We start from the raw sequence: 144,179 nt of genomic DNA on the forward strand, positions 1-144,179 counted from the left end.
AACAGATTCTCAATAATTCTCAAAATTATTGAGTTAATTTCTAAATTAAAAGGAATGGCAAAATATTAGAATAAGCTATATTATAATAGTGAAAAGCTTCAGAAACTTAAAACTGATAAGAGCCTCAACTTGAGTCTAGGGTGTGTGCATGTGTGTACATTTATACATTATACATTATATATATAATCTAAATATATGTCATATTATATATATGTACATGTGATATACATTGGTATTTTATTTCCTGTAGCATTTTTATAAATTATTGTTGTCACAATTTGGGTTTCCTTTTTTTTTTTTTAAGATTTTATTTATTTATTTGACAGAGAGACAGAGAGAGAGGGAACACAAGCAGGGGGAGTGGGAGAGGGAGAAGCAGGCTTCCCAATGAGCAGGGAGCCCAATGCGGGCCTTGATCCCAGGAAGCTGGGATCATGCCCCCAGCCGAAGGCAGCCACTTAACGACTGAGCCACCCAGGCACCCTTGGGTTTACTTTTTGTACATAAACTCAGATAAGACTCTGAAAGACTTACCTGAAAGAACTAAGAGATTTTAGTGATGGCAAACTATCATATATACCTAGTATTTTATCTGTATAGTTAGTGGAAGTGTACCCTAATTATCCAGTTCTGATTAAGAATTAATAAACCCTACAGTGACTGATGTGAAAATTTGAACATGAGAAGTGATAGAAAATATGAGGAGAAGAAATAAGGAAGAAATTTCATTGTTTAACATAGCTTTTACTTTAAGCTAAAAATGTGCTTGCATATTTCCATTTTAAAATATTTCCTCGATGGATTGAATAGCTTGAACTTTGGAAGTGAGATAAACTACATAAAATAATTGTTTAGATGACAAGTACCATGAATGAATTATTTCTTACTAATAATATGATATACTTCTTCCATTCAAAGATATTAATATTAATCCTTTCATTATGCAAGACTTTTTCCAGCTACAGCATTCCATTTAACATACCCATCTATTTCCATATGAACAGGGATCTGTGCTAATTTTACACTAATTCTTAAGATGAATAATTGAGATATTGGAAGGAATGCCTCAAAACTCTGAATCTTGTTTGGTGTTTGAAGTAACAAGTCCTGAGCATGAGCTAATCAAGAAAACTATACATAGGTCTTCATTAACATACTAAGAATCAGCCTACCAATGAAGAAATCACTGAACATTCACATTTAATGGTGTAAAATTCAATCACACTTAACTTAGCCTGAAAATATCAGTATCTTAATAATTCCTTGTATTTATATAGACTAGAACCTTTCCTGTGGAGAAAGCAAAGTTCTTTTGCATATCTTCTTTGATTAACCACATTTAAGAGAAGATGCCATTAGCCACACTTGACAAATATCAAAAAGGTGAAGTAACTCAGCCAAGGTCACACTACCAGAGAGAAATCTAAATCAGCTCTAGACGTCTTGGCTGCAATTAGCACTCTCCTGAAGCTAGAAATAAACAGGGCAAAATATATTTCTATACTTGGACACTTCCAAGATATGATAAGGTCTCGGCTGGTCTCACCAACCTCTGCCTCCCTCCCAGTGCTGTATGTGATGAATAAGGAAGTGGAAAAAGAGATGAAGGAGGCACCTGATAGGAGTTTTTGATTCTGGAAAAGGAATTAACTGGAAACTAGACATTTTTCTATGTGTGCAACTATTGTGAGCTGTGGCTTAGTCATAAACGTTTTATAGATGGTTCAAAGGTTGCTGTGACATGATCCTTCAGGCACAAAGCACCCATAGCAACATGGACTCCTTTGGAAATGCTAAAGGAAAAAGCCTGCCATGGAGGTGGTTCTGGGGAGCCCCAGGTGCTGGGTAATAATAGAATGGGTAGGAGAAGAAATCTGAAAGGTTGGTCACATTGACAGAGTTGTTTTAGGCTCTTGACATCACCCTAATTTTTCCTTGGATCTAATTTTGAGGTTTGGTTGGTAATTGTATCTAGGTAGAAAGTGCCAGATAACAAAGAAAGAAAGATATAAAAGGAAAAAAAAAATAGAGAAGGGAAGTATGGACTAGAAGTTAGGGTTGATACTAATTCTGGATCAGAAGATAAAAGCACATCTGCCCTCATTCCTTTTTTTTATTATTATTTGTTTATTTTCAGCGTAACAGTACTCATTGTTTTTGCACCACACCCAGTGCTCCATGCAGTACGTGCCCTCCCTATTACCCACCACCTGGTTCCTCAACCTCCCATCCCCCCGCCCCTTCAAAACCCTCTGGTTTTTCAGAGTCCATAGTCTCTCATGGTTCATCTCCCCTTCCAGATTCCCTCAACTCCCTTCTCCTCTCCATCTCCCCATGTCCTCCGTGTTCTTTGTTATGCTCCACAAATAAGTGAGACCATATGATACGTGACTCTCTCTGCTTGACTTATTTCGCTCAGCATAATCTCTTCCAGTCCCGTCCATGTTGCTAGAAAAGTTGGGTATTCATCCTTTCTGATGGAGGCATAATACTCCATCGTGTATATGTACCACATCTTCCTTATTCATTTGTCCATTGAAGGGCATCTTGGTTTTTTCCACAGTTTGGCACTGTCCGTGGCCATTGCTGCAATAAACATTGGAATACAGATGGCCCTTCTTTTCACTACATCTGTATCTTTGGGGTAAATACCCAGCTCTGCACTCATTCCTGTCTCATGTCCTATGACACTGGAAGTGAAACCCATTTGCTATCTGGGACTAGATGTTCTTTAGAAATCCTTGTAGTTATATCATTGTCTTCTCCTGCTTAAGTAAAGAGCTTTAAAAAAGTATAGAATGATAAAATTTATTTTCCACATGCTGTATTCTGTTAATTGCCCTCCCTGAATGCATAGAAGTGTGGATTTTTTTCTTAAGAGATAACTTAAGGGAAATTAAGTCCTACAAAGTCATCTCAACAGTAATAGGTAAAAGGGCAAGATGTCCTCTATTTAGATATGTCGACAGCAAAGCTCACAGAGAACGTGAACTGACTGATTCAACACGTTTCCAGAAGAGGAAGGTATATTAGAGTCCCGAAGAAAACAAGGCTGAGAAAACTTTGCCATAAATCAGCAATTACTGGTAGTTAGTCAATATCACAGGTTTGATAAAGTGCCAGAGCCCACTAATGGTATGAGAACATTAAGTCTTTGGTCACAAAGTCATAGCAAGACCTTGCTCAGATTTACTCTGGAGCTGTCTGGGCTTGGAGCTGTTGCTGTGAATAACAAATCTGATGTTTTTCTTATGCCCTCATTTCCCTGCTGCACTTGAGCTGGGTGAAAACAAAGCCAGAATGGAGCAGAACAGCAGCTGGAGACATGACACCATGGTGTCACTGGTGGAGAATTTTGACGTACAGAAAGTGAAATTGGTCAAGCTCATGCAGTGTTGGCATATTCCAGAATTTTATCCCCCAAACTGTTCTACTATTGGCTGCTGGCTTTCTCAATTACCTTGCAAGATGGGTTTGCCACAGTCTCCTGAGACTTAAGAGATGCCCACTTAGGCCAACACTTCATAGATTTTTCTCTTGTACCTGTCCTATCAGTAAAACAGAAAGGGAGTATGCATTATTTATCCTTGTTCTCAAGGAAATCTAAAACCATCTAAAGGAGTCAACACAAACGTTCAACAAGATTCTATCCATTTACTTTATTTGAGTCACCATTGAAGTTGAGGTATTGCTTTGTAACATTAGTACCTGCTCATGGTAAGCCCTCACAGTTGAGATACAGTACTCTGCAGGGAAATGGCCTAGAGCTTTCTACCGGAAGTGGATCACAGAGTTCAGCAGCATCTGGATCATCTCGGAGCTTGTGATTAGTTCAGAACTCGGGCTCCAGCCATAATGAGAATTACATTTTAACACGATTCCCAGAAGATTCATATGCCCATTAAAGCTTTTGTTTTTTTTTAAATTGGATAAATTGGACATGTAACATTGTGTGAGTTTAAGGTGCACAATGTGTTGCTTTGGCTCATTTATGTATTGTAATATGATGGCCAATGTAGCAATATTTATCCCATTATATAATTATGGTATAACATTATTATCTATATTCATGATACTGTGATTAGATCTCTATGGTTTATTTACTACCTGTTTCAAGTTTGTACCCTTGAACACCAGCATTTGAATCATCCCCACTCCATTCCTTGGTAACCAATATTTGATTTTTTTTTCCCCTACAGGTTTAACTTTTTAAAAATTCCATATATAAGTGAGATTATACAGTACTTGTTTTTCCCTGTTTGACTCATCTCACTAAGCATAATGCGCTTGAGGCCATTTCATGTTGTCACAAATGAAAAAATATCTTCCTTTCTCATGGCTGGGAAATATTCCATTGCACATTAAAGTTTTAGAAGTATTGGCCTATAGAACTTCTACCATTTTTACCTAAATTGTATTTGTCAGGTATTCCTTATAAAAGAATGCCTGTTTGAATTCCGTCTATAGTTGGAGGCACAGACAAAATTGGAAGAAGAAAAAACACCAAGCACAATTTGTATGTGAACTCCAACTCTCAGTCTAAATTAACATCAGTTATTAGTGGAAGAATAAAATACTAATATTGCCCATAGAAATATTAAGGTGGCTCCTTCCGACTTCAAAATATGACCTTCAAAGAAAGTAGATCATAGACTCATCTGAATCTCAAACACTCGTGTTTGTTCTCTGAAGAGGTACTTCTGAGTGATTGAATTAAACTTGTTTTCCAGCTGCACTAAAGGTTATGGAAAAATATTCACTATTAGGGAAATAGGACATACAAATATGAAATTAGCTCAAGACATCTCATCCTATAAGCTAGTCCAATGATATATGAATAGCAATCTACTTAGTAAATAGTAAATAAAGTGCCCAGTTCCATAAAAGATCGATCCCAACTGACCATCGTTAAATCTTGTCTGGCCCATCTCCAAGTTGTTTGTGCTGTCTTGGCAGCCAGAGGCGTTCCCAGGGGGCAGGAGGCCAGGAGGCGGGCGGAAGCAGGAACGCTGCCAGCAGGCCATCCTGGCTTCTCACCCTCCTCTCTTAGTGACTTGCTCTATGAGTCATTTGATTTGGAAGAAAAGACCCCTACTCGAAAGCAATCAAATCTCTTGCCATTAAAGGCTGAAATGATAAGCAAGGGAAAAAGTAGCTAGAGAAGAGTATGTAATAGAGAGCTTTATCTTCAGTAACATTCTAGAACGTATTGAAGAAAAGTCAATTTCTTCTCAAAATTTTGGGAACTTTCTACCAATTTATAATGTGGGGGTTGGGGGAGGCAAGTCATTAGTAAATTTATTTTCTATGTTTCTTTTTTAAATGACTTTGAAATAGAGGAATTTTTCCCAGTAAGAGACTGAGGAATAGAACCAAGAAACCCCAAACAGTTGGAGTATCTCAAAGAATTATATATATATATATATATATATATATATATATATATATATATATGATTTATTTATTTGAGAGAGAGAGAGAGAGCATGAGCAGGGGTGGGGGGCTGGCAGAGGGAGAGTAGACTCCCCACTGAGAAGGGAGCCCATTTAACCAACTGAGCCTCAGGTACTCCTCAAGCTGTACTTTTAGGGAGCTTTCTGCCAGATTACCATTGCTCTTTTACATAACACCCATGAGAGATGCAGAAATGCTGGATGAAAGAAGTGCATCAGCAAAGGGTGTTGGGTTTGGGGACGCTTTACAATCAAGTTTCAGCAATTGTAAAGATTTCATTTTAAATTTTACTTAATATATAATTCTTGAGTCATTTGTATTTACTATATACATTTGATTACTCATATTAACTAGATTGGGAACATATTTAGGGCTCAATAACAAAAATAGGATGCACTTGTTTGTATTCCAAAGGATTTGGGCTACCTGGAAAATGGTATTTTCATTTTTTGTTTTAAATACACAGATTATATTACAGTGGGGAAGGGACATTCACCGTTGTGTAAGGGCACAAATAAACAGGTGAATGATGAGTGTTTATCTGGATGAGCCAGTCCCCTCGAATCTTCCACTAAGGACTGAATTATATGGAACATTAATATGGAAACTCTCAGGTATTTGTTTTACCTGTATTGACAGAAAACCTTTGCTTTTTTTCTATTGATTGCCATGTCACTCTGTGAATAGACCACAGGGTTCTGTCTAACACACATACTCAAGAACTCTTTCAAAAGCATCTTCACTTAAAAAAAGAAAAAGTAAGAAGAAAAGAGATTGTAGCCACAATTGGCTTTACATGAGACCCTGCCCATGAGCGTCATTTCTGTGGCTGTGTTTTCCATCCTCCTAAGAGCATAGGCAGGAAGTTACTTCAGGAAGAGGTCTGTTTTGTCCTTTGTATCTAGGTGGTCGTTCTCCACATTATTTTCAACCACCAACAATGTGTGTGTATATGTGTGGGTTTTTTTTTTTTTTTTAAGATTTATCCATTTATTTGAGAGAAAAAGAGAGAGGGAGAGAGAGAGAGTGAGGATAGCAAGCAGGGGGAGGGCCAGAGAGAGAGGGAGAGAGAGAGAGAGAGAAGCAGTCTCCCCGCCAAGCAGGGCATCCAACTCAGGTCTGGATCCCAGGACCCTTGGTTAATGACCTGAGTCAAGGACGCTTAATTGACTGAGCCACCAGGCGCCAAACACTGGCAATGTTTTATTTATTTTATTTATTTATTTTTAAATATTTTATTTACTTATGTGACAGACAGAGATCACAAGTAGGCAGAGAGGTAGGCAGAGAGAGAGGGGGAAGCAGGCTCCCTGCTGAGCAGAGAGCCCAATGTGGGGCAATCCCAGGACCCTGAGATCATGACCTGAGCGGAAGGCAGAGGCTTAACCCGCTGAGTCACCCAGGTGCCCCCACAGGCAATGTTTTATTAATGCTTAGTTATGATCCAAGCTACAGGAAAAGGAATAAGTAAATGATCCAAGCTATAGGAAGAGGAATAATACAAGACAAAACAGCACAGACAGTGTGAGTTTGAAAAGTTTTTATTTTTAAATATATGTTAAAAGTACTTTTTTTTTTCCATTTTATTTATTTTTTCAGCGTAACAGTATTCATTGTTTTTGCACAACACCCAGTGCTCCATGCAAAACGTGCCCTCATTACCCACCACCTGTTCCCCCAACCTCCCACCCCTGACCCTTCAAAACCCTCAGGTTGTTTTTCAGAGTCCATAGTCTCTTATGGTTCGCCTCCCCTTCCAAATTTTTTTTTTTAATAAACATATAATGTATTTTTATCCCCAGGGGTACAGGTCTGTGAATCGCCAGGTTTACACACTTCACAGCACTCACGATAGCACTTACCCTCCCCAATGTCCATAACCCCCTCCCCCTCTCCCAATCCCACCTCCCCCCAGCAACCCCCAGTTTGTTTTGTGAGATTAAGAGTCATTTATGGTTTGTCTCCCTCCCAATCCCATCTTGTTTCATTTATACTTCTCCTATCCCCCTAAACCCCCATGTTGCTTCTCCATGAAAGTATTTCAAGATACCCTTTCTAGGCCTGTGTAAATTCAGTCGAAAATTTTATCAGATTATTTTAAACCAACTTGCTGATTTGTAGTTAGTGTTCACTTATCATAATAGACTATAACATAATAGAAGTTCATTGAAACTGCAAGTTGGGAGACTTAATTCAAGTCCTGGTTTGCCAGCAACTTGCCCTAAGTCTTTGGAAAAATTACCCAGTCTTTCCAGGCTTTTCTCTCCTCTGGTGACAATTGAAAGGAATAGACTAGAATAAATGTGAAAGTTCTATTCTGACAGTTTGTGCTGGAGAGATTCAATTTCTTATCTTTCACATGTTTTAATAAATATTAATAATATTCATACATTTGCATACTACTTTATAGCTCACAAAGTGCTTTCACATATATGATCTCTTTTAAATCCCTCCAGTGCCTATGAGTTAGGCACATTTCACAGAAGGGAGAACAAGCTCAGAGAAGTTGTAACTTATCCAAGATCACAGAGTTACTTACATAGCAGAGCTGGATAGACAGGTCTTCCTACTCCCAAGTTCAATTTTCTTCTACTGTATTCAGGGTACTTCAAGGTTATGGTAATAGGACTAGCTACGTTTCTGTTAAATCAGAAAGTAATGTGGTATTTTTTAAAAAAGAACCCTCTGGATGTAAAGCCAGAGAACCAGGTGTCATTGAGAGTCTGACAGTATGATTTGGAGAAGTCAATGTCTGAGCCTTAGCTTCTCCATCAGTAATACAGGCGTTGGGATTACATGACTTTGGGGTGGACTTTTGGCTTAAAAAGTTTATTTTTGTTGGGGCGCCTGGGTGGCTCAGTGGGTTAAAGCCTCTGCCTTCAGCTCAGGTCATGATCCCAGTGTCCTGGGATCGAGCCCCGCATCAGGCTCTCTGCTTGGCAGGGAGCCTGCTTCCTCCTCTCTCTCTCTCTCTGCCTGCCTCTCTCCCTACTTGTGATCTCTATCTGTCAAATAAATAAATAAAATCTTTAAAATAAATAAAATAAAATTATCCTCCTCTTTGTGTCTTCCACCTTCTTAAAAAAAAGTTTATTTTTGTTTCATAGGGCTGTGACTGTTTCTAGGTGAATATCGTGGTAGATTAATATTAAAACAAAACGTGTTATAGACTCTAAGAGGTTCAAAAAAGTGCACCAAGAGATCACTCCTATTGGTTATTATTCATGTTCTTTGGCCACTGGCATATTAGAAACCTTGGACGAATATTATTGATGGTTAGCCACTTTTCAACAAACTAGTTAACTTAAGATTTCACAATGAGGTAAATTATTTTGGCTGAGTTATGCAGAAAATGTACAGAGTTGCAATCTCTGAGAGCTCTTGACTTGACAGAAGACTTTACTTGGTAACCAATGATAGGAAACCTAAGGGAGTCATGGTGAGGACATTTTTGGTCCTCTCTGCCGTGTGAGGAGCATACGTTATCTCTGCCCCAATATAGTGTCTTATTGTCATGCATATGCCTGAAAGTTTATAACTGGTACACATTTCATTTTAAGATAAAGACAAATCACTAGAAAACAGTGGAGGGTATAATGGTGAGTGTTTTAAGAGTTAGAGACAAAGAAGAGTTTTGAACCTGCTCCTTCTTTGTCCGCCTCCCCATCTGAGTAGAACATTGTAACTTTTGAAGCGAACATAGAATGGATCATAACCAGCTTGCTGAGCTGGTTCTTTATGCACAATTAAGCTTTGTTGGGACTTTCTTTATTTGTAATAGCGCTGTTACAGCGTGGGATGCTATTCAGTTCCAAACAACATTCCATTTAATAACTAGGCATTAGTTCATCCATTAAATCAGCACCATCACTAACTGATAAGTATCGCCCTTTTTCCTTGGCCCCACTTGGCTCTTCTGCTCAGTAAATGAAGCACGGCAGTGTTATGACACTTTAGATGAGAAGGATGGAGGGAGGATAGATTGGGCAATGATAACCAAAATTCCGTCTGGTCACAGAAATGGAACTTTGCCCTAGTCTTTCCCTTTCGTTAAATATAAACTTACATACTTCCAAGAAGCACTTTAAGTGCCTTTAAAAAAAAAAAACCAAAACTAAACCAAAACACTAAACAAAATAAATAATAGCACCAAATGCTATATCTCAACTACTATATATCTATTCACCAAGGAGATGAAAATGTATGGGTGGGCATTCAAAAGGTATGCAACAAAACATATGAATAAGAATGTTCATAACAGCATTGTTTACAATAATCAAAACAAAAAACAGGTCAGTGTCCATCAGGAGTAGAATAAATAAGTTACAGTATATTTATTTATACATTAGAGACTCGAGAAACTAACACTATACTCAACAGCATGAACAGCTCTCACAGACCTAATGTTAAGAGAAAGAAGCCAGACTGAAATGTATGAATCCAACTACGTAAAAGCAAGAATCACTCTGGTATTAGAAGTCAGAGAAATGGTTACCTTTGGGGAGGAGTGAAAGATAGAGTTTTAAGAAAACAAGAGTGGGGCTTCTGAGGGCTAGTAATTATCTATGTTTTGATCTGAATGGTGAGTACATGGGTGTGTTTACTTTTCATCAAACTCTACATTCATATTTTGTGTCCTTTTCTGACTATATTAAACCTTAAGGAAAAATTCATTTCAAAATTATTTATTTCTGGGCTCTCTATTCTGTTCCACTGATCTATGTGTCTGTTTTTGTGCCAGTACCATGCTGTCTTGATGATGACAGCTTTGTAATAGAGCTTGAAGTCCGGAATTGTGATGCCACCAACTTTGGCTTTCTTTTTCAATATTCCTTTGGCTATTCGAGGTCTTTTCTGGTTCCATATAAATTTTAGGATTATTTGTTCCATTTCTTTGAAAAAAATGGATGGTATTTTGATAGGGATTGCATTAAATGTGTAGATTGCTTTAGGTAGCATAGACATTTTCACAATATTTATTCTTCCAATCCAGGAGCATGGAACATTTTTCCATTTTTTTGTGTCTTCCTCAATTTCTTTCATGAGTACTTTATAATTTTCTGTGTATAGATTCTTAGTCTCTTTGGTTAGGTTTATTCCTAGGTATCTTATAGTTTTGGGTACAATTGTAAATGGGATTGACTCCTTAATTTCTCTTTCTTCAGTCTTGTTGTTGGTGTACAGAAATGCAACTGATTTCTGTGCATTGATTTTATATCCTGACACTTTACTGAATTCCTGGACAAGTTCTAGCAGTTTTGGAGTGGAGTCTTTTGGGTTTTCCACATATAGTATCATATCATCTGCGAAGAGTGATAGTTTGACTTCTTCTTTACCAATTTGGATGCCTTTAATTTCTTTTTGTTGTCTGATTGCTGAGGCTAGGACTTCTAGTACTATGTTGAATAGCAGTGGTGATAATGGACATCCCTGCCGTGTTCCTGACCTTAACGGAAAAGCTTTCAGTTTTTCTCCATTGAGAATGATATTTGCGGTGGGTTTTTCATAGATGGCTTTGATAATATTGAGGTATGTGCCCTCTATCCCCACACTTTGAAGAGTTTTGATCAGGAAGGGATGCTATACTTTGTCAAATGCTTTTTCAGCATCTATTGAGAGTATCATATGGTTCTTGTTCTTTCTTTTATTAATGTGTTCTATCACATTGATTGATGTGCATGTCCAATGGAAAAAAGACAGCCTCTTCAATAAATGGTGCTGGGAAAATTGGACAGCCACATGCAGAAAAATGAAATTGGACCACTTCCTTACACCACACACGAAAATAGACTCCAAATGGATGAAGGACCTCAATGTGAGAAAGGAATCCATCAAAATCCTTGAGGAGAATGCAGGCAGCAACCTCTTCGACCTCAGCCATATCAACATCTTCCTAGGAACAACGGCAAAGGCAAGGGAAGCAAGGGCAAAAATGAACTATTGGGATTTCATCAAGATCAAAAGCTTTTGCACAGCAAAGGAAACAGTTAACAAAACCAAAAGACAACTGACAGAATGGGAGAAGATATTTGCAAACGACATATCAGATAAAGGGCTAGTATCCAAAATCTATAAGGAACTTAGCAAACTCAACACCCAAAGAACAAACAATCCAATCAAGAAATGGGCAGAGGACATGAACAGACATTTCTGCAAAGAAGACATTCAGATGGCCAACAGACACATGAAAAAGTGCTCCACGTCACTCGGCATCAGGGAAATACAAATCAAAACCACAATGAGATATCACCTCACACCAGTCAGAATGGCTAAAATTAACAAGTCAGGAAATGACAGATGCTGGCGAGGATGCGGAGAAAGGGGAACCCTCCTCCACTGTTGGTGGGAATGCAAGCTGGTGCAACCACTCTGGAAAACAGCATGGAGTTCCTCAAAATGTTGAAAATAGAACTACCCTATGACCCAGCAATTGCACTACTGGGTATTTACCCTAAAGATACAAACATAGTGATCCGAAGGGGCACGTGTACCCGAATGTTTATAGCAGCAATGTCTACAATAGCCAAACTATGGAAAGAACCTAGATGTCCATCAACAGATGAATGGATAAAGAAGAGGTGGTATATATACACAATGGAATACTATGCAGCCATCAAAAGAAATGAAATCATGCCATTTGCGACGACGTGGATGGAACTAGAGTGTATCATGCTTAGTGAAATAAGTCAATCGGAGAAAGACAACTATCATATGATCTCCCTGATATGAGGACATGGAGAAGCAACATTGGGGGGGTAGGGGGATAGTAGAAGAATAAATGAAACAAGATGGGATTGGGAGGGAGACAAACCATAAACGACTCTTAATCTCACAAAACAAACTGGGGGTTGCTGGGGGGAGGTGGGATTGGGAGAGGGGGAGGGGGCTATGGACATTGGGGAGGGTAAGTGCTATCGTGAGTGCTGTGAAGTGTGTAAACCTGGCGATTCACAGACCTGTACCCCTGGGGATAAAAATACATTATATGTTTATTAAAAAAAAAAAATTTGGAAGGGGAGGCGAACCATAAGAGACTATGGACTCTGAAAAACAACCTGAGGGTTTTGAAGGGTCAGGGGTGGGAGGTTGGGGGAACAGGTGGTGGGTAATGGGGAGGGCACGTTTTGCATGGAGCACTGGGTGTTGTGCAAAAAGAATGAATACTGTTATGCTGAAAAAATAAATAAAATGGAAAAAAATTATTTATTTCAAAAATTAGAAATGAGATTTTTTTTTCTTAGTTAGACTGGGTCTCAGTGCCCTAAAGGCATCAACTCATAAAAGCAGGCAATCATAAAAGCAGGTTTTATTTACTCATTAATAAATTAATTTAGTTGTAATTCACTTTTGATTTTAGAGTAGACTTGGGATTTGCAGAAAAGATACAGTAGTGGTACAGAAGGTTCTATATACCACTCATCCATTTGCCCCTTATTTGTTAATATCATATATTGTAATAGACACAACATTAGTATATCACTGCTAACTAAATTCCATTCCTATTTAACTAGTTTTCCCACTAACATCCACTTCACATTTGAGGATCCCATTCAAAATACCATGTTACATTTAGTGGTCCTAACACCCAAGTTCCCATCAGGTCTGTGACAATTTCTCAATTTTTCTTTGTTTATTTGTTTTGTTATATTTTTTTCCATTAGCTAGACAGTTTGTTCAGGTATTTAGTAGGTTTTTCTGGGTTTTCTAATGTTTCCTCAAGGTCAGACTGGGTTTATGGGTTTTGAGAAAGAAAATTACGGAGATGAAGTGTCTTTGTCATCACACCATATCAGGGTGCACGCTGTCAACTTGGTTTATCACTGATGGTGTTACCTTTCATCTGGCCAGTGTAGTGTTTATTGTGTTTATCACAATAAAGTTACTTTTTCCTCCTTTCCACATTCTTTGGAAGCAACTCACTAAGGTGCTCACACTCAAGGGAAATTGAGGATTAAGCTTCAAGTCCTTTTTAAAATGTCCAGTTTTGGGGACTCCTGGGTGGCTCAGTCGGTCAAGCATCTGTCTTCGGTTTGGGTCATGATCCCAGGATCCTGGGATAGAGCCCTGGATCAGGCTCCCTGCTCAGTCGGGAGCCTGCTTCTCCCTCTCCCTCTGGCCCTTACCCCTCCACTTGTGCACGCTTTCTCTCTCTCTCTCTCTGTCTCTCAAATTATTAATCTTAAAAAGAATCTTAAAAAAAAAACAACCAACAACCGAACTGCTTTAAAATGTCCAGTTTTGCATGCAATTTAAGCTGCACCTTACATTCTTTTTATAAGTATCTAGTTTTGCATACAATTTTTATTGCACATCATGTATCAGTTCAGTTCATATATATAATTTATAAATATTTTTATTATTTTGCCTCTTTAGGGGCAACTAGATAACAAGTAATGTGTTAACGTCTCTTCATTATTCAATGTTTTTCCATTTCATTAGAAATCTTGTAATAAGATCAGTATAATGCAAACTTTAAAAAGTTGATATTGTAGGGGCGCCTGGGTGGCTCAGTGGGTTAAAGCCTCTGCCTTCAGCTCAGGTCATGATCCCAGGGTCCTGGGATCGAGCCCCACGTCGGGCTCTCTGCTCCGCGGGGAGCCTGCTTCCTCCTCTCTCTCTGCCTGCCTCTCTGCCTAGTTGTGATTTCTCTCTGTCAAATAAATAAAATATTTAAAAAAAAAAGTTGATATTGTATCTACTGAAAATAAATAAAAGTAACCGAGTAAGGGAGACGTGAGAGCATCTGTTTCATGAGAGATCATGGTCACGGTTTCCACACGTAAGGGAAATGAGTTTGCAGGACAGCTTCGTATCTGGAGCAGAAGACGTTTGCAAACTCGGTGAAACGCCCTAGACCCTCTAGACCTCTAGAGGTGAAACGCCTCTAGAGCACCCTATAATTTATTTTCCACTTTTGCTCTGAAGTCCTTATCACCCATAATCCCTATGCATTACCTGACCCACTAACTCTGGACAGCAAAAGCCCTAGCAGGACTACACTACAGATGGCAGGCTGGTGCGAGGAACAGATTACTCCCGCAGTGGATTTCAACCACTGCCCGCTGGGTAGTAACTGGGCAATTTGTAGGGCACGACTGGGGCAGGGAAGTCAGTAGTAAGATCCTCCCCTCGGCCTAGGAGAGGGCGGTCCAGACGCCGCGCGGGGCTCCAGCGGGAGCGGCGCTCCGCCTCCCCTCTGGCCCCGCCCCTCCCCTGGCTCGGCCCCGCCCCTCCTCGCGGTCTTTGCGTGTTCCTTCCGGGTCGCGCTGGGCGGGCCTCGCCGCCGGCACGCCGCAGCGCGGGACTCTGGGAGCCGCCCCCGCGCCGGCGTCTCCAGGTGCCGCCTGGGTCGGTGGTGAACCCTACGGCGTGCACCTCTCCCGGACCCTGCAGGGTACGGCCCTTCCTTTACTTTTTCCTCCTGCGGGTCTCCGTCTTCCTCCTTCAGCGCTGGGGCGGGGCCGGGCCAGGGCGGAGCGCCGTGCTTGGGGAGCCTGGGCGCGGGGCAGAGGTTCCCCACCGGTCGCCCCTCCCCCGAAGCCCGCGCCGCGCTTTCGGAGCTTGCTGGGCACCTGTGAGCGGCTTACGTGCCTTGGGTGCTGCTTGTCTGCCCCACTCTGCACGGCGTGAAGCGTTGTCCCGGCGTCCACCCTGCCCAGGGTTGTTTACATCGCGCTGTCAGTCGGCCCTGCTGACCCTGCAGTCCCGTGTCGGCCACCTGCCTGCCTGTGTACTTGTTGCTCCTGTCCGTGTTGCCTTGGTTTCCCCTGGCATCGTTGGTGTTTAACTAACCAGGCCCATGTCTTCAGGACCGCAACAGGATACCGGCAGCAACCTTGCTTCTATGTTTAAGGGTGTCCTTAGAGTGTAGTGTTGATGGTGACCATCCCCTTGGCCTCCTTGTCAACATGCTTACAGTGGGAGTGGTTTTGGATTGCCTTGATGGTTCCCAAATGCTTATTGCCACATAGCCTCGGGATGCAGTCACTAATTGAAATATACGAATAAATAGAAAGTCGAGGTGATATGAACCCGTGGTCAGGTGGTGGCGTTGACCAGATACCGTGTTTGGCGTTTTTCCCTGGAAAATTCAACACCATGTGTGGTGATCTTGTTTGTTCCAATCCGTTTGAGGACACAAGCTGCCTTTACTGCTTCCTGGCGTGCAGTCCTTGGTGTCAGGCACATTTTATCCTTAAAAAGCTCTCTTGATGCCTCTGTAGTTCTGTACTATATATTATACCTGTTGGTTACGTAAAGGGAGGTTTTCTTAATACATCAACTATCCAACAGTTCTTTATTCGATACTCAGTTACTGGGGGAAAGAGCACACTTGTCTTCCTGGTGGCAACGTGCATCACTCTGTGGTAGACACTCTCTAATTGCTCATTGAATTGGATTCTTTTCATATCTCTTTTGAGTATCAACTTTTTAGACTGTCTCAAATTTTGGCTTTTCTGAATCCTGCAATATCCTGCGCTTTTATTCTGTTACTTACTTGAAAATCAGAGAGGTCATCTCTGTGTAAAATGGTTAATTTCTTCTTTATAATGCTGTGATCGAGTAATGCAGTTATAGTACTGTGTACGTGGCATTTTAAAATATTGTTAACTACTGCCTCATCATCATGATTTTCCTGTGATCAACATTCTGTCTTAACTTTGTGTAGCTAACTCTGATGTCCTCTCAGACTTTTTACCACATGAACTATAATATATATCCACCTGTTTTCTTTTAGTGCTTTTAATGATCTTAGTCTTCGTGCAAAAGTCTTTAACCTACCTCAAGTATATTTTAGTGTGAGAAATGAAGTAAGGTGGTTTCCCCCACCCAAGCCATCATCATTTGTTGGATTCTGTTTTTCCCTACCGATAACAAATACTTTCTTTATCCAAGGTCCTGATTCTTGTGTATTGTAAGGACATTTTCTGAACTGCTTGTCAGTGATCTCTGGCTTCTTGTGCTGATACCATGGTGCTTTTCTTACTCTAGCTTTATAATGTGTTGACTGTCTAGTGATTCAAACAGTGTCTGGTATGTCATAGACCACTAAACCCCACTTAATGGGGTTAAATTGATTTCCTTACCCCCCCTCCTATTTTTTTATTTATTTTAAAAGATTTTATTTATTTATTTATTTATTTGGAGAGAATGTGAGCAATGGGGAGGGGCAGAGGGAGGAGGAGAGAGAAGGTTCAAGTAGACTCTGCAGTGAGCACAGAGCTGAACCTACAGAGCAGGGCCTCTGTCCCCAAACCCTGAGATCATGACCTGAGCCAAAATCAAGAGTAGAATGCTCAACCGACTAAGCCACCCAGGTGTCCTTACCACTTGTCTCCTCCCACCCCTTTAAAGTTTCTTGTCTATTCTTGAAATTATTCTTTTTTCTAGCTAACCTATTTCATGGTGCGTTGATTCATTAACCATTGCTAAATGAATCCCTTCTCTTGGTACGTCAGAACCTGCCATGTAGAGTTGCTCCTCAGAGTTGTACACAGAAAAGCAGCTGTTCAAAATCTGCATGCCCTTTAACTTTGGATTGTGTTATTAGTAAGTGTAGTGTGTTTTTCCTCAGCTATGACTCAGGACTTTCTGTACCTGGTTTCGGTAGCTCTGAGGGATAAGTGCCCATAGAGGTGACACCCAGGACAGCCCCTTGTCCATTTCTACTTTACCATTGCAACTGGATGTCTTAAATGTAATGAATTTTCAAGTGCTGCCATAATAGATGCTTAGAAACTTTATTAGATTATAAAATAAATACATACATTCTTCAAAAAAAAGGTCAAGTAATACAGAAATAGCCAAAGGAGAAAACGAAAGTGTTGTGTGCCCACCTGGTCTATAACCCCATTTCCCAGAGATCATCATTAATCATTTGTTCTTCCAGACACTAAAAATACATGTGTATCATTGTACATCAGTGTATATTTGTTTCATAAATGGCAGTGTACTATATAGAATTTTCTATAACTTCCAGTTAGTAATAATTGATGAACATCTTTCTGTGACAGCGCATGTAATATTATCTTTTGAAAGTCTTTCTGGTATTTGAGTGAGAAATAACCTAAAATTTATTTAACTGATTCCATGTTGATATTTAAGCTGTTTCAGATTTATTTCTATTGCAGAATAGAAATTTAAGCTATTTCAAATTTATTTCTGTTACAGAATAGAAATTTATTTGTTATTCATTTTATATGTGTATATTAGGACATTTGTTTATTTCCTTGGTGTAAATGCTTAGACAAACAATTGCTAGGTCAAAGGCTACCTACATTTTAAATTATGTTAGATTGTGCCATATTGCTCTTGAAAAGGTGTTGGAAGAGTCAATTTATACACTGTAAGAATGCTGCTACTGCCATATCATTGCCATGGATTGTCACAGATCTTGAGATTTTACCCTACTTGCAAGCCAACAGTTTCATGTATACTGGCAAAAGACATGAGACTCCAGGGCCAGAGACAAAGCACAGCAACAACAATAGCCAGAGTATCATCATTTTCTTGTGCTGCTTCCTTGAACCCCACTTTCTGCCGGGTGATGTGGTAAGCATGAGATGACTCAAGCACACACAGTAGATTACATTACAGGACAGGAACCCTGAGTTTACGGAACCTGAATCTTCCATAATGGGCTGCAAATAAACTCACCTAAACTTTGTCCTTGGGAGAGGCATTATATTTATTATGCTGGATAATAAACAAACCTGCTCTCCCCTCCAAAGGGAAACCTCACTTTATCTACCATGGATGTTTGCTAAATATAGACCTCCTTGAAAAGATAGTCTGGAACAAAGGCTATCAGTGCCCCACTTATAAGACATGCAGAAACATGAGAGACCTGTGAAGAATTGTATCAAGGTGATAGTCATTTTTTACATTTTTGCAATTTCATGGATGAAGAATGCTGGTTTTTTTTTTTTTTTACTGTTTTAATTTTGCATCTTCTTTGTTTATTGATGGAGTTAAATATCTGTAAATTAAGGTCATTTGCATCTTTTCTAACTTACATGTTCATCATCTACTTAGTTTTCTGCTGAAGTGTTTCTCTTTGTCTTATTGGTTTGTAATAGCTCTTTACATGTAGTGGCTACTAGTGACTTGGCACACCATTTGATAGTATATTTTTTTCTTAGTCCATTCCTTTAATGCTTTTTCTGGGAACTTTTGCTTTATAGAAATTTTTATAGCACTTATGTTATCAGTTCTATTATTCTCTGCCTTTATGAATGCTAAGTTTCTACCCCAAGATTATTAAAATACTTTGTACAAATTCCCCTAATTGGATATTTTGTATTGTAAATTTAGATGAAGAACGGTTGCTATGATAATATTCCAAATTTATTTTTCTAAATATCTGAACATTTTTCTAAAACATTTTTTAAATTTTTAAAATAGTTTTTAATTTTTTAATTAACATATAATGTATTATCAGCCCCAGGGGTACAGGTCTGCGAATTGCCAGGTTTACACACTTCACAGCACTCACCATAGCACCTACCTTCCCCAGTGTCCATAACCCAACCACCCTCTTCCTAACCCCCTCCTCTCGGCAACCCTCAGTTTGTTTTGTGAGATTAAGAGTTTGTCTCCCTCCTGATCCCATCTTGTTTCATTTATTCCTTTCCTACCCCCAAATCCTCCACGTTGCCTCTCAACTTCCTCATATCAGGGAGATCATATTGATAATTGTCTTTCTCTGATTGACTTATTTCACTAAGCATGATACCCTCTAGTTCCATCCATGTCGATGCAAATGGCAAGATTTCATTTCTTTTGATGGCTGCATAGTATTCATTGTGTATATATACCACATCTTCTTTATCCATTCATCTGTTGATGGACATCTAGGTTCTTTCCATAGTTTGGCTATTGTTGACATTGCTGCTATAAACATTCATGTGCACGTGCCCCTTTGGATCACTACATTTGTATCTTTAGGGTAAATACCTAGTAGTGCGATTGCTGGGTCATAGGGTAGCTCTATTTTCAACTTTTTGAGGAACCTCCATGCTGTTTTCCAGAGTGGTTGCACCAGCTTGCATTCCCACCAACAGCGTAGGAGGGTTGTCCTTTCTCCGCATCCTTGCCAGCATCTGTCATTTCCTGACTTGTTAATTTTAGCCATTCTGACTGGTGTGAGGTGGTATCTCTCTAAAACATTTTTTTTTTGATAAGCCATCCTTTCCTTGTTGTTTTTCCTGACACATTTATTATACTATATTATTTTTTCCCCTCAAAATTGACAAATGAGTAAGCAAAATAGATTGGTTTCCTACTGTGACTATGAATTTGGTTGAATTCATCCTGTGTGTAATTGTTTGCATTTTCATCTTACAAAATATAAAATATCCTTTTTGCCTTGTTTAATGATTTTTACCTTGGAGTCTACACTGTCTGATATTACTATTGCCATCCCTGTCAGTTTTCTGTGTGCCACATCCTTATTGCTCGTATGTTTAGTTTTTCCACATCATTTTGCTTTACTTGCCTCTTTTAAACATCAAACATCATATAGCTGTACTTTTATTTTTCTCCCTAGTCTTCCCTCCTCCTAATTTTAAAGTTTGTTTATTTTCTTGCATTTTTAAACTTTTTAAAGAAAGATCATTATAGGGGGTACCTAGGTGGCTCAGTCTGTTAAGCGCCCGACTTTTGATCTCAGGATTTCGGCTCAGGTCCTGATCTCAGGATCATGAGATCAAGCCTCACATTGGGCTCTGTGCACTCCCTCTGAAAAAAAAAATTATAGATTCACATTCAATTATAAAAGATAATACAGAGAAGTCCTATGTATACTTCATCTAGTTACCAACTGTGGTAACATTTTGCATAATTATAGTACAGTATTATACCCAGGAAATTGACATTGGTACAATCTATAGACCTTATCCAGATTTTATGACTTTTACGTGCACTTGTGTGTGTTTGCATTTAATTCTCTGCAATTTTATGTAGATCTTGTGACTATCACCATACAGAACATTTTCATTACAAAGATCCCTTGTCCAAAAGACTTTATCTTTTAATAGGAAAATTTAACCTATTCATGTTTACCTTTTTTTTTCTTTCCCTTACAAGTTCAGAAATTCTAGAATCATCTGTAACTGTTCTCTTATACCTCCATTCAGTAATGTGAGGCTGTGACTCCTTGCTTTCCCTACATTCTTAGTTTTATTGATTTGACTTCTTTTTTACATTACTTGTGTTTTTGCCCCTAACCATCGTTTTCATCTTCACTGATACTGTATCTGTAAAGATTTAAATTTGACTTCAGGTCACTAGTTACTTGAATATAACATTCTTCCCTTTTAAAAATATTTACTTTCCTTTCTTTGGTTTTTGACTGGAATACTGTCTTGAATATTTTTTAAGAAGAGTTACAGGAAGTATGTTTGCATGTCCAGAAATATTTTTCATTGTATTGTTTGTTTTTCTATGTGAATAAGAGTTTGAGTTAGTTTTTTTCTTTAGAATTCCTGAAATGGTACATTAACTTTTAGCATTTCCTTAAATTTCCTTCAGCTTCAGTCTTTCACATTGATTTTATATAGGCATTAGGTTTCTTGCATCAGTCTTCTAAGTTATTTATACTTTTTTTCATTTAAATTTTGAATTTGGCTACTGTATTTTTAATTTCAAAGACCTTAAAATGTTTTTAAATTAGTTTCTCCATGTTATGTGAATCCTGTGCTCTATTAATTCACACTAAAGATAACAATTATAACTTTAAAACTATCCTACTATTGTTCACTCACATTTATTGGAGACCATTTGCTCTAATGACCCAACCTGTTTCCTTATTTTTAAGATAGGTATTTCTGTTTCTACATACAAATGCAGATCTGTGTTGGCTGATTTGTTCCTGGTTGGGTTTCTGTGTGAAGTCATGAAGGTTACTTCATGTTCTCTCTTCCAGACAGGTAGTTCCCTAAAACCAGGTGAGTGGAATGGCGTCTGTGACTGGGCTTTGTCCTAGACACAAAAATGGGCAGGACATGTCAACAAAGAGGTATCTTTCAGAGTTTGCTGGTTAAGAACAGACTAATAAAGTAGGACCCCCATGATATAAGCCAATATGAAGATATTAAATCTTCAACTTGACTTTGTTTTGGTCTAAAACAAAGCATGGTCCAAATCAAAAGCATACAGAACAGTTCTATCACCCAGAGAATTCCTTAGTGTGGGCCCATTGTAGTCATGGAGGCAACCTGTCTTTTCCTCTGACTCACTCACAAATCACTGATCTGTTTGCCTTCCCTATAGTTTTGCCTTTTCCAGAATATCCTATAAATGAAGTTCTATAATATGTAGCTTTTGGTATAGCTTCTTTCACTTACAAAATCATTTTAAGGTTCATTTGTGCTATTTGCTGAATCAGTGGTTCATTCTGTTTTATTACTGAGTAATATTTCATTGAATGGATGTATGGTTGTTTATCCTTTGACCTGTTGAAGGACATCTTTCATGTTTCCAGATTGGAGTGATAATGAATAAATACATAAATATGTGTGTACAGGTTTTTGTTCGAAAATGAGTTTTAAGTGCTCTTGGATAAATAATGTAGGAATGGAATTGCTAAATGGTTTGGTAAGGGTATGTTGAGCTTTATAATAAACTGGCAAAGTTTTCCAAAGTGGCCATATCATTTTGCATTCCTGCCGGAAGTGTTTGTGGCATCCAGTTTGGTATCATCTTAAAATTTCACTAATCTGTAATTAACTGTTCCCAGGTTTAAGGTATTAAATACTATCTGTTCTAGAATTTTTGAAATTATATTTGACACTGCTCTTAAGTAAAATGTTTGCTAGGATTCACAAAAATATGCCATAAAAGGGAAAAAATGATGAATTGGACTTAATAAAAAATTGAAAAGTTTTCTCTTTAAAAGATGTTATCAAATAGATGAGAAACCAGGCACAGACTGGGAGAAAATATTTGCAAAATATATATCTGATAAAAAGCTTATATCTAGAATGTACAAAGAACTCTTGCGACTCAATAATATGAAAACAAAAAAAACCTGATTCTGAAAAATTGGCAAAATAGACATTTCACTAAAAAAGATACAAATGGCAAATAAAGATGTGAAAAAATGCTCCACGTCATTACGAGTCAATTGAGAAATGCAAATTTAAAACAAAATATTTACCACCCACCCCCTGGAATGGCTGAAGACTGACAACATTGACTATTGATGAGGATGTGGGACAACTAGAAGTCTCATATATTGCTGGTAGAAATGTAAAATGTTGGCAGCCATTTTAGAAACACTTTTGCACAAGAAACAACCCAAATTTTTATCAACAGGTGAGTGGTTATGTCAACATAATGGTTATGATTCATCACTAAAAAGGAACAAACTACTGATACACATAACAGGGATAAATCTAAAGATAGGCTGTGCAGAATAACTAGACACAAAGAACACACACATATTATTTCACTTATATGTAACTCAAGAATAAAGGACAATGTGATTTATAGCAATGGGAAGTAAGTTATTTTTTATCTGGTGCAGGAAGTGGATTGGTGATTGGGAGGGAGCAGCAATGAACCTTTTGGGTTGATGGAAACATTCTATATTTAGATTCTGGAATTGGTTACATTGGTATATGTCTTTGTCGAACTCATACTACACACTTAAAATGGAGTACATTTTTTTGGAATGTAAATTACACACCAAAGTTAATTTAACAGTATTATACTATTTTAGATAATTGCTCTTTTAGCATTAATGGTTAGCAGTGACATACCTATGATCTTGTAGTTGGATTTTTGTTAGGAAGGCTAAGTGTAAATTTAATATATTTCTGTTAAGTAAAAGCTCTTTATTTTACTATATAAAAATGTATAGTTAGTATTTGAATAAAGTAAATTCAATATACTTTATGGTTTTAGTGGCTAGAGATATTTTTTTCTCTCTTCAGTGAGTCTATTAGAATTGCCCTTAGCCAGCTATCCCTAATATTTTAGTGTTTAGTTAAATATATATTGTATATCTGCCAAAGGTTTGGAGTTATTCTGAATTCACAGTTCTTCCCATTCAAATGATGTATTCTTACCCATCATTAACAAGGGAAGAAAAGGTGAAATACAGAGAATATGGCATGGTGGCATCTTATCCAGGTACTTTATATATCATATGTGTGTTATTAGAAACATGTCCTTCCTGTCACTTTGTGAGATAGCACTTTTGTCAGGAAGAGGGTTTTGAGGTCCATTGTATTAAATCACTAAATATCTGTCCCCACAGTTCTGCTTTTTAAAACAAAGAGAAAACATTGACTCCTTGATTCCTTTCTCTGCTAAAGAATGGTCATGAAATATTTCATAAGGTGAGATATGCTTGTTAAAGAAAGTTTAGCAAAGAAAGAGGGAAAGAACTAACCATTATCAGTATCTAGGTTAAATTGAGTCTAAATCTTCTCTCTTGTGTTTTGACGAGTTTGTTTCTGGTTTGACTTCTTAGGCACTTCTTACGTGGTCCTCACCATTTGTTCATTAACTCAGCCAGTGTTCTGAAATGCCCACTGTTGCCATCCTTTTTGTATTTTTAAGTCCTGCTTCAGTTCCTGGAAGAGAAAGAAGTACTGTTTGTCTTTCTTGGTTTTCAGGATTTTCCCTCAGCCTTTAGGTTTTTCTTCCTGAGTGATTCCCCTCCTTTCTTTTGCTCTATTTACCTGGATTTTCAGAAACTTTTCAAGTTGGCTAGGAAGCTCTATTTTCCCTGTCCATACACTTGGCTCAGTTAAGAACTTGCATGTTTATTCTATATTGGGGCCTTGTTGAATAAAAACTGTAATCATAATAAAAATGTTTCAATTGGAGGAGAATTTACTTAGAGGAAAAGAGAGGCATGTAAAGTAGTAATATTCCATCCCCAGTAGTCTCCTTACTGACACCCGTACATTATTTTAATATAGTACATTGAAATGTAAATAATTATGGTGAAGAAAAAAGGGCTGCTTTGCTAGCACTTGGCCCTTGCTCCTCCCTAGCTCATCTAATACCAGAATAGTATCAACCTGGCTCTTTTATCATGGCGTTCCTTGACTTGTCTCTGCCCTCTTGTTCCTAGGTTATCACTTTTTCTAAGAACTTCTTTTCCACTCGTAGTTTTCCCAGTTCTTCTTAATCATTCTATGGTCTTAACACAGATTTGGAGTGTTAAAAAAAATTCATTGTATTTGAGAAAATAGTTTCCTTTTACCTCTCCAATCATCTCTTTCATGAATCTTTCTTTAATTTCAATCAGAGTTTCTTTGTAGCCAAGGTCAAGTCTCTTTTATGTGTTCAGGGGCTGCTTTTGTACTAACAGAGGTTACTACTTTTTTACATTCTCTTTGAACAGTAAAATTTCAATATGTATACTATTCCTTATTGGATGGCTTCAAAGAAGGTCATACATTTGATTCTTACCTATTGTGATTCAGTTTTTATTATCCATTTTCCCCCTCTTTTGCTCTGTATCAAGATATAGAACTTTTTTTGCTTCATTTTTCGGTCCTCGTGTTCTTATCTTGAAGAGTCCCTGGTTTCATTTCTGTGTTTATTTAATTCTGTCCCGCCATCTTCTCTGCCCACCTTCAAAAAGCAGAACAAATGCTTATTTCGCTTATCTTGGGACGTGCTAAGTGCTAAGTCTTGTAGTTATGAGTAAGTCACATTCTCTGAATTTGAGGAATTCATAGTGTGTTGGGGTAGAAGGAAATCTCTTACCATGTAAGAAATGGCACACAAAAATGTAAGAGCAGAGAAAAAGTGAGTGATAGACCAATTCTGTACCTGACCTTAACGGATGAGTAAGAGGCTGCCAAGCAGGGAAGAACAGGGCATTTCAGAGCAGCCTAGCCTCAGTGGAAGACTTGAAGTTGCTGAGGTGTGCAAGGTGTGCGGTTGGGGGCAGGGCAGATGTTCTACAGCGAAGATGGGGAGTGTGGAAATGGAAGGGAGAGGAAGATGTGCCAAGGTAGGTGGAACATTCTTGGGTATCATTTTATCAAAAGACAGCCTTCTCTTAATGGTCTTCTATGTATTTGAGAATGAAGAAGGCCCAGGGAGGAGAAATTATCAGTTATCAGACAGGCAGAAGAATATAGAAGAGCCCATGGTGGCCTAGAAGCATAGGGCAGCAGGCCAGAGGGCTGGGAATGAGTGGCAGCTGCTGCACTGAATTCAAATATAATTTCCCTCTTCTTGATTGATATTTTCCTCCATTCACTGATGTCTGGATTTCTAGACTTGTCCAGAAGAGTCCTTTCTCAAAATAGTTGTCGATCAATTTCAGCAGGATTCAGAAGTGATAACATTACTGAGTTTGCCCTTTTTAATCTTGATTTCCTACCACATTATGCACTCTCTTACATTTAGGCGTGAGGCCACGGAGCTGCCTAGACCCTTGTCTTTCCCCATCACTTCATTGGCTTATCTCTGTGGGCCCTTCTGCAACAGGACTGTGTGGTAACTTCAGTATCTGGCGGTGCCTTTTTGCCCGTCCTTTTTTCTTTCCTTCTATCTTTTCAGTTGAAGTTGAGAATCCTTGGAGTTTTAAGCTTGTCTCTAGATTCTTTCATCCCACCGTGAACCTGGCCTGGCCATGGTCCTGGTTCATGTTCATTCTGATTGCCTCCTTTTGTTTATTTTAAGAAAGGTCCTTTTCCTTCCTCCTCTTTCCTGTACTGGAGCAGGAGCCGTCTTCTCTGCAGTTCCTGCCATCCTGCTTCTCTCCGCCTCATCGACTCCCCATCTCACTTCAAATCTCAGTAGAAAACATATGTTCTCCCTTGTCTATACCTCTTAATTTCTCTTTTCCACTGTTATTGCTTTCTCTGTAATTGTATTATTTAACTTTGTTAAGCATTTTATAATATGAAAGATGTAGTTGAAAATAAAGTTGTATTATAATAAAATCATGTCGTGTAAAGCAAGTTGTTTCCCAAGGAGTATGAAAGTCTCAGGATAGAAGTTAAAATGGTTGTTGTTCTGTATTCCTTGATTGTGCTAGTATAAAAGTTCCATGTGTTGTGGAGAATTTCTCCCCTCATAGCCACTGTTGATAAGTTATTGGATTAAACAACTAATAAAATAAGGATCACCCTATTTCTAATTGTGACTTTTGTTAAATGGAAAATAATATTTTTATATGTTGTGAGTGTTTTAAAAATTAGAGTAGCATTTTGAATGAATTGGAAAAGAAATGTCTCTAAAGGCATATTTTATAATCACCCTTTTGGATCCCTTTAGTGTACCAGACTAATATTTATTTATTTGCACCAGGTGGGAAAAGTCATTTTGTCTTTGAATCCCGTTCTCCTCATAAAATAGAGTTATTGTGTCTTTTGCATTTGGTTCATTGCCCATTGGGATATTCATTGGTTATCACAAATTGCCTCCATGCCTTGGCAAAAGTCCAGACAGTACATGGACAATTTGGACTTCAGCATTGGCCGTTGCTGCCCACATGAGTCCTGAGACTGTGGCTCCATTACCTTTTTCAGCTTCATTTCCCAGGGAAGAGTAGCGTGAGCTATCCTTTCTTCTCCATATGTTCTTCCCCCTCAAAAACACTTTAATAGCATCATCTTAGTTGATTGGAAAGGAGCTTAGAATCAACGAAAGGGGTTAACAATGGGTTTGCACACTTCCTTTTTTATTTCTGTGCCTTGTTTACATTTTCAAAAACAGGTTTTAATTTTATTACATTTTTCTGAATAGTATGGCTGGAAATAATAAATATATTTGCTTTTTCAGTGTACTGTGTACTGCTTTTCCTTCTTTCAAAAACTTGTCATTTTTAGCTTTATCTTACAAAAAATGATTATTGTTATTCATAGTTGGAAAAAGCATCCATTTACATTCTCTTCTAACTCTGCAGAAGTTTGATTATATAGTACATATATTTACAGTTTGTAACTCACTTTTATATATGTTGCTTCAGTGTAAAATTTTACTTAACTTTAACCCAGCTTAAAGGTGATATTGCTTATATGGCATTCTTGCTGATTTTGTATTATCCTATAATCTATAAGCATAAAAGCTAGCTGGGAAACAGAAAGTTTGTAGCTTGGTGTGTCAAATAGAATTTGACTTTTCACAGTCTTTATGCCAAGAATGATCATGAAAGTTCACATGAATGATGATTGCTTATTTTGCAGATATTTCTTTGTTTTTTTATAAAATTTCTACTTTCTGATAAATTCAGTTTTGTAAAGAAAGTGAAAGAAGCCTATCTGAAGCAGTTTATATAGACTATGGAGTGAGAAGTGATGTCCAAAGATCATATAGCCAGGGGCGTCTGGGTGGCCGCAGTTGGTTGAGCTTCCAGCTTTCAGTTTCCCTTCTGGTCAGTTCTGGTCATGATCTCAGGGTCCTGGGATTGAGGCTCATTTCTACTTCTGTGCTCTGCTTGGAGTTGGCTTGGGACTTTCTCCCTCTCTCTCTGCCCCAACCCCGTGTGCTCCCTCCCTTTCCTCTCTATCTGTCTCTTGCAAATAAATAAATAAATCTTAAGAAAAAGATTATATAGCCAAACTCATCTGTCCACTTTAGCAGGTAGAATTCTGGTTTTTTTTGAAGGTTTCCAGGAATAAAATGTGCGGTCTTCTAATTGTCTGTTGGTTGAGTTGGATACTTATAAATTGTTCTTTATTTCCTAAATTTCATTTTTGTAGTTTATTTTATTCTTTTAAGAAAGAGAAGAAGCAGTGGCTCAGTGGGTGGCTCAGTGGGTTAAAGCCTCTGCCTTCGGCTCAGGTCATGATCGCAGGGTCCTGGGATCGAGCCCCGCATCGGGCTCTCTGCTCAGCAGGGAGCCTGCTTCCTCTTCTCACTCTCTCTGCCTGCCTCTCTGCTTACTTGTGATCTCTGTCAAATAAATAAATAAAATCTAAAAAAAAAAAAAAAGAAGCAACAAGTAAATTCTTTGAGCAATTACCCCTGTTAATATACCTGGGGCCTATTTTGAAATAAAGTGTATATGGTAAAAGAGCTGTCTCATTTTAAATTTTGGCATTAAATATTTGAGATTTGTGCAGTTGTAAGTTTTTTGTGATAGATTTATACTTGTGGTAGGTGAAATATTTGAATAAAGAAGTGATATACTACCCTCCCCAATGTCCATAGCCCCCTCCCCCTCTCCCAATCCACCTCCCCCCAGCAACCCCCTCTCTATGTCCATCTGCATATCTTTCATATTCTCTGCCTTTACCTCGTTTTCATTATCTGTTTCTCAAACTATAACTGTGTTTATGTCTCTGTCCATGGTATCTGTCCTTCTTGTTATCCTTATGTTGTTTTGTTTTGTTTTACAGTCAGCCTCTTATATCCATCTCCTTGAGTATCACTCTCTGATTTTCTACCAGAAAGTGCTCAGGGAGCACAGAGAGGGACATTCTCTTATTTAACCCTTACAACTTGTCTGAGAAGTAGGTCTTCGTATCCCCATTTTACAGATGGGAAAATAAAATCAAGGAGTCTAAATAATATAACCCTAAGTGGTAGATCCAGGATTCAAACTTAGGAAAAAAAAAAAAAGAAGTGATATACTAGATAATTATTTTTTCCCACATTTATAACATGACCTATACTTTAGCTCTTGGTGTTATATTTCCTGAGGTGAATCTGATTTCTTGATTCCATCAGCACTAGGAATGTGCGCTGCAGAAATACCTTACTTATTTTAATACATGTTTTGTTACTCTTCTCTAAAAAATGTCTTGTTCAGATTGTTCTGTTATTTCTTGTTCTTGGGGTACGAATTTCTCCATTTAGTGAGCCTGCCTACTGACTGTCCTTTATCATGGTTCATCTTCCCTTGGAGTCTGTAAGTTTTTACTTACTTACTTGGTGTATCTTTAGTAAGGGTTTAGTCTGTCCTGTGTCATGCATCCTGGAAGTATCCCTATAAAGAGGTTTCACATCTGCCCTTACCAGTTTCTAAAGTTTTACCAGTTCAGGGCTACTTTATCTTTTCACATTTTTTTTGCTTGGGGAAGGGTAGAGATTCTAACTCATGAATGTAGTGTGAATTTCAGTGCATGCTGTATGCGTGATGTACAACCCAACAGGATTCTGATTTTCCTCTGCGGACTTTTCCCTATTACCCAAATTGAGGTCATGTCTCCTTAGGCTTCCTGGCCAGTGAGTTTTCATATTTCTGGTTTTAACAGATAGGATGATCTTTCCTGTTTTTTGGCTTTATGAAAATCTTTCCACATACCTGTGGCTTGAAATAACCTCTCTCTACGGTGTTAGTCCACTTATAACTATTAAGGCTTGTACCTGGTTGCAGAAGTTATAGTAGCTTCAGCTCTTGCTCTCTTTCCTCTGTTTCTTACAACTATGGATTATCCTCACTTGTTTCAAGCTCAATTCTCTACTGTTTCACTGGTTGTATTTTGTCAAGCCTTTCAGTGTGTTTGGATCTGGCTGGGATTAAGAGGCACACGAATGCTATTATGTAATCAAATTATTTTAGATTTATAGTGTTTTTTGTTTGTTCATCACCTTTCTGTCAACATGTCAAGTATTTTGTGCCTACTGCGTACTGAGTACTTTGAGAAATGAAGATCTTTGGCTAGATCCTGCCTTTAAGAAATAGTCTGATTAAAAAATGGGCAGAGGACCTGAATAGACATTTTTCTGAAGAAGACATACAGATGGCCACTAGAACTATGGAAAGATGCTCAGCACCACTAATTATCAGGGAAATGCAAATCAAAACCACAATGAGATATCACCTGACATCTGTTAGAGCGGCTAAAATCAAAAAGAGAAGTAACAAGTGTTGGCGAGGATGTGGAGAAAAAGAAATCCTTGTGCACTGGTGGTGGGAATCTAATTGGTGCAGCCACTTTGGAAAACAGCATGGAGGTTCTTCAAAAGATTAAAAATAGAAATACCATATAATCCAATAATTCCACCACTGGGTATTTACCCAAAGAAAACAAAAGCAGTAACACAAAAGGATATGCTCCCCTATGTTCTTTGCAGCATTATTTACACTAGCCAAGATATGGAAGCAACTTAAATGTCCATTGATAGATGGATGGATAAAGAAGATGTAAACACACACACACACACACACACACACACACACACACACACACACACACACACAGGAATATTATATGGCCATAAAAAGGATTATGTTGCCATTGTGGGGAAAACATGGATGGACCTAGAGGCCATTATGTTAGTTGAAATTAGTCAGAGAGGGGCACCTGGGTGGCTCAGTGGGTTAAAGCCTCTGCCTTTGGCTCATGTCATGATCCCGGGGTCCTGGGATCGAGCCCCACATCGGGCTCTCTGCTCAGGAGGGAGCCTGCCTCTCTTTCTCTCTCTGCCTGCCTTTGCCTACTTGTGATCTCTGTCTGTTAAATAAATAAATAAAATCTTAAAAAAAAATTAGAGAAAGACAAATACCTTATGATTTCATTTCTATATGGAATCTAAAGAACAAAACGAATAAACAAAAAGAATCAGACCTATAAATACAGAGAACACTGATAGTTGCTAGAGGAAAGGAGGGTGAGGAACAGGCAACATGGGTGAGGAGTGAGAGACACAGGCCTCTAGTTATGGAATGAATAAGTCGTGGGAATAAAAGGTACAGCACAGGGAATATAGTTGATGATACCGTAATAGTGTATGGTGACAGATGGTAACTACACTTGTGGTGAGCATAGCATAACATGTAGAGATGTTAGATCCCTATGTTGTACACCTGAACCTAATGTAACATTGTGTGTCAACTACACTCAGAAATGTTTTAAAAAGAAAAATAAAACAATAAGATAAAAAATATGCTTTCGTCCCCATAATATATGTCTGCCTACATACGTGGACCCATAAGCTATAGGTTTATGTTGTGTATATAGAAAGGGGTCATTATTACATTTTTATTAGTCTGTCACAAAATTTTAAAATTATTCAGAATTGTCCGCAAAATTCCAAAATATATGACCTGTTCAGTTTGAAAGTTCTGCTTAATAAGTAGCTATTTATCGATGTTTGTCTGTTATCTAAAAGATGATCTGTAATCTTTTGGGCACATTTTGCTTCCTAAGTTGGGAATAAAAAGATCTTCTAAAACTGTTGTCTTATAGGTAAAAGAATGTGACATTTCAACATTTGAACCTGAAATTCGCATGCAGTTTTCGGGCCACATGGGTGAATGCCAACTTTTGCATTTCCTGTGTGTATCCTGTGACCATTCTCTCTGGGGTGAGTGATTTCTAAGAGTATCTGGCAGCAAACCAGAAGCCAGCCAGCCATGGACTGCCCTAACAAATACTGCTAAGAGTTATAAATTAAACACTGTCTGGTGATCTGTGATGTGTAAGGCAGTTAATTTAGTTGGTCTGGATTAACTGTCAGCTCCAGAAAACTGTATTCCCATAATGTGAAATCTGTACTTATCAAGTTTGGAGGTGAGTAATAATTAACAATAGGGAATCATTTGTTAAAATTTGAAATTATAAAATGCCTTCTTTTGGATTTAAAGCAGTGTTTCAGCCATATATTTTAAATGATTTTCATTTTAATAATTCAAGGACTTTAGTATTTTTTGAAAGATAGTTATAATCTTGTATAAAATAGAGTTTTTTGGATCATACACTTTCCATTGCCTTATAATATCAGTTTTGCTTCCCATCTAGCATAAAATTATATCCGTTATTAATATTTGGGTTTCTTAAAAATTCATTCAGTAAATTATACCAGAGATTTACATTTACAGTGAATTTTGGTTTTTCAGTTTCATTCTGGGAAATTACATTGCGAGAAAAGACTATTATCTTATCCATGCATTTTTCTGTATATTTGAACTATTTTTGCTTTACCAAGCCATCCATTTTTTTTAGAACATCGTTCAAAGAGTTCATGCGTCTTACTGAGGACACCTGACCTTTTGAAGCCTCATAATTCACACCTAGATGTCACCAGTCTTTCCCATGTTAACAGTTCTGACTATGTTTTATTATATATGCCTTCGGCGCCGAGCCAGGACAGCTACAAGAGGAGAAATGATGAACAGCCATAGAACTATAGAATCAAACAGCCGGACTTCCCCTCTCAATGCAGAGGTGGTCCAGTATGCCAAAGAAGTAGTCGATTTCAGTTCCCATTATGGAAGTGAGAACAGTATGTCCTATACCATGTGGAATTTGGCAGATGTACCAAATGTATTTCCAAGTTCTGGTGACTTCACTCAGACAGCTGTATTTCGAACTTACGGAACATGGTGGGATCAGTGTCCTAGTGCTTCCTTGCCATTCAAGAGGACGCCGCCTAATTTTCAAAGCCAAGACTACGTGGAACTTGCTTTTGAACAACAGGTGTATCCAACAGCCGTTCATGTTCTGGAAACCTATCATCCTGGAGCAGTCATCAAAATTCTGGCTTGTTCTGCAAATCCCTATTCCCCAATTCCACCAGCTGAAGTAAGGTAAGACTCATTTTTTAATGACCAAGTTATATGGCTGAAAGGTTTTGTTTGTTTTAATAATGGAGGTCTTTCCTTACTCTTTTAGGTAATTTGAACAACTTGGATTTTCAGAATTTTCTTGAGTTTTCTGATAGGGAAAAGAAAGATCATGCATTTAAAGCTGTACTCATTCTTTATACCTTTAACACTTTACGCTGTAATATTCATAGATCATGAGATTTGTGTGTCACAAGTTACTATAAACAAAAAATGTGATTTCAGCTGATTGGGATGTGGGCCAGTCTGAGAAGTTAGTAGGACATATGACCTGTAACATATTTTCAAACAAGCGTCATGTTACTGCTTTTACACACAGTAACTCAAAGTAGATCTATATAGAGTGATACTTTAGGAGGGGTACTTAGGGAATTAGTTTTAATCTTAGGGGAATGTCTTTGTAGCAAGCATATTCATTTAAAAACAAATATTGCTTTGATTCATACCTTCTTTCTAAAAGCCTATTTATTTACATCAATTTGTGTAGTAATGCCCCTCTCTCTCTTTTTGTAGTTCAGCCTCCTCTTTTTAAAAAAATATAATTCCTGACCCAGTGATATATTCACATGGTTCAGTAATTTAAAAAGCACATAATGCAGCCTTGCATGTACTCTGTTCTCCCTGAGCCTAAGGCCCAGCCGTCTTCTCATTTATTTCTTTTCAGAGTTTCCTTATGAAGATATAAGAAAATACAAATATATTTTTGCTTTCTTTATACAATAAACAGACTCTTCACACCATCCTCTACCTTGTTTCGCCTACTAGCGTATACTGTATACTGTACCTTTTCATGTAAGTGTTCCTCATTCTTTTCTGTGGTTGCAAGTAAAGCACAGTGTACATGTGTCCCCATTTATTAACCAATCATCTTTTGGTGGGTACTTAGTTTTTCCATATTTTTGTTCTTAGGAACATTAATGCAATGAATATTGTGTAATGTAAATGTGTCATGAGTCAGTTTCTGTATGTGCAAGCATGTCTGTGGGTTGAGATCCCAAAAGAGTTGCTGGGCCAGGGGGCCTACACATTTGTGTGTTGATATATAGTGCCAAATTTCTCTTCAAAGAAGCTCTGCTTATTTCTATTCCTGCTAGTGTTGTATATGCATACATGTTTTGTCAGGCCTCATCTACAGAGTGTGTTCATAAATTTAATATTTTTGTCATTTTGGTAGGTGAAAATGTTATCTCATGTAAACCTTAAGTTACAATACTTTTATTATCTCTGAGGTTGAATATGCTTTCATGTTTAAGAGCCATTCATTTACTATCTGATCATATTATTTGCTCATTTTTCTATTGTTGATACCACCAATCCTTCTATCACTTTACTAATTAATTTATTAAATATGTGTGTGTCTTCCATGTGCTAAGTGTTGATTTGGGTATTGGGGATATAGCAGTGAACAATGAACAAAATTGACAAGAAGCCCTGCCAATTTGAACTTATTCTAACCCCAGAGCAGTTCGCAGGCCCTTGTTAAGTTGTCAGTCCCCAGCTGCCACTGAAGGAGGAGTGGGGACAAGGATCAGTTACCACCTGACACACTGCTTCCTTGAAGGCCCTCGTCCCCTCAACTCTAAGGGAACACCTTCCTAGTCTCAGGAAACAAATGCAGAGTACAGCTCAGCTCAAGCTGGAGACTGCTGAAATAGTCTTTATTTGTTCTTTTCAGAATGACGTTGATAATTCATCGTGAATATTATTATTATTATTTAAAGATTTTATTTATTTATCACAAGTAGGCAGAGAGGCAGACAGAGAGGAGGAAGCAGGCTCCCTGCTGAGCAGAGAGCCCAATGCAGGGCTGGATCCCAGGACCCTGAGATCATGACCCCAACCGAAGGCAGAGGCTTTAACCCACTGAGCTACCCAGGCACCCCCATTGTGAATATTATTAATGAACCTATTTAAAAAAAAACAAACAAACAGAAAACCAGCATCCTTTAATATACAGATATGTTTTGGTTTGTTTCTGAGAAAAAAAGTACTTTGGGCAGGATCCTTTCTTATGTGACAATTTTTTTTTTTTTTTTTAAAGATTTTATTTATTTATTTCACAGAGAGAGATCACAAGTAGGCAGAGAGGCAGGCAGAGAGAGTGAGAGGGAAGCAGGCTCCCTGCTGAGCAGAGAGCCAGATGCGGGGCTCGATCCCAGGACCCTGAGATCACGACCCGAGCCGAAGGCAGCGGCTTAATCCACTGAGCCACCCAGGCGCCCCGTGACAATTATTTTTATTGGATTCTGTCATTCTTTGTCTCTTTCCTACAAAGTTAAGCACTTTTTCCCCTGAAAAGCTAGGCAAATTTAGGAATGAGATCTATGAAACATGTAATTTCTTTAAACCATAATGTCTGTATAGTTCATTTTAAATATAAATCATGCTCTTGGGTTCCTAGAGTTGTGGTATATGGTTGTAAGTGACAACTTTATTTACAAATGTAGCAATAATTAGAATTTGCTTGTTTTATTTTTAGCTTTATTCCATAGAAAGTATCATTCCTTTAAATTTTAAGAGAAAAGGAATCTAACCAATATATGTTATTGCAGGATAAAAAAGGACCTTTTAAATTTTACTGATTATGAAATCAATAGAGGTTTCATTGTTTAAAAATACTTGTTATAAAATATCAAGAAAGAAAATACACGGAAGGAAAAAAAAAAAGAAACCTACAACTCTCCCCAGATTCAGTAACTGTTAACATTCTGGTGAATTTCTTTAAACAGTCAGAAACATTGATCACCTCCCTGCCACTTCACTGCTGGGAACAAAACAAAGAACCTGACAAACCTGGCTCTTGTTCTTTGAGTGTTACAGGCCAGCCTGGAAGAAGACTGGGAGGTCATAGAGATCATGTGCTGGTGGAGGGTAAACCTGGTCTGTGGGGCTCAGAGAGGTCTTCCCTAAGGAAGTGACTTAACAGAGACCCAAAAGTTGAGTGAAGCTTTAGCTTGGATAGGAAAGGTGGAGAAAGAACAGCACATTGCAAAGGTGAAGTTGTGAGGTGAGGTCTTGATGTTTAAAGAACTGACAAGGTTTGAGTGTAGACAAGCTAGCAAAGGGCCACAAGCGTGGAAGGGCCATTCTTTAGATCCAGACTAGTGGTTTCCAGACTTTGGAAATCCCAGGGCTCTTAGATCCAGTGTCTGAGAAGCAGACCTTGAGAGGACTGTTGTTATGTAGAGGATTGCAATGGAAAGGCTCCTGGAAGGAACCACTGTGAGAAGGGGGAGAGCTCTGCAGGGAAGGGAGGAAGTCAGACAAGGACGCACTTTCATAAGAAGTCCCAGTCAGCCTAGAGGAAGAGTTGCTGGGGAGCTGGGCTCTTGGGTTCCTGTATCGGTTTGTCTTGGACTGGGGGCTAGAGGAGTGGCAAGGGGAATGGAAATCTGCCAGACACAGGCCGCCCTCTGGATGAAGAGGCTCTAGGAGCCCAAGCAGTTCTCTGAAGAAGGCTGCAGGGGAAAGCCCTTAGCAGCAAAGCAAGGCCGTGAGGAGGGTGCGCCCACAGAACTGCCCAGGAGGTCTGAGTGGAGTACAGGTAGGGGGCGTTGGCTACCATAAACTAGGAACATAATAACAGTAAACATTAGAGAACTGATATAGATTGTCAGATTATTTACTTTGCTAAATAAGTACACCTAAAAAGGCAAACCCATGAAATACTGACTTATTTATCATCACCATCACTTCATAAAAGAAACCTCAGTTTATACTGGGAAATTGGCATGATCAGAATCTAAAGAGTGGTTGGCGATTTTACATGTATATGTGTGCATATTTTTATACACACCAGTACATTTCCTTATTTTTCACATTTATTCATGGAAATCTCCATCACACTCTGTTGTTTAGGAACCCCTGGACTATACTGCCTATTATTTTAATTGGGCACATGGTTTTATGCCTACCGTAAGAGTTAGCAAGCGAATGTGTTGGGAGTGGCTCAGGATCGGCATGAAATGGACTTGTAGTCCCAGAACATTCAAAAATTAAAAGCAGTCTTTCCCCATTTTGTCTGGTTTCCTTTTTTTGGTCCAGTAAGTGAATTAGACAAGTTGCAGGTAGTTCTATAAGATCGCAAAGTCTTCTGACTTCTTGTCTAGTGCTTGATTCAAAGAAAGGAAAACTGGTAGTATCCAGTGTGCCTGTCCTGAGGCTAAGATCTTAATGAATGCTTGTGTAAGAGTCAGAAGATAGGCTAGCATGGGATTACACTTGGAAGAAAGAGACAGGGAAAGAGGAGAAAAGAAAAGGATAAATTGAGGTCATATTAAAGAAACTATTAGAATAAAGTTATTTGGGGATAAAATTCAGTGGTATGGATTTTTCTGAGTGTTAAAAGTACTTAGTTATATAATACTGAAGTTAAGAAAGCAGAAAGTGGCTATCGTAGAGTGAATTTGCTGCCAAAAGGAGTTGCTAAACAACAATTTCACAAATTGGTCATAGTGTGGTCCTGACTTTGTAGGCCAGGAAGCATGATTTTGTTAAAGCAGATGCTAGTTAGTTCCAATTAGAGATGGGCTGGGAGGCAGGGAGTGAGTAGGTGTGTATCAGAATACTCCTCTTTTATTCTTCTTGGTGCTCCTCTTCTGTCCTTTCACTTTCAGCTGATGGAAAGGAGCAGTGTTAGCAAGAGAACTTCCTTTGTGCTGGCTGCTAGATGCACTTACCAACCAGGAGAAATTTTGGTTAGAAGGGAAGCTTTTTGCATCCATGTGCCAGGTTTCCAACCTAAGTATGAGGGAAAACTTGTTTCTCTGGTTTCCATTGGTGAACATCTCTCTTTCTCTGTTTACCAGTTGCTTCTGGGGAGCCCTAGAGAGAGGTTTTCAATGGGGGCAGCAACAAATTAACATCACGGAGATGGAGTGGTTTGTTTCTTTGTTACTAAGTACTGGACACATAGTAGGCATTCAGTAGTACAGTCAACAGAATGGGCAAATAAGTGGGCTGATGAAGAGAATGCCGTTGGTTATCATCCCAGAATTAAGTGCTCTGAGCACAGCCAGAATGGAATTCCAAGCTGAATTTTCATATGTAATACTGTAGATTTAAATACTTTCATAGGACATTGGAGTCTGTCAGATTTGTCCCATACACACACACACACACACACACACACACACACACACACACAGTATGTGAGTACATATAGTAAACAGATAAATGTACAGATTACAGAGGGCATGACTTAAAGCTGTCTGATCTCCTTAACACTGTACTGGGTCAGGAGGATTAAAAGAGTTGGGCTGTCTCACAGTAAGGAGTGTGTGTGTGTGTGTGTGTGTGTGTGTGTGTGTGTTCATCCACATGTGTGCACATGTACATTTGTTTGTATTTGCTTGCTTGTTTTCACTGACTAGGTTTTAAGATTCTGGCTTCAATTTTCCAGAATAAAATAATATTGGCATATTCTCTTGTTGAATAAAATAGATACTTTTCTCTTTCTCACTTTGAAATAATATATTGTAATTCTATTAGGAAATTTTAAATAAAAATCCACTTTAATGCAGACACCTCAGGATCAATTTGTATTGGTCTTATGGCTAATATTAGTTTAATTCAGATGGCCACAGACCTATAAAATAATTTTTCTCTTTTTATAATTTTTGCTACTTTTTAGGTTATCAAGAAAAAGTAAAATATAAATAACTTAGATACATGAAAGTTTTTTTATATTTAGACATATTTTTAAATATTTCTAAAAACTGGTGATATTAAAAAAACTAAAAAAAAGATGTTGTTCTTCTTTGTACTATCATATCTACAATTTAAGATATATGTGTAAGTAAATATAGAATATTCATGCTACATAGAAGAAGCAAAAATGTTGCTAAAATAACATTAATCCTGATATGTTTAAGTATAGTGGAAAGGTTAAGGAAGTCGATTTAAAGCATCATCTAACTTTGTCCATTCTCCAAGGTAGGTAGGGAGGAGTTTAGTGGATTAATACCTTTTTAAAATAGAATCTTCTCTAGGCAGTGCTTTTCTTTAAGCTGATGTTTATAAATTTATAATGTAATTTGCATTGTTATGCAGTTCAAACTATACATGAAGAATATGTGTTAGTTGTGTGTTTATTTATTGCACAGGACCTGGCAGAGGTGATTTCTACATCACATTTTCAGTGTTTCTGTAAAGCCTCATAAAAACTCCTCAGTGAAGCTAAATCATAATTGACAGGGTTAGACCACATGTGTCGTGACCCAGTATGGGCCATTACTTTCGGGGTCCTGCGCTGTCCTTGTTTCCCAAACAATAGCATTCCTCTAACATCTGATGTCATTTTAGCGTGGCAACAAATAGTAAGAGTTTACTGTTTATAAATAGTAAAACCATTTGCCTCATGATTTTTGAAAATATACTGTCCCACATTAGGAATGCATTTTCCCACCAACATGGTTTTAAATGATTCATACTTCAGTTCCTTGTATCTGTATGGCTAGCTCTATTTAACTGCATAGGTTTACATTAGAGTATTGAAACCAATTCTGTTGTTAGGAACCCTGAAGATTTTTGCAGTTAAGCTCTAGGAGTACTTAGGTCTAGCCTGGCACTCCACGTGGGCTTTACTGCCTTGTCACAGGAAAAGCAAGATGTCCAGCGTGCTTTCCTTCACTCTGAACCTGCCACAACTTGCTCTACTCCTTAGAACTCTTCCGTAGTCTCCCAAGGTTGGTTAGAGAGTGGGACTGATCTCTCCATTCCTACTTCCATGTTATCTCCAGATATAATACTCACAGGCTCTTTATGTTTGATGGTTTTATAAAAGTAGCAGATATGAAGTGATTACAAAGGTGCTCGTAACTGTGAAAGTTCCTACTATAATGGTTAGTGATGTGTTTATATAATGCCCAAGAACTTCTGCCGTATGCTTCCAGGTTGGTGCTCTATGCCTTTCTCGCTGCCCTCTTGGCCTAAAGACCATAGGCTACCTGCATGTTGATGACTTCTGTAGTTTTGACTCACACTCTTGCCTGTTTCAGTTTCCTAAATGCCTTGCTGAAATCAGTTTTTACTTAAATCTTGATAGGTCACTCGGCCAAGGAAATGAATAGACAGTGTATTAAAAAGAAAAAACCTCATATGATTCATAAGTTTATGAAAACATTTTAATTGTTATTAGTAATCAGTGAATTATAAATTATGGCGTGTGGAGATGTGGCTTATCATGAAATTACAGATTATTTTAGAAAAATGAATAAAACTTTCAGTAGTCATTCTTTTTGAAGATTTCATGTATTATTTTAGAGAGAGAGAGAGCATGTGTGCGTGCAGGGGGTGAGGGAGGGGTGGGGGGAGAGAGAGAGAGAGAGAATCTTAAGCAGACTCCATGGTGAGTGTGGAGACACAGGGCTCAGTCTCATAACCCTGAGGTCATGACCTAAGCCAAAATCAAGAGTCAGAGGCTTAACTGACTGAGCCACCCAGGCATCCCTCAGTAGTCATTCTTAAATGCTATTGGCATAAGCTTCTTTGAAAGCAGTTTGAAGTATGTATTGAGAGACTTAGAAATACTTAGTCTTTGACATGAAATCTGTATTAAAAAAATTCTGCTAACTAAAGTCATTAGAAATGGAAAGATGTTTATTAAAGTGTTTTTTTTGTCTGCACTTTTAAGTTTCTCTGATATATTTGGGAACAATATTAGAAATGGTTATTAATAACACATATGTGAGAACATTATATATCTAATGATGGTACATTAAGGAGAATCTTTAAATAATTTTGGAAAATAGTTTTATAAGGAGACCTCTTTGAAGGGATGGCATGTGAGTTGGACCTTGAAGAATCAGTGGGCCGATCATTGCAGGTTGGGCATTTTGTTGTGGGGAGACAACATGAGCAAAGACACAACGATGGAAATGAGTTTATTATCCAGAAGGTAGTGACTAATCTGGCTGGAATGTGGGGTTCATCTTGGAGGAGTAGGAGAAAATGTTATTTACGTGGTATGTGTTAGATACTTGCTAGATACGGAACATACATAGATGGCTAAAAGGAGAATAATGGGAATTCAGAGGAAAAGCATATAAAAGCAAGAATTTAATGAAAAGTTTGATGAAACTTAATGACCAGATGAAAGAAAATCAGAAATAACGGAAGTTTAGAGTTTATATGATGCCGGTAAAGAAATGAAAAAGCTGGACAAGGAGACCCTGGTGTGACAAGACACTCAGTGTCGTTTGCACAGTTGGTTTAGGACGGGGACACAGCAGAGCTTTCTTCATCCTGTGCTCCTTATTCTGACTTAGGGTTTCCTTTTTCTGTAAAACCAAATGCTGTTCCTCATGTAGCTCTAGCGATGCCAGTTTCTAACCGACCAATGTGAAATTTGCCAGAAAGAACTTTCTAGGGAATTATAAAAATAATTTAAGCAGTACAGATATTTCAAAGTATATGGCATTTAGTATATTCTTTTATGTCCTGGAAACAATACTTGTGTTTGATTCTGTTCACCTTATTTCATAGCTTTGTGCATCACACTAACATATTGGGCATGCGGCCATAATCTTCAGTAACAGTGAATTTCATTCCAAAGCGTATTATAGATAAGTTTCTTTCTTTGGCAGATGGGAGATTCTTTGGTCCGAGAAACCGACAAAGGTGAATGCTTCCCAGGCTCGCCAATTTAAACCTTGTATCAAGCAGATAAATTTTCCCACAAACCTCATACGGCTGGAAGTAAATAGTTCTCTTCTGGATTATTACACTGAATTAGATGCCGTCGTGTTACATGGTACAAAGGACAAACCAGTGCTTTCTCTCAAGACTTCACTTATTGACATGAATGATTTAGAAGATGATGACTATGAAGAAAAGGATGTTTGTGGAATGGATAGTCTTAACAAAAAGTTTAGTAGTACTGCCCTTGGGGAAGGGCCAAATAATGGATATTTTGATAAACTGCCTTATGAGGTAAGCCAAAGATAATCAGTAGCAGTATTGACATAACACTATAATTTTTAAATGTTTAGGTATTAATGTTTATTTTACTATCAGAGAAATGCAAGTGTTGGTAAAATGTATGTAATCTCATGTATTATATATAATTAACCTTTGAACAACATGGTTTTAAACTGTGTGGGTCCACTTATGCATAGATTTTTTTTTTTTTACAGTGTAATACTATAAATGCATTTTCCTTAGGATTTTCTTAACATTTTCTCTTCTCTAGCTTATGTCATTGAAAGAATATAGTCAAAATACATATAATATACAAAATGTGTTACTTGACTGTTTGTGTTAGCCGTAAGGCTTAAGTCAACAGTAGGCTCTTAGTAGTTGATTTTTTGGGGAGTCAGAAGTTATATATGGATTTTCAGCTGGGGTGGTGAGGGATGACAGCCTTAACTTTTGCTGTTGTTCAAGGGTCAGCTATGTTTTGATTTTGAAAAAACTAGACAAAATTATGTTAGGTAATCTTACCACTTCTGTCTTGCATTAGAGTGTTAGTAAGACTGTGAAAGAGATGCTTATCTACTTGATAAGCCCATAGTTTCTCCAAGTGTCCTTTATGCTTCTCGTTTATAATCTCCTGACTAGTTATAATTTTTGGTCTAGGTAGGTGGAAGGTGCCTCTGCCGAAAGCCTTATTTTCACTGTGTCTCTCTAGGGCATTTGTGCAGTATGTTTAGCATCCCTGGCTCCCAGGCATCAGATGCCAGAAGCGGACCACCAGACATTTTTGCCCCTCGCTGACAACTGCTATGTGTGGTTAAAAACAATATAACCAAGTCTTTTTAATAAAAATTTATAAACACAAATTTTAGCCAATTTAGACTATCCCCTTCCAAACTGGTAGGTATTTCAGGTTTCTTTGTAATAACACAAGTAGCTTACCTTGCATGGAACAGTAAGATGGCCTCTTGAAGGCCTAATGGTCACCACAATGCGTGGACAACATTTACAGTTAAAATGCTGCCATACATCCTGTGGAGTAGCTCAAGCTGCCACGAAAAGATGAAGTTAAGGATCCAAGGTAATTTAGTCAGTAAGCCGTGTGCCAGGATCCCACCCAGGCTGTCTAGGTCAAGTCTTGTATTATAGGAAGAAAACTTCACAGATTGGAGACCCTCTGGCCCCTGAGTGAGAGGACTGAGGAAAGATGAAGGGAGAGTTGAGTTGGGGAAAGAGGAGCGTGGGATCCTGACAGGGTTGTCTCCCAGGGCTTCGAGGAGTATCTGTCCTCACGACAGTGGGAGCAGTTCATCAGGAGGAAATGAATTCACTTCTTTGATTCTTATCCATTTCCTAAACCTACAAAGTAGAGATTTAGGTTCAGCAAATATGTTTTGAACAGTTTTTGAATTTTATCCAGACTTGAGAAATGGCTGACACAGAGCATTCGGATGAATAACTGAGGGGAACTTCAGGCAGAGGGAAGAGAATGTACAGAGGTGAGAGAAAGTGAACACATGTGACCTGTTAGGGAACTCCCACCTTTCAGGGTGACTGGAAGAGGATTTGATAGCAGAGGCCGAAGGAGATGAAACTGGATGGAGGCTCAGAAGTGCCTCAGTGCCTAACTCCATGGCACACCATTCCTGTAGATGTGAACAGGACATCCTAGCATTGGCGGGGTGCAGTCCGCATCAGAGAGGGCTTGCAGGTTTTACTGAGAGATTTGCGTTTTATCCCTTCAGCCCGTGTTCCTCAGGGTGCTGTGTTTCTTCAGTACACAGCAAGATTAATTGGGGGAACTCCTAGATACTTGAGACCTTATATAAATAATTTTTGGTAAGAAATTAGAGGAGATCCAAGATTATATACCCATAATAGTTTCACACTCACTTTCTTGTATTCTCTTGTATTCTTTGTAATGCTTTTTTGAGAGGGAGAGAAAGGTGGGGAATAGCTAACATTCCAGGAATTACCCATAATATGCAGGCATTTTTGCACCTGTGTTGGCCCACAATTAGAGTAATTGCCCAAGTTTTTGGCCTTCATGTAAATTCCGTCTTTCCTATGTGTCATGGTATAAAGAAGACTGTGAACCTTTTCTGTAGTCAGTAGGGAAACACTGAAGGTTTTATTTAATTTATTTTAAAAATAAGAATAAGAAAATGAGATTTCTATCTTGGATTACCCCGTTGGCAAATGAAGAGCAGACCGAGAGGAGGTCAGGGTGGGAGGCAGGGGACAGCAGTTAGGAAATACTGCTGTCATTGGGGCAAGAAATGATGAAGCCTAGATATTGGAAGATTTGGAAAGGAGATGAATAGGAGAAATATTCCAGAGCTCAGACGGTAGGAATTGAAAGTAACTAGTAAATGTTCATCTCTAGAGGAAGCAGAACATCAGAGAGACTTTCAGGTTTCTGTTCAAAATGACTAGGTGGATGGACATGCCATTAATCATAAAACGGTGGGTGGAGGTAGGAAGGGCACGTTGACTTTGACATGCCTGTGATTCCTCAAAGCACCTCACCTGGTTGAGGACAGTAGGCAGTATTTCAGTTTGAAATGCAGGAGGAAGGTCTGACTTTATATTTGAGTGAGTCACTTGGAAGAGGTGAGGAGCACCATGGTAGATAAAATTAACTGGTGAAAGTCTTAGAGTGTGAATTAAGGGCCAAGAGCAGAATTCTGGGAATACTAACATCTAGGAGTCCCATAGAGGAAGACCTGTCAGAAAAGGTCCTTGAGATGAAGATGACAGTGTCTTAACACTGAAGCAACAGGAAGCGAAAGAGGCATAGAAGACATAAAAAGGACATAGCCACATTGCTGCTGAGAGCTAAATTCAAGTGCCTGCAGGTTTTGGTTGCTGGGAAATCTTTGATAATCCTGTAGGATAATCAGTTCAGTGGAGCCATGAACCTAAGGTGAAAAATGAGAAAACCTTGTCATATTTGATCAGGGCATGAAGGAGGGTAAGAGAAGCAGAGACAAAAACTGTTTATTTTGAGTATAAGCAGAAAAGTATTTCTGTTAATACACTGTTCATGATCTGTGACTTGGAGAAGACTGTCCACCAATAGTGAATACTTGGTCATCTCGCCTAACACTTCGCCCCTTTGGGGGCACTCAGAAAAGGCGTATCAAAATGAGGGAGAGTATGAATTAAAGGAATTATCTGTTCTAACTTACTTTCTAAAAGGAGAAAGGACAAGTGAATGGTGGAGGAAGCAGCAGAGTAGGAAGGTTTCTGTCTGTGATGCAAGTTGGGAGAGATTTCAGCAGCTTCTGTGCTGAAGGGAAGGGGGCAGCAGAGATGGAAGGCTTCCAGTACAGGTCAGGGGTTTGATCAGTACCCCAGAGGCACAGGGAGGAAACCAGGAGACGGAATCTGTAGTCTGAAGACGTTATGCAGCCCTGATGAAAGCCAAGCACCGTGCAGAGAGAGCACCAAACACTGAATGATCTGTCACTGACTAAAAAGAGAAACTTAAAAGAAATTACCCAAATTATTTTAAGATAATCCAAATTATTTAAAGTGGAAAAAATACCCATTTTTAAATATGTCAAGTGACAGTGTTTCCATAGTTGAAGATAATTGTTTTATGAGTAGAGCGGGTTTTGAGGGCAGACAGACCAACTCTGTTTGGAGAGTCCTTCCCACTATCACATCCTACATGCACTGTAGTATCAAATGGTACTTCATGTTAGGCTACCCCCATATAAAAACACATTGTGATAGATACCAGATATGGAATGGTTAATGGGTATTGTCTTGTAGGCCTGAAATGAATTATCTCTTATTTAATCAAAATCCAGAAGTGCTTTTTCACATGTTAATATCATGATCTCAGTGACTTTTCATTATGCTTTTTCTGTTTCGATATTTGCTTAAAATGTAATATTAAGTATCATAGGATGTTTTCACACAAGATGCACATCTTTTAACATTGGTGTCCTTCGTTTGGAATGATGTCAGAAATTGCTGGGTGTTATTTAAATTACAGATCATCTGGAAAAAGTGAATTATTGATCCTCTGATGCAGGGGTATATTTAATTTTTAATGCCTTCTTGTACTAACTGCTTAAAAATGTCCTGATATAACTTTTTTTTTAAAGATTTTATTTATTTATTTGACAGACAGAGATCACAAGTAGGTAGAGAGGCAGCCAGAGAGAGAGGAAGGGAAGCAGGCTCCCCGCTGAGCAGAGAGCCAGATGCGGGGCTCGATCCCAGGACCCTGGGATCATGACCTGAGCCGAAAGCAGAGGCTTTAACCCACTGAGCCACCCAGGGGCCCCGTCCTGATATAACTTTTAATATTGTAGTTAAAACAACAGATTTTTAATTCACTCTACAAATATTTAAGGTCCTACTGTTGCCAAGACCAGATGGCTTTCATAGGTTCTTTCAGACATTTAAGAAACAGATAAATCCTATAGTATTTAAACTCTTCCATGGCATAAAGAAAAAGGAAATTTTTCAACATTTTTATGAAACCAGTGTAACACTGTAGCACATAAAAAGACTACAGATGAGTTTTACTTCTGCAAACAAATACAATAAAGTAAATAGAATTATTTTAAAAGATGGTACAACAAAATCATTCAGGACGTATTCCTGGAATTCAAGGGTGTTCTGGTATTAGAGAATTGTTTTTTCTATTAGAGAATTATAATACCATAGTTCAGGTCAAAAGGAGAAAAATCCTCTCTCATCTTTATAGATACATCAATTTGGTTGACAAATGACAGCTGGATAGATATCCAAATTTGTTATCCATCTCAGTTAAAAAATTGTATACCTTGTTAAACCTCTTGTAATTGTCTATGACCAAATATTACTAACCAAAGCTAACATCATATTTAGTTATCAGACACTAGAAATGGGTTTTCCACTGTGGTAGCCACTAGCCACGTGTACTATTGAGCACTTTAAATATGGCTAGTCTGAATTGAGATGTGCTGAAAGTATAAAATATAGGATCACAAATACTTCATACAAAAAAAGAATAAAACATCTCAGTGATTTTATATTGATTACATTTGAAATGATCATTTAAAAATATTATTAAACTATTAAAATTAATGCCACTGTTCTTTTGCCTTTATTTTTAACTTCATGAGGGAATAATTAAAAAATACGATTGTCTATATTTAAAGTGTACAACATGTGGATTTCACATATACATTGTAGAAGGATTACCAAGATCAGGATGGGTGACACATACATCACCTCATGTTTCGTGTTGCTAACTTTTTTTTTTAATGTTTGTGTTGGAAATTCTTAAGATTTACTTTCAGCAACTTTCAAGTACACAATACAGTATTATTAACTGCACTCTTGTATAAAATGTATTTACTTTAAAAGTTACATATGTGGATCACATTTGTGGCTCACATTTAAATTAAAGCCAGGAACAAGACAACAGTGTTACTTCATATTATTCTAGAAGCCCAATGCTGGAAATATGAGAAGGAAAAGACATAATTTTTGGAACAGAGGCATCATCATCATCATGATAAAGTCATCATTTGCAGGTGATATGATTATGTACTAGAATTCTTAGGAGACTAGACTAAAACTATTAGGAACAACAAGTAAGTTGGCAGGTCACAAAGTTAATAGATAAAAATAAATAGCTTTAGGAGCTCTAGGAACATGAAAGATCATTAAATGATAAATTGTACCATGGCCTTGCCTAAGAAGACACAATAAAGTAAAGGTGTCAGTTTTCATTAATCTGTGTATTCAGTGACGTCCCAATTAAAATAAAGAATTTTTTTTTTAAATTTTTATTTATTTGACAGACAGAGATCTCAAGTAGTTGGAGAGGCAGGCAGAGAGAGAGGAGGAAGCAGGCTTCCTGCTGAGCAGAGAGCCCGATGCGGGACTCGATCCCAGGACCCTGGGACCACGACCTGAGCCAAAGGCAGAGGCTACACCCACTGAGCCACCCAGGTGCCCCAAGAATTTTTGTTTTTTAATTGAAAAATTTACCTGAAAAAAAAAAACATGAAAATACTCAGAAAAATTCTGGAAAAGAAGAGTGATGGAAGGGGCACTAATCCTACCAGATTATAAGACATATTCTGAACCTATGGGAATGATATTTGTGGGTCAACAATGAAGAAAGAGTCTCCTTTGCAACCAGACAATCCAGGGCATTCCAGTGCATAAACTCTAAAAAAAATTAGCACAAAACTCATTTGAATCAGAAGTCTATTGATGTGAGAGAAATAACAGATAAATAAATGGAACAGAATAGACAGAAACAGACCAGCAGAAAAGAAACATTGGCAACTCCCTTGGCAGAGGGTTACATTTCTGTAGTTAAAAAAAGAAGAATAGGGGCACCTGGGTGGCTCAGCGGGTTAAAGCCTCTGCCTTTGGCTCAGGTCATGATCCCAGGGTCCTGGGATCGAGCCCCACATCAGGCTCTCTGCTCACCGGAGAGCCTGCTTCCTCCTCTTTCTCTGCCTGCCTCTACTTGTGATCTCTGTTTCTGTCAAATAAATAAAATCTTAAAAAAAAAAAAGAAGAATAAAAAAACAACAGTGCCGAACTGTTTTTGTCTTTGTTTCTTTTTCTGCTTTCAGAATGATGAAATTTATTGATTCCAGGGCTGTCTAGGACATAAGCGAATAAGTACTTTTTAAAAAAATTATTTATTTGAAAGAAAGAGAATGCATGTGAGGGGAAGGGCGGAAGCAAAGAATCTCAAGCAGACTTGCCTCTGAGCACAGAGCCTGATGGGGGATGCCATCCCACAACCCATGAGATCATGACCTAAACCAAAACCAAGAGTGGGTCACCCAACCGACTGAGCCACCCAGGTACCCCTGCATGGGTACTTTTTTACACTGTTCGTAGTGAATCAGTACAAACACTCTGAAGGGCAATTTTGTGCTTATGTCAAAATTTAAAAGCATGAAATTCACCCTAAGGTATATTTGCAAAGTTTACCAAGATATGCATACATGCACATACACAACATTACTGCAGTATTAAAACGGGAATTATATCAGTGAGAAATTAGTTGAACATATCTATATATATCTATATGCCATATCTATAGAAAGAAATAGGGTGGTTTTCTATGTGCAGATAAAGAGGTACCTATAAGATACATCATTAAATGAGAAAAGCAAAGTATAGAACAATGTATATAGTATCATTCTTTTAGTGCAAATCCAAAATGGGATTTTGTGCATATTTATTGGAAGAGATCAGAAAAATGTAAGGACTTACCAGTGGGGAGAAGGTCATTAGATTTGATGATAGAGACTTCTCATTTTCTACCTTTCTTCAGTGTTTGGGTTTTCTAATGTTTTACTCCAGTTTTCTTTTGTTCTTTGTATAAGTATTTTAGATGTTAGAAGTTAGCATATTATTGGGGTGATGAGATTTAGACTAATTTTTAATTTCCTTTTAGTTCCCTTTTTAAAATATCACTAACCTTTAATATTTTTTAAAGTCCAGTTCAATCTTAAAAAGCAAAAATACGGGCGCCTGGGTGGCTCAGTGGGTTAAGCCGCTGCCTTCGGCTCAGGTCATGATCTCAGGATCCTGGGATCGAGTCCCGCATCGGGCTCTCTGCTCAGCGGAGGTCCTGCTTCCCTTCCTCTCTCTGCCTGCCTCTCTTGTGATTTCTCTCTGTCAAATAAATAAATAAAATCTTTAAAAAAAAAAAAAAAAAAAAAAAAAGCAAAAATACCCCAGGCCTTACTGAACACAATCTATGTACTAGTCAGCAATGCTCATATTTTATATACCCTTTAAGCTTATTTTAAATATCATGTTATCGCAATTTTGTAATTTTTTGGCCTAAAACAGTGAAATTCTGACCTGAAATGAAATTGGGCTTACATAGTCAAATAAATTGAAGAACATCATTTAGGTTAAAGGGCATATTTGCAAAACAAAAAGTGTAGCTAGACAAATACATTGCATTAATAAGCAAGAAACTCAATATTCCCTCTCATCTAAATATTTTTACCATTTAGCAAATATTTGATCTTCTTTTTTCTTTGTTTCTTGGTCCAGAATAGGCTATTTAGCAGTAGTTCTAGAAAAATTAGTTTAGAAGCCCCAAACTGCTGATCATCAAAAAACCAAAACCAAACCAAACCAAAAAAAAAAACACAAATCTTGGACTAGTTCAAGGAAATTATTTTAATTAGAGATAAAAATCTTTTGGATTCCTCCTGTTTAAGACTTTTTGTATCTGTTTGCTACATCATCCCTGCCAGCAGGCCCCTGTTTTCTCTTTCCTTCGGGAACTCTCTAGCAGCTCCTTGGCTGGTTTCCCTCCCTGCCTCCCTGCCTCCAGGAGTAACCCCTGCAGTGGGAGCTTTCCAAACACAGATCTGACCAGGTCATCCTGCAGTGTAAATCCCTTCCAGACTCCTTATTGCTTCCCAAGTAAATTCAAGCTCCTCTATGAGGCTCTTTGTAACGCAGCCCTTAACCACTAACTAGTCTTTCACCTAGTTTGCCTCTCAGGCTTGAAAGCTGAGCCTTCCAGGTACAAGTACCCTCTCCCTTTGAGGTTAGGCCTGTATCTTCCCGAGCCGCCTCTGCTCCTGTCTTTCAAAGCCATTAAAACATGCCATTGTACTTTCCAGTTCCCACTGGACTCTGCAAAGCTCTGAAAATGGCAACTCTCATCTCTCACCACGTTTGAGGTATAGCAGATGGCTCAGGAAATGTTGAGTCTATGAAAAACTATTAGTCAACAGATTGCCAAAATAGATGTTTGCACTGTAAAAAAAAAAAAAAATGAGTGGTAGACATGAGCCAAGTATACTTGAAACAATTTTGGAATGTAATCTATCTTGTCTTATGTAAGTATGGTTTCTTCTGACTTTGGGTAATACTGTGGTGTCTCGATGTCCTAGCTGAAAACACTGTTGGGAAATACGTGATGCTGCCGTTCTTTGTTAGAGCATATGCTTGTACTTTGGTGATACTGGTTTTCAATCTGTTTGATGTAGCTCATTCAGCTGATTCTGAATCATCTGACGCTGCCAGACCTGTGTAGATTAGCCCAGACTTGCAAACTGCTGAACCAGCATTGCTGCGACCCTCTACAGTACACCCACCTCAACCTGCAGCCGTACTGGGCAAAGCTCAATGACACCTCGCTGGAGTTTCTGCAGCCTCGCTGCACCCTTGTTCAGTGGCTTAACTTATCCTGGACTGGCAACAGGGGCTTCATCTCCGTGGCGGGATTTAGCAGGTTAGTGCCAAGCCGCGCTGCACTCATTCTACCAGTAAGTGGTACTTAACAATGGGGTCGTTTCCGTAAGAAAAGTTTGAAAGTATCTACCGTATCCTTTACAGAAATAAGAAAGAAATCCGTCTTGTGTATCATCATGTTCAGCATGCTCCTACTTACCAAAGTGAGTGAATTTCACTGTCCTCTTCAGCTAAACTTCACAATAATACGAAGGGAAACGCTGCCCTTTACCTCCTAGTTTGTAAATCCCAAGTAACTTTGAGCAGAGCTTCTTTTTTTCTTTCTCATATTTTCAGCACAGATGATTAACACATTTTAAAAACTATTTCCAAATCAAAATCCACCTCTCTAATGTGATTTGTCAGAAATGGAAAACAATTTATTATAGAACATTTTTAATTAAATCTTAATTACATGTGCAATGCATCACCCAAATTTAGAAGCTCATTTAAACTAATTATGTTGAAAATGCAATTGCATGCTAAGTAGGCGGCCACACTTGCAGACCTGCCCAGGTGTTTCTGCTCCTTTCTATTTAAGCGTTTCGTTTTCTTACTATTAAATGTCACCTGTTAAACATTTGAAAGCTTGCACAAGTGCATATTCATTTAGTAATGCCATATTAATTCGGCCTATGATACAAACAGGTGTTTTTCTCTTAACCTTGATGAGGTTATTCTCATTGTACATTACAATATAATCCTATCATTTCATTAAGTTAAATAATGGAGGAGTTGAAACTTTGGGGAAATTACCTGTTATTTTTGATTAATGAATAATCTTCTATCCTGTTTTTAGAAGTTAGAAATAACAGCTCTCCCTTCACACACCCTCAGTGGATACATTCTTGAACAGTGGTTTATGAATTAGAAATTTGTATATTGAGCCTTGTTTTCCCTTGACTAGACTATAAAAATAAAGATGCAGTTCCAGAAATAAATACTTGATGCCGTAAGATTCGGATGAAATAATAATGTTTGGGGTAGTAACCGTGTGTTCATAGTGCTAATATTGATAGTTTATGCAACAAAGTAAAAAATAAACACAAGCAGTAATGGCTTATAGCACATGTTGAAACCTTGGATGCCCTGAGTTCCTTTCTTTCCCGCCAAAAATAGAGACAGGGAAGGGAGTTCTTAGATAAAACATTATGGTATTGTGGGTCAGAGAGTATAAATATTTTTTTTTATAACATGCTATGTTATAAAATAGAAAACAATATGTTTTCTATTATGTAAATTTGCTTAGGAGATATCTAGGGTAAAAAAATAGACATTTTTTTAAAATATTTTATTTATTTGACAGAGAGAAATCACAACCAAGCAGAGAGGCAGGCAGAGAGGAGGAAGCAGGCTCCCTGCCAAGCAGAGAGCCCGATGTGGGCCTCGATCCCAGGACCCTGGGATCATGACCTGAGCCGAAGGCAGAGGCTTTAACCCACTGAGCCACCCAGGCGCCCCTAGACATTTCTTTTTTAGCAGAATGATTTTGGTGAATTTTTATAGAATCCACATTTTAAAAATTGCTGGATATTTGACAGCTACCCCGTGAAACACAGCTGAATCCTTTTTACTTGCCCTTGCTCTCCTCCCCACCCCACACTTCATTTGGAAAGTTTTCCTTCCTGCTAATGGGACCAAGGAGGACTGAAGCTGACATGACTGTGGGTGTTTAGAGCATACGCTGTGGCTCAAAATCAAGACCGACTGACTCAGATGAATAACTGGTGTCATAGCATCATTTTACATTATAAGGACCTTTCAGCTATTTTAATTCCTCTCAGAGCTCTTTCTTCAATGTTTCCCACTACTAGAAATTTATTGTTTGTTTTTACCCTTCGTATGTAAGAAATTATAGTGAGTGTTGACTGTGTAAAGAAATGTTTAACACAGTTCCTACATCAGTCTATAGGAAAGATAGTTATAAACATGTAACATCCTTCCTGTATTTTTATTAATTGAAATAACAAGATGATAACTAATGAGTGCAGACTTTTTTTTTAAAGAGTTTTATCTATTTGAGAGAGAGAGCGAGCAGAGGGAGAGAGAAGGAGAAGCAGACTCCCTGCTGAGCGGAGACCCCCCCCCCACATGGCGCTGGGACCCTGAGATCATGAACCGAGCTGAAGGCAGATGCTCAACCGACTGAGCCACCCAGGCGCCCCTATGAGTGTAGACTTTAAAGAAAGCATTGGTAGTGAACAGCTGAATCCAGCTTCTTTGGCAAAACATTACATAGGACCATGTTATCATGAGTAAAATGGAACAGTAATATTAAATCACTGTTTTAAAACTCCCTTTGTTTTGCTCATTCTGGTGCATGAGCAGAGGCATAAGTTGTGAAAAGAAAGTTTAGTAATGCTACTTTTTAAATTTTAGACTCAAAATGGATAAAGATCTTTTTTTGCAAGATTAAAACTCCAGTCTACTTTCTCACCAGCAATTTCTCTTCCATTTTCAATTCAGCCATGTTAGTTGCTGTGGGGCTGTTTGTATAATCACAAAGGTGCATACAGAAATTTAAGTTTTCCATATTTTACGCTAATATTTTAGCCAGTAAAACTATAAATCTTGATAGCATTCCTTTAAGCATAGTCCTTGTTCCCATTAAGAAAATAAAAAGTTTAAATACCAGGAAGAGAGAATTCTTTTTATGGGTGGGAGATATTGGAGTTTTGCCTACTGATTGCTGTTGGCCCCCTTGACTTGACTTCTGAATTGATAGTCATTATGGCTTGTAGGCAGCATTCCCCGAATAAACAATAAATATTCATGGCTTGATTATTAATGAATAATCTCTGAATAAGTATGGTCTATTTATGCTCATTACCGTGAAGAAGACTTATTTATAATACTTTAAAGAAAAAAAGTACATTCTGAAACTAGAGACCAGTGATGATGAGCTGCTTTTGAGCAAGTGTTTGGGAAAAGTTTGATACGGTTTATTTTTGTTGTGGAAAAACCTTTCCTCACAAGTTGGAGCTGTTTAAGTGCATTTCAAAGAACTTTTTAGGAATTCATATTATTCAGAATAGTAGGAAAATAGGTCGAATTGGAATAATAAGAACTTAAAAATTTTAATCAGTTATTAAAATCCTAGTCTATCTCCAGATTTGTGATTTGCAACTTCAAGTACTGCTCATGCATATCATTACTCATTAGAGTCACATCTTTTATAATTCCATTTTTCTTTTATAATACAGTTCCCTAAAGTCTCCGATATTTCTTTGCCCCCCTGCCTGTTTGTGCTTTGAGGCTTAATCATATCACTCTGATGCTCAAAAAGCCTTTAGTTTATTTTTCCACTACTATTTTTTTTTGGATAGTTGCCCAAATTAATCACCTTGATCTCCACCTCAGTTATGTAGAGATTTTTTATCCCTGACTCCCCTAATTGTTAAGAGGAAATCCAAGAAAATATTCTTGGGTGCTTTTTTATATTCAAGACTTTATTGGGTGTTTTGACACAGAGCTACAATTTTATGGGTAAAGGGCTTATTACTTACTCGTTTCTTTAGCTGCCTACCTATGCTTTATATAGTTGTCTCTTAGAATGTTAATTCCCAGAGATTTGAGGCAGCTTTAAGACTTTCTTTCCCCTGCTCACAAGTTTTGTTTTTAATGGCTTTATTTTGAATCAGATGTATTAAATAATATTCCAGATTATAAGGGATTAAAGAGTTATCTTAAATATGCTGTTTTGTAAAACTGAGTCAGCTAACAAAATGTACTGCTAGGAATCAGAAGCCATAGATCTTTGTGTCTAATTCTCCCCTTACCTTTCCCCCACCCCCCCCTTGCCTTTATACATCAGGCAAGTTGTGAGGACTGGTGCCTTTTGTTTTTATGAGTAAGCTCAGATTAAATCATTTATTCATATGATTTTATTATTTGAAGATGCAAGTTACCACATAGTAAATTACTTCCTACATACCTATATTACTGTGGACAATTTAATTCACCACATAAGGATAAGCCATTTCTTTTCCCATAGCAAGGAACCTAGTTTAGGTCTTCTCATGATACCCTCAGTATCAGGAAATACTTTATGAGAATTCATATCATGGAATGAAGAGACTATAGAAAATAAAGAAGCTGTATTCTCCTTTAAGGCGACCAGTATCACAATCGAGACGAATAAATAGATGACCAAGACAAAAACATGAATGTAATTATGCAGTAACATAAAACTTACAGGAAGGGCATTAAGGAAAGAAACAAGAATTGTGTTCGGCTAATTAATTGAGTCTGCTGCTACTTCTGCCTTCTTGAACCACAGAGATCATGAAGAAGTAGGTAGTGTAGATTCTGTAAATTTAGGAAGACACAGTATGGTAATATTAACTAAATCTGCTCAGAGTAAAAATACGCAATATAGAAAAAGAGAGGGAAAGTCAGAAAGGTAGTATAGGCATGATCATTATATTTATTGTGCTTTTGAATTCTGTCATTCATTAAATCATTTGGGGGAGTTTTCTAGTCTATTAACAGTTGGCATTCTGCTGATTGGCTTGACATCACTATAAATTCAGAGAATTTCAGTAGAAATTCTTCAGAGAAGTTCAGTAATGAGGGTAAGAGGAAAAGAAAGGTCAAAGTGTTGCAAGTCCAGTATGAGAAAAAATTATAGAATGAAGTACTTAGCCAAAAAAATGAAGACCTTCACGAGATAAGATGCCTAAAGATTTTAAGAGTTAATATGCTCATTTAGCTTGCAGTACTTGCAGAATTATCAAAGTCTGAAACCCTACATCCATTTCTAGGTTACAAAAATATGAAGAACTACCTTTAACTACTATTTATACTCAAAGTTTGGTAAAATTATTAATTTCATTATATTTCTTGGGAATAGTTTCACCCTAGTAAAGGAAAAATACCCTGAGTCCGTAGAACTTAGTGTGTTCTGGAGTAAGAGGAAACTTAAATTCTTCAAGTGAATTTTCGTAATTGGAAGATACATTTAGTAAACTCTCATCAAATGTTTTTTTGGTGCCTGACATTGTGCTAAGTATTGGGTACACCAGAAATCTCTTTCAGTTGCCAAAGGATTTGAGGCAGTTTATAAAACTCAATATAAACAAATTAGTAAGGAAGAAAATTGTAGTCAAGAGAAAGAAAAATGTAACGGTTTAGGAATAAAAGAGCCTGAGTTCAGTTCCATGTAGAGAAGGTGTGTCGTAGTTTAGCATACCTTGCGCACCTTTGACCTAGATCCCGAATCTGAATATTGAGCACCACAGTCTGTGCTGCCATCTGGATCCAGTGCACAGTCTTCTCTTTCCTGATTATTTTAGTGGTGTCCTGACTGTCCCCCTGTGTTTACTCCTCTTCCCTCTCTGTCTGTTCTCTACACAGAAACCAGAGTGATCCTGCTAAAACACAAGGAGGTTGTGTCACTTTTCTGCTCAAAACCCTCTGATGACTGAGAATCCCATCTCCCTCAAAGCTAGCATGTTTATGGGACACACACTGTATGAATTGCCTCTTATACCTCTCTGACCTTCTCCTCTTCTCCCCCTCACTTTGTACCTCCTGCCCGCCTGCATTAGTCTCTTTACATTTCCTCACTCTACGTGGTATCCTGTCCCAGAACCGTTGTGCTTGCCCTTCCCTCAGCCTGGAATGTTTTTTCCCAGATACCTGCTTTCTTACACCTGTACTGCCTTTGGGTCTTGACTCACCTTCTCAGAGAGGAGTCTCTGACCACCCTGTCTACCCTTGATATTTCCCATTGCCCTTCCCTGCTTTTATTTCCTTCTCAACACTTCTCACTTTCTTTTTTTTTTTTTTTTAAGATTTTATTTATTTATTTGACAGACAGAGATCACAAGTAGGCAGAGAGGCAGGCAGAGAGAGAGAGAAGAGGAAGCAGGCTTTCCACTGAGCAGAGAGCCCGATGCGGGGCTCGATCCCAGGACCCTGGAATCATGACCTGAGCTAAAGGCAGAGGCTTTAACCCACTGAGCCACCCAGGTGCCCCCACTTCTCACTCTCTAATACACTATTTGTTTTACTCATTTACTTGTTTATAACCTGCCTCGCCTACCAAAATATAGGTAAGCTCCGTGAGAGCAGGGACTTTGTTTTATCCACTGCTAACTCCCCAGAGCCTGCGGTAATGCCTGAATCATAATAGGAGCTCAATAAACATTCCTTGAATGAATAAGTGAACATACTTGATGCAAAGCACAGTTTAGCTAATTCAATTTAGCAAAGGTAACAGTAGTGAAACAGGTTGGAAGAAACCCGGGAGAGGGAGTAGCTTGAGGAGTGTCAGGGAATTTTAAGGAAGGGGTGGGCAGTTGTGTGAAATGCCACAATAAGTCAAGTAATTCAAACACTGAAAAGAAAGGGCACTGAATTTGGCATTTAAAAGGAAAGGGCAAATTTAGGGAGAGCAAAACACATATTGCAGTGGATTAAGAATAAATAGGTGTTCAGGTATAAATAAGATATGTGGGCAATAGTTATTTTCAACATTTAAAATAAATTTGTAGCAGTTGAATTTTTTGTTGGTTGAATGTGAGTTGGCCAAGATTCAACTTTTATTTTAATGTTTGTGGGGTGCTTTGACCTTTACCAGCTGCTTTCACATATTGTTTGATGTTCAAAACCAGGAGGCAGTGTGGTGAGTGCTATTATGTAATTCTAGTCTGCCTTTTACAGCTGAGAAAGTACTGAGACTTGGGTAAATGCCTTTTCCAAGGTCACATGCCAGGAAGTGGAACAGGGCTAAAAATTAATCTTTGGACTTAGAAGTCTAGTGTTAACTTCTTTTATTTTCAAAGGAATTGATTTAGTTAATTTTACTTTATATGTGTATTTGGAAGCTAATTAATCCATTCAGGAAAAAAGATGTGGCATAAATAAACTAAGGGTTCGTTACTGATGTGGCACTGTGACAGGCAAGAAAATGTCAAGAGACCTGGACAGGGATGATTGGTGCACTTCAGGGTCAATTTGCTTAGTGATAAAGTTTCATGAATTCAAATATTCCTAGACTCACATTTACTTTTATATTATTTTCAGATGATGATTATGGGCAGGACTGTCCCTGTCACTGTAATGCAACTACAATAAATATTGTTTTTACCACTCTGATAATAGAGTTTTATGTCTACCATGTTGAATTATTTCTGTGTATTTTATGTGAAGCTGCAATTGAATATCTTGTAATAATTTCAACATCATTCTAGTAAATAGTAACAGTTTTAAGGAACATTACAATAGGACAGTTAAACCAGTTCAGACAGTTCCTTAGTTGAGAGGAGGCTAGTCTGATTTATTTTAAGGTCATTTAATTAAAGCTTTCAGCCTGTGGGCCACATTCAAAATAAATTATCCAGTACTCTATGGATATTTGGGGGAACTATCTTCTAAGAGTTTTGTTATATTTTCGTTTTTTGGTTCTATCAACTCGGATGTGAATTTTAGATAGATAGGATAAATACATTCTCTGCTTTCTTAATTTTTCATTTAGCGCTAGCTGACTTTTTATAAGATATGAATGCATCTTATCATATCAGGTTGATTTATTTTAGCCTAATCATGCCTATTTTGGTAAGTAGTAAATGAGAACTTAAGGGAAACAAGTTTTATATTTCCCTAATAGAAATCCATTCTTCTGAAGGTGTCTAATAAGAGTTGAGGTAATTCCAATGTACTTGGCAAAAGTATCTTTTCATTTTACAAAATTCACACAGAACATTGTTTTTACAGGTTTCTGAAGGTTTGTGGATCTGAATTAGTGCGCCTTGAATTATCTTGCAGCCACTTTCTTAATGAAACTTGCTTGGAGATTATTTCTGAGATGTGTCCAAATTTACAGGACTTAAATCTCTCATCCTGTGATAAACTACCACCTCAAGCTTTCAACCACATTGCCAAATTATGTGGTCTTAGGCGACTTATTCTCTACAGAACAAAAGTAGAGGTAAGAATAATCATCATTTACATCTTTGCTTGTGTGATAGCCAACTAAATATTTAGTTGCCTGTAATTGCTCATGCTAATACGCTTTCTGATTTTTAAATAGATTTTGATGCCACCTGACTATTAAAATTAATAGAGCTGATTCAGTCACTTCAAAATTATTTAGTCTATTGTATTGTTTGTATAGTTATGGAAAATGTTCTTCTCTGTGGTCTTAAAATTGTTGTAATACTGTTCATGTTTGCAACTAAAGAAGTAAACAGTGGGCTGAGGTGAGCTGAAATGCTGGCAGGGAATTAATTAGAGAAGGAGGTAGAATGACAGTATGCAGGAGAGGGAGGAAGCAAAGAGGAACTTATCCAGGGCTAGACTTGGGAGTTAAAATTCTCAATACCATGGGGCCCCTGGATGGCTCAGTCGGTTAAGCATCTGCCTTAGGCTCAGTTCATGATCCCAGGGTCCTGAAAGTGAGCCCTGAGTCAGGCTCCCTGCTTAGCAGGGAGTCTGCTTCTCCCTCTGCCTGCTGTTGCGCACCCTCTTTCCCTCCTGCGCCCCCCTCAAATAAATAAATAAAACTTAAAAATTGTTTTTCCATACTGTAGTTTAGAAGTCTCATTAACAAAAAGTGGAATCTTATCATTATATTGACCTACTTGCTTTTTTCACATAGCATCTCTAGGACTTCTTTCCAGATCACTACCTATAGCGTTTGACTCTTTTCATTAACTTTTTGGTATAGACTATACCATAATCCATTCAACCATTCCCCAAGTGATCAACTTTCAGGTTTTTCCAATTGTTTTCCTTTTAAAAATTATCTAGCAATAACATTGTTTGTGCAGAGTTTTGCATATACATGCTATTACTGCTGTAGGACAGAGTCCTGTGAGTGGCATTGCTGGATCTAAGAGGATGCGCCTGGGCTCCTGCAGCAAGCACCCGCTTATTGTCATACACTCCTTTCCTCTTCTCCAGTCAGGGTGACGTTCTTTCTGTAGCTTGAACATTCTGATCTGGTCCCAGTTCTGGCTCTTGCTTTTCTGCCTGTCTAGAATATTCTTCCAGTTTATTACATGGCTGCCCTTTTCTTAGCTCAGTGTTCAAGTTTTTCTTTTTTTTTCAGAGATCACTTTTTGGAGATTGATAAAAAGGTAGCCCCCCCCACCCCGCTTCTGGTTTGTTTTTTCGTATCATCCAGTTTTATTTCCTTCTTAGCATCTGTATCACTCTGAAGTGATTTTATTTGTTTTCTTGCTAATATCTGTCTCCTTACACTGGGATATAAATGTCATGAAGGTAGGAGCCTTGTACATCTTTTTCATTGCCATATTACCAATGTCTAGAATGCTACTTGGTAAGGTGGTCATTTGATAAATATTTATTAAATGAATGACTAAGATAACCAAATTACTTTTCCAAGATGGTATACCAGATGCTTTCCTGCTGTAGTGAACCCTTGCATGTCTTGAATGTCACCTTAAATACCAAGGTATTCAATCTCTGGTATTTCAGTTTTCTTTAATATGGAGAGAATAAAAATACATATCTCAGGGTCATTGTAAGAATTAAGTTACATGTAAACTACAGGTTACTTGTAAAGTGCCTAGAGGGCACCTAGAACATAGTAAACTCTCAATAAATAAATATTAGTCCAAATTAGTACCATCATGGCGGTTTTGTAGTATGTTGTACTCTATGGTAGGGACAATCTCATCGTTATACTTCTTAAACATTTTTGTTAATCCTTGTATATTCTTCTTCTAGTTGTATCTTTCAGCAAGGATTTTATTAGAAGTACATTCATTTTATTTCATTTTGCTCTTTAATAAGGCTTCCTATCATTCACGTAGGACTTGTTTTACATCCAAGAGCATGTTATGCATTGCATCACCCCTTCTTTCTTCCATGCATGTGCATTTCCTGTCCTGCACTCAGTGGTGTTGTTGGTGGACGAAGAGCGAACAGGGAATGAGAAGACACGATTTAGGGGCCTGGCTTCTCTCTAAGCCTTCCATGTAATCGTTGATCATTGGTGGTACATTCAGATGTTATAAACTATTTTGAAAAAAAGGGAATAGCAATTAATCTTAAATGCCTTTCTTTGCTCTAAGGAAATATGTAGAAGAAAAAAGATACAAATTTGAACTTCTTGAGAGAGGTTTTTTGTTTGTTTTTTTTAAGAAGGAATACAAATTACCCAGTGCCACTTTTACCCATTTTTCTGAATTCTAAAAGAAGCAAAAATGAATATTGTAAGATGTTGAGTCTGTTATAGCATTTAATTTCAGAGACGTTAGATCTGTGATTTAGTAGAGTTACACTTTACATGCCTATATATAATTTACACTAATAAACATAACACATTTATGCCATTTTATATGACTTAAGTCTGTGTGCATAGTGAACAAAGCTTTAGGCGATATTGGAGACCTGGGTTTTAGTCCCAAAGTTTGGGAAAGTTTCCTGAATATATTCTGTTTCCTGTCCTAGACATTTTGCATATAACTTAATTTCTTCACACTAGTCTAAATGAAGGTCTCAAAAGATTAGTAACTTTCCTGGTGGCACAGGGCAATAAGTTAGAGTCAGGCTTTGAATCCAGCTTTGGTGGGTCTTAGTGTTATTGTTAAAATTGTAAGATATATCAAAGCATAGAATGGTGGTTATTCTAATATCTTGACTGTCTCTATTTAAACCAGAGGTTTTGGGGCGCCTGGGTGGCTCAGTGGGTTAAAGCCTCTGCCTTCGGCTCAAGTCATGATCCCAGGGTCCTGGGATCGAGCCCCACATGGGGCTTTCTGCTCTGCAGGGAGCCTGTTTCCTCCTCTCTCTCTGCCTGCCTCTCTGCCTAGTTGTGATTTCTCTCTGTCAAATTAAAAAAAAAATAAATAAATAAACCAGAGGTTTTTCCTTACTACCTATTCCTTTTCTAGTTTGCAACTGGTAAAAAAGTATAACATTGTTACTAATACAACATCACAATCCAGTGTAAAATATAAACTACTAAGTTACATTCTATAAATATTTTCTTTTTTTTTAAATATATTTTTTTAAGATTTTATTTATTTATTTGACAGAGATTACAAGTAGGCAGAGAGGCAGGCAGAGAGAGAGGGGGAAGCAGGCTCCCTGCTGAGCAGAGAGCCCGACGTGGGGCTCGATGTGGAGCTTGATCCCAGGACCTTGGGATCATGACCTGAGCTGAAGGCAGAGGCTTTAACCCACTGAGCCACCAAGGCGCCCAGTATAAATATTTTCTAGTTGAAACTGCTATAGGGAAGTGGAATGTTTGTCTTTTATTTTTATTATGAACAAACTTACTTTTATTTTTATTATGAACAAACTTACTTTGAAGTCTTAGTTCTACATTGATAAATAAGTTATTTAATTTACGTACACTCAAATTACATTTAAGTAATAGTTTGTGGAATCAATATGTAATAAATTGCTTTAAGCAAATAGTTTATGTAGGCCAATTCTCAATATTATACCATAGTGGAGAGTAGCATTGGGACAGATAATCCCACGAATAATATTGGCATGTAAAATGATGTGTTGTTGATGTCTAGTATGTTCTTAAGTGGTTAGGCATAGCCAGGCATGTTGCAGGTCTGATTATTCAGTAAGAGTGAGAACCCAGGAGAATGACAGCATGATAGGGTGAGAATTGCCTTTTATGCTGGTAGGAAGATCCTGGCTTGCTGATAGGGCCCCTTCCTGAGCCAGTGGTGAAACAGACAGTGAACACAGGGCTGTGGGCTTCTCTCTCCCGGGCAGATCTTACCATCAAGACTGCTGCATTGACCACCGAGCCTCATGCATAACCTTGTCAGGAGCCAGGGCTGTATCCTGGTGTATATCTTGTATGCTTGATTGCTGCTTTGGTAGTAAACTAAAATGGGAGCGACCTTAAATAAGAACTAGCTGTCATTGTCACCAATTTTTTTTAAAAAGATCTTATTTATTTATTTGACAGAGAGAGACACAGTGAGAGAGGGAACACAAGCGGGGGAGTGGGAGAGGGAGAAGCAGGCCTCCCCCCTAGCAGGGAGCCCAATGCGGGGCTCGATCCCAGGACCCTGGAATCATGACCCAAGCCAAAGGCAGACACTTAAAGACTGAGCCACCCAGGTGCCCCATTATCACCAGTTTTTGAGCCCAGTTTTTTATTTGGCCTAGTTCATTTAAAAAGTCAAACCTATAAAAAGAAAAAACAGTAAAATGGTGGTTTCCAGGGGTTAAGGGGTAGGAGAAGGATAAGATGGATGGTGTTTAAGGGTACAAACATATAACATGTAATCAATAAGGCAAAGAATTCTAATGCCCAGTACAATGAATATAGACAATAATAATATACTGTAATGATATAATACAAATACTGATTGCTTCAATTGTAGTCATATTACAATATATAAAGGTATTAAAGTAACACACTGTACATCTTAAATTTACAGAATGCAACACATCAAATTAAAAAAAAAAGATTTTTCTGCCCAGCTCCACTGCTTTGGCTAATTAACTGTAGCTGGTACCCCACAGTGAAAGAAAGCAGCGATAAGATCTTGTTGAGACTAGCTGTGATTAAAAATTTTACCTGGTAGTAGGGTTCAGGTATCTGATTCACACACTATTTGATCATTTGCAAGCTGGGAAGATATTTGTTATTTAGTCTGTATCAGGGACCTAAGTCCTATAACTCAGTCCTTATCTTCATTTTTCTACTTAAAAGATTTAGGTGCTTGGGTAAGTCACTTGTACTAAGCTAAAGGTTTGTCTATTAAAAAAAAAAAAATCAAGCTTACCCTATCACATAGGCTATTGAAAGACCAAATAAGGTTATATGTTTAAAAGAACCATACACTGTATAAATTAGATGAGCTTGTGTAAATGTGAAAATGATAGTATAGATTTACTCAGCATGATCTCGCACAAATATTTCCAACTCTGTGAAGTATTCTTACAGGTCTTCCTAAATGAGAGAGTATCTTTTCCATCATGTGCTAAGGGAGATTTAGGCTGAATTATCTCTTTCAAACTTTTGATCTATTTCTGGTGAAAAGAATGTTCATTCCTAACTTTCAGACTCTGTAATTGGAAGGACCATGTTTGACTATATTTTTCTTCATGACTGGTACATAAAACAGTGTCTGGTATTCACTATCATGAATATATGTATTAGGTATTCAGTAAACTTGTGTTGAATGATTGAGTAATAGCTAGCTCATCAATTCATTTTGTTCATTATTAGATAAGCACATGTATTAAGGAGATGGATGGTTGGATCTGAACTTGAGAAATTTGTAAGAAAATATTTGAACTGTATTTGTTCAGAATTCTTAGCTCTAAAAGATTGTGAAATATAGTTCAAACTTATTCATTTATTTCAAGAGATCTTTTTCATTTTTTAGATGTTTAGGTTTGAGGTGAAAAATTGTTTCATCAGAGAAATAACAAATGTCTTCTTATAACTCAACCCCCCCAAAAAATCATAAATAAGCTCTTTGCAGAGTTAGTGGTACACAGTTGTTGAATTTCAGTGGATGCAGAGCAGTAAACGTATGCCTGTAAAGAACAAGATAGTATTTCGATAGAGACAAAGTGGACTGGTGTGCAGTAAGCCAAAACGCATACTAAGAATGTCATGGTTTGTGCTTAGTCATGTTGGGCGATCTTTTTTAGAGGAAATGACCCTTGAGCCAAGACTTGGGCCTTGTTTACTACATGATCCCAGAGTAACTAGTGAAATGGATTGGTAAATAGGGTAACTTTTTTTTTTAATGAATTTAGTGGGTCTCTTAGGTTGTACAGACATTTTAGGCAAAGATGGGAACTTAGAGCAGACAGGAAAGAAACTTGAACTTGGGATCTTCTGCCATTCATGATGAAGAGATAATTATAATAGAGTTGGATATATATTGATAGGAAGGACTTTGTTTCAGTCCCGTTGGTGCTTTTCTTCTCTGTTCATAAGATTCTTATTATGTATGATAAGCATTGATTACAAGTATTTCTTCTGCCATACGTGATGATGTATTTTCATGAGAGGAGGACTGTAAAAATTTAGCTCATTAAATAGACTTTTAAATAATTAAAAGAAAATCTTTTATTTTGAAATGATTTTAGACTTAAAGAAAAGTGACATAAAAAAATATTCCCCTACCATATGCATAACTTTTTTCCTGAACCATTTGTAAATAAGTGGAAGATACGGTTTTTTGCTTCTAAAGGGCATATATCTGCAACCTACTCTTTATACTTGTGTTAGGAGCTAAATTGTGTCTTCCCCAAATTCATGTGTTGAACTCTTATCCCCAGTAGCTCATAATGTGACTGCATTGGAGAAAGGGTCTTTCAAGAGTAATTAAAGTTCAATGAGGTCATCAGGGTGGGCCCAATCCAATATGCCTGGTGTCTTTATAAGCAGAGGAGATTAGGACACAGACATGCACAGACGGAAGAGCATGTGAAGACGGAAGAATACGGCCAGTTTCAAGCCAAGAAGAGAGGCTTTAGAAGAAACTAACCCTGCCGCCACCTTGATTTCAGACTTCTAACCTCCAGAATTGTGCAAAAACAAATTTCTGTTGTTTAAACCACCTAGTCTATGGCACGTGTTAGAGCAGCCCTAATCGACTAATACAGCTTGTAGAGGATGGCAGAACAATAACTTTTTAACACATTGCATAGAAAGTGTCTTTAAGAGCAGTCCTGTGCATTTCCTAAAATAATCTGGGTTAGCGTTAGAAGTTTGAGTCTGTTTACCTTTTCTTTGTTTAAAAAAAAAAATATATATATATATATATATATATATATATAAATCTGGAATGGGTGTGAGATGGGGCATGATAGTAGCTCAGTAAGAATGTCATTCTGTTGCTTAGCAGCAGACAAGAAAACCAAGTGTGTTTTTTAAAAGTTGGAGTTATAAATGGAACACCTGCATCCAGTTTTGATTGCCTCACTTCAAGAATGATAGAGCATAAATTGAAAGAATCTGAAGAAGTGAAAAAACTGATTATAGGTATTGTGGGGGACTAGTATATGACAGTAATCCGCAAGTATGGTTTGGCAGCTGTTTACTTGGCCTACCAGGGCAGAGACGACAGTTTCAAGGACCCCGCTGCCTTCATCTTCATCAACTAGAAGACAACAGAAGTAGTCGATCTTTACTTCTGTTGGATATCAGCACTCTCCTCATATTTTCTTTCTTCTGTGCCAGTTTATTTGGCAGAGAGGAGATAGAGAAGTAAAAATGCATACCACCCTGTGCCTCAGCTGTCCCACAAAAGATACATAAACTGTCTTTTGAAAATAGTATGCTTTGATTTAATGCCATGAATTTGCTTTCTGACACAGAGATAATGGTGGTCTCCTTACTCCATTCTTATTTGATTTAAAGAACACATTATTTTATGCTAGTAAGTAGAAGCCAGGATGGTCTTTCGTTTAATGGAGTCAGTGCAGCTAACAGACTCCAACGAAAGGGATGGCCACTCACTTAACAGAGCTGGTGTCAATAATGGAGACCAAGAGGAGAAACTGATGTAGGAAAAACCCATGTTGGTCACCTACATTGACTGATGTAGGCGGTCATTGGCTAACTGCCACTTAAATGCAGTCCACTTCAGACAGATTAATTTGGCTAGGTAATATACAAAATGAAAGGATATTAGTAATTACTTTGTTCTGAAACAGAATTTTTTTTCAAGACTTTATTTATTTGAGAGAGTGAGAGCGAGAGAGAGAATACAAATGGGAGCGAGGGGCAGAGGAAGAGGGACAAATAGAGTCCCTGCTGAGCAGGGAGCCCGATGCAGGTCTCAATCCCAGGACCGCAGGATCACGACCCAAGCCAAAGGCAGATGCTTAACTGACAGAGCCACCCTGGCGCTCCTGTTCTTAAACAGAATTAAGAGTGAAGAGTTTTAATAACTTTTAGTATATTTAACTTGCTATCATATACTAGAAGTCAGCAACTTTTAAAGTCTTTACTATATGTCTCCAGGCAAGAATGTATCTGTACTTCTTTTTATCTTGATAAGTTTTACAAAAGTTCCAGTGGGAATATGAGGCTTTTGGTGGGGTTGAGTGTATGTGGCTGTGGTTCGTTCAGGGTCAGGGTTCATTTAGGGCCAAGGAGCCCTGTGAAGTGCAGTGAGGTGGGATGTGGGGGCAGTGCCATCTCTTGGGGATCAGACCCATTATTATCCACCAGTAAATCAGGTGTGAGAAGTCGACCTGGCAAGGACATCATTCATTAGAGACAGCCGATTAGCTGATTAGCACATTCTCTCACTGTTGGCATATCACAGGGAAAACCAGATTATAGTTATTAGACTTCTTTGGTGAGTTTAGAATGAGAACATTGGGAGTTATGCGACTTAAATGATTGAGGGCATTAGCACAGAACAGGTGGACACTTTCATCTGAACAGGAAAGAGAACAGAGTAAGTCTTTGGACTAGTGTGCTCTCTTTAAACGAACGGTGTCAACCAACATAGGCCTCAGGCTCCTCTTACGTGCTTCGTTGCCGTCCAGCCCTTACCCCTCTGATTGAAACATTCTTTTTTTACGTAGTCAATAAGGTTACAATCAAGTCCAGCCGGTGTGGAAACTGCCGTGAATTTGTGACTGCAGATCTCTGCCATCATCCATGATGGGTTGATATGGAAATTGGTCAGTTTAGTCTGTGAGCAAAACTGTATTCACCTGTATGATTATGGAAGAGATCCACTACAGTGGTGAAAATAGCTTCTGAATGAGGCAGGGCCAACGTGTGTGATTTAGTCTACGATTTTGTTCCATCACACACTTGGACTTTGGGAATTTAACAAATTATTAGAACCATATTCTTATATGGTTCTTATATTAGAACCATATCATATATTGTGATTATGTATCATTATATAACCTATACCATATTGTATATTTAAACTGTATAAACGATAACAATTTGTAGTAGATGGTTCATAGCAAAGCTCTGTAAAGTAATTGAATTTAAATATTCTAGAATGATGATTATTTCTACATATAGATAGTTGCGGGTACTTTAAACAGGTCTCAAAATACTTTTTTTTTTTTTTTAAAGATTTAATGTATTTGTTTGTCAGAGAGAGAGCACAAGCAGGCTGAGCAGCAGGTAGAGGGAGAAGTGGACTCTCACTGAGCAAAGAGCCTGATGTGGGACTCGATCCCAGAACCCTGTGATCATGACCCGAGCTGAAGGCAGATGCTTAACAGACTGAGCCACTCAGGTGTTCCACAAAATACTTCTTTTATTCTATATTCCCCTTCCTCAAATTTATTGAGATTGGAACACTGGGGCAAAAAAAAAAAAATGAAATTAGAGAAAGATTCATACATATATGTGTATTTTCTTTTTTTTAAGTAATCTCAATGCTCAATATGGTGCTCGAACTCATTACCTAGAGATCAAGAGTCACATGCTCTACCAACTAAACCAGCCAGGGGCTCCCATAGCTATAGGTGTATTTTAAAATTCTCCTGATTGATTGTGTTCTTTGGTGGTATTTTTATGCTAATTTATGAATTTTCACATAGTGAATATCCTTTTATAAAATCCCATCTCTTTAGTTGTAGATACTATTCTGATGTGTTTGAAATATGATGATCAGTGAAAGTACGTTTGTCTGTGATCTGGTGATGTCACTAGTCTCTATATTTTAGCTAATATAAGTCTGTAATATATAAACTTACTATGTTCCTTTAGAATGTTTCTAGGAATCATTTTTTAGAGTGGAGAATACTGATTTGGAATCCTACCTTCCTATATTAAGAATGTTATATTTAAGGGTTGCATTCTTTGTTAAAGATAAGTAACAGTTAATTTTAACTGAGCAACAAAGGTCATAAACTAGTTATAACAACTATAAACCTGTATTAATATAAAATGTGAACACAGTACTGCACACATTGATTAAACAATGTCTCGCTGTATTATAAAATGTACATGGTATGCATAAATATAATTCTATTAAGCCTCAAATCTGGACTGTCTAAAACTTATATGTGAGTATAATAAACATCAGTTATCATCTTATTAAGTATTTTTGCTTAGCACTTTAGAAGTCTGGAGGATGGACAGTTATGTAGTTTATGGGTGGTATTTCTTTAAAAAAGCTGAATGAAAATTTCAATTCCTTCTTTTACCTCTTAATAAGTTTCTGTGTAAGAAGGAGAGGCATTAATAATTCTCTGTAATGTATAGTTATCCATTGGATTTTGAAGCTCTTGAACAGGGTTAGTAGGTAGATTTTAGGTGGAAAGCAAAAGGATTCTTTCTTTAGGAGCATATATTGTACTACCAGATACCAGCATTCACCTAGGGGATGTTTTGATAATTCTGCCGGATAAATTAACATGGATCCAGTCACTCCTTAGTGAATTCCTTTCCATGGTGATTTAAATAAGGTTGGGCCTTTGTTTAAAAATTACAGACTCAATTGAAAATGAATCTGCTGTCCTGCATTATTAAAGCTGGTAACTGTTTAAATTGTATTTTAATTTTATAGTGCTACTCTGGTGCTTCTGTTGAATTTTATAGAACTAACCAGCAGAGTTTGTGGGTGTGGGGACCTGATACCTTAAGAGATTCATACAATTTTTCACTTTTTACTTCTGAATTCCTTTTTCATAGCACATTTGATAATGTAGGTATAATCCATCCATTTGTGTGTTCTGATGTGTAGAAGTGCCACAAGTTCTCATTATGGTAGAATTGTTAACTCTTAAGTAGGGGTGGGCAAGCTTTTTTCATGAAGGCCCTGACAGTAAATACGTTAAACGGATTGTAGGCCGTATGATCTGTCACAACTACTCAGCCCTGCTGTTATAGTGTAAGAACAGCCATAGACCATACAGAGAGATTGGGTGTGCCTTTGTTCCAATAAAACTTTATTGACAGAAGCAGGCAGTAGGCTGGATTTGGCCTGTGGGCAATAGTTTATCAACTCCTGCTCTGAATCACTGAGTCTGTGATTCCCCCAAATCAGGCCCTTCTATGTCTGAAAACAAAGAGTTCATTTCTCTTTAGTTTCCCCTCTTTGCTTCAGCATCACTAGCAGTTCTTTAATTCTGAATCCCAACAGCATAGAGAAAGAATACCCGAAAGATATTCTAGGAGGAAATTGGTTAATTGTACTTAGATCGCAAACTATTATTGTCTTCTCCGAACCTGGGTACTCCCACAGTCTCTGGCTTCTCATGAGCTCTGCTGGAGAAAGTCATGAAACTGTAAACTTGTCCCTGTCCACCTCAGTGCTGCCTGTCAGCCTTTTGTTTATCTCTATTTGACTCCTCGTTGCATTCCGCACAGCATCTCTTCCAGGGTCATCCTTGTTTCCTGTGGCCATCCCCTCCATCCCCTTGTACGGCGGTCTCGGCATTTCATCTCCCACCTCTTATTTAGCAAAGTTGGGTGGTATCATTCGGCATAAATCTCTTTTATTCTGTATTCCTTCTTTAAGGCGGGGAATGAAAATAAGGGTTCTCTTTACTGTTAAATGAATTTTTAATTCCCAATTTAATGTGCAGACTGCATAAGTCATTGTAAAATATGTGCATGAATAAGTACGGTATGCCATGAATTCCCCTTCTGTGGCTTGAGATTCCTCCAGAATGCATCTACCGCTACAGAAAATGTTTTCTAGATATGTAATTATGAGAATTTTAATTCTAAAGTGTGTTGTCTATGCCTCAAAGTTACAATCTTTAAGCTGGACAGTAAGCAATAGATACAGCTCCTCTGAGGAGCAGTCCAGACAGGTTAATATGGTATTCTTGGCCATAAATTTTTTCCTTACTCTTAATTTTAATTAGAAATACTGATTTAGGGGTGCCTGGGTGGCTCAGAGGGTTAAGCCTCTGCCTTTGGCTCAGGTCATGATCTCAGGGTCCTGGGATCGAGCCCCGCATTGGGCTCTCTGCTCAGCAGGGAGCCTGCTTCCTCCTCTCTCTCTCTGCCTGCCTCTCTGCCTACTTGTGATCTCTGTCTTCAAATAAATAAAATCTTTAAAAAAAAATACTGATTTACAGGAATTCTTCTCCAACTTTATCAAGAGAATCATATTATCCCAACGTGGGAGTAGTTAGGGCTAGGTGACTGGGTTAGATGGCTGTCTAAGCCACCCCAGGGATTAAATGGAAATCTTAGAAAAAGGAGGGATTCGGACCTGGGCACATAATACCAAAAAGGATCCAGTGACCTGGGATCGGCTGGACCTCATGGTCAGAACTGAGCCAAGCCTCTCCGGGTTCTGCAGTCGCCCCAGGACTGCCGCAGAGCAGGTCCACTGCCCTTTCAGAGAAGTGGAGGTTCTGGATGGGGGCAATCTATAAGACCATTAGCCGTGAAGTCAGGGAATGGGAGTTCAAAGAAGTAAATGAAAGCATCTTTTTTTTTTTTTAAGATTTTATTTATTTATTAGACAGAGATCACAAGTAGGCAGAGAGGCAGGCAAAGAAAGAGGGGGAAACAGGCTTCCTGCTGAGCAGAGAGCCTGATGTGGGGCTTGATCCCAGGACCCTGAGATCATGACCTGAGCTGAAGGCAGAGGATTAACCCACTGAGCCACCCAGGCACCCCCTGAAAGTGTCTTCTGAAATGGAATAAGAAATTATGGGGCACACACTGAAACAGCAAGAACAAGTAGTTGTGGAAAAGAACTAGTTAGAAATCTAGGAAATAAATGATAGTTATTGTAATAAAAATTGATTAAATTCTACATTGGACACAAAGATAGAATTGCTAAATTAGAAGAAGAGGTTTGAGAAATGCACTCAAACTTGTAAAAGCTTTGAATGAATGTCAGGCACCACGGCATGTAGTTTGTATGTATAAAATACACACATACACACACACCCTCAGTTAACCCTCATAAGAATCCTTTCATTAACTTACTATATATTGTGCCTACTGCATATGCCAATCACTATATTATTTTTTTGTTACTGCGCATAGATTACCACCAGACAGAGTGGCTTAAAAGAGCTGACACTCATGATGTCACACAGCTTCTGTAGGTCGGGAATCTGGGAGCTGTTTGGCCGGAGAGTTTGGGGCCAGGGTCTCTAACAAGGTTGCAGTCATCTCAGAGCTTGACCGCAGCTGGAAGACCAGCTTCCAGACTTATACACATGGCTGTCAGCAGACTTCCTTGTTAGCTGTTGGCCAGAGGCCTCTGTTGCTCTCCACGTGGGCTTCTCCATAGGCTTTCCGAGTGTCCTTATGACATGGCAGCTGGCTTTTCCTGAGGGAGCAGCAAGGGAAGGCAGAACTGAGAGGAGCCATAGACCTTTTATGACTATATTAGAGTACTCTAAAGAAACAGAAATAAGAGGGTGTGTGTGTAGCTTTATTCTAAGGAACTGGCTCACATAATTATGGAGGCTGGCAAGTCAGAAGGTCCACAGGGTGAGTGAGCAAGCTGGAGATCCAGGAGAGCCAGTGGTGTAGTTTAGTCCAAGTCCAATGGCCTGAAAACCAGGAGAGCCAATGTTCCGGGTCTGAAGGCTGGCAAACTTGAGACCCAGGAAGAGTTGATGTTTCAGTGTCGATCTGAAGTCAGGAGTAAGCTGATGCCCCGGTCGAAGACCATCAGGAAGAAGAAGTCTCTTAACTTGGAGGACAGCCAGCCTTTTGTTCTATTAAGATCTTTGATGATTGGATGATGCCCATCCACAATTAGGGAGTTAACTGCTTTCAGTCTACTGATTTGAATATTAATCTCATCCAAAACCATCCTCTCAGAAACACCCAGAATAATGTTTGACTGTATACCTGGGTACCCTGTGGCCCAGTCAAGAGGACACATAAATTAACCATCACAATAACCTAACATACCATCACTCCTGCTATGTTCTTTTTGTTGGAAGTAAGTCACTAAGCCCAGGACCCTCTTACAGGAGAAGAACTAAGCTCCATTTCTGGTAGGAAGAAGTATGGAATAGTTTGTGAACATATTTTTTAAACTATTCTAGGCACTGGGCTTGGGAGACTCCAGTGTTCATTAGTAGGAGTTCCAGAAGGAAAAAATGAAGAGAAGCAATATTTGGAGAGAAGGTTACTAAGAATCTTCATCTTTCATAATGAAAGATACAAATCTTCAAATCAGATGTTCACTCAGGAAACCAAAACAGAACAAGTGAAAATAAATCTTTAGATACATTGTGATGAAATTGCAAAATATGAGATAAAGGGATAAGAGCGACTAGAAAAAAGGTCTTATTACCTGTAGAGGAAGGTAATTAGAGTGCCAGTAAACTTGTCAAAATAATAGAGGCTAATAGGTAATGGAGTATCACTTTCAAAGTGATGAAAGAAGGTAGCTGTCATCCTAAAATTTTATGCCCGGCTAAATTTTCATTCAAGATTGAGGGAAAATATAAAGACTAAATAAGATATTTAACTTTCTGTGACTCACATTCCTTATCTGTTACTAAATGGGAATAGGAGCACCTGGGTGGCTCAGTCCATTAAGCATCTGACTTTGGCTCAGGTCATGATCTCAGGGGTTGGGCTCCCTGCTCAGTGGGGAGTCTGCTTGTCCCTCTTCCTCTGTCTCCCTACTCCCCGCTCATGCTCTCTCTCTTTCTCTCAAATAAATAAAATCTTTATACATAAGTAAGTAAATGGGAATAGTAGTATCTACCTTATAGGTTATTACTGGCTGTGTTTACTGATATATCCCAAGTATCTATACAGTGTGTAACACAGATTAGACACTGAATAGATGTTTATTAAGTGAGTAAATGAGTGTGTGGGGTTGTTGTGAGGATTAATATATATAATTTTTAGCAGTACCTGATATGTTAATAACTACTCTATAAATGTGTGTTGTTAAGATTTTACGAAAGATTTTTCTAAAAGAACTACCAAAAATATTCTTCAACAAGAAGAAAAATTCACTTAGAAAGTATCAGATATAATCAACAGTTATGACACAGAAATTTGTAAACTGCTAATAAGTTAAATATAATTGACCCTTGAAGAACTTGGGTAGACTTGTGAGCAGATATTTTTTAATAAATATAGTTCTATATGTTTTTCAATAAATAAAAGACTCTATTTTTCAGTAAATATAGTACTCTACATGCATTTTCTCTTCCTTGTGATTTTCTTAATAACATTTTCCTATGTCTAGCTTGCTTTATTATAAAAATACAGTATATAATACAGCATATAAAATATGTGTTTAACTGACTATGTTTTTGGTACAGCTTCCAGTTAACTGTAGACTAGTAGTAGTTAAGACTTGAGGGAGTAAAAAATTATACTTAAGGATTTTTGACTGTGCAGAAGTCAGCACGCCTAATGATGATATTCTTCAAGGATCAACTATAATGACCATGGAGGAAGAAAGAAAGAAAAACTGATCTTTCTGTAGTACTTTTAAAAAGGTAAACTAAAATCTTTAAGGTGATTCAGAAGTTCATAGGAAAGAGCAAAGGACTGGGAACAGTTAAGAGTTTTGAAAAATGAGGAAAAGGGTTTGCCTTACCACTTTTATAGACTTATTATAAAGTATAATAATTAAGACTAAAGTGTTGGTACAAGGAGAGGCGAATAGACAAGAGGAACAAAATGATCCAGAAATAGACTCATACATATACAGAAACTTGAAATATAACAGAAGACACCACAAATAGGTACATAAGGTAGAATCTTCAATAAGTTGAACCAGGAAAAGTGGTTATTCTTAAGAAAAAAAAAATGAGGTTTGATATTCTGCCATATATAAAAATCCTAACAGTTTGGTTAAAAACCTAAGTGTAAAGAAAAACTTCAATGCTGTCATTTAAAAAGAAGAAGAATATTCTTCCTTGGATAAAGAGGGACTCTTAACTGACTGAGCCACCTAGGTGCCCCTCAAAGAGGGACTCTTTAGAAAAGAGAACAAAATACAAACATAAAGGAGAAAGATTGATGTGACTCTATTAAAATTTAAAATTTCATATCTCATGGGTGCCTGGGTGGCTCAGTTGGCTCAGGTCGTGATCCTGGGGTCCTGGGATTGAGTACCACATCAGGCTCCCCTTGCTCTGTGGGGAACCTGCTTCTCCCTTTCCCTCTGCATGCTACTCCCCCTGCTGTGCTCTCTCTCTGTCAAATAAATAAAGTCTTTAAAAAAATTCATGTCTCAGAAGCTTCTATCAACAAAACAGAAGACAAGTCTCATATTTAGAGAAGATATTTGTAATGGATATAGCTAACAAAGATTGGTATCCAGCATAGAAAAAAATTCTTACAAGTCAAGAAGGAAGAAATAACCTAATGGAAAAAATCAGCAAAGGATATGATTAAGCAGTTTATGGGTCAGGAAACATGAGTGACCCATTAACATAGGAAAAGATCTTCAACCTCACTAGTAATCATACAAATGCATATTATACCGTTCAATGCTCATCAGATAGCGGACGTTAAAAAGGATGAAAAGACTGTGTTGGCAAAGGTGTGGGGACCCAGTACTCTTGCATTGCTGGTGGGAGCATTAATTGATGCAGGTACTTGGGAAGGCTATTTTGCAAAATCTAATATAGTCAAAGCATGTTAAAAATCTAGAAATTCTTTCTCTGGTATGTGCTCTAGAGAAATACTCTTCTAGAAAGTGTACAAGGAAGCACGTATAAGAATGGTTTTTTTGTTGTTTTTTTATTTTATTTGACAGAGAGAAATCACAACTAGGCAGAGAGGCAGGCAGAGAGAGAGGAGGAAGCAGGCTCCCTGCAGAGCAGAGAGCCCAGTGCGGGGCTCAATCCCAGGACCCTGGGATTATGACCTGAGCCGAAGGCAGAGGCTTTAACCCACTGAGCCACCCAGGCACCCCTAAGAACGGTTATTTTAACATTCTTCGTTATGGTAAAACTTATAAACTAAATATCATTAAACGAGAGTGTATGTTATAATATATTTACATAAGGAAATAGGATACAACAGTTAAAAAGTGAGTGAACTAGAGCTATATCAATGTGAACAAATTCCTCACAAGCACTTTTGAGGAAGATGCAAAAGTATATGCATATTTATATAACATCCTTTATATTAAAAACCATGTAAACAATATTCTGTTTATGGATCCATAATGTATAATATCATATAATTTTTAAGCGTGTTTTTAAACACCAAGTTGTGGTAAAGGTTACTTCTTTTTTTTTTTTTAAGATTTTTTTTATTTCTTTATGTAACAGAGAGAGAGAGATCACAAGTAGGCAGAGAGGCAGGCAGAGAGAGAGGGGGAAGCAGGCTCCCTGCTGTGCAGAGAGCCCGATGTGGGGCTCTATCCCAGGACCCTGAGATCATGACCTGAGCTGAAGGCAGAGGCTTAACCCACTGAGCCACCCAGGCGCCCCGGTAAAGGTTACTTCTAAGGAAGTAGTGAATGGTTGGAGGGATTCACAAATACAGAAGAGTAAGCAAAGAAAGCAAAATGTTAAGATTTGGGAAATCTGAGTTGCAGCTACATGGGTATTCATTATCTTGGGTTCTGTACTTGTCTGTATACCTGATATTTACCATTGTAAATAGTTTAAAACAAATTACCAGCAAGTTCCTTGAATGAAGCGAGTGTGTTTTTTTTAATAATTCCTAATCCGTGAAAATATGTGGATTTCTCTCTAAAAATTCTCTATTATGTTCTGGATCTTGCTCGTGGGAAAATCTTTCAAACAGCCTTATCATTAGGATCTGGTATTCTTTTTTTGAAGATGTTATTTATTTTTTTGACAGAGATAGTGAGAGAGGGAATACAAGCGGAGGGAGTGGGAGAGGGAGAAGCAGGCTTCCCATTGAGCAGGGAGCCTGATGTGGGGCTCCATCCTAAGACCGTGGGATCATGACCTGAGCCAAAGGCAGATGCTTAACAACCGAACCACCTATGTGCCCCAGGATCTGGTATTTTAACAAAACAAACCTAATGACGTTTTCCCATCTATTAGTAAGTTAAAATAGCTAAGTACTATAAAGAATCTGAAAATTAACTAATCTTCATAGAGCTCTTCTAATGCCAACCTTCTGAAAGCTACATGGGATTGTCTTATAAATATGATAAGTGGTCTTGAAACTTAAACATAAAATCATAAAATCAATATAAACATTTTTTTTGCTTAAATTTAAAGAAATACCCGACAGTGACACAATTAGTCTTAAGTCTAGTTTTGTTCTGGGCCTATTATTTTATTTTTACCATATCTAAGTTTATTTTATCTGAAATAGTTCATTATTTTCTCAATGAGAATCTTATCTGGATTTGAACTTGTGTTTTGTGTTGCCATTGACAACGTTCTTTATCCTTTCCCCGACTGACACTTTTCTGAACACTTGTCATTTAACTAGATAGGATTGATAAGTTTGAGTAGTTTTTTTTTCCCCTTAATTTATGGAATTAAAAAAAAAACCCTAAATTTCCAGTGAAATTTGAATGCTTTGCATTATTTGTTTCTTTAATGTTTCTTGGCAGGCATTTAATCAAAGGGAGTTAGGACTAGAGAGATCTTAGGTCCCGTGCTTGTGTAGCAGTCCGGCAAACCTTTGGGTTTCTTTAGTGGTGAGACCGTTTTCATTGCACCGAATAAATGGGCTTAAATGGCAGGAACATGACTAGAAAGTGCACATTATATATGTTCCAGTCAGCACGTTGCTAGTGACAGGTGCTCAATGGTCGTTGGTATCGTTGTCAGCAGAGAGAATCCTTTGACATTAAAGTCACCGGCTCGATCCTGATTTGGGGTGACTCTATTGGCAGCTCCATCAGGCGGCCGCTGATCAGTGCATGTCAGAGCTGCCGCTGTTCTTGAAAGTGTCACCAGCCCTCTCTGGGTTTTGGCTTTTTTTTTTTTTTTCCCCTCTCTCTCTTTTTTCTGAGGGAGGGGCTGTTTAGCTTGTCTTATTGTTCAGTCTTAACCAGACTTTCCAATTGCTTACCTTTGGGAAATGGGCCAAGAGGTCACAGGGAATACAGGTATCAGTAGGACATGCAAAACCATATACGAAATGGGGACTCCCATGGAAACTGGTAATGATTACCTTGACTTCAAGCCAATCAATGGTGGGAGCACCTGGGGACTCATTAAATGGTATTTGTGGTGTCTGTAACCTGGGTTGTGAGCTCTATTTCAAGAAAAGCAGTGACAGCCTCTAATGTCTAATTGACCTCTTCTCTTTGTTTCACTTTCTCTCACTTTCCATATTTGCCCCCCATGCGGTCCCCAATGGCAGCAAACGGCGCTGCTCAGCATTTTGAACTTCTGTTCAGAGCTTCAGCACCTGAGTTTGGGCAGCTGTGTAATGGTGAGTATTTGAAAATTCTTTCTCCTCCCTCGCTTGTTCTCTTTCTCTCCCCGTGGGCAAATGGCATCCTGACCCGCCCACTCCACACACACCTGCAGCTTTTCAGATTTATGGTGAACTACGGTGTCCCCCGCTTTCAAACATTTTTCTTAAATTGGAGAGTATGTCTTCAAAACACTGACGCTATTTATCTATGAGAGCAAGGGAAGAAGTGTGCGTGGTTTAAAAGAGTTTGGTTCTGCCTCAAGCCAGATGTTATTTCAGACAAGCTATTTACCTCTCTGGATCTCTTTTTACAAAATAAGAGATCAGTCATACCCACGTGCCAGTAGGGCAGTGAGTTTGGCACAAAGCTAATTTTAGTTTTTAAGTTCTGAAGCTATTTCCTGGAAATGCTAATGACTTAGGTACAGTTTTGTTTTGTTTTGTTTGTTTGTTTTGGCTGTTGTTTTCAGTGTGTGTTTGTTTTATTGTCCTTATTGGTTAAGAGAAAAAAGATGGGCACCCTATGCTAGAACGCACATTTTTTTGAAATGTTACCAGTCCATTAAATCCAAAAGCATAAGGACTATTAGACTAGACAGTCTTTAAAGTCCTTCCAGATTTAAAATAATGATTTTATGTGCCACTGAAAGATTTCATGGAATGAGTTAAATTTTTTCCATCTGAGTAATGTGGCTTATGAATAGTACTGAGACTCAAGGCACAATAGAAGTCGTGGTGTTTGTGTGCACGCTCAGAGCAAGTGCATCTCCCAAGACAACTGACTGCGGAGCAGTCCATCCCTCTTTACTTTCGTACCTTCCCCTTGCAAAACAGATTCAGGAGATTCCAAACCATTCCAGTTTTGTGTCCACTTACTAGGAAGACCTGAGTTATTAGCAGGATGGTTACAAGATCAGAGAAGTTCTCCTGGGGTCCTAGGCTTGGATTCAATCTGAAAGAAATCCCATGTGAATACCTTTTAGAGCTCAATGATGGCTTCAGAGCTGCCCCAAGGTTTGGCAGTATAGGCTAGAGAGGCCTGTTATGGCCACTTGTCTATGTCCATATCCCCATGTGAAAGCCATCCTGGTGGTTAGGCCTGATTAAACCCCAAGTATGAGCTCAGACTGACCCCGGTCTCTGGAAACAATCTTGGGAGCCCACTAACACATTATTAGGCTTTCCTTACTTTTGATCAAATATTTAGCTTAGTAAACCATTTCATGGGCTTCTCTTGGGTCCCTCTGAAGACTCTTCTAGATAGGCCTGGTGACATTTGATGGCTCTGTCTGTGACAACAGACCAGCCACTTACTGCCACTTGACTCTTTGCTTGTTGCTAGCCTGTCATCTTTAGACTGGTGAGTGCCCTGTTTAATCTTGGCTAGAGGTACTTTTTTCTGCCTGTTACTTACCTCCCCTTAAATGGGAGCAACGTCCTCTAGAAAAGCAGGCCTCTGACCACAGACACATTAGATTAGGAATTATATACATTTGCGGTAGAATGAGGTGTGTTTTAAGTCAGCATTTTCAAGTTGACCCAGGGAATATTAGTCCTGAAAGCTATTCAGTTAAGGAATTGGGGGACAGTGTATTGGGGAAGAGTGACATAGAGATTCCTGGCCAAAATTAGGAAATGATGCTACTCTGTCTTCCTCCTGGAGCCTTCAGTGGCATGTCCTGCAACAAAGAAAGTGTGTGCCTTTCCGTAAACCTGTGTTTTCCAACTTTACCTGACTACCAAACCCACAGTTCCATATTACTTCTACTAATATGTGATATACTGTAGAAAATGCTCCTTAAAACATGACTTTTCTTTTCTTTTCTTTTTTTTAAGATTTTATTTATTTATTGGACAGAGAGAGATCACAAGTAGGCAGAGAGGCAGGCAGAGAGAGAGTGAGGGAAGCAGGCTTCCTGCCGAGCAGAGAGCCCAATGCATGACTCGATCCCAGGACACTGAGATCATGACCTGAGCCAAAGGCAGTGGCCTAAACCACTGAGCCACCCAGGCGCCCCAAGCATGACTTTTCTTAAGCATTATGATAAATGGGCTATTTATATTTATTCAGTTTTTTAAAAGATTTATTAATTTGAGAGAGAGAGAGAGAGCGTGAGCAAGGCTGGGAAAAACAGAGGGAAAGGGAGAAACAACTTTAGCAGACCCCATGCTCAGTGTGGAGTCCAGCATGGGTCTCAATCCCATGACCCTGAGATGAAACCAAGAGTCGGATGCTTAACCGACTGTGCCACCCAAGCACCCCAGTAGGCTATTTTTGAATTAAAGAATGTAGTTATCAGTAAAATATGGTTGCTGTTGATACTTGTATTCCTGGAAATTAAGTTTTAAGGACTTGACATTGAAGTTCAGAAATACTACTAATACTGCTGATCCCGTTGCTGATGTTGTGGCTGAAACATTCGCACCTGTCATAGAAATACTGTTAGCATTTCACAGAAGGTCCAGGGGTCACCAGAACAGTAACATGGACTGATCTTTGTTGACACTTTAATACCATGTTTATTTCAGTTTCTTTCTGTCAGTTGACCAGAGGACAAGATGATTAACATTCGATTTTAGTTTTGACCATCAAAATAATAACAATCAGAATCATGGGTTTTGGAAAGTTTTAAAGTTACTTCTTTGTAAAGAAGTTAATTGACTGCACTAATTTTCGAAGCTACAGGTTTGTATAGTTTGGGTACACTTATGTAAGTAGTTATATTGCCCCCCTGCCCAAATCTGTTTCTCATGGTCTCCTGCATGATTCTCCCACACACAGTTCCGAAGACCAGAACCTTCAAAATCATCATGACTACACCTAAGCCATCCGGCCTTAGGTCAGACTCAGAACATAGCCCCAGATCTGTCTATTTCTCCAGTTCCACTGCTGTAAGCTTAATCCAAGCCTTTGTCTCTTCAAGCTCATGCAGCTGGGCTTCCTCTCTCTATTCTTACCCACCATAGACCATCCTCCAGACAGAAATCAGAGGAATTTCTCTTTTAATGTAGATGATATCTGTTTCAAACCCTCCATTGATTCCTTGGCTTAATGGCCTGGCCCCTGCATAGCTCTCTGCCCTCGCTGCCTCTCTCCTTACTCCCTTTGGGTCTCATCACTTACCTTGGGCCACACCCGGTCCTATATCTGTTCCTTGAATGCACTGGTTTCATTCCTGGAAATCTCAGCAATCACCATTCCCTCCCTCCCTGCCTCCCTTCCTCACTCCCTTCTTCCCTCCTTCCACCACACCTGACACTGATCACCCTATTTTATTATTTTCACACCACTTATCACTCTCTGAATTTATTTTGCTCATTTGTCTGTACGGTCTTTTCCCAAAAATGTGAACAAAGTCTTTGTATTCCGGTTCCCTGTTGTTCCTAGCCTCTGGAGTGATGCTGGCACATGGTAGTTGAAAAAAGGAATAAACAAATGAGCAAAAGGAAATAATAATTGGAAGTGGTAGCTCTTTTGTTTCCTTTTGACTTCTGGTGATCATTTTGGTACCTGATTCTAAAACAAATGGAAGTCTTAAAAGAAACCTGTTGAAACAAACATTATTAAAGCATATAAAGCCCATGAACTGAAATGTTTATTCCTTGTCTGGTCGGGGAGTAGCCTGTGATGAGGAAGTAAACTAGTGGACACCGGCGGTAAGTGACACTAGCATGTGATGATCTAAGTTATTTTTGTGCTGTATATGCAGTCCCCAAATAGCTCCTTTGACTCCACACCGTATCATTATTAGTACTCTCAGCATAGTCACGTACTGTTTCAGAGCCTGGTGAAGCACACAGCTTTGTCGGGGCGATCTTCTCTACCCACCAAAGCTGATGAATTATGTATAAAAGAGAAGAAACTAGGCCCCGTCGATGAGAGGCGGCAGCGAGGTCAGAATGGAAGGCATTCAGAACAACACAAAATCCTCACATTCTTTATGAGGGTTTCATACTGCTTTGGGATTTCATTCATGAAGTCCCCGTCTGGAGTTCTGTTAAATGGGTTTTTAAGTAGGTGATGGTTCTTGCTGTTTCATGAAACAGTGGCAGATCCGTGAGACGAGTGGGTAGATCTGTATTATCAAGAATGTGGGTCTGTTTACATGGAAGCAGACAATAGGAGATGATTAATACTGTTTTAACTTAAATAAAAAGAGTGTTGGGGCGCCTGGGTGGCTCAGTGGATTAAGCCGCTGCCTTCGGCTCAGGTCATGATCTCAGGGTCCTGGGATCGAGCCCCGCATCGGGCTCTCTGCTCTGCAGGGAGCCTGCTTCCTCCTCTCTCTCTGCCTGCCTCTCTGCCTACTTGTGATCTCTCTCTCTGTCAAATAAATAAATAAAATCTTAAAAAAAAAAAAAGAGTGTTTAACTCGCTCTACACAGTTTGTATTTCTGAGCACAACACATGAGAGACTGGAATGATTTGCTTTCCAGATTGAAGACTATGACGTGATAGCCAGCATGATAGGAGCCAAGTGTAAAAAACTCCGAACACTGGACCTGTGGAGATGCAAGAACATCACTGAGAATGGAATTGCGGAGCTGGCGTCCGGCTGCCCGCTTCTGGAGGAGCTCGACCTGGGCTGGTGCCCCACGCTGCAGAGCAGCACTGGGTGCTTCGCCAGACTGGCACGCCAGCTCCCCAACTTGCAAAAACTCTTCCTCACTGCTAACAGATCTGTGTGTGACACAGACATCGAAGAGCTGGCGTGTAATTGTAGCAGATTACGGCAACTGGACATATTAGGTAAGCGTATGGTAGAGAGATTTGTTTTAACGCCTTGACGTGAAAGTGTATCTCAGACTTGTTGCAAGGAAAGAAAAAAGCAAAAAAGCACTTCTTGGATACAGTAAAATGTTGTCCTGATAAGGCTGCTTGGTTCGAGGAGGTGCAAGATAGGCTAATTGATACAGAGAATAATGGGTAAAAGAGTAAGGAAAATAATAGAATTCTGTAGTTGAACCTAGCAGAAAGCTCTTAAAACAAACACTAATTCTTGGTCTAGTGAGAAGAGTGAGAATTTATATGGAGCTATGTTCTCCATTTTTATTAAAGACAGAAAAGAAATCAATCCATTTTTATAATGAATTATACACACGCACACACACATATATACATAAAGCTTCTTGACGTTAAACTCGTTATTAAGGAATATTGCCAAATCTTCATTCCTGATCATTCTAGATTTTAGGAATAGTTCTACCCCAGTGCAGATCTATTGAAAAACCCTTCCCAATTCTGGGGTTCCTTGTGTCCTTACTGCAGTCCATCAGCGGGAGCCCTGTGAGGTGTTGCTGGCAACACAGAGTTATAATTGCCCCTACAGTTGGTGCTTTGGGACTCACATAGCACTCATACTGTGTTCTCTAGTAATCTGTGAGTATTAGTAGGTTAGCCCATGAAGTGCTAATTATATCCTTTCCCGTTTATTAAGCATTCAGCAACAGGAAAACCTGAAGATTTTCAGCTTCTGAGTTTGGTTTCCTTGAAAACGTACAGTCCAGGTTGCATGTTACTTATTCAAGCTACTTTTAGGAAAAGAATTTAGAAATTCTTGCCTAAAAATTTAGGAAGAAATTCTTGCCTGTTGCATGTACAGTTTGGGCTAGCTACTTCATCTGTGTTGTATTTTCTTTATTCTTCCTCGCTCAGGGAATTGGCTATCATTGTCTTTTACAGAAGGGGGACTGGAGCCCAGCAATTAGTATGTGGCAGAACATTGGTTCATATGCCAAGTTTTGGGCCCCAGCATTGTGAGCACTTTCTTTCCATCCCACCACAACTGCTTTTCTTGCTTCTTTCTTTTCCTTCCTACCTACGTTCCACCTTGAATTAGTCTAGACCTTCTGCAAGAGAAATATTTGGGGAAGTTCAAGAACATGAGAGAGAATGAGGAGCGGTGGCCAGGGCCTTTAAAATTGGATTGCTAATCACATTAGCTTTGCTTCAGAGGATTGGTGGTATTGTTGGTTAATACCTGTCTTACAACTCTCCCCCTCAAAACCTCATACAGTAGAGATGAAGAGTAGCCAGCGTCTGAAAGAGATGCTACAGAACCGCAAAGATAGTTGGTAACACTGATCTAAAACAAAAGCACAGTTGTGGTGAACAGTGGGGTAGGTGGTCCAGTGGCCTAACTTTGGTCAACAAATGGATGAATTACTTGACAGAGACATAGAAGGAAAATAGGTGAGAAGTATAATGGCTTCTTTTTGAAAACATTTGTAACTTTCCTAAATGTAAGAGCAAGGAAGTAGAGGGTTCCAGTCCAAGATGGCAACATAGGAAGAGCCTGAACTTACCTCCATGGCACACACCCGTTTATACCTGTTTATAGAACAGTTCATCCTGCAGAAGAGCTGAAGGCTGACTGAACATCGTCCACAAGGGGAGAGAGAGAACGGCAAGAACAATTGAAACACAGTAATGGAAGGAGCCCCGCCCTCCTAGCCCTGACAATGCCAACAGCAGTGGCGGGGGAGAGTACTGAGGGATGGGGACCAGATCTCTCTGTCCTTGGGCAGAGAAAGAAAGCCTCAGTATAGAAGAGCAACTAGCATACGAAAGAGACAACACTGGAACCCTGCCAAACTGCACTGGCGCTGGGGGCTTACTCTCTGGGTAGGAGAGACTGGAGAACAACACGGTTTATATTCCCACCCCGCAAAAAGCCTAGACCCCAGCAGGATCTGGAAACCACAGTTCCCAGTCATCACAGTGAAGCTGCGACCTCAGTGAGACCAGGGTCCACAAGCCCACACCTTGGCGACAGTGGCTCTGGGGCATAGAAAATAAGCTGTGGGATTTTTTTTTGTCTTGTTTGTTTCTGGTTTTGTTTTCGTTTTTATCTTTTTACTTTTCTTTATTCTTTTCTTCTTCTTCTTCTTGTTAGTACTATTATTTTCTTTCCGCAGAAAGCCATGATCTGAAAGAGCAGCTAGTATATAAAAGAGTTGGTGCTGGAAGTCCACCAAACAGTGGGAGGAGCTGCTAGGATGCTCTTGGAGTGGGCGGGGCTGATGGACATGGTCTGCACTCCCCCTCCACCTTGAAAGCACAGACCACTGCACAGTCTGGGCACTCTAACCAGCCTGGTGCCTCAGTGAGCCCTGGGCCCTTAGCCCACACCAGCACCAGCTGTCCCACCAAGGCAGTCACAAAGTGGTGCACACCAGGACACCCGTGGTTAGTTCTCACTACAGCCCCAGCCTTCACACCAAGGTGACACAGGTGCAGATCACCCCAAAACATTGCTTTGGCTTCAGATGACTTGCTAGGACACCCCCAGTGCAGAGTGCTTCAGACCATCTTGGCTGATGTCTGCTTCAAACAGTCTGCCAGGGTGCCTCCTGTGTGGGGCACCCCAGGTACCCTAGGCCCATGCCTGCATTGATTTCAGCCCAGGACATGCCCTGGGTGTAGCACCCCAGAACACTGCCACCCTTGCCGGTATCAACTCCAGCCACCCAGCCAGGGCACCTGCTCCATGGAACACCATGGGACAACCCAACTTGCACCCAGTTCAGTTTCAGCCATCCTGCCAGGGCATGTTTTGTGTGGAGAGCCCAGGAACCACGTTTTAGCTTTAGTTGTCCTGCCAAGATGCCCCCTGCGTGGGATGCTATAGGACCTTCCAGCCTGTTCTCCATCTCAACTACAGCTGCCATTCAGGGCACCCTCAGAATCCAGGAACACTTCCAGTTTATATCCATTTCTGCTTTAGCTGTCCTTCCATGATGCCTTCTGTGTGTGGAGCCCCATATCTCCCTGGCTTGCACCCATTTTAGTTTCAGCTATACTGTTAAGGTACCTTCTGTGTAGAGAGCTCAGGGACCTCCTGGCCTACAGCTGCATCAGTTCCAGCCACTCAGCCAGGGTACCCCCTACACAGAGCACGCTGGGACACCCTGGGTTTCACCCATTTCTGCTTCAGTTGTCCTGCTAGGGTGCCCTCAGCACATGGAACCCTGGGGCACCCTGGCCTGCATCCACTTCAGTTTTAGCTGTCCTGATAGGGCACTCACTATGTGGAAAGTAGCAGGACTCCCACCCTCTCCAGCCCATTCCAGCCACAGCTCCAGCCAGCCAGCAAGAATCATCAAGCACACAGTCTACATAGGGAATGACCAACATAAGACCATTCCTTCAGATTTAGGAGAAGTAGCTATTTAGCCTAATCCATAGAAACAAACACAGAAAGTCAAGCAAAATGGGGAGACAGAGGCATATGCTCCAAAGAAAGAATAAGGAAAAAAAAAAACTCAGAAAAAGAACTAAATGAAACAGAAATAAATAATATGCCTGAAAAAGAATGTAAAGTAATGATCATAAAGATAACCAGGCTGGAAAGAAGAGTGGAAGAACACAGTGAGACCATCAATAAAGAGATACAGAATATAAAAAAGAACCAGTGAGGGTTGAAGACTACAATCACTGAAGTAAAAAACATATTAGAGGGAATCAACAGGTTAGCAGACACAGAAGAATTTATCAGAGATCTGGAAAACAGGGTAATGAAAAGCACCCAAAATGAACATTGAAAAGAGAAAGGAATTTTTTAAAATGGGGATAGATTAAGCGATCTCTTGGATAGCATCAAGCAAACATTTGCTGTATAGAGGTCCCAGAAGAAGAGAGAAAAAGGGGTAAGAAAAAAAACTTACCTGAAGAAATAATAGCTGAAAATTTCCAAAGCCTAGGAAAGGAAGTAGACATCCACATCAAAGAACATTCTAAACAAGATGAACCCAAGGAAGTCCACACTACAATACATAATAATTAAAAGTCGAAGGTTAACGATAAAGAGATAATTTTAAAAGCAAAAGAAAGACAAAAAGTTGCCTACGAGGGAAAACCTATAAGATTATGAGCTGATTACTCAGCAGAAACTTCGCAGGCCAGAAGAGAATGGCATGTTACCTTCAAAGTGCTGCAAGGAAAACAGCTATAACCAAGAATACTCTACTCAGAATGGTTGTCATTCAGATTTAAGGGAGAGATAGAGTTTCCCAGCCAAAAAATAAAGGAGTTTATCAGCATTAAGCCAGACTTAAAAGAAATGTTAAAGGGACTTCTTTAGGGGCAAAGAAATGGCCATAATTAGAGATTAGAAAATTATGAATAAAAAGATGTAAAATAGCACAACATATTCATAAAACATAAAGAGAGGAAAAAAATATATTTTTTTCTTTTTCTGTTTTGTTTTTAGAGTGTGTTTGAACTTAAAGATCATGAAATTAATATAGATTGGTATACACTTAGGATGGTATTTATGAACCTCATGGTAACCACAAACCCAAACCTATAATAGATATACAAAAAGAGAGAAAACAAACAAACAAAAAATGTAACACTATAGAAACACATCAATCAAAAGGAAAGAGAGCAAGAGAAGAAAGGAGTAGAGGAGAACTACAAAAACAACCAGAAAACAGATAATAAAATGGCAATAAGTACATGCCTATCAATAATTACTTTAAATGTAAATGGCCAAAATGCTTCAATCAAAAGACATGGGGTGGCAGAATGGATTTGAAAACAAACAAACAAACAAAAAACCCACCTCATCTTTATGCTGACCACAAGAGACTCACTCACATCACACCTGAAGAGAAACACACTGAAGGTGATGGGTTGGAGAAACATTCACCATGCAAATGGAAGTGGGGGAAAAAAGGGAGGGGTAGCAATACTTATATCAGACAAAATGTACTTTAAAGCAATAACTATAATAAGAGAGAAGGGCATCCCATAATGAGAAAGGGATAAATCCAACAAGAAAATGTAACACTCATAAATACCTATGCTCCCAACACTGGAGCACCTAAATACATAGAACAAGCATTAGTGGATGTAAAGAGAGAAATTGACAGTAAAACAGTAGTAGTAGACCTTAACATTCTACTTACATCAATGATAGATCATCAAGGCAGAAAGTCAACAAGGAAATAATGTCTTTGAATGACACATTGGACTAGCTGGACATAACAGATATCTAGAGAACATTCCTTCTGAAAACAACAGGATGTATTTTTTTTATTGCACATGGAACATTCTCCAGAATTGATCACATATTAGGCCACAAAACAAGCCTCAATAAATTTGAGAAGATTAAAGTCATACCATGCATGTTTTCCATCTTTTCCAGTCACAACAGTATGAAACTAGAAATAAATCACAAGAAAAGTTAGAAGTAAGTCACAAGAAGAAAACTAAAAAAGATGTAAACACCTGAAGACTGAACAACATGATACTAAACAACCAATGAATGGGTCGATGAAGCAGTCGAAAGAAATTTTTTTAAAAATGGAGAAAAATGAAAACAAAAACCTATTGTCCAAAATCTTTGGGACATAGCAAAAGCAATTCAAAGGGAAATTATAGTGATACAGGCCTACCTCAAGAAACAAATCTCAAATAATATGACCTTACACCTAAAGGAACTAGAAAAAGAAGAGCAAACAAAATCCAAGCTTAATAGGAGAAGGATCAGAGCAGAAATAAGTGATATAGAGACAAAAAAAAGTGTAGAAAAAAAATCAATGAAACCAAGAGCTGATTCTTTGAAAAGATAAATCAATGAACCCATAGCCAGACTCACCAAAAATAGAAAGAACTCAAAATCAGAAATAAGAGCAGAGAAGTAATAACTAACACATCAGAAATACAAGTAATTAGAATACTGTGAAAACTTATATGGCCATCAAACTGTACATCTTAGAAGAAATGGCTAAAAATCATCTGATTATCTCAGTAAATGGAGAAAAAGCATTTGATAAAATTCAACATCTATTCATGATAAGAACTCAACAAAGTGGAATAAACTTCAACATAATAATAATAAAGTGGGAAACATACCTCAATATAAAGGCCCACCTTATATACCCTACACAAAAATAAACCCAAATGGATGAAAGAGCTAAGTGTGAAACCTGAAATCACAAAAATCCTAGAAGAAACCACAGGCAGTAATTTCTCTAACATCAGCTATAGCAAGATTTTTCTAGATATGTCTCCTAAGGCAAGGGAAATGAAAACAAAAATAAACTGTTGGAACTACATCAAAGTAAAAAGCTTTTGCACAGCAAAATAAGCCATCAACAAAGCAAAAGGAACCTACTGAATGGGAGAAGTTATTTGCAAGTGATTTATCCTGTAAGGGGTTAATATCCAAAATATATAAAGAACTTAACAATGCCAAAGAAGCAAAACAATTTAAAAATAGGTAGAGGACCTGAATTGACATTTTTCCAAAGAAGACATGCAGATAGCCAATAAACATATGAAAGGCGTTCAACAACACTAATCATCAGGGAAATGTAAATCAAAACCACAATGGGATACCACCTTACACTTATTAGGATGGCTAAAATAAAAAACACAAGAAATAATGCTAGCAAGGATGTGGAGATAAAGGAACCATCGTGCACTGTTGGTGGGAATATAAATGGGTACAACCACTGTGGAAAACAGTATGGAAGTGCCTCAAAAAATTACAGATAAAATTACTGTATGTTCCAGCAATTCCACTACTTGGTGTTTACTCAAAACAAAACCACAGATTCAAAACAATATATGCACCCCTATATTTATGTAGCATTATGTATTGTAGCTAAGATATGGAAGCAACCTAAGTGTCTATAAATAAAAAATGGATGAGCCAAATGTGGTATACAGATAAACCATGGAATATTACACAGCCACGAAAAAGGATGCAGTTGTGACATTTATGAAACATGGAGGGTATTATGCTAAGTGACATGTCACACTCTGAAAGATAAGTAATATTATTTCACTCATAGGTGGAATCTTAAAAAACAACAACAAATGAATAAACAAACAAAAAGCCGATTCAGACCTATAGAGAACAGATTGATGGTTGTCAGAGGAAAGAGTGGTGGAGGGATGGGCAAAATGGGTGAAGGGGAGTAGAGATACAGGCTTCCAGTTATGGAATAAGTGAGTCATGGGACTAAAAGGCACAGCATAGGGAATATAGTCAGTGATATTAATAGCATTGCATGGTGACAAATGGTAGCTACACCTGTGGTGAACATAGCATAAAGTATAAACTTGTACACTTAGAGTTAATGTAACGTTGTGTGTCAACTGTACTCAGAAAAGAAGAGCAAGGAAGTATCATTATCAGGCCAAACAAATTATAGCTGAAAGAGGGCCATACATATAAATGTATTTGAACATCTTATTTCAAATATGAAGGACACAGTAAAAATATCGGTAATAATAATTAATAATTATATTAACAACAATGCACTGTGTGGTTTATACTGTTGTGAGCATATAGTAACTGATTTAACCCTCACAACAACTGTATGAGGTATTTTATAGCCACAGAAGTGGAAACAGGTTGAAACAAGTTATGTGATTTGCCCAGGATCTCATGGCTAGTAAGGACATATGAATTTGAATCAAAGTTTATGCTCCTAAACCACTATGCTGTATTTTCATTTTTATTGTTGTTTTATGGTTTCCTTTTATCCTTAAGTGTTTGAATCCACTAAACAAACAAACAAACAAAACCAACAAAACAACAAAACAAAGCAAAAAAACAGCTTCTTAGTTAAACCGCAAGCTGACAGGGATTATTTTGTTATTTTGTGACTGGCACATATGAACGTTAAGTGGCATGCCTTCTTCATACCGAAAATGCTTACTGATCAGTACAAAGCTGAGCAAGATATAGTTCCTACCTTCAGAGAGTTTATAACCTGGCCAAAAAAAAAAAAAAGTAAAACAATATATAAATAACTTAAATGCATGCCAGAAACAAGGCCATTTTGGGGTTCAAAGAAAGGAGAGTACATATGATCAGAGAAATAAGAAAAAGTTTAATTAAAAAAGTTAATAGGTGGGGCGCATGGGTGGCTCTGTGGGTTAAAGCCTCTGCCTTCAGCTCTGGTCATGATCCCAGGATCCTGGGACCAAGTCCGGCATCGGACTCTGCTCAGCAGGGAGCCTGCTTCTTCCTCTCTCTCTGCCTGCCTCTCCACCTACTTGTGATCTCTGTCAAATAAATAAATAAAATCTTAAAAAAAAAAAAAGGTTAATAGGTATTTGAAAGTCCTTGAAAAGTGAATAGGAAATGGGGGCGGGGAGCATTTTAAGCAGAATGAATAGCATGAAACAAAAGCATTGGAGTTAAAAATGCAGAGTATCTTCAGAGAATAGTCAAATCTAATTTGACTTAGAACGTTAGTATAATGGAGGCTTTCACGGAGAGTTTTGAACACCAGGATGAGGAATCTGCAAAGAATTAAACAAGGAAGAGCTATTATCAGGTTTTAATTCAGGGCATGAGTGATATATTTAGGGCTTTTGGGGGATATTAATCTAGAAACAAGTGGTAGGTGAATTGGAGAGGGAGGAGATCAGAATCAGGGAGATTACCTGCGGTAATCCATCTAATAAGGGTCTAAACTGGGTGATGGTATTGGGAAATTAAACACCAGCCTTCATCCTCTCATTTATTATACACTTACTGAGCGTATACCGTGTCAGGCGCTGGAGATGGGTCAGCAAACGAGAGACGTGGCCCCAGCCCTGAAGGAGCAAGCTGAGAACATAGCTGTGTCCCAAGTGGATGAGGAGAGAAAAGCGCACAGTGTCCGCAGCACAAGCAGGAAACCCCAGCCTACATCAATTTTCAGTCTCCCGACTGCCTTCCCTGACATTCCGTTATTAGGCTTTTAGGGTCTTCTGATTTATCAAGAGACTCAGAGTCTAATGACCAAATAGAAAATGGGTGGGTGAAAAACACCACGTGGCCAGGGGTCTCAGCTGAGGTTCTCTGAGCTTGTGCAACAGAAGTGGCTCAAGTTAACATACATGTAAGGGAAAGAAAATGATTATGAAGATACAGGTGTCTCTCTGCGATCCCTAGGTAGGAGCGAGCTATGGTCAAACCTCGGGAAAGACTGGAAAACCATCAAAAGGCAAGAAAGCTGTTTTTTTCCTTTTTCTTTCTTTTCCTGCCTTCATGCTCAGGCACCAGCCCCCTCCCCGCTATGCCCCTATACACTCACAGACCCTTTTGTGTCTGCTTCTCCCTTTGGCTTTGCCTTGTTGTTTCCTTGTCACGCTGGCCGTCTCTATCTTGGTACACATGGCTAAATATAACAGCCCCAACCAGTTTTTCGTGTCTTTAGTTGGAGAGATCTATGGACACTGAAGGCTTTACTGAATTCCCATTCTGAATTCCCAGGAGAATCCGGGGGCCAGCCACAATCAAGAGAGCCGTATAGTTACCACTTCTAGAGCCCCATGGCAGGGAGGGGAGTCCAAGGATTTCTCGAAGGGAAAAAGGCATAGATTAACTATGTGATAGGATTGTGATTTTTTTTTTTCTCCCTAGAAAACTGTAGTTAAAGCAAGGTTATTGTTGTTGTTGTTTTTATAACAGATGATATCCTAAAGCCTAATGGTATTTGGTATTTACTGAGTATCTGCTAGGTAGCAGGTGTTTTCATAATGTATGCAATTGAGCTGCTCTCCAAACGTCCCACAGTGTCTTCACATTTAGCGTGGGCTACACGGTACTCAACGTCCATCATCTGACTTCTAGTAATGCCATTTTATACCCACCACTTACTGTCAAACTTACCAGATTGTATTGTAGTTATTTGCTTTCAACTTTGGTCAGTGAGCTCCTTACGGCAGACACATGTCTTACTTATCTGTGCATCGCCAGTGCCTGACACAGAAGTTCCTGAAAGGGTGCTTGCTCGGTAACCGCACTGCGTGGACTGTGAGGGGAAATCACTGTAAGCACGGCCTTCTGATCTGACCCGCAGTTTGAGGAAGAGTTGGGTGACAGAAAGAGGAAGGTCTGGAGGAGCTGACTGGAAGGGGTAGAGGTAGGAAGGAAGATATGGAGTAGAGTATTGACAAAATCCAAATCCTAGATGCCAAGTGGGCTAGGAGAATTCAGTTCATGGTTTTTTTTACAGGTTTATTGAAGCATGTCATTTGTTTAAAGAAATGCTATTCATTTTTCAATTTAAGTGCATTTTAAACAATAAATACTAAAGGGGCGCTTTATCAGGACACTATCTAAATATGATATTTATGGTGTTTTATTTTGTCTTAACAGGAACAAGAATGGTAAGTCCAGCATCCTTAAGAAAACTTCTGGAATCTTGTAAAGATCTTTCCTTGCTTGATGTGTCCTTCTGTTCACAGATTGATAATAGAGCTGTGCTGGAACTCAACGTGAGCTTTCCAAAAGTGTTCATAAAAAAGAGCTTTACACAGTGACTTAATATGTGTTCTATAATAAAATCAATGTGCTTTGGTAGGGTTTTATTTTAGGGTTGGTTTTGTTCATATAATGGTGGGAATGTCTTAATGTTCCATTAAGGCATTTGTAGATTTTGAAGAAAAATATGAAATTGTCCATTAAATCACGTAAAAATGTAAACGAATGTTTTCACAAAATATTGCAAGCACTTTTGTTGAAGAGTATGTGAGTGGCTCACATTTTTATCTTATGTTAATCAGTAATATTATTCTTTAGTCAGTAATTACATGTGTAATAAAAGAGTAATATGGAAACCTTTTAACTTATTTTTAAAGGAACGTGTTGAGCCAGAAAGTATCATGATATTTAAAAATAAAATTAATTTTTCACACCTCCATGTAAGGATGTCTTATTAATAAGCCCTATGACCTGACCAGTGTTTTGTTTAGGTATATACAGAATTTCCAGAATTATGTGGGGAAAGGTGATACTTGACTTGAAAATTTTAGTTTTTCCATTTTGCTTCTGACATATATACCTATTTTACTAGTGGATCATACCAGTATAAAAATATGAGCATAATCAAGAACAGAGGTAAACTACTAAAGAAAACAGAGGTAAACTACTAAAGAAAATAGCTTTCTAGTTGTTAAGCAGATGCCTTAAAAATTTGCCAGAGGGAAAGGTTTAAGACATCTGAAATATATGTGGACTTCATTTATATATATATATATGTATGTGTGTATGTGTATAATATATATATATTTTTATATACAAAATATATATGTGGATTTCATTTATATATAATATATATAGACTACCATATATATGTTTTATATATAAAATATATATATTATATATACATATATATAATATATATTTTCCACCTCCATGGCCAGGACCTTAAATAATTAGGAATCTGTTACAGTGGAGGAAAAACAAACATTGTTTTGTTAAATAGTGAATTGATTTTGTTCTGCTGCTAAAAAAGTAAACAATTTCTGTGGCGTGAAAAGACAAGGCTGGTTTTTTTTAGTTTTATTTATTTATTTATTTATATTTATTTAACAGACAGAGATCACAAGTAGGCAGAGAGGCAGGCAGAGAGAGGAGGAAGCAGGCTCCCTGCTGAGCAGAGAGCCCAATGCGGGGCTCGGGGCTTGATGCAAGGCTCGATCCCAGGACTCTGGGTTCATGACCTGAGCCGATGGCAGAGGCTTTAACCCACTGAGCCACCCAGGTGCCCCAACAAGGCTGTTTTGACTAGCAAACTCAGTATATGGTGTAACAAAATCTATTTTCCCACATAGAGCAAAATGTTAAATTCCAACTTCTGCACATCCTAGAGTAATCCAACAGGACAGCAGCCACTAGTCATGTGTGGCTATATTATTTAATTGTAGTTAACTGAAATGTAATTAAAAATTCCATACTTCACAGGCGCCTAGGTGGCTCAGTCATTAAGCATCTGCCTTCAGCTTAGGTCTTGATCCCAGGGCCCTGGGATTGAGCCCCACATCGGCTCCCTGCTCATCGGAAAGCCTGCTTCTCTCTCTCCCACTCCCCCTGCTTATATTCCCTCTCTTGTTGTCTCTCTCTCTCTGTCAAATAAATAAAATCTTAAAAAAAAAAAATTCCATACCTCAGTTGCGTTAGCCACATCTCCAGTGTTCAGTAGTCACCTGGGCTGTCATACTGGACAGCATTATTCTAGAATTTCTTGCAGTCATTAAGAAAAAGCACACTCGGCTAAAAAATAAGCATGATTAATATATGTCTCTAAGCAATTTTTGAGGGTATTCTCAACAATATAGACAGGAAAGCATTTTCCCCCCAAAGTAGTTAAGCTAGTGAATTTATACATATGACAAATATTAGGCATTCAATAAATATTTGTTGAATGAGTAAGAATATATTATTGATTTAGGCTATATAATATGTCAAACTTTAAACTTTAAACATGTAAAGGTTATAAATTATTACTAGTACTAGTACTGTGTTTATTCTTTCATAGAATATAAAGAAGGTAATATTGTGACTTTGAAATATTAAAATAGTAATAGAGTGTCCTCCATGTAAGAAACCTTCTGTCTGAAGATTGCTGTCATGGCTATGACCCATTCTATCTTCTATTTCATGGCGGAAGCCAGGGGTGTTGGGTTTGACCTACATTGTTACCTTCATGCACTTGGATTTTCTTTTCACTCACAAATGTATGTAAACATTTTAAGTGTTTTATCCAGTGGAACTTTTAGGAGGATGAGATTTATAAATTGACTACCAACTGGGTGAAGTCGTACTTTTATCTTAAATTAGCAACTGGCATGAAGTTAGTGCTTACTTTGTGCCAGACACATTCTGCGTGCTCTGCGTTTCCTAAGTCACTGCATCTTCAAGGCAATGCTGTAAGATAAATACCATTACTTATTCCCACTTACAGTTGAGGAAACTGAGGCAAAGAAAGATGGAAGAACTTACTCATGTCCACATTGCTGCTAGTGGCAGAGCCATAATACACGCCTGGAACATCTGGATTTAGGGTCAGGGCTTTCAACCACGTGTCCAGAGTGGCTTCTGACTCTAGAGCACTGGTCAGCACACATTTTCTGTATCAGACTATGAGGCAAAATTAAGATTATTGTATGGGTATTATGTGATGATAGAGAAAATAAATTTCCACAAAATTTTGATTGACAGAATTCAAAACATAGTAATTGAGAACAATTTTTTGTGATACGGTTTTCTTTTTTTTTTTTTTTTTAAGATTTTATTTATTTATTTGACAGAGAGAGAGATCACAAGTAGGCAGAGAGGCAGGCAGAGAGAGAGGAGGACGCAGGCTCCCCGCAGAGCAGAGAGCCCGATGCGGGGCTCGATCCCAAGACGCTGAGATCATGACCTGAGCCGAAGGCAGCGGCTTAATCCACTGAGCCACCCAGGCGCCCCAGATATGGTTTTCTACCAAGAAGAACGAAATACTCTTGAGGAGGATAATATTTCATTTAGTTGGGATTCAAAGTTATTATTTCCTGTCCTCAAAATTGATTGTAAGTATTCATCTGTTAATGTTGATCTCTAGTATGATTTTACATATTTTGTCTTGGAAAATATCTTTTCATACAGATAAGTATTGCCAAGTACATATGTTAATCCATGAGAATATTTTCACTGAGCATATTTATCGCTTGGAAGGCATTGATAGAATTCTATTAGATTCTTTCTTCTTTTGGTATTTTCCTTTTAGCATGCTATTACCTTGCAGATTAATCACTTCCAGTTGAAAGTTGGGTGGAGCTCCTCAATTGCACAATTGACTAGATCTGAAAAATGTAAATTTCTTTTACATTTGCATCAGGGTCCAAAAAAACCACTGCTGGACCTATAGTTTCAGCTTAGAAAATGCATGCTGCAGATTCATATGAGAATGGAGATTCGGCTTCTTGTCTTACCTTCTGATAGCACAGGAAGAATATAAAGCTGCTCGGTGTTACTTTGTAATTGAATTTACATTAGTTGTCACCAAAATTACTTTAGTGTGTGTTCGCACATGAGCAATGTTCTGCTGGTTCTATCTCCTGTGCTTCTGATTGAATAGAATGCACATTTTAATGAGCAGTCACTTGACCCTGCTGGTCTGAGGGCCACCCTTTGAAAAGCACTACTCCAGAATGCTATTTGAGTCTGGAGAAACCTTTTCCTGAATCCCACATTCAGTGGGAATAACTGTTCCCAATGTTTTGCAGTATTTCAGTTTTGGGTCAAAAATTCATTACGAAACAGGATCAAGTGTGCAATAAAGGCTATATTCCAAAGCCAATCCGTGTTCCATAATCATGATTGAAGGTATTTCTTCTGGTCCAGAAAAATTGCAATAACTGTTCTGAACTCAAAAACTCACGATAAAACTACCACTGTTAAGCCAACAGGCTGCAGTGTGGTAGGACAGATTGGGATATTAAGGTTCTATAGCCGACAGATGACAGCTGAGGCTGGTTCTGTGACCTTCACTGCCGAGGACAGGGTTATTAGCACAAGGTCAGGTCACATGTATTCCACAAACAGCTGCCATAAACAATACAGTAAATAACAATTGTTATTTGTATGAGTTTTCAACACTTTGCATTTTCACAAGTTTTATAAATTCGACTGAGCCTTTTTCTTGCTCCCCACCTATTTTGACCATCAAATGTGACACATCTTAGCAGATTCTACTTCAGGTTGCCCTGAAGTCCTTTTTCTTAACTTCTGAGAAAATACTCTTGTCTGTAGATTCTTGCCTGTAGTTACTCCACACAGACTGTTTGTAGAAACTCACTCTCCAGTCACTCCAGCCTCAGCACTGACGTAGCCAATAAACAAGAACAAGGCAGTAGCAGTAACATCTGTTGACTCAGCAAGAGCCAGGGAAAACGACTCAGAATCATGTGTATTGACTGTTGATGTTACTCCCAATGTTCTCAATTCTTTGAGCCACTGTTCTTGCCAAAAGCCTAATTAAATAATCGAAGCAAGTTTACTTTGGACACTTTTCTGTAGCTGATGAATCAAAAAACAATTTAATTAACTCAGCATTGGTAAAAGGCTTTCCTTGTGGGGCTAATGAATGAACCACTCAGATGCTTACCTTGGCTGCAGCTTTATTTTCATTTTTTTATTTTTAGAAAGAAATTCCGTAGTGAGTAATGAGATTACTTGTTTCAAATTTCCTCATTTTTCTGGCCACTGTGATGGGTACTTCATCTGATAATTCCATTGTATGTATAGTGTTCTTCTAGAACAGTTACAGTGTCATTGCACAGTAAACACAATGCTTTGCCATCTACTGTGGTAACAGAATTATCCATACTGCACTGTGCCTTAAACACAGGAAACTCGGAGTCCACATTTTTTTTTCTCTTTTTCTTTTTGTTCTGGAATTATGGGTGTCCACTGGTAGTAAGACATGGTGGTGTGGCAATACATGTGGCATTCAGAATGTGGAGAGTTAATGACTACATCCCTGACATTTGTACTATGTAAGATGAGAGACCCGTGGGTCTCTGCCCGAGCCCCCTTTCGCGGGGGTGCGGAAGCAACCATAGACAGCACGTAAATGAATGTGGCTGCATTCCAATAAAACTCTATTTGCTTATGGACACTGGAAGTTTAATTTCATGTAGTTTTCATGTGTCAAAAAATACTCTTCTTCCTTTGATTTATTTTATTCTTATTTACTTATTTTTTTACTATTAAAAAATGTTAAAGCCATTTTCAAGTGGCTATCCGAATTTGGCTGGTGGACCAAATCTTTGACCTTTGTTCTTGGATATTCCCAAATCATAACTAAGCTCAGGTTTGCCCATTCCTAATTTTATACACCACTCTCAAAGCTGTTCTCAGCCTTTATCTTTCTCACTTTACCATTTTAAAGGCTGAATACTATTCCATATTTTATGTGTGTGTTATATATGTTATGATATAAATCATATATAAATCATGTCATATATATACATCTATATACACATACACACATGCATACAAACACACACATCCCACATAATCTTTATCCATTCATCTGTTGACATTTAGGTTGTTTCCATACCTTGACTATCGTGAATAATATGGAAATGATTGTGGGAGTGCAAATATCTCTTTGAGATCCTGATTTCATTTTCTTGGGATATATACCAAGAAGTGGTATATTGCTGAATCATATGGTAGTTCTATTTCTAATTTTTTTTAGAAACCTCCATACTGTTTTTCATAATGGCTGTACCAATTTACATTCCCACCAGCAGTGTATAAGGGTTCCCTTAACAGGACAAAATATGTAGACTTATCTATGAAAATTTGAAGCCAAATGACCCATCGTTATTAATATTGTCAACTGACTTAAGTTTTTTAATATTTATTAGCATTTGGGTAAGATAAATTATCTTCCCAGTGGCTAGTAGTAGATTAAAATATTTCCCTAACTCTATGAGCATAAGTAAAAAAACCTCTTAATTTAAATTTCTCTGAAGTGAGACCCCAAAAATACACAAAATGCAGAAAAACACTTAGATAAGATAACATTCCTCTTTTCTTGTGGGGTGATTAATTTGGAGCCAATATGTAAAGAGGAGAATGATTTTTTTTAAAGAAGTGTTTTTATTTTTGGTGTTTCCCAGGAATTAACTAAAGATTGGAAACTCATATTTATAAGTATAATAATAAACAAATATAAAACCAAATAAAAATTTCATTTGTTTACCATGTATGTTAATAATGAATGTTTGACTTTTCATGTTTTACTTTACGGTATTAAAGGACACCTATTTCTGACTAGTAATTTTCATTTTCAAAGCCATTTATCACACATTTTTCAGTGTTATATCTAGTTTCCTCCTCTCTTAGCACATTGAATACTAAATTAATATTTCAGAAGAACTTTTCTTTTCAGCCATTCTGAAAATTTTGTCAGTGACCCTTAACAGAATGTTAGCTATTGCTAAAAAACTATTCTAGCAACTGTGATATTATCCTTCCAGCCTAGTTCTCTAGCAGTACATTAATGTCAATAAGCAAATGAGATAATGATTGACAGCAATAGTTACAAGGCAAAATGGAGAAGATAAATTACTTTAATCAGAGATCATGATTTATTATATATACATATTATAAATGTGGATAGAGGCCAAGATTTTTCCTTTGGCACAGCAGAAAGTATATTTAAGATTTTTGCCTATAAGTCTGAATTTGGGGCTTAAATTTTTGTACATAGGAATACTACTAATGGTTTATTACATTTTGAAGGGAAAAAGGTAATTATGTTGAAATTGACATTTTCAGAGGAAGGAAGATTTTTATCAGTGTATTTGGTGAAGTAAATTGGTGCAGTGTTAGGTATAAAATTTTTAAGGAAAAATTTAAAAGCAAAGCAGTCATATGGCCAGATAAATTGAGTAGATTATACCAAAGATAAAACAGCTCTTTCTGTTACAAATGTTACAAATGAGAATCTGTACAGACAACTAACTGAGATGTTTTAAATTTTATTTGTATAAAAATGCTGTTCAATGTCTAATGATTTTTATTGTTTGTATTATTCTGTACTTCCGAATAATAAGATAAGCTTGAGTATCTCATTAGCTCACTTTCAAAATTGATCATTTCAGGACACTGCTGAATATAATGGAAGGTTTGGGTAAATAGGTTTGTGTCACAGCCTCTATGAAATTAGATGAGGATAAGCCTGGTAGATGAACCATCATCTATGTGCTAAACACTCACAATCCATCCTCATGTTATGAAATGACTTCAGCTCATTTTAAACTCTAAAATTACACGAGTCTGCAATTAACCTGCAGACTGCGTTCACACTGTTATTTACTTCTCTCTCCTTTCTCAGTAATTCCCCCAAATAAGATTTATTTCCTTAAAGTTTGGTTTGTTACTTAAACCAGAATTTGACACGGTGTTTTCCTGCTGTTACTTATAAGGTACCATGTACTGTGGCATTTGGTTTTTGTAGAAGCCAAACCCTTCATTACTAATTAGTTCCCAGGTCCTACAGATCTTGTAGCATGGAACTATTTTTGGTGAGCTTGAATGGAAAGAATAACACAAGATGAGACACATTCGTCCATCCACTTAGTTGACCATATATATGGACCACAAATATATGCAGAGATCTCTGTACTAGGCACATGTTAGCGCCGGGGGAATTTTCCAGAATGCATATAAATAATCACAGAGCAATTTTCAGAAGAGGTTATGTGCCAAGAAAAAAATCTATGGTGAAATAAGCACAGGATACCATGAATTCAGCACAGCTAGGCAGATTTCTTTACAGCCAAACTTCAGAACATTTAATATCTAACGGATGCTGTGAAGGTGAGATGAGGTAAGTTTTGTGCTGTTTCCCGATTTTCTGTGGAATATTTGTCAACATTTCTTGGAAACTATAGTTTCTTAGGGCACTGTTTAGAAAGTGCTCCTAAGCAGTATTATATGATGTCTTATAAAAAGTCTTTATCACAGGGGCACCAGGGTGGCCCACTGGGTTAAGCACCCACTCTTGATTTCATCTCAGGTCACTATTTCATGGTTGTGGGATTGAGCCCAGCATGAGGCTCCTTGCTCAGCAGGGAGTCTGCTTGAGATTCTCTCTCCCTCTGCCCCTCCCCCCACTTGCACGCTTTCTCTCTCAAAATAAATAAAATCTTTAAAAAAAATTCACTACAGGGGCGCCTGGGTGGCTCAGTGGATTGGGCCGCTGCCTTCGGCTCAGGTCATGATCTCAGGGTCCTGGGATCGAGCCCCGCATCGGGCTCTCTGCTCTGCAGGGAGCCTGCTTCCTCCTCTCTCTCTGCCTGCCTCTCTGCCTACTTGTGATCTCTCTCTCTGTCAAATAAATAAGTAAAATCTTTAAAAAAAAATTCACTACAGTAGCTTTTAATATACTTTCTCAAGATCATGCATTATAACTTATTTCTAATAAAAATATTTTAAATGTATTATTTAAGAGAAAGATTAGGAAGTTGACTAATCACTTTAGTGATGTGATTTAAAAAAATATTTCTGAGCACGATTACTTTTTATTTTGGCCCAAAATTTCTAAGTCAATTTTTCTTCCTATATTAGATTTTTAGAAATGTGTTTACTTCTGGCACCTTAAAATTTTGTGAACATGAACGATATAGTCTAGTCAGTGGGAATGGCTAAAGGAACTGCTGTACCATCTGAGGAATTTTATTATTTGTGTGTAGGATTTCACTGTTATGCTGCTTTACTTAACATTTATATGTCGTGCTAGTCAGTGAGCTATTCTACTCATAAAGTGTATAGTAATAGAAAAAAATTTTAGATTAACTTCCGATCAGTGACTATTTAAAAATGTTGAATATGTAGTATGTTTTTTTTTAAAGTTACAGTAACAACAGTTCAGAACTAGCACCTGTTTAGCTAGTCTGTGAATGAAAGAAGTTGGTAATTTATTACAAGACCATTTCTTCCAAAGAAGATACTTTTATGTGAACCGTATTGTATGTGTAGTATATATAAAGTATATACTATATATAAAAACACACGTATAGGGACATAGTATATATGTATACACACACACATATGTATATATAGTGTAGTTTTATATATACACACACACACGTATAGGGGCATCTGGGTGGCTCGGTCCGTTAAGTGACTGCCTTCATGATCCAAGTCATGATCCAAGAGTCCTGGGATCAAGCCCCATATCAGGCTCCCTGCTCAGTGGGGAGTCTGCGTCTCCCTCTGCCTCTGCTCCTTGCCCCTGCTCATGCTCCTGTCTCTCTCACTCTGTATCTCAAATAAATAAAATTTTTTAAAAACCACATATATACATTTCAGTCTCTTAATATGTGCTTAATTTTGTTAATTTTTTTTTAGTGGGAAGTTATGTTTCTGCAGTGTTTTCTATAGAACATTTGTAAACTGCTGCTAAGATTACAACCACAAAAGCTAGAGAATTATTAATACCAACACAGACTCTGGCACACCACTGTTCTTATTTGAGATGTTTTTGCTGACAGATACCCCAAATGGAGGATTGATAGTGTTAAAGCCCTGTTTCCTTCGCTTAAGAATCCTAAAAATAATTCCACCCAGTAAAATCTAAAATAAATATTCATAAGTCCTTATAATCAGAAATATTCGTAAAATTGAAAGATCTGAAAATGTGTGTTTCTAGCATATGTTTCCTTAGCATCTGTCAGCAGTGTGTCTGACCATGTGTAGCTACATAGAAAAGAGAAAATATATTAGACTATTCGACAACTGTTCTGCTTCTAACTTTCAAAATACCTTCTGATCCCCCATCTATAGACACTCCTCACCAAAGTCAGGGATCTCATGTCCTACTCTCAGTTCGTCACTTTGACTATGGCCTGGCATCTGAGCAGAAGGGCATTCCAGGAGCATCATTAGGCCTGATTCCTCAGCACCCGCAGTCCTAAACCTCCGTAATCAGCTGCTGGCTTCAGTTTTAACTCGGTAGCCATAAATCCTCCCTCCGAAATCAATCTAGGCCATCTATTTTTTGATGTTCTGAACATTAAAATACCAAATGTTAAAGAAGGTGACTTTTGAAGACTTTTGACCAATGTTTAACCCCCAACTCTCTGATAAGGGGGGATCCTTGACTTGTAGGGCTTTCCAATTTTTGTCATGGGAATACTCCCAGTGTGACTGATTTCAGGCTTTCAATGTGAAGTCACTCAATGGTGGGTTGGGATGAGATGCACACACTGTTCTTTTGAGTTCATGTGAACCACCCCAGCTCACCGCTGCCAGACAGAGAAGACGCATCAGAAGCTGTTGCTACTTTTCCCGCAGAGGTTGCATTATCCGTGGTCAAGTGATCCTTCAAAAACAAGGACATTCTTCCTTGCCAGTGACTACATTGTAAGAATAAAGTTAAAACAAACTTTCCGAAACTGTTATTGAATTGTCACTAGTAGGAGAATTAAGAATACTAAGAAGAAAAACTTTGCAAAAACTTACAAGGAGAAGCAAATTATGTTTGCTGATGTAAATCTGACATCAGTCATGTAAATTGATAAAGCGTTGTGGGTTTGGGGGATTATAATTTAAAAAAGAAATTCCCCCATATTTCCATGGACTTGAAAATGATATCCCCAGATAAATTGTGACATTTCCTTTCTGCGTGTTGGTGCAATTTTACATTATGAAATTGTCACGGAGATTCATTACACCTATTTTCCAAACACAAATGACCATAACTCAAATACGTACCTATCATATACTGAACTCTAAACTGCATAAGAACACCCTATCACTAATGCATATGCAGGCACATTGACAAGCTATGTACACATTTTTTTCACCAAGATTCTTGGAACGTCAGAATTTTTACTTTTGATATCTTCCTGCCTCAGGAATCAGGGTTTTGGTCCAGATTTGGAGGGACTTATGTATTAGCCTTTCTCAGGCTACGGTGAATAACAGCCTCAAAAGTATCATAGTATCTAATTCTTATGTGGCACGTTAGCTACTGTGGGTTGGTCGCCGTAGCTGTCCTCCATGATGTGGCTCAGGTACAGGTGGGCTCCATCCAGGACCAGGCTGATAGAAGACCCTAACTGGGATCTGCCCTTCTAGTCAAAGGGCATTGGTGGAAGAGAACTGGCAGCAATGCGAAATGCCTCTCATAGTGTCCAAATGGATACATCGCGCATTACGTCTGCTCACATTCTGTTGGCCAAAGCAAGGTGTGTGGCCAAGCCCAGTCATTGGGCAGCAAGACTACTTTCCTTCCAGGGAGCCATGAAAGGTCACAGCCAAAGGTATTGGGAACAACTCATTCTGAACAATAATACCCCAGGTACCACAATTTTCCACAAATAATTGCGTTCACTCTAAGTAGCCAAAGTACGTCAAAATAATATAAAAGGAAATAACATCTTAATTCTTTAAAAAAGGAATGTATGATACACTGGTTTAGGTTCAGAGTTTTTAGAAGGATCCCCACTCTTTGTATTTCATCCTTTGGAAAATAAAAAAGATTTCCCCAAATATCACCAAAACCCAATTCCGTAGGAAATAAAAAATATAACTAACTGAAGTGGCCCTAGCTAGTTGATGGTGTAGTCATGGAAACAATGGAAGGGAAGCAGGAGTCCTGAGGAATCACAGTCCAGACTGTGCTACTTCGTGGCTGTTATTTAACTCTCCTGCCTCCCAGTTTCTTCATGTGTAAAATAAGAAAGTTGTTCCACAAGCTTCCTAAGCTCTCATATAATAAAGCTCTCATTCTAATGCTTTTTTATTGTCATCTAATTAACAAAACATATCCGTCTGCAATTATTATAGTTTAACTCGTTCTTTTTCCTAGAATTATGGCAGGACAATGGAATCTTAATTTTCTTTTTTTCATATCCCACCCTATTAACAAAGGGATTTGAGATAAAGTAAGAGAGTACAGTTCTTGTTTTTCCTCTTAATATTCAAACTAATATTCTTCCATTACTCTGAGATTTGCTGGTTTAAGCATGATCATATGTAAGAATCATCTGGATCAATTGATAGGACCATGTGGTTCTTCTCTCTTCTCTTATTGATTTGTTCTATCACATTGATTGATTTGCGAATGTTGAACCAACCTTGCAACCCAGGGATGAATCCCACCTGGTCATGGTGGATAATCTTTTTAATGTGCTGCTGGATCCTGTTTGCTAGGATCTTGTTGAGAATCTTTGCATCCATATTCATCAGTGATATTGGTCTGAAATTCTCCTTTTTGGTAGGGTCTTTGCCTGGTTTGGGGATCAAGGTAATGCTGGCTTCATAAAAAGAGTCTGGAAGTTGTCCTTCTGCTTCAATTTTTTGGAACAGCTTCAGGAGAATTGGGGTTATTTCTTCTTTGAAAGTTTGGTAGAATTCCCCAGGGAATCCGTCAGGTCCTGGGCTCTTGTTTTTTGATCACTGCTTCAATCTCGTTACTAGATATTGGTCTATTCAGGTTGTCAATTTCTTCCTCGTTCAATTTTGGGAGTTTGTAGTTTTCCAGGAATGCATCCATGTCATCTAGGTTGCTTAGCTTATTGACATATAACTGTTGGTAATAATTTCTGATGATTGTTTCTATTTCCTTGGTGTTAGTTGTGATCTCTCCCTTTTCATTCATAATTTTATTAATTTGGGCTTTCTCTCTTTTCTTTTGGACTAGTGTGGCCAATGGTTTATCAATCTTATTGATTCTTTCAAAAAACCAGGTTCTAGTTTCATTGATACGTTCTACTGTATCTCTGGTTTCTACCTCATTGATCTCTGCTCTAATCTTGATTATTTCCCTTCTTGCATGTGGAGTTGGTTTGATTTGTTGTTGATTCTCCAGTTCTTTAAGGTGTAGAGACAGCTGGTGTATTCTGGATTTTTCAATGTTTTTGAGGGAGGCTTGGATGGCTATGTATTTCCCCCTTAGAACTGCCTTTGCTGTATCCCATAGGTTTTGGACTGAAGTGTCTTTGTTCTCATTGGTTTCCATGAATTGTTTAAGTTCATCTTTGATCTCCTGGTTGATCCAAGCATTCTTAAGCAAGGTGGTCTTTAGCTTCCAGGTGTTTGATTTCCTTCTGAACTTTTCCTTGTGATTGAGTTCCAGTTTCAAAGCATTGTGATCTGAGAATATGCAGGGAATAATGTCAGTCTTTTGGTATCGGTTGAGTCCTGCTTTGTGACCCAGTATGTGGTCTATTCTGGAGAAGGTTCCATGTGCACTTGAGAAGAATGAGTATTCTGTTGTTTTAGGGTGGAATGTTCTGTATATGTCTATAAGGTCCATCTAGTCCAATGTTTCATTCAATGCTCTTATTTCTTTATTAATTTTCTGCTTCGATGATCTGTCTATTTCTAAGAGAGGCATATTAAGATCTCCTACTATTATTGTATTCATATCAATATGACTCTTTATCTTGATTAATAGTTTTCTTATGTAATTGGGTGCTCCCATATTGGGGGCATAAATATTCACAATTGTTAGATCATCTTGGCGGATAGTCCCTTTAAGAATTATGTAGTGTCCTTCTGTATCTCTGACTACAGTCTTTAGTTTAAAATCTAATTTATCAGGATGTCTTCTTTGCAGAAATGTCTATTCATCTCCTCTGCCCATTTCTTGATTGGATTGTTTGTTCTTTGGGTGTTGAGTTTGCTGAGTTCCTTATACATTTTGGATACTAGCCCTTTATCTGATATGTCGTTTGCAAATACATCCAGATGACCAACAGACACATGAAAAAGTGCTCCACGTCACTCGGCATCAGGGAAATACAAATCAAAACCACAATGAGATATCACCTCACACCAGTCAGAATGGCTAAAATGAACAAGTCAGGAAATGACAGATGCTGGCGAGGATGCGGAGAAAGGGGAACACTCCTACACTGTTGGTGGGAATGCAAGCTGGTGCAACCACTCTGGAAAACAGCATGGAGGTTCCTCAAAATGTTGAAAATAGAACTATCCTATGACCCAGCAATTGCACTACTGGGTATTTACCCTAAAGATACAAACATAGTGATCCGAAGGGGCACGTGTACCCGAATGTTTATAGCAGCAATGTCTACAATAGCGAAACTATGGAGAGAACCTAGATGTCCATCAACAGATGAATGGATAAAGAAGATGTGGTATATATACACAATGGAATACTATGCAGCCATCAAAAGAAATGAAATCTTGCCATTTGCGACGACGTGGATGGAACTAGAGGGTATCATGCTTAGTGAAATAAGTCAATCGGAGAAAGACAACTATCATATGATCTCCCTGATTTGAGGACATGGAGAAGCAACATGGGGGGGTAGGGGGATAGGAGAAGAATAAATGAAACAAGATGGGATTGGGAGGGAGACAAACCATAAATGACTCTTAATCTCACAAAACAAACTGGGGGTTGCTGGGGGGAGGTGGGGTTGGGAAAGGGGGAGGGGGTTATGGACATTGGGGAGGGTATGTGCTATCGTGAGTGCTGTGAAGTGTGTAAACTTGGCGATTCACAGACCTGTACCCCTGGGGATAAAAATACATTATATGTTTATAAAAAAAAAAAAAATTGGAAGGGGAGGCGAACCATAAGAGACTATGGACTCTGAAAAACAACCTGAGGGTTTTGAAGGGTCAGGAGTGGGAGGTTGGGGGAACAGGTGGTGGGTAATAGGGAGGGCACATTTTGCATGGAGCACTGGGTGTTGTGCAAAAACAATGAATACTGTTACGTTGAAAAAATAAATAAATTAAAAAACAAAAAACAAAAAAAAAAATCTAATTTATCAGATGTAAATTTCCAGTCCCCAAACCCCTGGAGATTCCAAGCCTAGACAGAATCCAGAAAACTACATTTCTAACAAACACCCCAGGTGTCCAAACTGGTCTAAGCAGTACAGGTTCTATAAATTATATTGATAATAATAATAATAATGACCCCATATACTGAGATACCATATGCTATAATAATGTAAAATTAGCTAATAGCATGCTTCCCAATTAAACATTCCTCATTTGGTGGTTGTATTTTGTCTTCGTGAATTTAACTTAAAAAAAAACCAAAACACATAGGTATGTGCCATAGTGAGCACTGTGAGTTGTGTAAGACTGATGAATCACAGACCTGTACCCCTGAAACAAATAATACATTATATGTTAATAGAAAACCATATTTAGTATATTGGAGCTCTGTAAGTGATGGAATTATGTTCATATGTACATCTCAGAAACGTGGAAACCAAATATCTTACTATTCCTTTGAGGTGAATGTGCTTTGATTAGTATTCGATTCTCCAAATCCCCCCCAGACTGAAATACTACAAAATTACAGCTACTGCTAGATGGTGACATCCAGTGTCCCTGGTTCTCCCCTTGCTTCCTCGCAATCTAATCTCCACACCTACAAACTGCTTTTTAAAACATACTCCCATCATGTCATTTTCTCTGCTTAAAACCCTCCATAATAAAAACCAAAACCCTTATGCTCTAGGCTCTTCTCTCCCCAGCTGCCGCCCTCGCCTCCGCACCTGCTCCTTGCTGCAGTGCTCTTCCCCGAGTGTCTTCTCCGCTCCAGAGCTTGCTCTCCTCGGGGCTCCGCTCCAGTACTGTGTTATGGACAATCTGATCAAGTAGCATGTTCTCCCCCACCCATCAGTCCCTCGCCTCTGCACCCTACATTCTTGTTGAGGGCACTTACGACTATTTGACATACTACGTGTTGATTTGTATCCAGCCCTCTACAATTTTTATCTCAATAAGAACAAGGGCTTTGTTCTGTTCACTGCTCTGTCTCCTGGGAAGGAGACTAACACCTGGCACAGAGTAGGGGCTCAGTAAATATTGGTTGAACAAATTTTGGAGATTATACACCGCGTGGCCTGTCGCCAGTCTAAGGCAAGACTATTAACATCCAAGTTTTATAAAATAGGCAATGTTGTTAAAGGCAGTTTTATTTTCTCTTAATTTCCCATCTATTTTGAAAGTCACTTCAATTTATTACTTTTAGATTTACCATCCCTTTTGCAAAGTCTCTTTCCATCTTTTTCTAGTCTATTTTCTAATTATGTGTGATACTTTATTTTGAATTATGGCAATTTAAAGATGATATTTCATTTCAACAAGTTTTAATTACTTAATGGAAATAGGAAACTCCAACTATGAATTCAATGCTGGTGAAAGGCACCAGATTTACACCCCCATAAAACTGAGCACTTATCTTCATGTGATACATATATGGGATAGGTATATGAATGTGTAAGAGCGTTCACACCTTCTTCGGAAAACTCAAAATCTTCCTGATTAAAAAACAAACTAAAGAAATAATTTACTTCTCAGTATCCTCTGATACATGCCCTCTGAAACCAACATATTTATCGGAAGAAGTTTTTAATGGCATAAAAATTTGCCTGACTGGGGTGCCCAGCTGGCTCAGTCCATTGAGTGGGTGACTCTTGATTTCAGGGCTGTCAGTTCTAGCCCCACCTTGGGCGTAGAACTTACTTAAAAAAAAAAAAAAAAAAAGCCTGACAGGAATAGAACTGAGATTATTGAGACAATAGGTCTAAAGCACTTTGAAAACGGAAGAAAATAATAGCTTTGCAATGTTTGCAACATTTTTAGTAAAATGAGATTAGACCAGGGCACGTGGGTGGCTCAGTTCCTTAAGCATCTAACTTGATTTCAGGTCAGGTCATGACCTTAAGGTCATGAGATCCAGCCCTGCATGGGGCTCCACGCTCATTGTGGAGTCTGCCTGAGAGATTCTTTCTTCCTCTCTCTCCCCTTTTGCCCCTCCCCCGACTTGTATGTGTGTGCGCTCCCTCTCTCTCAAATACATATAATCTTTTAAAAAAAGAAAAGATTAGGCTGCATTAAAACAGTCCACTTATTTGGACATTTACCCCTCCTGGCCTACATTTCCCTAATTGTTACTTACCTCCTGGTTTGGTGCCTGGAAATTGCTGTATGTGCCAGAACACAGTCAGGAACGAATGTTTGGGTCACCCCACCAACTGAAAAACCAAGACCGGCAGAAGTGCTTGCTAAAGGCAAAGGGAATACCAATGGGGAGGGGAGGGAGGTTGTCATGAATACCAGCTATGACCACATGGCCAGTTACAGAAGTAAGGACTGTAATTGCCATGAATACTTTATTTACTTCTTTATATATTTTTTTTCATTTATTTCATTATGAATATGTTTGTGTACATATTTATATGGCAAATAACTTTTAGTCTCTCTCTCATTTCCTTACCATGTAATATAAGATGGATTGACTTTAGATCATAGTATTTAAGTACTATTAATTTTACATCATAGTATTTACATTACAGGATATCAAGAAAAGTAAACATCATTTCAGGACCGTGTGTTTTCTGGGGAAAATGTTAGGGGGTTTTTGGTGTATGCAGGATAATTGTATCATGTTAAGTGGAATTGTGACCTTATTTATTTATTTTTTTGAAGGTTAAGTACAGTTGCAAAACGTGTATGGATGCCAAGTTTATAAGAAGTACACATGTGATGGTTAATTTTATGTGCCAGTTTGGCACCACCAGGTGTCCAGATATTTGATCAAACATTTGGGATGTATTCTTAGTGTTTGAATGAGATTAACACTTAAATTAGTAGACTTCGAGTAAAGCAAAATGCCCTCCGTAATGCAAGTGGGCCTTATCTAATCAGCTGAAGGGCTGAATAGAACAAAAAGCTTGGCCTTCCCCAAGCAAGAAAGAATTTCTCCAACACACTACCTTTGGGCTTTCTCTGCAACATTAGCTTTTCCTGGTTCTACAGCAAACCAGTCTTTGGACTCAAATTAGAACACTGGTCTCTTGGGTCTCTACTCTGTCAGCATTCCCTACAGATTTTGGATTTGCCAACGTCAATAATCCCATGAGCCAATTCCTTTTACTATTGTATAAATATTTATACATATATACATATCCCATTGGTTCCATTTCTCTGGAAATACACTTCCCGACAAGGCCAAAAAAGCTTGAGACCTATAAATTATATACAAGAAAACAAAGACATTCTATTAACTGTATTCAAAACATTGTATATGTACTAATGACTATGTCATATGATCATTTAAAGCTACCAGCAGTTTGCAATACATATATACTTTATAGGAGAGATCTAGCCACTAACTGAGGTTTAAATGTATAGGCTTTCTATCACCATGTATTTGCTTATCTTACAAATATCTATTTTTAAATAAATACATATTTTAAATAAATACGTTTTGGTAGGACTTTTACTTTTCTATGAACTTGAATATTTAAGGTACTTCATCCCTGCAGACATTTTTTTTTAATTCTGTGAGTTAACACACTAGTGTTACTTCACAATGAAATCTATTTTCAAGTTTATGTATTACTAATAGTGGTAACTTAATTTTTTTTTTATAAAATAGTAGAACATGTTTTTGTCGTGTACAGTCCTACCTAATATCTGTAGGCTGTATACAAACTAAGAAGACAAATAAAAATCAGATTTAAATATGTTGACTACTACCTTCTTTAAATCAATCACATATGATGTTGAACCACAGAAAAAAGTAAACAATTATGGAATATATTTTCTGAATCATTTCAGAAGCTTCTGTGAGATACCAAGGGTCTGTAGAACAGTTTACAAAACAACATACAAGAAATTAGAATATAGCATTAGTAGGCTTCCTGAAAGAAAAAAAAAAGAGCAATTTTTGAAGTTCCTTCAAGGACAAAAGATAATGGATGTTTTTATAGTTTGCATCTGGACTAACTCTATTAGCATCATTAGTGGTAATGTATTCCAGAAGCCATTTAATGTAATTATGCAGATAATATTTTTTCGTTAAGAATGTTGTGGAATTTCAAATAAGTACATCTTTTAGATGAAATCTTTTAATCTTCTAAGAGTTGTTTCCTAGAAAAATCTATTACCTCTACAGTAAGAAACAGGGAAACTGTAGGTTAAGAGACTAATAACGTTCACTTTTGTAACTCACTTACATGATGATATAACCCATTTTTTAAAGTTGCTAAGTCAAGATAGAAAAGAAGGAGTTCTGCAAGTGCCCTTACTTTTAAGTCTTATCCTAGACAAGTTTAAACTACAAGCAATACTGTGTTAAAAGTACATTGATTATAGTAGACACTTTATTTTTCTTCATTCCTATTTTTCCTGTTCACGCCACTTTTAACCTTTCTTGCACCATCACCCTGACTTTCTCTGGGAAAACACCTCTCAGATAGGGGCATGTGGTTTAGATGGAGCTGATTCCTTAGTTTTAGAAGCTGGCATGTGAACTCAGGACTGACCAATCAGAGCACGGCAGCTCTTTCCACACGCACGCGCACATGCACGCGCTCAGGGGCACACACCACACACTGTTTAAAAAGAATGCGCAATAAGACTAATTCTTGGCCTCAAGTGCAACTCTCCACGATAAGGCTCATTGTAGGACAGAATACAAGCCTAACTTCGATCATCAAGCCAGCAGGCTTGGCCACCAGAATGAGTTCACCTGCCAGGAGATGAAGCGAGCCGGACCCTGTTCCGCTGGTGCCATTCGTCCTTCTGCGTCAAGTCATTTCAGAAGTTTTACGCTGCATGATCTAATACATTTCTTGTTCTGTTTTTGTTTTGTTTTATTGTATGGGTTTTTGCGGGGGTTAACCCCGCTTTATTTAGTTTCAATGACTTGTAAATGAAAGAGTTCTAATAGTCAAATACTAGTATTCTGAAAAAAATATTCTTACAAGCGACTACTCCTCCCACCCATTTCCTCTAAAGAGCAAGTTTCCTTTGCCTTTTCCAGTTGTTCCCTCTGTGAAGTATCAGCCCACTTCTTTGGCCACATCATATCTCCTCATCTTCTTAAACTCTGCCAAATTGTTTTCTTATATTACTCTTGTTAGCTTTGAATTCTCCTCTGGCTAAGAATTCTGCGTCAGCTTACACATAAAATTTATATGTTTCTGCTGTCCTGGAAATTGGTACGCATTTGTGTGCTCAGATTATAAACTCCTTGTGGCGATTATAAATATTACTAAAACTACCAGAGGAGTTCAGGGTTCCCCACACACTCAGCCACGAGTGCAGTGCCATTGGGACTGGTTATTTGAAAAATTTCATGTAGTGTACAGTCTCTTTTGCTCACAATTGACACACCTCAGAGGACTGCAGGTTGGGCAGGAATGGCACCCTAAGAATGTTTAGATATTTAGTTTCACTAATATGAAGAGCTGGTGAGACTTTATGTGAGGTTGTTTTTTTTTTTTTTAATTTTATTTATTTTTTTTATGACTTCCCCTTACAACACACGTCCATTCTCATATTACTCTTTTCCTCAGTTAGTTATTGCTGCACTGTAGTTCCCTCAAAATGTATAGCTTGAAACAATAATGATTTATTATTTCTCATGGCTCTGGATTATTCGGCCAATCCTTCTGTTCTTGCCTGTCGTCACCCGTGGCTGCATTCAGCTCGCTGATTGGCTGGGCTTGGGTTCAGCCAGGTTGTTGGCTGAGGGACCTTATCCCTCCTCCCACCTCAGGGGTTTCAGGAGTTCAAAAATAGAAGTGACATGGACTCTTGAATCTTAGTTTTTGTTTTTTTTTTTTAAAGATTTTATTTATTTATTTGACAGAGATCACAAGTAGATAGACTCTTGAATCTTAGTTTTTGTTTTTTTTTTTTTTAAGATTTTTATTTATTTATTTGACAGACAGAGATCACAAGTAGATAGAGAGGCAGGCAGAGAGAGAGAGAGAAGCAGGCTCCCTGCTGAGCAGAGAGTCTGACGCGGGACTCGATCCCAGGACCCCGAGATCATGACCTGAGCCGAAGGCAGCGGCTTAACCCACTGAGCCACCCAGGTGCTCCCTTGAATCTTAGTTTTGTAAGCCATGTAGAGTCGTTTCGATGGCCGTGTTTTCTTAATCAAAGCCAGGGCGGGCCCAGCTTAGAAAGGCCTGGCGGTCTGGGGTCTAACTCCACCATGCATGAGAGCGTGGCAGAAACCTCACTCCAGCAAAGTGTGTGGACTGGGGGTTGTTTTTGGAACCATCTCTGGAAACAACCTGTCATTTTTATTCATAGCTGGAGAAAGAAACTACCTTTTCATATCCCAATTCTCTCGATACTTGTAAGTAGAATCCTTCTTGAACCATTTAATACTTATAAAAGTACTCAATGTGAACAAATAATGTTTCCGTTGGGAAATAAATATTTCTGAGGTGGCAATTATTGAGACATACTGGTATTTATAAGTACACACATATAATAGTATTGGGCTTTTATACACAATGAAGCTGATAATTTAAAATATTTTGGTTTTGCTTATTGAAAAAGGCAAAACGTGAATATTGCAATTGCTATCCATTCTGCCTTTTACAATGTCCCAGCATAACTGGTTTAGAATAGGCCTTTGAACCAATTGCATTATGTAAGTCTGGAAAGGATAGCAGTGTATCCAAAGATGCCTGTCTTTTGCATTTGAGATCTTTAACATTTTTTCTACAAAGTGTGGTTTATTCAAAAGTTTCACATCATTTTTTTTTTAAAGATTTTATGTATTTGACAGGCAGAGATCACAAGTAGGCAGAGAGGCAGGCAGAGAGGGAGAGGGGGAAGCAGTCTCCCCACTGAGCAGGGAGCCCAATGTGGGACTCGATTCCAGGACCCTGGGATCATGACCTGAGCCAAAGGCAGAGGCTTAACCCACTGAGCCACCCAGGTGCCCCAGTTTCAAATCATTTATATAAAATTTTAAAACATGAAGAACTCTTAAGAATAAAAACATCTGCTGGGGCACCTGGCTGTCTCCGTTGGTGGAGCACATGACTCTGATCTTGGGGTTGTGAGTTCGAGCCCCATGTTGGGTTAGAGATTACTTAAAAATAAAATCTTATAAAAAAAAAGAATAAAAAATATGTGTAAGAATACAAAGAAATGAATAGGTGGAAAACACTAAATTCAGGATAATAGTTACCTCTGGTGGAGAAGAGACAAGTCCACCAGGGAGCCAAAATGCGGGACAAATAACATACTGACAATGTTCACTTTCTCAAAGAGTGTGGTAGGTATGCAGGTATTCGTGATCTATTTTTTTAGAGCATTCTATTTGAGAAGACTATAAAATTATGAAGAGATGTCTATACTTTATCATTTGATTAAGGTGCCATCCAAATCTATGCTACCTGAAACTCTTTCAGAAATATTTAATTGGTTTCTAAAATGTTGCTTTACTACACAGATAACCCTAATGACTCAGCCCCCAGGCTGTACTATTTTAAAGTAGCTGTTTCTCTTCTTTCCAAATGAGCGTGCTGATGACAGACAGAGAGAAGAGGCAGGCCGCATGGGCAGCTCCTTAGCTGGACACACACATCCTCTACCTCAGACCCAGTCGTCTCGCCCGTCCACTTGGATGCCCCTGAGAGGTTTTCACAGGATGCATTTTGTAAAATGTTTCAGAGGGTGGTGTGGGCTGGGAGTAGAATGTTTACATCTGAGGAAGTGCTTGGGAAAGGACTGTAAAAACTTTAATGCCCTTAACAAATTAGGATTAAATCGTAATCTGACAATGAGGGCAGAAAATAGCTTCTCATTTTTTCCCCCAGGACCTCCCAGATATTCATTTCTGAGAAACACTTTCAGGGGAAAAGTTGTTTTCTGAAAAATGGAGCTTCCAAGGAAAAAAAATCAAGGACATCTGGTGAGTTGACTTACATGGGAAGTGGGAAATAAAAGCAATGTAGGTTGACTATCTGTGGTATATGAAAGAGGAAGAAAAATTGTATGAAGTCAGTTCATGCTCTGTCTTTGAAAACAGGCACTCTCAGCGACTTTACACCACATTCTAGGGAATACCGGCAGACTCACGTTCCACTGACCTCTATTCAAATTGCCTTCCTTTCTTCCTAACTCATAATCATCCAGTATACCATTCCTAGTTTTTTTGTTTTTGTTTTTGTTTTTGTTTTAAGGCTAGGAAATGTTGGAGAGGGGTTTGCACATTTTTACTGGGAAGTAGTATTAAATATAAGTAAATATATTATCCCCAAATCTAACCCCTCATAGTTTTAGACACTTGACATGTTAAATAAGGAACATTTCATATATATCTAAACTTCCTCAAAACAGGCTTCTTTCTTTAACTCCCCTAGAAGCAAGGTAAGATTTGGATGAAAATATGTGATAGAAAATACATGAAAAAAAGGAAGCCACAAGGCTTTTGCAGGCCTTCTTTCGGGAACTTACAAGAACCTTGGCTATGGTCTGTCTATAAAAGTTTCTCTACATGGTCGGCATCTTCTGTGTACTAAAAATTTGTGACCTCTGATATACGTTCATTCTCTCTCCCTTCCAATTCTTTCCAGCTCAGTTACATTACAGAGACGTCATTTAGAAAAGGGCCTGGCATCGGATAGGTGCTTAAGTTTTATTAAATTTGAATTTTATTGAAATTAAATTGATTTAACTAGCTTAGCCTTAGAGGTAGGTTCAACAAATAGGTAAGTGTTGCTGAAAAACCCGCTACCCTCATGATTTTGTGATACTGCGTGTGTGCGTGAGAGAGAGAGAAAGACTAGTGAAACTAGTACATCTCAAACTGAACACAATTTCTTTGTTCCTGTCTCTCTCTCCTTGTCCATCTGATTCCCCAAGAATGTAATCATGGCCTGGCAATTTTTTTAAATCTCTCCTCTTAGTGCCTACAGCCACGTCAGCACCATCATCTGCCTGTCTTCCTCAGCCTTCCCTGACAACTTCGACTCAGGTCTCTCCCGGCAGCCCCCTCACCAACCTCTCTGCTTTTATCCTCTCCAATCTATCTGATACACTGCGCCAACTCTCTTCCTTTCTGAAGCATTATTTTCATCAGATCACTCCTCTACAATGGCTCTTAATTGCCTTTTGAATCTAATTAAAACTTCTTCAAGATCCTCTACCAATTAACTCTGTACGCAGGCTCCTTTAGCAGCGTCTCATGGCAGCGCCGGCTCCTGTTCTCAGGCCCAGCGGACCAAACCTGCTCACCCTCTGCCTTTTCCTGCTTCCCCGGCCTCGCCTGGTGCCAGCTGCCTCCTACCTAGAGTGCCCACTCGACTTCCTTCTTGTTTCTGCCAAAGCTCGCTCTTTCTCAAAACAGAAAAAAAAAAAAAAATTGCTAAATTACCTTTCCCTTCCAACTTTGATTATTCTAACGAAGAATCGTAATGGATTGAACATGGGTCTATGCTGTTGGAAATGCGTGTGTTTTCATGTACCTGCATTATCAACGCCTTGTTGCAGGGAGCAGTGCCCACACATCTTGGCTCAGGGACTCCACGCATTTGGAAGAAGTCCTGCTGTTCTCGGGCTAGTGGTTTGGCTTCTCCCACAACTAGGTGAAGGTGCACCTTTGGCTCAGGCCGGATAGGCAGGATCCGGAACGTCTTGGTGCCACCTCACTTTCCTTCTTCTCTGGCAAAGCCCTCTGCCCTCCGGTGCCTTGGGCAGCCTGGGCCGCCTCTCTCCCCCCCACCCCCATGAGCCAGGACAGGGGAAGCCTCCGGGGTCTCCAGGCCTTCAGAAGGTAACCATCGGGGCGAGAGCCCTTGGAGCACTGCTGGGGCCACAGGGCGGAGGATCGGAAGGCGCAGGTCGTTTCTCGGTCGGGCCACCTCGTTATCAGTGCGAGGTGTCTTTGCCAGGTCCCGGGGGGTGCCCCCATGGTGGGGCCCCGCGGGCGGGCGACCGCCTCCTGCTTCCCCACAACTCCCGGGAGACAAGGTGTAAAATTGGTCCTGGCACGCGCCCTCTGCCCCGCGTTGACAACAAGAGGAAGAAGGGGGCAGCCCAGAAGCGGCCCGGGGCGAAACCCTTGCTCCACCCCTACTTGGAGCGCCCCAAGCGCGCCCGCACCTTCGGGCCGCCAGCGCTGGGACCGGCGCGCACACTTGACCTTGACTGCCCCCCAACACTCACCTCCAGAACACCCGACACGAGGCTTCTGGCGCTGGCGGGGAAACGCCCAGAACCTCTCCCTCCCTAGCGATCTGGGCGCCCCAAGAGGGTCTCCTCCGGACGCAGGCAAAGGGAGGGACTGGCCGGGGCCACTCCTCCTACGCCCAAGTGACAGAGGAACGCTCCCCACCCCCCGACAACCTGGCCGGCGGCGGAAGAACTTTAGGGTGGTGAAGGACGCTTCCAGTGGGCAGGGGTCCTCTGAGTGGCGAAGGGTACCCGAGTGCAGGACAGGCTTCCGCCACAGCGCCCCTCCGGGGAACTCCCGGGTGTCGCAGAGAGCCTGTTAGGTCCAAACCGTCTTTATCTTCCAAGTTTAGTGACTGGATGTGGCACGCAACCACTGGAGCTCTCCACAGGTGGGAGGCCTGTATCGATTGGAGAGAACCTGCTGGTGGCTGGTGCTATAGCTGCTGTTGCTGCTTTATGTAAATGTGTGACTCGTTTTAAGTATATGATCCCAGATTTCTCTTCTTGACTAATGCAGGGTGCTGTAAAGGACACCCGAGAAGGACGCTATAAATGCCAAGAGGTTGTAAGATGTTAAAACAAAACAAAAGCAAAAACAAAAACAAAAAAACAAGAAACAAAAAATGGGGAGGAGGAGTGGTTTGCTGGAGTGCTGGGCTGGTCCTTGAATCACAGCGGAACTGTAAGCGCCGGGATTACTCTTGTGGGGCGCTGAAGGCCTAATGATGGTTTTAGCCACAAGCCAGAGCCTGAACATCCTAATACAACAACAACAACAACAACAAAAATCCACTGCCCTGGTAGCCTGAGTTAAAGCTAATCGGAATCACTGGTCCTTTCCTAGATAATGCAATTCAGATGGCAATCCCTGCATTTTTTTCTTTCTCCACACTGATAGACATAAGGCTGTGTCATTACTTTTAAGCTAAAAACATCTTTTGCCAGACAGTCACAGCAGAGGCCTCCAGGGGAGTTGGCAACAACAGAACTTCACATTGGTCTTGCACTTTATAGGTTTCGGGTACATTATTTCATTTGAGCCTTACTTAAATCCTGTTGGAAAGAAAGAAGTGGTATTGTCCACATACTGCAAAAGAGAACGACTGAGATTTGGGCTTGTTGACTGACTTCTCGGTTGCTCATACCTAAGCGCAGAGCGGGTACAAGAGCGCAGGCCCATTTCCAGCTCCATGAGCACTGCTGCGAGCTGTCTTGGGTCCTTGTTCTCTTCTCCCTTTTTACCATGATACTTGGGATAAAAGCAGAGGGAGAAATCACTGTTCCTGGTGAGAATGGCTTATAGTGTGGGAGAAGGACTAATTCACTGAGCTCTGAAGGAAGGAAAATTCAGCTCCATATGCTGAATTGATGCTTTTGGTAGGTATTTCTCTGGGGTGGGGGGGGTGTCCCTATTCTGCAAAGCTTTTCCATGGATAGGTCTCTGGTCAAGGAACAGCTAGAAACTCACTTTTTGAAACCTAAGACTGAACAAACCTACTATACAGAAAGAAATCACAGGTGTAACCTGGGCTGAATTAAAATAGCATTTACTGAGCACACTTTCCCCTAAGTATCTTACTCATTATTTATTAACCATGGCTTCTAACCTGGGATGCCCCTAAAGGACCAGGGCTTCTCTGGGAGACTGAAAAGACCTGCCAAAATCCAAACACGTAGGGACCGAAGGTTGGGGAATAATTCTTTCTTCTTACCTTTTTGGGGGGAACCTTTCTGTTATAAAATGTATGATCTCTCCAGATGAAGCATTTCAAATCCCCACTCGGGAATTACCTAGAACCGGATGTTTAGAAACCTCTGTATGAGTCATATGTATAGAGTCACCTTCAAGAGTATTTGGCTGGGAGTTGAAGGAAGGAATGTATAGTGAGGAGGGAGAGGAAGGGGAAGGGGAAGACAATTGGATCCAAACAAAACATTGGAAAGGATCCGGAGGCTGGAAAATCGCGAGTAATTCCGAGACGACGCCACTGTGGGGCGCCAAAGTTCTACTCGGCTAAGGCCTGCGGCCTTGGTGCGAGGTGCGAGGACAGAAGTCCTGGAGAACAGATGCACTGGGGGAAGAAAAGAGGGAGGAAGGAGGGAAGGGAAAGGAAAGGAAAGGAGGGGTGGGGATGGGGTGTTCTTTATTCTCGAGTTAAACTCGCCGGGGAGACTTTATTACATAACAAGTCTGTGCGTGGTGGAAGAAGACTTTGTTGGAAGGAGAGAAGGAGGGTGCGAACGGGGGAGAGAGCTGAGAAGACAACCTCAGACCACTGGGCTGACCGATGCGGAACGCAGACGCTCCTCTTCGCTACAGACATTCTTGGGCTTCTTCTCAAACTGGGGCCACGACCTCTTTGAAAGGGGCGTGTGAGGAGGGAGATAGATTAGGAGAGGCTCTGCTCCCCACACACACACCCGCTGCCCCCGCCCAACTTCCTCCCCCCCACCCCTATTTGGGGGGCTGCGGCCACGGGCCACGGGGACCCGGGGCGCTCTCTCCTCCAGGGCGCTGCGGGGTTGCTCAACTCCGTCTGCAGCCCCCGAGGACTCCTCCGCCGGGATAAAGGGCGGCCTCCCTCCGCCTGCGAGCGTCCTGAATGCTCAGCCGTCAGCTGCCGGGAGGCGCTGATTTCATTCCCGCGCGGCTCTCGCGCCGGGCGGCGAGGGGCGGAGGGCGGGCGCTGGCGGGGCGGGGTGGGGGCGGGGGGTGGGGGGCGGGAGGCTGCGGCCGAGACCCGGGGAGGCTGAACCTCCGAGCCCCGCCTGGGTTTATTACATCCCAGCCACCGGCAAAGGTTAGGAACGCGCATTTAGAGACGGGATAATCCGAGTTTAAATATTAACAGTAAAAGCAGAACCGGTGGAATATTTACCTAGAAACTGAGCAGATCTCCTTTTGCCAAGGGAGAGGAGCGCGGAGGAGGCCCGGCTCCCAGGCCTGCGGCTCTGGAGCGGCGCTTCCCCGCGGGGTCCCCGGGCCTGGCCAAGACCCACCTCGGAAGCTTCCTCAGATTGTGGTTAAGGGGGAGGGCCGCGGACCCCCTCGCTTTGCCAAGTCGATCCGAGTCTGCGGAACTAGGTCCAAATCTTCTGCTTTGTCATAGCCTCCTTTTTAAGGGTCTCCCCGACCAACACAAAAGGTGGAGGAAAGTACGTTGGATCAATAGCAAAGATTGTTATTTAGATAACGAATTAATCTCCCTGTTATAATACTTTTATAGTGAACTTTGCACCCCGTCCATAAGAAAAAGGAATTTAAAGGAAAAAAAAGTCTCAAACAGGATTAAGGTTTTAATTACAATTCCCTATCGAAATAGTATGTTTGATGAGCTGATCTTATCAATTAATAGTAACATTAAAGCTCAAGAAACAGATTCACGGAATATATGCTTAAGGGCGTCTTTTAAAAGTAATCGCACCCAGGGAACTAGCGGGGCAGCAGGCCAGCGATGCGGCGTCGAAGCCGGTTTCGGATTCGCGTCTGCTTGGACTCGGCCAGTGCGGAGCGCGCATCTGGGGCTCAGGCTGGGGCGGGGGCGGCGGGCCTGGGAGACGTGGCCGCGCGGGATGGGAGGGAAATAATAAATAACGAACGCCTCTTCCAAGCTGAGGCCCACATCAAAGTTGGGGCCCCGCAAGGGCCGTGCAGTTCACTGCGTTTGGGTCAGCGTTATATTCCAGGGGCAAATAAAGTAATTTGAACATGCACCAACAGTTTTCCATAAAATACGAGTTAAAAGAAGTAATAGAACTAATCACTGTCTCCTCAAATCAAGTAGAAAACATTTCAATGCACTAATTAGAGTAATTAGAATAATAAGCCTCTGCCTATATGTGGTAAGACAATGTGTACAAACAACTTTATTTAATGTATACTGGTAATCAGCGATGCGTGCCTGCTTGAATGCTTAGCGCAATAAAACTACCCTCCGTCCGCCCAAACAATCAAATACAAATTAGTTTAATGATTGTGCCTGCTGAATGTCTTAGAAATCCACAGGCAGAGGCGAGTAAATAGAAGCATCCTTGTTTGCGTGCGTCCCCGCCCGGGCTGGCCGCTGGGCCGGGTGAGTGGCCGCGGGCTGGCGCGGCGGGAGCGAGCAGGAGGCCCCGCGCGCCCGGCACAGGCCGGGCTGGGCGCCAGCACCGACCTGCGCCCGGACAGAGCCCCTGCTTCCGTCCCTGGCGGCCCTCCCAGCCCTCCTCAGACAGCTGTCCGCCCCCGTGGCCCCGCCGCGCCCCCAGCCCCCAAGAGCCCCAGTTCCCCGCCAGGCCTCACCTCCTCCAAAGGCAAAAGGCCGTGTTAGAACTACTAGCGCCCGACTACAAGGGTTTTAAGAATTGAGTGATTTCTTCCCACTAGGCGACTCCTCCCGGGCACCTCGGAGGGCTAAGCGGGAGTGGGGAGCGTCCGCCCTTGCTGTGAAAACCCAGACTGCAGAGCAGAACCCCAGGCCTGCGGACGTGGGGCACGGCCCCTCCCCGCTCGCTTGACTGGGAGGCTGGGGTGCCCAGAGGGGCTCCCTGGTTCCCTTCGCTGGGGACCTGCTGTTTCTCCAGAGTAGATAAAAAGGCGACTTTAGGCTCAGCAGGGAGCGGTCGGTTTCCGAGGGGTTTAGAGGTTCGCTTTCTTCCACGCTTCCCCACTCGGCGGGCAGGTTCTTCTCCGCTGGAGGCCGGGAGCTGAGGTCTGGAGCAGCCAGAAGTTTGATGGGTGTGGGCTGAAGGGAACGTGCTTCAGAACTTCACTTGCCAGCTCTCTCCCGGCTCCCTTGCTCCCCTCCCAGTCGCCCCCCAAGCAAACAAATAAACCAGCAGAGCCCAAATGACTCTACTTCCGCTCTCCTCCCCAGTTTTCCCTCCTCTGCCCCCTTCTCTCCGGGCATCTTCTCCCAGGACTGTCTCTGTCGTGCAGGAAGCAATGTCCTGGGCCCAACTTCGCAGAGTCACGCGGAAAAGCCGCGCAGGCAGAAAGCTCGGAGATTCACTCGCCCGGCGGTCATCCCTGCGCCCCAGCGCATCTCTGCCCCGGCCGCACGCGCCCCCAGAGAGGCCCCGCCAACTCGCTGCGACTGTAACTAACTTTCCCAGGGGCGGCAGCTGTCCCCAAGGCTTCTGCCCTCCTCCCCCTAGCCACCACCTCTATCCTTAGCCTCGGGTGGGCGAGCCCACCAATCGTTGACTGCCCCCCCCCCCAGGGTGTCCCTGGAGAGTGAGAGTGTTGGAGTAGCCCGCGACATCGGGGCGGGCAACCCTCCCCCTAAAGATTCGGACGTCGCAGCCGCTGCAGCCTCAGGGTCCCCCGGTTCCTGGCAGACACTTGGGGCTGTTCCGTGTCCCGGCTCGAGGGCCGGGCTGGAGACGGGGACAGTCGGGACCCTCGAGCCTCTCTCCTCGAGGCCTCCGCCGGCAAGCTGGGGGGTGTGGGCCTTCCTTTCAGCCGCCCGGCCTTCCCCCAGGTGGGGGTTCCCGGCCCGGCCTGGGGAGCCTCCTCTGCGTCCAAGCCCCGAGAAGCAGCCGGCCCGGCAGCACCCTCGCCTGCCTCGGCCAGGCGCTGTAACAACTTTGAAGGAATATTTTGTTAAGGGAACAAACAAAAAGTTATTAATGTCAAATCATTGTCTCCAGAATCGTGTGCTGTGGAACGTCAAAATTCTTCTGACGGAGTGAGATTTATGAACAGAAAGAGGGAAAGAACTCCCCACCCTTTCCAGGAGGACTTGCCTGAACCTTAAAGCCCAGTGATTTACAACGGCTAATTTGTGTTACAAACCCCGCAAGAAACTTTTTCTTTCTTTCCACTCTCCTGCCAAACTCTGGCCATATTTTTGTTGTGTGTGGCTCCCCCCCACCTCCCGCCTTTAAACAACAAACCCAGAGGAAACACTGGTGGGAGGAAAAATAGATGCCCCAAATCAAAAAGGATGCAGATTCAAATGTACTCCACAGCGAGATTTCCTATTGCCGTCGTTCTGCACACCGAGAGTTAATCGTATACAATTTATAACAATCAAAATCCCCTCCATATTGCTCAGATGGGGTCCAAGTGCTCCCCTGTCTTTCTAAAATCAGTGACAAGTGAGTCTTTGTGGGGCATTTATTTCCTTCTTTTTTTCTAGATGACAGCTCCCCATTCTGAGAGCAGAGAGTCCTTTGCCGCCAGCTCCAGCGCACTCCAGAGCCCAGGCTCTCCACGTACAAATCGCATATGGAAGTTTTTGCCCCCCTCCCCCCGAATCCCAGACAAAGAGCTATAAAAACTCAGAAAGACGTGAAAGGAATAAACTTTAAGATATAGATGCACTTTTACTGGTGTATTAAATAACATTTCAGACATTTTTTTTTTAAAAGAAATACATCTTCATGTTATCAACAACCAGAATTCTAACAATAAGAGGCCAGGGTTGTTTTGATGGGATATGATATTGTTTGTAAAACCTCTAATAGCTAAGCCAAGCAGAGTTGTTATTAAGGTAAAGGGAAAGTACTACGTGGTAAAGTTAATTAACTCTTTTTTTCCTTAAAAAATAAAGGAGGAAATAAATTTCCTAGCTTCCCACAAAACACAAGAACAATGTGAAAATATTCTGCTTGTTTATCTCCATAACCAAGTGAAGCCTTTAAGAAAACTAAAAAGCCATTTTCTGGCACTTCTGTACCCACCTCTAGATAAGGAAGCATTGAAATAACTCTGGCCCAAGTTCTACCAAGGTAGGCAAGTTTACTCCTTGATTTTTGTAGTTAAGTGGCAAGCCCCTGCCACTTTTGCATTATTTCCTGTACTGTATCAAGTGCTGAGAATAGACACCAGGAGCTCTGGTTCTCTCCTACCACCATCTGCCCCCCTGTTAAGAGATTATGCGTCACTGAAACAAGTAAACTTTCTTGAATACAGATAATGTTGGTATAAAATTTAGCTGAACATCCCATTTAGTCCTATTGTCAAGATTCATTGCTCGTACCTCCAGATGCATTTTTCATTTTAAATAGACACTGTCCCTTTTGCCTCACTGAAATCTACAAGCAGACCCAGAGAAACACTTTTACCTTTGACCCTCCCTTCACCATCCGTCTTTCTTTCTCGGTTAAAAGCTCCATTCTTTATCTCATTCTTTAACTTGTCTAGGAATTCAATAGAATCTAGAACACAGTTCTATAAACTGATTGAAAAATCAACAAAGACAAATCACAGAAGCCAGTGACAAAATGATCATTTCTCTCACCCAGCAACCCAAGCACTACCCAAGCTGCTTCCACAGTAAGGCAAAGTGAAAGGCAAAAGAAGGCAGCATAAAGACATACAGGTACCAAAGCCCTCCCATGCCAGTTTCCCCCATTGTTGCTGTTGCATCTCTTTATTAGTTGCTCTTGGAGAAATAAGAAGAGAGATGAGTGCCTCTACTAAAGCCAGTTCATCAGAAAACCTTGCCCACCGGTGTGTGGCTTCCACTGGTTGGAGCAGGAGGAGAAGAAGGGTTCCTTTGTGGCTGCCATCTCTAATACACAGGAGGTAACTTTATGGGAACTGAGAATGTCTACAAGTGCCAAGCATAATATTATTTGTGGCCATTCCCTCTATCTGACCTTCACGTAACTCTCCCACATGATCGTTTCTCCCCCCTCTTACACCATAAATTTTAAAAAGTGACATATTTGGAGGAAACAACGGGAGCTCCTGCAGGAAGACCGCATTCTGCACTATTGTCTTTGGGGGAAAGAAAGCGTTTGTCATTGTGGCTGGCCAACATCTTAGCGATGACTGTCCCACAAATATCTCCTAGTGGCAGGGATGGGGTTTTTCACTTTAGCATGTAATACATTCCCCAAACCGGCATGAAGCTGCCTGAGTAGCTTTAGAATCTGAACGGCAAGCATGGGTCAAAACCATGGCGTGTCCATTTAACACGTGATGGTTTCCAGTCAGTAGCCCCTGTGGCTAAGAACAAAAACCGCCTTCTCAGGGTCCACTAAAATGCCCTGCAGAGGGCAGATGCTGCTTGTTTTCTGCCTACAATGGAGGAGGATATTGACCCAGAACTCAAATCTATACCCAGCTTAAACATTTTACCCATCAGCATGTCTGCGGTCACAAAACACTTCTTCTTTCTGTCACTTCTCGTTCAGACTATTGATAAGATCATTTGGCTGAATCTGTTTGGGACCTGTGTAATATTGACTAGGAGTTAGAAAAGATGATCAGATGTAATAAGCCCAGAAACTGCCTTTCAAAATGGACATTTATACTTAAACCAGTGTTCCAAGGAGGACTTTAAATACATCAGCAAACTTGTAAACTAACCAAACACCGCTTGGATGTTGCATTAACCCTAAACTGATTTTGGTAAGTATAATGTTCCCTCTAAGAATATCTGAAACAATCTGTGATTAGCATCACAGCCTTGAATATCTTCCATACATTCTTTCCCTTTTTATTTCTCACCTTGTTTTAGAGCCTGTTTGCTTGCCTGAAGAGAAACAGACATTACTGTATAAACCACTGCAAAACCCTTTTTTCCCCTCAAAATCTAACAGAAATAATACATGGGATCTACCAATAATCACGTGGCAAACACACATCTTGCATATTGTCAGAGATACTCTTTGTTGAAAGGTATTTGTTATTTATTAAAAAGAATAATACCTTTAACTAAGCTTTGCATTTTTAGATCCCAAATTATGAGGATATGTGTATAAAGATTAAAGTCCACCTAGTTCCACTGATGCTCTCCCCCCCCCCAAAAAAATAAATAAAAAGCACAATCACTTAAGGTAAAGGTGACCTGGAAAGATATTTAAAAAGGATAAACATCTCTTTGTCAGACCATGAAATGGCAAACAAATGAAAGCTCAAACCCAATGACCATTTCAATTTAATGCTATAGGTGTAGTGACTGAAAGTCTGGGACTGATAGTTTTTTGCAATGAAAAGTGAATAAGAATCAGAACAGTAGTCTCTCTTAAAAAAAAAAAAAAGCTCTGAAAGTTATAAACATGAAACCTGGCAGTATACGCATAAAATTTATTCCAAAACTTTATGAAGTATAAAGGAAGGGAAGTATTTTACACACAACTCAACTCAGTCAGTATAAGGTCTAGGGTTTTCTCCCCCCTTAAAACTTGGCACTATCTTTAAAAATAAAATAAAGATATTTCAATAATTAGAACAAACTATGAAGGTATTGTGCATTTCTGTTTTATGTAGATAATAAAATATTACTTTAACATAAATATATAAGGATCTCTGCGTTTTTATTTTCCCCACAAGCACAACCAAATGTACCAAAACAAAGTATTCTTAAAGAGACTGAACAAAAAAAAAATTACATCCCATATAGATTTTGCTCATCTACTCATTTAAAGCTACAGAAAAACAGTTTCCAGAACCTTTTGCTTTGAAAGAAATAAATATACATTGAGGCAGGCCACTTAAAAATGATATGAAAATATTTCCCTGGGTAGCATTAAAAAAAAAGAAAAATAGACAAAGAAACATTTAAACTATTTCTGCATTTCAAAAGACAGATATTAAACATATATACATAGTGGTAAGGTTCAGTGGTAACTTTCATCTTAGTAAACCTATGAGAGTCAGAGGAGCTATGGACAGGTCCCCTGAACTCCAGCATCTGACCTTACTCACTTGGTAATAAGAATCTGAAAATTCATTTCCTCCCTTTACCATTGGCTATTTGCCCCGCTCTGGATTGCTTCACTAAAGACCAGTCCCCACACCTCAGGAACAAGCAGCGTGACGCACCCCGAAGCAGCAGCTCCGTGCCCATCTCCTTGTGACATTCGTTGGGGGAAATGAAATACAGGCAAATAAATATGCCCATTATAAGTCATCATTTATCTTGCAAAAACATTGAAAATGAAACAATCACAGGTGTTTGAAAAGACAATAGAAAGCATATTTCCTAAAACCTTAACTACTGAGTGCAGTGCTAATCTGATGCTGAACCATAATTTTATGGTACTGAGAATTTTTTTTTTTAAATTTGCCTAAGACTTAACCAGAAAAAAAGCCCCAAACTTTTAAGATTAATAAAAAGTGTTTTCCCTTTGAGCGCCCTTTTGTGCTGATTATTTTTAAATATTTTAACTGATCACAGTTTAATGGTATTTATTTTCAATACAGTTAGAAGTTTTTTCACCTACACTTCCCAGTAGGGTCTTTTGTTATGGGAGTTAACCATTTTCCATCAAGGTAAGGTAAAAAAACGCACTTAAAACTATTAACAAAGGGAGAAAAGGAAGGATAAAAAATAGCATTTTTTCCCAGTTCATTTGGCTTCCTTAGTGAAAGAGGGGGGAAAAGCTGTCCAGGTCAAACTGGTATTTTCTGTAATAAATTATAAGAGAAGAGGGTGTGGGACCTTAAATGTGATTTGATAAACAAATGAGCTAGTGAAGAGAAAACCAGTCTAGAGTGGAGATATTCTCTTATTCATGTGGGTATTTGTGTGGTAAGAAACAGTCTATGCATACACCATTAAGTTCCCAGATTATTTTCTTTATGCTAAAAAAAAAAAAAGCTATTAGAGGAACAAAGTTTAACTGCTGCTGTCAGCACAAATAATTCCTCATAATTAAGTTATTAAAACCGAAGGCAGAGAACTATACAGGGGTTTCTGAAGATATATATTTCCCTAGTTCTCTTCAAAGTGCCACTTTCTGTTGGACAACTCTGGAAATATATTTAACCTCCACACTTCCTCTGAGCTCTTTCACAATGGGCCCGCCTGATAAAATGAAGCAATCAGTCACTCACTATTGATTTTTCTTTTTCTCCCCTCCACAACCTCCCCCAGAAACACTGCCTGAAAATGAAGTTTACTTTGTGGCTGGTAACAAAAACCAATGCTTGACTCATTTTTTTGTATTCCAAACCGGATTCTTGCCTTGGATAAAGCGGGTAGACCATGCAAGTTTCCTGAAAGCAGAGAATGATTTATTTTGTATGAAGCCAATCATTTTTGCTTTGGTAAAAGAACCAAATAGATGTTACACCAATGTTGGGGTGGGGGGGGCGTAGGTAACCAAAGTTCACAAACAGTGAGAAGAAGAAGGGGCAACAGCGAGAGCGTTGGAAATGGAGAGTAGCCAAGAGCTGGCTTCAACTCTCTCTGCTGAATAAAACAAAACAAAAAAAAACAAAACCCGGCAATTTCAAAATTGAAAAGAAAGATATGTTCATGAATTTGTTCATGTAAACTTCAATTTTCCTGCAGTGCAAATTTCTGTGGTTAAATTCTGACTACATCAAAGAACATGTGTATTTTCCCCTCTTTCCTGATGAGGATCCACATTGAATCAACACAGCAGCATGTGCCAACTCTGAGCATCAGGAAGCTGTTTGTGTTTATCACGGTTTGGTGGATTTTTTTTTTCTTTTTGGTAATTTATTTAGTTTTGCCAGGTATTTAACTCAGTGCTTGCCATCTCTCTTTCTCTCTCTCTCTCTCTTTCTCTCTCTATTACACACTCTCTCCTCACTCTCTCTATGAGACACTCCACTCCATTGCCTGGGTACTAGCCTGTAAAGGTCAAAACACATCATTACACCTGCTACCGTTTAAAGGATAGTCCAGTGCCTTAGTTGCTTTCCTTATTATTACTTTTTTTCTTTTTAAGGGACGGGGAAAAATAATTAAAATAAAAGAACAATCAGAAGTTAGAGAGGGAACAAGGGGGCCGGGAAAGGGCGGTGGACCGTAGGGGAGGGGGAGCCCCGCGCTCTGCCCCTCCCCCCCGCTCGAGTTCACTGGACGGGCGTCTGCACCCCGTGGTGTGGTGGCGTGTCCCTACTCCCCCCGTACACATCCTCGGCGCCCGGCAGAGTCCCTCCGGGAGGGGTCATCCTTTTCTCTTTCTGTCTCCTGTTACAAAACCAAACTCTCACCACCTCCTTCTCCAGCTGTAAGCTGTCCGCGAGGGAGGTGATCTCCTGGGCCGAGGGCTTGGGGCATTTGAGGAAATGGCTCTCCAGAGCCCCCTTGACGCTCACCTCGATGGAGGTCCGCTTTTTCCTCTTGCGCCCCTGCGCTGCGATCTTGTCTATGCTCGTGGGGCTGCCCGAGGACGAGTCCGCCTCCTCCAACCACTTGTTCAACAAAGGCTTCAGCTTGCACATGTTCTTGAAGCTCAGCTGCAGGGCCTCAAACCTGCAGATGGTGGTCTGCGAGAACACGTTGCCGTACAGGGTGCCCAGCGCCAGCCCCACGTCCGCTTGGGTAAATCCCAGTTTGATCCGGCGCTGCTTGAACTGCTTGGCGAACTGCTCCAGGTCATCCGAGGTCGGCGTGTCCTCGTCCGAGTGCGGGTCGTGGTGCGCGCCGGGGTGGCCCGGCGGGCCCTGCGGGGGTGGCGGCGGCGGTGGCTGCTGGTGCGGGTGCGAGTGCGGGTGAGGGTGGTGGTCGGCGTGGTGCGGCTCGTCGTGCGCGTCCCGCAGGCCGTGGTGGTGCAGCCCCGCCGGTTGTCCGCCGGCGCCCAGCATGCCGTTCACCGTGAAGCTGGGCTGCGAGTAGAGCAAGCCGCCGTTGGACGCTCCCATGGAAGGCGGGAGGTGCGCTGCAGCCGCGGCGCTCCGCCATGCCCCGGGCCCCGGGTGGTGGTTGGCGGCGTGGTGCACCAGATGCGGCGGCCGCTGCTGCTGCTGCTGCTGTTGTTGCTGCTGCTGCTGCTGTTGCTGCTGCTGTTGCTGCTGCTGGTGCTGCTGCTGCAGGGCACCCGGCCCGTGCAGCTCGTCGCCCCGGCCACCCTGCTGTACTACCACGGAAGGCTTGATGTCCGGCTGGCCCAGGGGGCTGGTGGACCACGGGGAGCCGTCGCCGCCGCCCCCGCCGCCGCCCCCGCCCCCGCCGCCGCCGCCACCGCCCCCGCCGCCGCCGCCGTGGGACAGCGCGGTGATCCACTGGTGAGCGTGGCTGAGCGGGTGCCCGTTGCTCTGCAGCGCGCCGTAGTCGCCTTGCACCAGGCTCTGAGCCTCGCGGTAGCCTCCCGCGCCCTGCTGCATGCCACCCGGCGGCTCGGCGTGCACGATGGAGGCGCTGGAGGTGAGCAGGCTGTAGTGGTTAGACGCTGCGGTCGCCATGACTCTCGGAGCCGGACTGAGCGCTCCGGTTAAAGGAGCCGCGCATTTGACAGTTACTTTTTCGCCTCGGGCTCCTCTGCTCGCTCGCTCTCTTTCTCTCTCCTCTCTCTCTCCCCCAGCGGGCAGCTCCGACGCCCGCTCCGACGCCTTCTGTTGCTGCTCCTGCTATTACTGCTGCTGCCGCCGCCGCCTCCCGCCCGCCCTCGCTCTCTTTCTCCTCCTCTCCCTCCTTCTTGCTCTCGCTCACTCTCTGACTAGCTCCGCGCTCCCCCCTCTCCCTGCTCTCTCCAGCTCTCTCCCGCTCTCTTGGCAGCGCCAGCTCGCAGCGGCACGCGCCTGGGCCCCGCCCCCTCCGCCCCCTCCCATTGGCTCCGCGCCCTTTGATTTACGTGGATACCGCTAGCAACCTCCCAGGCCGGCGCCACTGATTGGCGTAGAGGTGCCCCCTCCTCCTCCCTCCCGCCCCCGGGCGCCGAGTCCTCTCAGCCCTCCTCCAGTCCCCCCTCTCCACCCAATTCAGATTCTCTTAGTTCTCACCACCCTAGCTCCCCAACCCCGGGGCTCCTCCGCCCCTCTTGGATGGGCCCCGCCCCCCATCTGTCTCCCTAGCAGACAAGCTGGGCGCGGGGTGTGGGGGGGTTGGGGTGGCGGCGGGGGTGCTGGCCTGGCGGGGGTGTTGGTGGTGGGGCGGCCTCAGCCCTCTTTCGACCACAGCCACTTGGAAGACTCGGATGTGTGTGTGGGGGAGGTGGCGGGGTTGTGTGTGGGTCTACCTTCTCTTCCTATTAGGGCTGGGGTTCGGGGTGAAGGGGAGAGAGAAAGGCAGAGTCTCACGGAGCCAGGGGTAGTCCCATTTTTATTCACCTTGGGACACGCGCGCGCGCGCACACACACACGCACACACACCAGTGTTTCTTAAACCTACAGCCAGAAGCCAGACTTGTCCCCCTGTTGAAGTCTCCCCCCCCCCCCCCCCCCCCGGCCCCATGGTTAAATTTTAAGTGTCCACGTGCTCCAAGACGTGCGGACACTTTTGCCCCCAGTAAAGATCCTCTTCTTTCCCGTCCAACCCGCCGCTAGCGCAGGCTCTCTTCCCTTTAGGTTCCAGGCCCAGCTGTCTCCCAGACCCTGAGCGAGGACCCCTTGAGAGGCTGGCTCAGCCTTGTGCTCATCCGCTAGTGAGAACTCCTGGAAAGGCGCGGAACTGCCCGCTCTGACGGCGCAGCGGCCTGGACTGAAAACAAAACAAAACTCAGAAAGTCTCCGTCAGATTCACACACTGGGGCGCGCACACAGTTTTTGGTTTAGTAAGCCAGGAGCCTGGGCGAGCGGACCTTTGCCTGGTGCAAGGCTACGGGAGTGCAGGCTAGAGGTGCTCGGTCTCCGGGTGCGGTGGCGGCACCGAGAGCCGCTCCGGGAAGCTGAAATCTGGGGCTGCGTATGCGCTTCCCGGAGCGGCTGGCGTTTTTCGATGCAACTTTTCCGTTAGCTGCTTCGAAAGGGTGGATGGAAGGGTGTTTGAAGGAAAATGGGCTGATGCTAGGGGAATCTTGCTAATTAGTAACTTCTACGCGCGCCAGCGGGTGGGGCTGGTCTAACTCAGCTCTCAGGCGCTCGCTAGCGAAGAGGCTCCGGGTTCAGCCTTCAGCCTTCAGCCTTGAACTCCAGAACAAGACTGCCCGGCCGTACGCTGGCTGCGCCGCTCTCCCCGGCGCGAGCGCATCGCGCGGTCCTTCAGCGGCCCGGAGCAGGTGTCTGCCGCGGGTTTAGGAGCCTGCGAGCGGGTTAGGAGACACTCGGGCGCGGACCCAGGCTGGCGCAGTGGGACCACCACGAAGGGCCAAGTGAAGGGCGCGGATGCTGCGAAGAGAATCAAAAGTTGCTGCTGGGAAGAAGAAAAAAAAGACCCCAGGGAAAGTGAATCGCGTCCCCACCTCTCACCCTTCGCCCTGCGCATTGTAGCGCTGGCGCTGCCGGTGGTCTTGTGTTCGTGAAGGAAGCCAAAACAACGCTCAAGGGGAGCACTTTGGGCCTCCGAGCATCTTAATCTCGACAGCAACGTGGAGCGGGCCAGAGGATTCATCACGACTAACGAGGAACGAGCTCTTCGGGGAGTGGCTGAGTTGTTTATAAATCACCACATTGAGCACCCGCCCGGGCAAGGCGCTTTGGCTGAGGATTTCCACGTGCCCTGTGTTTATGAGAGTGTGTGTGTGTGGGAGAGAGAGAAATGGTTAGGGGAGGGGCGATCCCACAGGCCGCCAACCGGACGGACCTGCATCCCCCCACGCGCGCACCCGCGCGGCTAGGCGAGGACACACACCGAGTGGCGCTTAGTTCCAGCGCAAGCGCGGAGCCACTCCGGCCGCGCGCCTGGGGGCTGCTAGGAATCCCGTAACTTTGCCCGGCTAGGAAAAAAAGAAAAAGTCCTAGCCTCAGACCGCGCAGACTCGGCGGCTGGCGCCTGAGGCTCCTCGACTGGGAGCGGAGGGGCTGGGCGGCGGGCAGGACCGCCTCCTCGCGACGGCAGCCCGGAGTTCCCCGTGCGGGGCGCGCGGCTCTCCGAGGGCTTTGGGAGCGCATGGGCAGCGTGCCAGTCGCGTCGGGTCCAGGCCTGCCTCTCCCCTCTGCTCCACCCCACCCCACTCCCGCCTCTCTGCCCTGAAAACTCAGAGATCTCCAGCTGGAAGAATCCAGCGGCCGCCGGGAAGGGCCGTGTCAGAATACTCAGCATCTCATCTCTCCCACTTCCCCCAACCAAGGCAGGTGTCTGCTTTTCTGTGGGTTTGATTTCACATTTCTCAAGGGGCAAGGCCCTTTGCAGCCCTTGGGGTGATGCAGTCGAGGGAAGAAAAGGGTTTCCGGACGCATCTCTGGGAGAACTGAGGCGGCTGGGCTCCGAGTCAGTTTACAAGTATCCCCACCTTCCTCTTCTTCTGCCCACTCCCCCCAACCCAAGGCCAAGGGCGCTGGGTCGTGCGGGGAAGGAGGGGTGCGGGCAAGGATGTGCTGCACGTGTGCATCAAAACTTCCTGTCTGCAACGGGACTTCACTGGCGATTACCACTCTGAGATCCGTACTGCGTTGAGGTTCCGGGTCTCTACTCCACCCCATCCGCTCCCACCTCATTTCGCTGGCAGGCGTTGGCTCCAAAACGTTCCCAACAGGGTAACCCGGGTAGTTCTATCGGATTAATACACCCAGTAAATCCCCGGGAGTACACAAAGCAGTACCCAACCCCCGGACCTCAGCCTCTGCACCCCACCCCCAACCTCGGAGCCCGGCCAATCGCCGGGCGGGAAGGGCTGGGCGCGCACTAGGGCTCTGTGTACCACCTCCCCCCGCGCTTCCCCCGCCTCCCAGCTTGTCGCCCGAGGCCCGGTTGGCGCGAACGCTGGGTCCTGGGTAGCCTCAGCTTCCTGTCTGCCTCCCGGCGCGACTCCTCCCTGGGGCTCTGGAAACCCAGACTACCGGGGGTTTTAGCTCCAGATGGGGGCTTCTCCGTCTTTCCTTTCCCCCTCCCACCGTCGCGGGCTCCTTTCTTTGCTGCTGACCCCGCCAGGGCAGAGTCTGCAGGTCTGCCTGCCTTTCTCCAACCCGCATAAAAAGCACGTTGAAGGTGTCTCGGGGAGACACCTCCAGGTTTTGATTCAGCTCATTCCCTTTCACTGTTCAAAGCAGCTGTTCAAATACAGAGGCTGCTTACGTTGACGTGGAGAGATTTCAAACAACCCTAAAATGCTTTGAACTGACAAGGTGTCTTGATATCTCCCTCACTCCAGTACAACTCCCTGAGATCACTCTCTAGGACAATGGCTGAGCAGGCAATTCATGGGGGCCTCGCAGCCTGTGGGCGGCTGCAGGGTCCCCTGAGCCCTTTCCGCGAGAACAGGCTTGAGGCACCCTAAGAAGAGATGCTAGAAACGGTGCTAGCCCGTGCCCTTCCCCTAGGTCCCAGAAAGGGGGACCTTCGGCGTCCTGACCTGGACTGGTTTGTAGAAGTGGTGCGGACTGTCCTGGTGCCTTGCATAGAGAGGAAACAGCTCAAGGTATCCGAATAAACCAAGGAGACCCCTATTTTATTTCCACACTGTCACACTCCTTTAAAGAGTGATCTGGGCCTAGCGCCTTAACCCATAGCTCCCAAAGTCTTCACTCGAATAACAGTAATGGTATCAATCCATGCACTCCAACATGAACGTAATTTATTAACTCATTCATCTACTAAACACACCCACACTATATGTTAAATATCATTTATTTATTTCTATGTACCAGGACTTGGCAAAAAACCCACCATAATCATTCCCATACATTGTGCTCAAAGGAACAGTTATTAAAATACAGATGAGACAGTATTCATTTGATAGATTTTACTGTAGTTCTTATTTATGTATTCCCATGATAATGGAAATTAGGAAACAAAGGGAAATTTTTTAGGAAGTGGCAACTGGCTTAAATTTGGGTAAAACTACTGGTGTTTCCTTTTTAGTGTATCCTCCTTGGAGGAAGATTGTTTTAGTCTCTTCTTTTCCCACACCTCCTGCTTCCCCCTCCTTCTCTACCCCTTCCCCTCCCCTCCCATCTCCTCCTCCCCCCCACCCCCAGTCATTCATTCCTGCCCTTTCTACTCTCCTGCTAGCCCCAGATTACGTTTTATTTGGTGGATAGCTCCCCTACATTTGAATGGAACTTCTTTGCTAAGGGCCTACAGAATGTCAAAACTGAGGCTCCCACTTTAGAACTGCAGCTCTAAACAGCCAATCCACTGAAAGAGCCAGCTGGCTGCTTTAATGAAAACCTCCTGAAAGCTTCAAGAACTGCAGGCTTGAGGATGCATTTATAAGGAGCCTGGAAAATGCATTTTCAAGTTGTCAATTCTTATGAGAAACACAAACATTGAACTTCTTTAAAAAAAACCAGAAACTAATATCTTTAATTGTGTAGCATCACATTGTCTCCTCAAATTAAAAAATCTCATGCAGAATTATATAAATTACTGTCTATCCATGTATTTTGTATCTATCTCTAGATCATAAATGTGGATCTATCTCTATGTCATAAATGGTCCCGAAGAAGGAAAAGTTTTCTGAAAGTTGAAACTTCTATTCTTCCTTTGCTTGGCAAATCTGTTTGTCTAAGCCTCACATATAGACGATTCCATTTTATCTTCACTACTGTGCAAACCAGTGAGATGTAATGTTCTAAGTTCAGTATTTGAAATGAAATTATTTGAATTCATGGATATTAATCTCTCCCCCCCTTTACTCCCAGTTCTGAATCTTGTCATTAAAAATGATCCCCCCTTTGTAGTCCACAAGTGAATATTTTATAGAAAGGCACGGTTTGAAGACTTCTAAAACCACATCACCCAGGCAGTCTGGCTGTTTCAGGGATTACTTTGAGTAATTTATCAAAGGAAGCCTGCTAAATTTTGAGAGGTGAATATAAGGCCTTACAGGGGAGAAAGCATAAAGGACACAGTCTATCAGTGTGCAAGATAAATTCTATTTGGAGTTAATACAGCTTGTTTATATTGAAATACCAGGAACAGAACAGGAGGCAATTGGTGGTTCCTAGTTCCCGTCCAGGAATTTTGTTTTTAAAGGGCTAATGACTTCCTAGCAATAGAGCCCGAGGGTGCCCACCTCCACCTCCCCCCACCCCTGCCTTAAAGCAGGTGGATAGCTCCTACCAGGAGGGAATGACAACCTTTGATAAATTTAAGGGATTTCAACACAAACCTCCTTAGCTCTAAAGCATTTGAAAATGAAGCTCTTGCCGCAGTCAGTTCCCTTTCTTATGCTCTGGAGTAATTTGAGAAGCGGAAGGCGAGGGGCGAGAGCACCCGCACACACCTGCGGAGAGGCGCAGGGGAAAGGCGTCCCCGGCTATTTCACTGGTGCTGTGCCCAACGGCCAGGGGTGGTTTTGATCGCTGGGCGAAACAAGGCGGCGTTTGGTTGATTTGGGCTTTGGTTTTTTGTTTCTGGCTGCACAGATCAGGAATGCAAATCCCTTCTAAAGTGTACCAATGCACTTGACAATTGTGTGGTTAGTGTCCGGGGGATCTCATCTAGCAGGGGAAGGGTGATGCACCCGAGCGAAGTTTTTCTCAAGGGCAGTTAACCACAGCGGTGGTAGCTGTGGGCCAGGACTTTCTCCTCGGTTTCTGAGTTTTAGATCTGTCATTCTAGGCACCTCTGGACTTAACAAAGTTAGGGATGACTACTTTTTTTTTGTTTTTAAAGGCAGATGTCCTGAATGTGGGTCATGGTGATGTAAAGGGTGGCATCGTCCAGAAGACAGCGTAGAAAGAGGAAGCTTTAGGCAGGATGGAGCAATGAGAACAGCTCGCTCCTCTTGTCTTTCCTTGAAGTTTTTGATGGTAATCTAGGGCAGCCGGGTCCCAACATTAAATGCAAAATAGGAACACAGGACACGGCCAAGTCACAGGCCTGATCATATTAACGCCCTAGGTCAGATGGAGAGAATAATGAATAGGCACGGAGTTCAGTTCGTGGAGGGGAACCTAATTAACCTTGGGAGAGTGAAAGAAAAGTCAGAGATCATGCCTGGGATCGTGGTTTAGGATGCTTATATTTACGTGAATGTGAGTGCATGCGGGTGGGTGGGGGAGGCAGGCAGTAGTCCGCTTCGTGCATTATACTAATATTTTTTTAATCCTGGGGGGGAAAAAAGCAACTGGAGTTTGTGCTTCTTAGGACCATCCAACCACTCAGAATCCCGCGGAGAACTCGGCGGTGGGAGCTCCCGAGCTCTGCCAGGATGTTCTGTGTCTCGGCCTCGGCCTGGGGGGTGGGGGTGGGGGAATCAGCCCTACTAAGGGAGAAGGGGCTGCGGCGTCCCCGCGCCCTGGCCTGACCTCGAGAAGTACTGCTAGGGAACTGGGCGGGATGGGGGTGGAGGCGTTCCCTGCCTCTGAGCCACTGAGCTCCTAGGCAGGTCCTGGCTGCGATCCGGTGGAGGAAGACGAGGGCGAGAAGCGGGAGGCCGGGCCATTGTCCAGGGAGGGCGCATTTTTGTCCGGATGCTGCTGGTTGCTATAGCGAGGAGGGAAATCCAAACAGAAGGGCTCAGTTCGCCTTCTGCGGGCCTGGGAGCAGCGTCCTCTCTTCTCAGCCAAAATAAAAGTGCCGCCCGGGGCCTGGCACCCCTTCCCGGGAGGGCTGACCGCAGGCTCGAGGAGAGGGGCCCGAAGGATCCGGGGACCGAGCCAGGGGAGGGGGTATCCAGCCCCGCAGGGAACGGCCAAACAGGCTACTGTTGGAGCGGGCGGAATGCACCAGCCACAACTCTCTCTCCCTCTCTCCCTCTGCCCTCCTCCCCCCACTCGCTCGCACCCGAGGTGACGTCTTTTATTTAGGAAAAAACCTCACAACCTCCAATTCCTGTGACTTTCCCAGTGGGTGAAACCCCCTCTTCGCCGGGGGATGGCCACGTTTGGGCGCTGGGAGCGCCGTCGGTGGAGAACGACCTGCGCGCTGCACGACCCTGTGCCGGGAAGGAGCGACAATACCAGCAGCAGGGAGACCTGTTTGTTAGAAGTTTAAAAATCACTCAAAGGGAAATTTCACTAGAAAGGCGTGGGGGAGTGGATGAGAAAATTTTCACATTTAAAAAAGACTTTTATTTTGCAGTAGTGTGTGTGGGTTTTTTTTTTTTTTTAAACGTCTTGCTATTCAACTTTGAAAACTGTGTTGAGGAAAGGTTACAATAAAAGGCTCTTTATGGCTTATAATTTCTCCCCAACAGTACAGCTCAGAATAGCTATGGGAAGCTATATAGTTAATGGTGTGATGGTATCTTTAGGAAATTTTGAGTTGGTATATTTAAAATGGAGGATATTAATATACTCTAGGTCAGGTAAAAAGTTAGGCTATTATTTGTGGGAACAAATTGTCTACACCAGAAGGGCACAGGATAGTAGGGACTTTAAAAAATTAATTCTCTTACTCTCCTGCGACTTTTAAATGTCTCTCCTCTCTCTTTCTTTTTTAAAAATTTATTTTCCGGTCTCTTTTCTCTGTTTGTCTGTCTCTTGCCTAGAAGCTGCCTGAAAAACTAGAGAGAAAACTTATTTGACCAGAGGAAGCCATTTGAAAGGCATAGTCAAGAGCTTTTTGCCTCCCTCCTCCATTTAAAATATATCCTTTCCTTCCCAGTGACAAGTCCTTAAAAAAAAAAAAAGTTCACACAACTTTGTAAGAAGTTCCTTAATTCATAATAACATTCACATTTTTTAAAATGCTTGAAAGAAATCATGTTAATGAAGAGAACATTTGCAGTAATTTGGTGATAATTATCAGAATCACCACATATTCGCAGAGGCTTGAACAATACGTGTTCAGAGAAAAGCAAAACACATTATTTTAATAGTCTGATATGCAAACTATGGACCGTTCAATTATGTGGCTTAATAATGCATACATGATGTGATCTTGTTATTGGGATGGGAAGGTCCGCGGTGAGTCACTCCTAAGACCAAGTGTGCTTTCACATCCAGTAAAATCCATTGCCATGGATCAGGGGCCCCTGCCAAACTGCATTTAAGAGAATAAAAATTAATGACTGAGAATTTGAGCGTTAAATTAACATTAATTATATGACCTGCATGCTGGAAAGATTAAATTTCTTACGCCCTAATTAGATAACGTCTCCTCATATATCAAACAATTTCCATTTTCATTTCCAGGTGTCTGGAAAACAGGGCAAGGTGGGGAGAGGCAGTAGTTGAGGATTTTCCTTCTCTGAGGTCAGAGATGGGGTGTCCAGCCCCGTCTCCACTGCTTTCCTTTTCTTTTCCCCTTGACTTTGCCATGAAAAGCCCTCTGGCTGGAGGTCATATCACAGAGAAGTAAGCTCATTCTCCACTGCCAGTGGTAGTTGGAGAGCAGGGAGCTTGGTGGGCGGTCCCCAAAGAGACCTGGAGCATTCAAGGGACCCCTTGCAGCTGTCCCAAAGAAGGCTGGGCCACCCGTCAGTCTCAGGCCAGGAAAACTAGGTGGTAAGTTCGTGGCAGGGATGCAGAAGAAAGGAGAGTCCCATCAAAATGTACCCCTGACCCTTTTAGAACAGAAACGTCTGAGCTAGAAGGGCAAGGATGCAAGTGATCCTCAATGTTGTGTTTGGAGATTAAAAAAAAAAAAAAGTTTTCTTAAGTGGGGAACAACCAAAGGCCAAGACAATCGTACCCCTTTCCTGAAGAGGTCCATAAGAAGGTTGTCTGCCATCTCCCAGCAGTGCCCTGGTATTTTGAAATCTCACACCATGCCGGCCACAGGCACCCATGACAGCGAGGCTAGCATGGCCTGTTTGACCGTGTCTGGGGCCAACGCAGGGCTGGCCTGGCCCCCAGGTAAAGAGAGAGTCAGGTGTGTGGGTGGGTGTGTCTCCAGTACTTGAAAACCCGTTACCAATGAAGCGGGGGTGGGGGGGTGTGGGGGGGGTGGCAGGGTGGCAGGGAAATGTCAGGATTAGGATAAGCAGTGCCCCCCACCCCCAAGGACAGATGGTCTGTGATGACCAGTCCCTTCCTTCCATTCCCAAAATGCAAGTTGGGGGTCCCAGGACTCCAAAGAAAGCTGCCATGTAGATTTGGTTTGGAAACAATGCACAAAGGCTTAAATTCCCGGGATGAGAATTCGGAGTTTCCTCTCGGATATTTCACGTGGCCCCAGACCTCTCAAGTTTCCTCCTCCCCCTTCCTCCTCGCCTCCTCATCCCTAGGGACAGTAAAGACTGCCGGGACCTTTCGGACAGCTGCCCCGAGCACTGGGCCGGACAAGCTGAGCAAGATTAAAACCTCAAGGCTGCGGATTCTAAGTCACTCAGAATAGAGTTTTCACGTGTCAGTGTTTCCATTCAGCCACTTTCAGGCTTCTGGGGAAAAGGGCAGGCGTGCGTGAGCGCGAGTCTACACGGTCGTAAATAGTGTGTTACGTGCCAGGGGAAGGGGGGTTGTTAGGAAAGTCAGCAGATGCGGGAGGGAGGGGGGCTCGGCCTGCGGGTTCCCCTTCCAACCGAGCCGTCGGGCCGCGGAGGGACGGTCGCGGCGGTAGGGGCTGCGCAGAGAGGGGCGCGTCCCCCGGCCCCCGCAGGGCAGAGGCTCCCGGAGGACCCTGGAAGGGCGGTTCTCTCCCGCGCTCCTGCAGCTCGGGGCCCTCCGGCCGCCCGCCCCACGGCGCCCCTGCGCGCTGCCCAGCGCACGCTCACCCTTGGCAGTTACCTAGAGCTCTCCGAGTCGCCAGAGAAAGCCCAGCTCCCTGGTGGAATGGACCTGAAAGTTAGCCCACCCGCTGTCTGGGGCTCGACCTTGCCTGCCTCAGACCCGCGCCCAACCTGGGGCCCCGGGATTGCGGGGCTCCGAGGCGGGGCTGGGCTCCGAGGCCGGGTGGGGCGCCTGCACCGGGTCCGGTGAGGGCTGGGGACCTCGGGAAAGTCTGGCGGCGTTTAGAACCCGGCATGCTTGCTCCCCTGCTCCCCGCCCACCTGCTGCTCACCGGGGGTGGGGTGGGGGGGCTGGAAGGGAGGGCGTAAGGATACGGGGTAAAGTGGGTGAGGTGAAAGTGAAAACGGGTAAAAGATGGTCCTTCCCGCCTTCCCGAAAATACAGAAATTTCTCTTTTGGCAGAGAAACGTCTCTCCTGGCAGGTCTACAGAATTAGAACGTCGCAGCTGTTGTGGCAAGAACTTCGCAGTCCCGCTACTTGGGCAGGGAGAAGCCTCTGTTCGCTCACCACAGCTCCCTCTTCCCCTCTCCGCGGCGCTTTCGGTTTGAAACGTGTTTCTCCTTGACACAAACCACCCCCCACCCCAGCGTGCTTTTGCTCGAAATGGTTACTCCTTTTAGAAATTGGAAAATCAATACTAGTTTAGCTTCTTCCGCGAGATGATGCACTGTCTAACCTTACAGGGAGGGAAACAGCCGAAGGCAGAGCTCCAGCCTCTGGAGAATTTTACATAGAAATTTACAATGAATGATACTCCTGAGCGCCGCTGAAATATACTTTGGTTAGTAGCATTACTATAAGCCCAAGACACACCTCTTAGGTATGTATTCACTATTTGGTCCTGGTTGAGGTTTGGTTGAATGATGGATCAGGAGCTCGAACTGTGGGTGTTTATTCTTCCTGTTTTCTTAAACCACTTCTTGGATGGTTTCCTGTTAGTTTTCAGATGTCATTTGCAGCACAGACAGATTTCATATGCCTAGTGCAGATTGTCTTCAAAGTTCTAGTTTAAAGAGCATTATGTAAGCCTCTCTCTATTTACATAAGAGCTTTAACTCAAACCTCTCAGAAAACCATTTATTACCAACAGAAACCCATCCAGGGGAGAGGCATAACCGACCTGTATCTTTCTGACACTCTCAAGAACAGCAGTAGTTCATTCATTTTGAAAAAAGAGAAAAGTAGATGTAACAAAGGATTGGAGTATTTTGCATTTTTATTCAGCTTGGTTTTATATCATTTAAGCATTATTCTTAAGCTGCAGGCAGTGCCAGTATTTATAGGATGCACTTTTTCTCTATCCGGTCATTATTTAGGCGAGAGAGCTGGCCCTGTGCCCCTCAAGGGCAATCCTAAATGTGAGAACAGAGATCTTTTGGTTAGTACAATCAATTAAATATAAATTTTACTGAGTTCTAAACTGAAAGGTTCGTGAATATATAATCACTGTAAATAATGGTCAAGTAATAATACAATAAGCAAGATAAAATGTTTTCTTTTCTTACTCTCTGTAGTTTCATCACATTCCCTTTCCCGTAGATAACCACAGGTAGTGTTTTTTTCTCCCTTTCTTTCTCTGTTCCCTCTCTCTGTCCTTTTTTTTTTTTTTTTTTTTTTTTTTTTTTTTTTTTTTTTTGCTTTCCATCTACTCACTAAACTTTGGAACAAGTTCATATAGTTATACATTGTTACAATTACTTTTAGGAAGATGGAGCCTGGTGAGATAGGAAATTGAGTAACAAGGAGTTAAAAGTTGGAGCACTATAGGAAAAGATAAGATCCTGTCCCAAATCATATGGGATGCTAGCTTTGGGTACTGCTTGATCTATGTTCCTGCATTACCTGAAAGAAAAAAAAAAAAAGCCATTTAGAAACTGGCACCTTCATGTGTATAGAAAAGATCAACAAGAGTCCTAGGGACATCTTTGCTTAACTGTTAGAAGCAGGAAATACTTCAGGAGAGTTCTTAGAGTCTGAGGTTCTTCATGGTGGCCATCTTTTATTTAAACAATCTCTTTCCTTGCAGACACAGGACAGAGGCTTTTCTATGGCCATGTCTCAAATATGGAATTTACCCCACTAGGTAACTTGTCCTGTTAGGGCATCTTCTCATAGGATCCCCTTCTAAGATGTGAAGTACTGTTATGGGTAGTTTTACCAAGGGGATTTGTGAATCAGACAGGTTGTGTCTCAAGTGTTTTCTATTACCTGCCACCCTTCTCCTCACTCTTCCCTATCACTCTGGCCACACAGTTCCATGTCTGCCCTTTATGATA

The 144,179-nt window shown here is 40.6% G+C and overlaps 2 protein-coding genes across 2 annotated transcripts; one reads left to right on the forward strand and one right to left on the reverse strand.

The window, feature by feature from the left end:
• Window positions 1-14,719: 14,719 nt before the first annotated feature.
• FBXL4 (F-box and leucine rich repeat protein 4) lies at window positions 14,720-93,613 on the forward strand. Its single transcript, XM_046006661.1, has 9 exons — window positions 14,720-14,848; window positions 31,569-31,686; window positions 32,325-32,908; window positions 41,530-41,875; window positions 50,854-51,098; window positions 58,817-59,030; window positions 78,261-78,332; window positions 82,755-83,067; window positions 93,431-93,613. Exons 3-9 carry the CDS (start codon window positions 32,397-32,399, stop codon window positions 93,592-93,594), a joined length of 1,866 nt encoding a protein of 621 aa, XP_045862617.1. The 5' UTR covers window positions 14,720-14,848; window positions 31,569-31,686; window positions 32,325-32,396; the 3' UTR covers window positions 93,595-93,613.
• A 33,873-nt stretch (window positions 93,614-127,486) lies between these two features.
• Window positions 127,487-131,810, reverse strand: POU3F2 (POU class 3 homeobox 2). The gene has a single exon (XM_046004256.1). It carries the CDS (start codon window positions 131,649-131,651, stop codon window positions 130,320-130,322), a length of 1,332 nt encoding a protein of 443 aa, XP_045860212.1. The 5' UTR covers window positions 131,652-131,810; the 3' UTR covers window positions 127,487-130,319.
• Window positions 131,811-144,179: the final 12,369 nt, after the last annotated feature.

Source organism: Meles meles, chromosome 5, assembly GCF_922984935.1.
Source record: "Meles meles chromosome 5, mMelMel3.1 paternal haplotype, whole genome shotgun sequence".
In the NCBI taxonomy this organism is placed as follows: Eukaryota; Metazoa; Chordata; class Mammalia; order Carnivora; family Mustelidae; genus Meles; species Meles meles.

Excerpts from the sequence above, each read along its gene's own strand:
- FBXL4 (XM_046006661.1), top strand. The coding sequence starts at position 32,397 with ATGTCACCAGTCTTTCCCATGTTAACAGTTCTGACTATGTTTTATTAT. Across the intron at positions 51,099-58,816 it reads TCCGTGGCGGGATTTAGCAG|GTTTCTGAAGGTTTGTGGAT; the intron begins GTTAGTGCCAAG and ends TTGTTTTTACAG. Across the intron at positions 83,068-93,430 it reads ACGGCAACTGGACATATTAG|GAACAAGAATGGTAAGTCCA; the intron begins GTAAGCGTATGG and ends TTGTCTTAACAG.
- POU3F2 (XM_046004256.1), bottom strand. The coding sequence starts at position 131,651 with ATGGCGACCGCAGCGTCTAACCACTACAGCCTGCTCACCTCCAGCGCC.